Source organism: Capricornis sumatraensis, chromosome 12 (assembly GCF_032405125.1).
Source record: "Capricornis sumatraensis isolate serow.1 chromosome 12, serow.2, whole genome shotgun sequence".
Lineage (NCBI taxonomy): Eukaryota > Metazoa > Chordata > Mammalia > Artiodactyla > Bovidae > Capricornis > Capricornis sumatraensis.
Window position 1 is genome coordinate 26,191,147 of NC_091080.1, and position 144,179 is coordinate 26,335,325.

The following is a 144,179-nucleotide window of genomic DNA, read 5'->3' on the forward strand; positions in this document are numbered from 1 at the left end:
AGGCCTGGGGGTGGGTGTCACCAAGAAGAGGGACAGCAAAAGGCAAGGCTGAGCGATGGGGGTATACCCAGATGGAGGGCAGAACCACATTGGCTATCTCACATGGACAACGATGATGGGAAAATGTTGGGGGAGGGCTATTTTAATCTCTCAAATCTAATGTAATTGGGAAAGGATGATTTAACATTGGTTACAATTTAGCTGCCTATCAGCTGTAGATCTTTTAGGAAGGCTTCTACTCTTAGGACTTCCCAGGTGGTCCAGTGGCTAAGTAAGACTCTGTGTTCCCAGAGAAGGGGGCCAAGGTTTGATCTCTGGTCAGAGGACTAGATCCTGCATGCTGCAACCAAGAGATCCGTGCTAAGTCACTTTAGTCATGTCTGACTCCTTGCTGTGAACAGTAGCCCTTCAGGCTCCTCTGTCCACAGAGATTTTCCAGGCAACAACACTGGAATGGGTTGCCATGCCCTCCTCCAGGGGATCTTCCTGATCCAGGGATGGAACCCACATCTCTTATGTCTCCTGTATTGGCAGGCATATTCTTTACCACTGATGCCACCTGGGCAGTCCAAGAAACCCCACATGTGGCAACGAAGATCCCACGTGCTGCAAGACCCAGCACAGCCAAATAAATATAGATAAATAGATATTCAAAACGAGAAGACATCTCTTTCATGACAGTGTTTCTCAAACTTTAATGAGAAAACCCATGGATTAACTGGGAATCTTATTAAACTGACCATGATACATTAGGTCTGGGGTGGGGATGAGATTCTGTCATTCTAACCTGCTTTTCACTTTCACTTTTCACTTTCATGCATTGGAGAAGGAAATGGCAACCCACTCCAGTGTTCTTGCCTGGAGAATCCCAGGGACGGGGGAGCCTGGTGGGCTGCCGTCTATGGGGTCGCACAGAGTCAGACACGACTGAAGGGACTTAGCAGCAGCAGCAACAGCAACCTGCTTTCGGGTGCCCCTGGCCTGAGCCTCAAACTTCGAGCAAGGAAGGACTTAGCTGCAGCTTAGCGGCCCCATTTTTCACATGCCTATTAATATTGGGTTGGCCAAGAAGTTCATTTAGGTTTTTCTGTGAGATGGTATGGAAAAACCTGAATGAACTCTTTGATCAACCCAATATAAAAATCCCTGCCATTTTCCCAACCTGTCCCTGAGTTGTTACAGGTGAGATCGTGGGTACTGACTGGTTTATCTGTGTTTTTATGCTGGACCTAACGTGGATTACTAAGTATATGTAGACATTAGACATGAGAAAACATTTACACAATTTTATTTTTCCATTTTTTTGGTCACCCACGCACAGCCTCAGTTGGTAAACTCTGTCTTACAAAAAATGGGGAGAGAGGACATTGTGGAAACAGCGGTCCTTGGCAGCTGAGAGTTTAATTATTGGAATTTTATTAGGAAACTGTCAGAGGAACTAGATTTCACAAGAGGCTCAGTCAGGACTGCTGACTTGTGCGGAGCATCAACTCTGCTTATGGGATCACGGGCTGACGGAGACGTACCATGTCCAACTTCCTAAGCAGCGCCAGCATTTAGTCCGAAAGCACTGTACATCTCGGGGGCGGGGGGCAGAGAGCAAGGTTGATGACAGCTCCACAGCTGCTGACTGTCAAAAGGGAAGGTAACTGCAGGAGGGTGGGCCTTGGAGCCCCCCAGGTACACCGGGAGTCCAAGGGAATGTCTCCTCTGTATTAAGGATCAGCCCAAGGTGGGCTGGTTTAAGGTGGACTGAGTTTCCATACTTTTTACAATCGAGACCACAGCTGTGCCCTATAGTCATGGCTCACTTTTTTGCAATACCATGGACTGTAGCTGGCCAGGCTCTTCTGTCCATGGAATTCTCCAGGCAAGAATCTAAGTCATGTCTCGTTTTGCGACACCATGGACTGTAGCTGGCCAGGCTCTTCTGTCCATGGAATTCTCCAGGCAAGAATATGGAGGGAGTTGCCATCTCCTTCTCCAGCGGACTTCCCTACCCAGGGATTGAAGCCCTATCTCCTACTTTGGCAGGTGGGCTCTTTACCCCCGAGCCACCTGGGAAGCCCATATGTGTTTAGGTCGATAAAATCACTAGATTGGCTGCAACTTGAAAAGCTCCTCTAGTCCAGAGCATTGCCTCAGCCAGGCTCGAATGGCATAATTTCCAAACAAACAGGAATCCATCCCCTTCCAAAAACTCTGCCGAAAGGTCTGTTTTGCAACTCCTCTCCCAGTGACTTCTCTCTGCTTGGCATCTCTCACAGTCGGGAAACATTTGTTTACATCTAATACAAATCAATTTTAAAAAGCTAACCAGCTCTCATTAAAAATCTAGTAAGTCCTTGGCACTGTTGGGGATGTGAGCCTGACGGGGCATGGTTCCTGCCCACTTCTCACTAGTTGGAGCTCAACTCTTCTGTAAAACGTTGCTAATCTTTCCTTCAGAAATAATTTTCCCCCTAAACCCCCATAGGTTTCCCTGGTAGCCCAGACAGTAAAGAATCTACAATGCAGGAGACCTGAGTTTGATTCCTAGGTGGGGAAGGTCCCCTGAAGAAGGGCATGGCAACCCACTCCAGTATTCTTGCCTGGGGAATCCCAAGGACAGAGGAGCCTGGCGGGCTACAGTCCATGGGGTCACAGAGTCGGACACGACTGAAGCGACTTAGCATACATGCACATAAGCCCCCATACTTCATTTATAAATTTGTTATAGCAGGGATCACATTCTGCTTTAGATTACATTTTCCCCATGCGTATTATCTCCTTGCTGGATTAACCTGCTTTAGACAGAAAATGGAGACGATGGGAGGGGTTCAAGCCATCCTAGCTCAGGGCTCTTTGTCAAATACTTTGAGAAAACTTCAAAGGAGGATTTAATCGTTACTTTCCAATGTTCAATATCTTTGCCAGAGCAGAAACTTGATTAAGTACCTGTTAAATGAAAATGAACATTCTGAGCACAAGTGGACACAGGCTTCACTGTGGCTTTATTTGCTGTAGCAAAGGATGGAAGCAATAAATATTCATTTATCGGCCACTGGATAGATACAGGTTGGTACAGCCATATGACAGCATACTATGCATCTGTTGAAAAGACTGAGGCAGGTCTCTATTTGCCAACATGGAGCAATCTCAAAGGTATGGTGTGAAGAAAACGCACAATGTTGTGTATGGTATGCTAACATTTCCAGTAAGAAGTGTGTGTGTGTGTAACAAGAGCACAGAATGTTTCTAAAGGATACAAATTGAGGGATTGGGACAGAGGGAGTGGTGGGCTGATAAACCAGCCCTCAGAGGATAAAAAACCCTATCTGTAGTCTGATTGTTTACGTGGTGTAAATACCCTCATCCTGGCCAACTTCAAAATAATATGTTCTGACAGCTGGAGCCAACTAGAACCAATATGAGCTGGCTCATAGGGGCGGGAAGGTGGCAGGCGTTCCACTGTAGAGCCTCTGGCACAATTTTACTTTCTGATGTCATACTTGGATAGGCTAAAATGTTAATAATAAACTCTTAAATGTTGAAGGGACTTCCCTGGTGGCCCAGTGGCTAAGACTCCGTGTTCCCAATGCAGGGGGCCCACATTCCACCCCTGGTCGGGGAACTAGATCCCACAGGCTGCAACTAAGAGTTCGCATGCCCCAACTAGAGATCCCATATACTGCAATGAAGACCTGGTGCAGCCAAATAAAGAATTTATCTCAAGAAAAAATCATGAGATTACATGGGTTAAAAAAAGAAATGTAACTAGTGGGATGTCCACTAGAGTGAAAAATAAAAAAAGAAACTAGCATTAAAAGCCTAAAAAAAAATCTTTTAAGAAAAATTGTCCTGCTTTGATTGCTATATTCCATTGCCTTCCAGCCTGCAAGACTCAGTTTTCTTCCCTTGATAGTATTCTGCTTACCTGTAGCTGTTCAGTCCCCCTGGTCAGGACCTATCAAGGCTGTCTTACATACAAAAGACAACACTTAGCATTAGTAACCTCTCGATATGTAGGGAAGGCCACTACCTTGAATGTGTAGAAGCTGCAGGAATATTAGGCCAGAAAAGAGCCATCTCCAAAGAGTGCTGCTGGAGAAGCCGGGACACACAGCTTAAGCACAAGAGCCCAATTTTCCAGAGGCTGTGTAGGTGAGGGACACCTCGGGAAGTCAGGATGTGACCACGCCAAAGAGCAGCCTACCCGAGGGAGCCAGTTACAGCAGAATTCTTCAGCACTCTGAGCACACTCTGCATGCATCCTTCTGCATCGTCCCCTCCGCCAGCCCGTGTGAGGCCCAGCTAGGGAGGAGACGCCAGGGACCGCCAGCCCCAAAGATTCCTCCTCAAATCACTTAGAAGCCCTTTCACACCAATCCCCAAGTCTGGCTTTTGGGCACGAGTGGATTCCATGTGTTTCTGAGAATTTGTGTCTTATCTTTCATTTTGACCTCCTCGTGGTCCGACTCCCGCCAACTTCAGCTTTCAACTAAAATATTTCTCCTTCAGTGGTTTCCTCTGTTGTAAGCCCCTCTCACCCTGCCCTCATCAATTACTCACGGCACCTGTCAGCGGACTTTTTTTTCCTGATCAGTCTCTCTCGATCAGCTGAGCTCAAGGCCTGCCTCACTTACGGAAATATTTCCTAAACCTGGCACATGTGGGGCCTCAGTGCATGTTGGCTGAATGAGTAACTAACAGAACACGCTCATGAAACCTTCAGAAGACGTCTGATATGGGGAACATTTTATTTGGAGAGATCTTGATTGAGCATTATTTTATCTTCATTTTCCATTAAGGCAGTAACATTCCTCCTGGAGGCAGATGGGGGGAGAATCGTCTGGGGGCTACATTAAGTGCAGATTAAGACAAAGCCAACCACTTTGCAATCAGATGCAGCAGAAATACAGATTATATGGGCTGGGAGAAGCCATATCTCGGCTTCCTGAGCCCACTGACAAGGAGCAGACAGGGGCAATGCATTTCAGTCGCTTTGAAAAATGACTAAGTTCCACTACACACCGCCCCTAAAGCAGACACCTCCTCCATGAGCCCTTCCACCATGACAGAAGGGGTCTGGCGTCGGTGCCCAATGCTCTGTTGCTATTTAAGCCTTTGGTAAGTTTTCAAGGAAACTGCTCAAGAGCACAGTGTTCCCTGGGTTTTGTTTAGGAATTCTTTAAATATCCAGTAAATTAGCTCTTCATAAAGCGACTGCGCCAGTTCCTAGCCAGCTTGATACCTGGCTAGGTATGTGTATATGTGAGTGTGTTGGTGGGGGTCAGGTTTGGGGTTGAGGTGGGGGCACTGTTCATTGGCACATATAACCCCTGGGCATTTGAGGGTACCAAAAAAGTAAACATTGATCCTATGGCCCCGGCAGGCATCACATGCACTATGATCTAACAGCAAATGAAATCAGAGCAAGGCAGTTCCCAGTCACCAGACATCTAGCCACACTGTAATAACTAGATCTAATGAAAACATTAGTCGCTCAGTCATGTCCGACTCTTTGCGACCCCATGGACTGTAGCCCGCCAGGCTCCTCTGTCCATGGAATTCTCCAGGCAAGAATACTGGACTGGGCTGCTGTTTCCTTCTCCAACATCTAATACACAGGGCTAAAAACACAGAGGCAGCACCTGAGACCAGAAACTTTGTTATGACTCCACACTACCCTCTAGTGGTTTGCTGCTCAATGACACCCTCCTTGAACACTACCTTCCACCAACAGTTAACAATCTATCTGAAGGCACGGCATTTAAGACAGTAGATCTGGTCAGAGCCCAGATCCGAGGGTTAAAAACAGAGGGCTTCTCATTGACTGAAAAAATAAACTCTGATGACATCTGGGACCCTAGTTTTGAGAAAATACTCTGACGATGTCTTCGTTCTGGAGATTAGCAGACACAGTTCTTAGAAAATGTTCTGATGATAAGTCTTAGGTCTGGAGGTTACCAGACACTCTTGGGGACCCCAATACAGCCTGATTTGTCAGGTGACCCAGAAGGCTCAGAGAGGAGGGTGGCCAGCAGAGGGGAGCCACAGAGAGGGCAGGTTCTGTGGGGGTGGAGAGCAAAGTCACAACAGGTAGACCCAGGTAGAAGGGCAACAGAAAGGAGGCTTGTAACAGAGCAAACGCTGGCCTCCAGAAGCCAGCTTCAGGGCTGGTTTCACGGTTCTCCCCTCCGATGATTCTCCCCTCCTGGTTCTCACCCCGAACAAGAAGGCAGACAATGTAAGCTGGTTTGAAAGATTATGTTAAAATGAACTGCACGTGAGACTTCTATACCTGACTACAACGCAAAGGCAGGAAAGGTACCTGGGAAGTAAGATCTCCTTTTCTCTACATTTTCAAAGAAGCAATCAATTCAATGATAAAAAAATATTTGTAAGAGACTGGGTCTTTTGCAAAGAATAAAGCACTTTTTGTTAAATACATGAAGGCTACTTGGCTGAACAGATACACATTTTTTTTTGGAACTGTGTATAATGTCATCGAGTTGAAACTTTGGAATGGCTGCCTCCTCCCGTGTTTCCTGGGAGCACCGGGCGTGAGCAGCCAGAGACCCATGTAGACCCTACCCCGCCCACTGGGCCTTACACCCTCTTCATTCCTTTCCCCATGAGGCAAGCGAACACGGTCATGACCATCTTGGGGTTCACTTCCACCAAGTCTTCTGGAAGCGCATACACTCTCGCTCCAATTTTTCGGGCCATAGAGATGGCATACCTAAAAGAGAAAAGAGGAGGGATGAGGGGAGCCTGAGCAAGTATGAAGGGGACCCCTCAGGGTCAGAGTTATTGTCACTCTATATAATATATATTATATACTCTATGAAAGAAAGTGAAAGTGTTGTTCACTAAGTTGTGTCTGACTCTTTGCAACACTATGGACCTGCCAGGCTCCTCTGTCCATGGAATTCTCCAGGCAAGAATTCTGGAATGGGTTGCCATTCCCTTCTCCAGGGGATCTTCCCGGACCCAGGGATCAACGCCGGGTTTTCTGCACTGCAGGCAGATTCTTTACCATCTGAGCCGCCAGCGGAGCCTTCTACACTATCAACTGTCTACTATGCCGAGGCCACTCCTGGTACGGCTGGAGCCAGTCGATCACTGGCTTCCTCTCGAGGTGTGTGCACAAGTCTTAGCTTGACAAAGCTCCCAACTCCATCAAACTTGCTGTCCAGCCTTGTGATAATTACCAAATGTATCACTTGTCCTTAAAGAGCTTCCTAGCTCCCACCACTTTTGGCACTTATATGCTTGGGCTCTACTGTGGTAGAAAAAGAGTATGTGCTAGGGAAGGACCGCAGACTCCACTTCAGCTACAGAACATTGTTTACAAGGCAGAAAAAAAGAGGAAATGCATCTGTAATACCATGACCCTACCCACCAATTCTTTATTTTTTTAAAAATCTTTTTTGGCTGCAAGGAATATGGGATCTTAGTTCCCTGACCAGGAATCGAACCCACGGGCCCTGCTTTGGAAGCTCAGAGTCTTAACCACTGGACCTCCATGGAATTTCACCCTGCTCCAATTCTTTTCTTCCCCATCCATTCTTTTCTTGCTTCTTCCATTCTAATTCTTGCCCACATGCATGTGTATTTATTTATGCTACTATAATCGTAGAATAACCAGAGTTTTATATTACACATTTTTCACATAAGATTACCATAGCTGCATCAGAATATTTTTGCTCTGTTTATAGTTACAGGAAGATAGTTTTATTAGTTGTAGCCTACTTGCAAATGAGCCCACACTATCATTATTTGGCAGTTCTTTTATTCTGCTCATTCGTTATCTAGCAACCTCTTACAATGGCTGCTCCAGAGATTCTTCATTCCACCCAAGGCCCTGTGACTCCCTCCACTCTTCTGAAATAACTTTACTCGTACTTCAGTGATCACATTAATTTAAGAGCTCCAGGCAAGAGTATCCCCTTTCTTTCTCCTTGTCCATCTCTCAGTCACTTCCTCTATATTAATGAAGTACAATTAATTTTTCCATTATAAAATATAGAGGAAAAGTTGTTCAAAAATTAGAAAACAGGACTTAAAAAATATGCATGATCTTGCCACCATAGCCATTTTTAGGATTCTGTATTTTGGGCTTCCCTGGTGGCTCAGATGGTAAAGAATGTGCCTGGCATGCAGGAGACCCAGGTTCCACCCCTGGGTGGGGAAGATCCCCTGGAGATGGGAACAGATACCCTCTCCAGTAAGAATACTGGAGAATTCCACGGGCAGAGGAACCTGGCGGGCCACAGTCCATAGTGTTGCGAAAGAGTTAGCGACTCCACAACAACAACCCTCATTCTGTGTTTAATGCAAAGAGCAGCTGCTCTCAAACCGGTGACGACTCTGGCCCTGAACCCCACCCCTGTCCAGGTACATCCATGGATATTCACAAATAGGGTGTTTAACTCCGCACCCATCATATACAAACTCTACTCAGGAAACCCCCTATAGACTATGATAAGGAAATTAGTGTTAGGAAATTGTAGGCTTGCTTATCGGTTGGAAGTCAACTGTTTTCCATTTCAATTGTTACCAGTTGTGTTTTTGTCTTGTTCCCTTTCATCCCTGGGGCCTTAAACTGTCACTGCACAGAAGCAAATATAAGGGTGATGGGATGCAATAAGTCATGAGAAGAAAAAGCCTCAGTAGTGAAACTAAAGTGTCTGCATGGAGGCATGGGCACTAGACCTCACAGCCACCCGCTCCTTCCCTCCCTGACCTCGGGCTTGTTTACGTACTTCGCATTGTTGAGTTTCTCTTCTTCATTCAGGTTCTCCGTCTTCAGAAGGTCATAGTTAATGGAACCTGGCTGAATGGCATCTATGAGATCAAGGACCGGCAGACTTGTGCTGATCTTCGGGTCCTGCACAGACAGAAAGCATGGGTTTCGTCAACATGCTCCCAGGTTACTTCTGTTTGGCTCAAGGAAAGTGGGTGGCTCTTTTCATTTTTCGGTTGCTCCATGTGGCATGTTCGCTTACAGCTCAGTTGGTAAAGAATCTGCCTGCAGTGCAGGAGACTCCAGTTCAATTCCTGGGTTGGGAAGATCTGCTGGAGAAGGGATAGGCTACCTACTCCAGTACTCTTGGGCTTCCCTTGTAGCTCAGCTGGTAAAGAATTGACCTGCAATGTGGGAGACCTGGGTTCAAAAGATCCGCTGGAGAAGGGAAAGGCTACCCACTCCAGTATTCTGGCCTGGAGAATTCCATGGACTGAATAGTCATGGGGTCGCAAAGAGTCAGACAAGACTGAGCGACTTTCACTTTCACTTTCACTTTCCATGTGCCACGTGGGAGCTTAGTTCCCTGACCAGGGATGGAACGTGTGTCCCCTGCATTGGAAGTGTGCAGACTTAACCACTGGACCACCAAGAAGGTCCCTTCTCTTTCCTTTTAAATAAGAAATATATACATCCTGGTCTGGGAAATGCCACAGTGTGGCACATGGTGTTTCAAACCAAGCGCTGTTTCTCTAGGGGGCATCAGTAGCTTCCTGGTGGCTTACTATGCAGAGGAAACCCATTGTCTGCCAACAGACAGACAGGGAATCTCACCCAGAGCTGTGAATGCAGAAACTCTGCTCTCTCTCTTGGGTACCTGCGAGTACAGACAGGGAGAGGCGACTGCATGTCACTATCTGAGCACAGTCAAGTCTAAGCACCTCATACCTCGAGGATCCAAATCAGAGTCAATTCTAACCAAGAAACAAGACATGGGACCCCTGCAAGATGCTAGGTCTCCAGCACAGGCCCTCTGCAGAGGTACAAAAATATTTTTAAAAAGATAGGAAAGGTAGAGACTTCCTTGGTCACAGTCCAGTGGTTAAGACTCTTCCAATGAAGGGGGTATGGGTTCGATCCCTGGTTGGGGAACTAAGATCCCACATGCTGCATAGCATGGCCAAGAAATAAAAATGAATAATAATAATAAAACAATGTAAAAAATAGGACGGGTCCATTTTTACTTATTTCTGGGTAATATAAAGTCGCTCAGTCGTGTCCAACTCTCTGCAACCCCGTGGACTATAGCCCACCAGGCTCCTCTGTCCCTGGAACTCTCCAGGCAAGAATACTGGAGTGGGCTGCCATTTCCTTCTCCAGGGGATCTTCCCAACCCAGGGATCGAACCCAGGTCTTCTGCGTTGCAGGTGGACTCGTTACTGTCTGAGCCACCAGGGAAGCCCAGGTAATATAAGACCTACCACAAAATTAAAATCAATATACATATAACCATACTCTAATTTTCATTATTAGCCAGAGCTTCTATCTCCATAGAATTTTTTGGTGAAGAAGCACAAGGAAAGCAAAATGGAGAGACTGGAGTTTCAGCTTCTTCCCTACTTTCTTCCCACAGTCTTGGGGGGCTGATGGGCAGCGAGATGGTCAGCAGTTGGCAGCGTTCACAGGTGAGGGGGGACCAAGACTGTTTCCACAGTGGCTAATGGTGGGGTGGGCTATGCTCAGTTTTTGAAAGGTTTCCCTTAAAATCCCAGTCTGGCTCTCTGTGATGACCTAGAGGGGTAGGACAGGGGGAGGGGAGGGAGGCTCAAGAGGGAGGTGATATAAGTATAATTATGGCTCATTCACAATGTTGCACAGCAGAAACCAACACAACATTGTAAAAATTAAAAAAACAACAAAAATAAATCAATAAAAAGAAAAGAAAAAAAAGCAATGTGGGGCTAATTTGACATTTTCCTTTCGTGTTTTTTTCTTTTCTTTTGACCTATTCTGTAATGACTTGGTGAGAAGACAGAAGAAAATTCACCCTGAGCAACACAAGGAGAAAAAAATTATCAAACATTCCAAAGAGGAACACCCCAGAAACTGCCAGGTAATGAAAAGGGCTGCGTTCCTGTAAAGTGGCAGCTGTTCTACCAAGAGACACACTCCTGGGACTGTTTAACCATCGTTTCATAGCCACAGTCACGTGACCTACAGATACACTCTGCTCTAGAACCTCACCTTGCAGTGAAAGGTGCTTTCCCCTCCCTAGTGGACATCACCTGCAATTACTAGCTGTGACTTCAGGAGTTAAATGAGCCCCAGATTCCTCATTATACAATCAGGAAAATGGTGGGACTTCTCTCGTGGATCAGTGGTTAAGACTCCGTGCCTCCGTCACAGGGGGCACAGGTTTGATCCCTGGTCAGGGAACTAAGATCCCACATGCCACGCAAAGCGGTTAAAAAAAAAAAAAAAAGGCAGGGAAATGGTAAAGCTCTCTTCACAATATCTGTGAACAAGAAGGCCCTGGTCCTCAGGGTGCAATCCATCCTGGGAACACCCTTCTTCACCACCTTCCCTGATCTCTTTCTGGAAAGACTTGTTCATGTCGATCACCAGTCTCTGCTTCGACCGATGCTCAGCTCTTCAGCCCAAATGAATGGGAAGTGGAGGGCAGACAGAGCCGGCTGTGTCCTGTGCTGAGCTCACAGAATCCAGGCACCCCTGGTACAGCCCAGCCCAGAGATACACCCCCTGCCCTTTCTGGGAGGAGAGAGATTTTTACTTTTCTCTTGATTTTGAAGCAGAGGACCGACATCATGACAAACTGCCTCACCCACCCTGTTAATATAACTCTGAAGGGGTCCCTCCCCCAGTCTTGACCTTTAAATCAAGAAAATGTAGTTACGATGGGACGCCGACACTATACTCTGGATCAAGTGCTCAGGGCCCTTGAGAAAGAATCCAGCTAATGTTTAAAACATGAGATGAGAAATGTAATAAATATAATGCTGTTATTAATAAAAACGGGATTTGGATACAAGTACACAACTGCTTTTTTTCTTAAAAAAAAAAAGAAAGAAAGAAAGAAAGAAAATTCCCCATGGGAGATCTTCTAGCATTTTACATTTCACCCTCATCACATTAACAGTCTGAACCATGGAGCTGTGCATGCTTAAAAAAATACCATATTTTACATTACTTTGGAAGAACAATGCCTAAAATCCTTTATAAAAAAATGACTGGATTTTTAAAATTATTTATTAGGGAGGAAAATGACAAGAAATTTGTCAATGAAACGGCCTATGAACATCAAAACAATAATGGGTCATTCAAGCAAAATCAAAATGGGAGGGGTGCCTCAAAGACCTCATACTGAAGGTCACTCTTGAAGACAGAGTGAAAGCAATAAAGATAAGCATAGAGCTCAGGGGGCCGCGAGCGGGAGACAAAGCACGTTACCTTGAAACTAGAGATGGATGAATTCTTCTCCGCTTCCTTCAATGTTTCATTCACCCAGTTGACAATGGTGTCATCATTGACCTTCTGCCCGCCTCCAATTTCTTCAAGAATATTCAATGTGTACCTGAACAAAACCAAGAATGATTTCTGGAGAAAAGTCACTAAAGAATCCACAATTGTGTAGCACAGGGACCTCTTCTCAATACTCTGCTGCTGTGGCTAGGTCACTTCAGTCGTGCCCAACACTGTGCGACCCCACAGACAGCAGCCCACCAGGCTCCTCCGTCCGTGGGATTTGCCAGGCAAGAGTACTGGAGTGGGCTGCCATTGCCTCCTCTGTCTCAATACTCTATAATGACCTAAACGGGAAAAGAATCTCAAAGAGACTGGATATATGTATTTGCATAACTGAATCACTTTGCTGTTCAGCAGAAAGTAACACAACATTGTAAGTCAACTACACTCCAATAAAAATGAAAAAAAATAAGAAAAAGAATTCACTATTCACAGAGTTGCCAGCGTAGACGTTTTTATTTTTTATTTTTTCCTGTCACAGAAGATGGCCTGGATACCATTCCAGCTGAGAAACAAAGAATATGTAATAACACTAACTCCTTTTAGAATAACAAAATAGAACTTTATATGTAGACTGTGATGTAGAGCAAATACCACTGTCATTGTGGGAAGGGAAAGCAGAAGGGAAGCAAGGAAAGAAAAATGAAGCAAAGGCTTTGAACCAGTGGTGCTTTTCTTAAAGGAACCATGAAAATCAAGGAACAATTCAATGTTAGGCAAGGCCAAGCACATATATTCAGACAAGACTATCATTCAAAAAGACATATGCACCCCTATGTTCACAGCAGCACTATTCACAATAGCCAAGACATGGAGACAACCTAAATGTCCACTGATAATGGATAAAGGAGACACACACACACAGACACACACACACACACACACACACACAGAGGAATATTACTCAACACAAAAAGCATGAAATAATGCCATTTACAGCAACATGGATGAAACTACAGGTGATCGTACTAAGTGAAATAAGCCAGAAAGGGAAAGACAAACACCATATGATATCACTTATACGTGGAGTCTAAAATATGACACGCATGAACGTATCTACAAAACACAAACAGATTCACAGACACGGAGAATAGACTTCTGTCTGCCAAGGGGGAAAGGGGTGGGGAAGGGACGTATTGGGAGTATTTGGGGTGAGCAGATACAAACTGTTAATTATAGAATGGATAAACAACAAGGCCCTACTGTATACTACAGAGAACTGTATTCAACATCCTGTGACAAACCACAATGGGAAAAATATGAAAAAGAATGTATAAATATACATATATATATGCATATGCATGTATACCTGAACCACTTTGCTGTACAGCAGAAATTAACACAACATTGTAAATCAGCTATAGGTCAATAAAAAAGGAAAAGCCCAACCAGCCAACATAACAAAGAAAAAACATAAAAGTTTCCCTGGTATAAGAGAGAAGTAGAAATTAATCTCTAGTTAATCTCTAGTTTGAGAGTAAGAACTGCCTTTGAGACCCACGATTATGAGAAGTGTGGTGGTGGGGAACGTTACGATGCTTCAAACTCTTAAAATTCCAGGAAGCAGAGAAGACTCACCATTCCCCAAGCTGATCCCTCTCAAAAGGGAAATAGGCGAGCAGTGAGCAAGTGGGCAGGTCAGCTGGCCTCAGGGTTCAGTCTTGTTAACGGTGCAGGGGAGGTGGTCAAATTACCCATGAAAGACTAGGGTTTCAGCGTGCATTGTCCAAACTGAAATTCAAGTCTCCGGCCTGTCTGGAGGGCCTCCCTAAATGAGGTCACCCTCCGCCTGGGGTTTTGCTTACATAACCATCGGGTGTCTTCCTTCAGTTACTGATTCTGTGGAAAACACCGTCCTTCACGATCTCCCACACGGCTTTCAAGTGTTATCTCTGAAAAAGGAGTAATGACCCACTTTCTTCAGATGAAAGCACTTCCCCATCACTGGCGATGGGGAGGAAGAGCTTCTGCAACTTTTCTTTACCAAAAAATAAAATTGGGGGGGTGGTACTTCCCTGGTGGCTCAAGAATCCGCCTGCCAAAGCAGAAGACATAGCGATGTGGGTTCAAATCTCTGGGTTGGGAAGATCCTTGGGAGGAGGAAACGGCAACCCACTCCAGTATTCTTGCCTGGAAAATCCCTGGACAGAGGACTCTGGCGGGCCACAGTCCATGGGTTGCAAAGAGTCAAACTCAACTTGAGAGATTAAGCACGCACTCATGTACATGTATTGTTGATTCACTTTGCTGTAAAGCAGAGCCGTCTATGGGGTCACACAAAGTCGGACACGACTGAAGCGACTTAGCAGCAGCAGCAGCAGAAACTAATACAACTGTAAAGCAATTATACTCCAATAAGGATTAAAGAAGTGAAATGGCCCCATGAGTCCCAGCTTTAGGCTGGCCCTCATCCAACAGCAGGGGATGGGTGGGATGAGGGGCTGCAGGGGCTGTGATTATGACTTTCATGCTTTCCTGCCATGGAACTCGTGGTTTATTCATATAACATGTGACCCTGAGGGGCAGACCTAGCTGCTCTCTTTTTCACAAGCCTATCCCCAATTCGCTGTCCGCAGCCTATCTGATATGGAGAGAATTCCCTCCTTTGCCTGCTGCAGACTCGCGCTCCTTTGCTGGAGTCTACTGCTGCTGTCTGCTGGCAGTCTACTTGCCTCAGGCTTTTGTCTCCAAATTTATACACACACAATCTGCCAGATTTCCAATCTGAGACCAATTTCCAGGCTACTGAAGGGGAAAGGGAGGTTTAGGCTCTCATTTGTTTTGAGGGGGAAAAATGACATGCCATTTATTGTCCAGATAAATGACCAAATTAACACATCTGTGCAAACCAGTGGCATAAATTTCAGCTAGAACTGGCTCTAAATTTATCAGATCTGTTAATATGTGGCACACAGAGAAAGAAAAAAATCCCCTTCTGCTGGAATTTACATAATTACCAGTCATTTCATCACCTTCAATTGTAAGGAATTTCTCTGTCCATTTTCTTATAGGAAATTATTATTATTATTTTTTAATCTTTTGATTAAAGATCCCCATGCCACACAGCATGTGGGATCTTAGTTTCCCAACAGGGATCAAATCTTGCCGCAAGCATTGGCAGCTTGGAGTCTTAACCACTGAACCATCAGGGAAGTCCCCACAATCCTTATACAGTAAAGACTCATGAGAAATAGGACTTATTAACCAGGTAGAGACTCAGCTCAAACTAGCCCTTGTTATATATATACATACCAGCCTTAAACTGTGATGTTGGGTCACATTTTTATAAAACTTTCAGAACAAAGATCATATTGCAAGGTGATTTTCAGATATTATGAAATTCAAAATAGAATAGAGTTGGCCTGAGTATTTTTTTTTAAGTCACTAAAACAAAATATCAAAGATGCTTTCAATAGAGTTGGCCTGAGTATTTTTTTTTTAAGTCACTAAAACAAAATATCAAAGATGCTTTCATCTTCAGACCCAAGAGTCAATTTAACTGTGGCAACTAAAAAGACTTCGGTTTTGGTTTTCAAAGCGATCAGTACCAAAAGCCATTCTGTTAAGAATTAAACACACACGGGAAGTAAAATAGCGGGGAGTTCAGAAGGTGTTTAGGAACTTTCAGCAATGTTCTCGATACAGGCAGCATAACAAGGACTAGAGTTACAGCTGCTTTAGTGCTGGTGATTTCTGTGCCAGAGAAGTCTATGACACCCGCCTTTGATCATTAAAGAGGTCCCAGTTGAAAAAGGGGTAATGGAGCATCATACTTGATAAAGCAAATGTAAATCAGGTAGTAATCAGATTATGATCACTTCTGACCACCCTCCATCACCTGGGAACACTGACATAATTACTCTGAGGACCATAATAAATATTAGGACCTGCAGACGGTGGCCTGGGAATAGAGCTTCTGTGCTTCAGGAAATGACAAACCTTGTCTCTGCCATTACCTTGTTAGATATAATGTAATGTGACATATGGTTTCTGGGGCTTCCTTCCAGGTAGAAAAATGAATTAAGTCACTCTAACATAGGTTCTAATTAAGGAATGGAGGACTTCTGCCTGCTCAGGGCTATCCGTATAAGAGGAAAAGAGCAAAGCATGTAAAAGTGAACTAGCTAATGCTTACAGCTTTGCTGTCTAGAATTCTCCCCAGGCTCATGCTTTTGTACCAAAAATTGTTTACTTTTCTCATCATTTATCTTCCATTTCTGTATCTTATTATATTCTACTATTGATTAAACAATTTGTCCACAGAGCTCTCACATTAATCAAATTTTTTATTTGGCTCTAAAAGGTATGCACATGAGTTTGAGTGAACTCCGGGAGACAGTGGAGGACAGGGGAGCCTGGTGTGCTGCAGTCCATGGGGTTGCAAAGACACAACTGAGTGAATGAACAACAGCTAAAAGGTATCTAAAGTTCTCTATTATAGAAATAGCAGGAAATTCTGCTTCTGGTCATGCTGGAATAATAGGAATCAGACTGACCCTTCTGCCTTAAACACATAAAACACAATGAAAAAATAGGAAATGGTGTTATCTAGACTTTGGACGACAGGAAGCACAAAACAGGGGTCCCTGAGAAGGAAAATGAATGTGGTGAGCCCTAAGATTGTCTCAGCTTATTGCACAGAGAATTCCCAGGCTGCAGTGCAGGGCAAGAGAACTCAAACAGAGCATGACAGTCTCGATGAGCTGACGGGACAGGGTTGAGAACTCAAGGAAGCCACGGTGCTGGAATGCGTGTGGCAGAACAGCAGAGAGAAGAGAGCTGCCTAGAGAGCAGAGTCATCTAGAACAAAAGCTCCGGAGATCTTCAGAAGTTCTGCCTCGAGTGCTTAGCAGAGGGTGACTGGGTGCATGCATTTGAGCCAATTACACTGAGGCTGGGTAAAGAACTTGCAGAAATGAATGGGCAGAGCAAGCCTTGGAGTTCACACAAGCGTGGGATACATCTGGCTCCCACCAGTCAGGGTAGACAAATCTCATGATATATGAAGCATCAAGTAAAGTACTCAGATGAGATTATCTCAGTATTGAGAAGCAAAATTAGCTCGAGATTAATTAAGATTTTCAGTAAGCCCCCAAAGGATCAAATTGTGTTTAAGTAACGTAACTGCATCCCACCAGTCCATCCTAAAGGAGATCAGTCCTGGGCGTTCATTGGAAGGACTGATGTTGAAGCTGAAACTCCAATACTTTGGCCACCTGATGTGAAGAGGTGACTCATTTGAAAAGACCCTGATGCTGGGAAAGATTGAGGGCAGGAGAAAGGGACGACAGAGGATGAGATGGTTGGATGGCATCACCGACTCAATGGACATGGATTTGGGTGGACTCCGGGAGCTGGTGATGGACAGGGAGGGCTGGTGTGCTGTGGTTCATAGGGTCGCAAAGAGTCGGACACAACTGAGCGACTTCACTTTCTTTAAAGGAATACAGAAATATCTAGCAAATGGCAAGGTAAAATTCACAATGCCTTACATACAGTGAAAAATCAGTAGGCATTCCAGGAAGCAAGAAAGTATGAGCCATAGTGAAGTTAAAAATCAATTACTAGAAACAGAAATAGCAGTTATTGTACTTATATTCTATAGCTCAAGGAGGTTAAGGAAGGAGATATAGGAGATGTCAAAAAGACCTAAATCAAGTTTCTATACATGAAAACTATAAAGTCTGAGATGAAAAACATATACACCAAATGGAATTAATGGTAGTTGTCGAAGAGTAGGGTAGAAGAGTAGTGAATTTAAGACAAGGCAATAGAAATTATCCCAAATGAAACAGAGAAGAAAAAATGAAACATAAAGGGAAAAGATGATCTGAGCATCAGTGAATTCTGGGACAACTTCAATGATCAAATACTCAAGAGTCCTGAAAAACTAGAGTAGGTGGGTACAGGAGTCAAATGCGAATAAATAAAGGCCAACGTTTTCCCAAATTTTATGAAAATTATAAACCCACAGATGCAAGAAGCTGAACAAACCTCAAGTGCAAGAAACACCAAAGTACATCATAATCAAACTACTTAAAACCAGTGATTAAGAGAAAATCTTGAAAGAAGCCAGAAGAGAAAAGACATGACCTACAGAGGAACAATGGAGAAGTTAATGGCAACCCACTCCAGTATTCTTGCCTGGAGACCTCCATGGCCAGAGGGGCCTGGCAGGCCGTGGCCCACAGGGTCGAAAATAGTCAGACACAACTGAAGCGACTTAGCACTGAGGAACAAAGATAAGAAATACAATAGGTTTACCACTGGAAACAATGCAAGCTAGAAGACAGTGAACGCTACCTTCAGAATAATGAAAGAGAAAACTATCAACCTAGAATTCTATACTCAGATAAAATACCTTGCAAAAATGAAATAAAGACTTTATCAGAAATATAGAAGCTAAAATAATTCCTTGGCAACAGATCTGCACCACTAGAAATATTTCAAGTAGAAGGCAAATGGTATCAGATAGAAATCTGTATCTATACCATGAAAAGAAAAGCACCCGAAATGACAGATATGTAGGTAAATATAGCATATTTCCCCCCTTATTTTGAAAGTCCCTTTAAAGGATAAGTGACTGTATTTACATCAATCAGTTAAAAGTTAGAGGATGGGGGAAAAAACGTATCATGCTGAAACTAATCAAGAAGCTGTATCACTATCTGGAAAAATAACTTTTAGAGAAAGAGTATTATCAGGCATAGAGGGTCATGCCACATGAAAAAGGGTGATTCATTAAGAAAACATAACAACCTAAAATACTGATGAACTTGACAACAGAATTTCAAAGTACCTGAAACAAAACTGATAGAAACGAAAGAAAAAACAAACAAAAAAAAACAAGACATGCCCAGCACCCCCCCACAACATTCCTTTGGGTTTCAGCTTAGCTTAAAATATAGTTTTACTGGATTAAATCACATTCCTGAAATTTGCCAGTACTTTTCTAGATTAAAAAATACATTCAATCAAACCAATATTGTAAAGCAATCATCAATTAATTAAAAATAAATATAATTTAGTTTTTAGTTTTTTATTTTTTTAATTTTAAAATCTTTAATTCTTACATGTGAAAAAATAAAGAATATGTTCAACAAAATGCCATTTCCCTGAGCTGTGTTACCTTCTCATTAACTGCCAGACCAAGGCCAACGTTAGGGTGCGGTTTCCTTCATTGAGATCTTGTCCACCAATGCCAACCAGGGAGAACTTTGCCTGATTCTTCCCCAGTTCCACTGCATAGTTACAATTCTCAAGCTGTCAATGAGCAGGAAAGGAAACAATCTAATGTCATCATCTCTTTGATGATAAATACCAGAGGAAGTAAGATGATAAAAATAGACACAAAATGAAATAATAAGGTCAGACTGAATAATCTCTCAAGTCTCTAGTTCTGCAGTTCTAGGATTCTAAATTAGTCAAATAATTTTCCATCTTTTAAAAAAAATTAATTTGGCTGCACCAGGTCTCAGTTGCGGCATGCAGGATCTGGTTTCTCAACCAGGATTGAAACCCCAGACCCTCTGCGATGGGAGGTTGGAGTCTTAACCACTGGACCAGCAGGAAAGTCTTATTTATTTATTTCCACCTTTTCTTAAACAGTGCCCCTCACTATCATCAAAAGAACAAAAAATATTCATAGTGTACCAGGTGTAAAGCCAAAATGAGTTATTATGATGACCATTTTCACGGCTCTACCCCATGACATAACCAGAAAGCCATACTAAATAACCTGTCTAAAATATCCCTAAAATAGTTGAATTTGTAGAGACTGACCTGGAAAATCCAGATCCTGTAAGCACACAGTGGACCGACATATGTGGGATGGGTGTTGCCGTGGCTACGATTCATGGATTACTGGGTCACAGGGACGATAAATGGTGGGAAATGTTCGTGCCACCCCCGTGGTTGTGGCTGCTTTTACAAAACAATGTGTTCTCACGAGACATACTATTTGTACATGTCAAACTGTGAGCACAGGTTTCGATCCTTTAGAAAATTAGAATGAGGATCTTGCTGGAGGGAAAGGCACCCCGCAGCTCTGCTTGCTCTAATTATCTTAATTAGAATTTTTACATCATGATGCGTAAAGACATCTAACACGGGATTATAAATAAGCAATCAACTGAAATAATGAACTCCCTTTAATAAAAACCACTCAGGTTTCTGATTGCTGTACTCTTAAGTTAATTCCTGGATAAGTATTTCTTATCTGAGCTTGGCTTCCTGATAAAAGTATTCACACAGTGCTCTTGTGGGCTTATGACTTCACTTGACAACCAGACCCTCACAAGAGCCATCATTTACCTTCTTCATGTTCCCCCCCAGTTTGGGGTATGGTGGTTTGTTTACTCTGTTCCAATCAACAGGGACTTTAATCTTTTCATAGAGCTGGAAGATGACCAGGGCATCTGATAAGTCACTGAATAAAAACAAACACAAAAGAATTCTCAGATACCCAACATTTATGAAGGGCCTGGAGCGGGCCCCGCAATTCTTTACACATTACTTCAAGTAACATTCCCAGGAACTTGGCCACACTGGGATCAGTCACTTCATCTTTAGAGGGGAAGAAATTCTGACTCAGAGAAAGGGAGGGAGTTTCCTAGAAGTGTCCTCCAGGTGTGACCACTAATGCCTCTTCAGCAGAAATACAGATTCTCCAGAAAAATAAACAGCTCCAACAAATGGCATTGGAGACACGCCTACAAACTGAACATTCACTGTGTGGCCTGCTTGTGAGCAGATCTTAGGTAGATCTGTCATAGAGTCGATTTGCTCTTTTGCTGCTGGATTATGATTTTTGTACAGTAAGTCTCCAACACATGAACCTTCAAGTTGCAAACTTTCAAAGACGTGAATGTATGTTTGCATGTCCAATCACACAAGTTAGGGCACATGTCTGGCATACACTGTCATGTGCCTGCACCCTCTACAAGTGGCTATGTTTCTGCGTACTTTACAGTACAGGTTTCCCTGGTGGCTCAGACGGTAAAGTGTCTGTCTAGAATGCGGGAGACCCGGGTTCGAGCCCCGGGTTGGGAAGATCCCCTGGAGAAGGAAATGGCAATCCACTCCAGTACTATTGCCTGGAGAATCCCACGGACAGAGGAGCCTGGTAGGCAACAGTCTATGGGGTCACAAAGAGTCGGACACGGCTGAGAGATTTCACTTCACTTTCCCTGGAGGCTCAGCGGAAAAGAATCCACCTGCCAATGCAGGAGATGTGGGTTTGATCCCTGCGTTGGGAAGATCCTCTGGAGAAAGAAATGGCAACCCACTCCAGTATTCTTGCCTGTGAAATTCCACGGACAGAGGAGCCTGGCAGGCTACAGTCCATAGGGTCACAAAGAGTCGGACACGACTGAGTGACTGAACGTGCTCGTAGGATGCACGTATAGAGTACAGTATCTTTATTTCTTGCCTGCCCACTTGATGCCAGCCCCTGGGTGCCAGCTGTTGTACTGTACCACAATACTTTCCAAAGTGCTGTAAGATTAAAAATGTTTTTATTTTTGTGTTTGTTTTTAACGCATTATTTGTGCGGAAAGTATTATAAACCTATTATAGTACAGTACTATATAGCCAATTGCGTTAGTTGGTTACCTAGGCTAACTTTGTTGGACTTTTGAACAGAATGGACTTATGAACACCCTCTCCAAATGGAACTCATTCATATGTAGGGGACTTACTGTACTAAATACATAGCAAGGTTGGTATATGGAAGTGAGTTTTTCAACACCTGCTGCTCAATTCGGCGTTTCCCCACTTCTCACTGAGCTGCACACATTTTTCGAACAGAACTGCACACCAGTGATATTTGAAATCTTGGGCATCTTCACAGGTCTTGGTACCTCATATTCAGGAAGAAGCCCTCAATATTCTTACCTGTACAGATGATTGACTCGCGGGTTTACACCCAAGGAGTTCATCCAGTTCCTAAATGTCCGCTCTTCTCTCGTCTCACCTAAATGAATGAAGACTAGTTATCTTTCAGGCACCAAGAAAATATGCTTTTTTATGATCAAAGTTTAACTAAAGCAGCTGTCACAAACACTGAAAGTAGAATTAAAAAATATAAAAACCCTAACGGATTTGAATGAGGGTTGCTATTCTGCATTAACTTTTTCCAATTCAATTCAATGAGAACAGCAACTATTAGTATCAACAGCGTACAAGAGCCCATGCGGGTAAACTGTTTAGGGTTGTCCCTTAAAGGCTTACATTCTTTCTGGAAGAATACGTGTTTTGAGAATCAAAGAGGGATCATGCAAGCTAGAGGGCTACCACATGAGGTGGATATTTATATCTGAGTTGAGATAAAGGAGAGAATTGTACAGGCTACATTTGGAGGCAGTGCAATTTGAGCTCTACCTTAGAGGGCTAGTAAAATCTAGATGGTAAAGAGGAAATAGGAGGCGATTTGGGGGGACAAGTAAGGAGGGCGGGGTAGGAGATTATGTAAATATGAACACAAGGGAACAACAGACAAGGTCTGTTAGAAACTGACTTTCCAGATATCTGTGTAGTACGGTCCACACCGATAAGGCTGTTTAGTGGCTGGAACCAGAATTGGGGATCTCTGGATGTCAGGTAGCAGATTTTGGTTGATATATTAGACAACGACAGTCATTATGGGTTATTTTTTAATTACTATAATAAATTCTCGAGCAAGGCAGAGTTATAATGAAAGCAGTACTATGATGTGTTTGGCAGCAGTGTGCAAAATTCCTGAAAGGCAATATGCATTTAAATTAAACACACAGAGGGGAGAGTGTTTGACACCAGCACATGGGCGCATTCAAGTGCTTGATGGATGGAGGGCTAGGCCCCTAAGACCTATTGAAACAGTTGGTGTATGATTTAGCCAGAGTCCAGAAGAGCAGAAAGGAAAAATAACAATCTAAAAGTCATTCTGTGGGAAGAATTTTTTGTATTTGCTGATTCAAGAGATTTAGGGGTGAAGGAGAGGAAGATACCAAAGGGGAACCCAGGATTTTGGTGACTGAAGAGAGAAAAGTGTGGTATGATTCATGGAAATGGAGAATTTCTAAAGGAGAGTGGATGGGATGGGAGGTTGGGGGGTGGGCAGAGAGGCAATGCAGGAGGGGGGAAATGATCAATTCTGCTTTTCATATTGATAATTCTGATCAATACGCTGAATTTCAAGCGACAGTGATGGACCCAAATGTAGATGTTCTAGAAGCAGCTGGAAATGGGTGATGAGAGGGCTTGGCTACAAACTTGGTAGTCAACAGAATGCATGGGCCCCTGACCACCGTACATGAAAGGCACACAAATGCAGAGTGATGGAACATGGATTGACTTGGCATTTCCAGCTGGAGTAAAGCATTGTAGAAAAGGATTAATCAGTTCTTTAAAATGTAGATTTCCTTCCTTTGGGGATATTCACTGATTATTATTTTTGTATTGATTTTTCTATCTCAATATTGGGACTCATTCACAATGGGAAAAAAAGAGAGAAACATCTCTGGCAACTTCACCTATTAGAACCGGACTAAAAGCTATGTGACTTTTGTCTAGGTTTAGGGCATTAACCCCCTAAATATAACTGTCATGGATTTTGCCTCAAAATATTACTCCATGACCCCCATTACCCAAATCAGAGACAAAACAAAAACCTCAGTAAGCACCTCTTAGCATAAGTTAAATATCATTTTTAGATGACAAGTGGCTGCAATTTCTTGCCTCTAGGAATTAACACTCAGTCCATTATGTACATAAATTAGGCTTTTGGAACTCAGGATTTATTTCATCCAATAATTAAATGCACTGTCTTCCCTAAAACATTTAATTCTGATAATGGATGAAGCCCATGTATAATGGATGCGATAGAATGGTAGTTGATTATTCCTCCTTGGCTGTAATTGACTTGATTAATCTATTTATTCTCTTTGTTAGGTACCAGAGAATGGATGACTTGTTTGCAAATCTCCCACGTGAGGGGCTTATGTTTGCTCAGGAGGTGATTCTGAATTACTCTTGAATTAGAACTGTGACTGCTTCTCAGAACATTTACGCAACTGGTTTTCAGTTACCTTCCAGAGCCCCCCAGTCGATGTCCTGGTTCTCAGGCTTGTGCAGGGCAGGGTATTTGTTAAAGAGGTTGGCAATAAAAGCCAAGTTCAGCTTGGGGTTCCCTCGGACAACGTCTGTGGCCGTGACAAACTGGCGGCAGCCCAGCCTCTCTGCCTGCTGCAGCATGCATTCTGCCCTCTGGATGTCATCCTTCTCCTGCAGTGGAAGAGGACACCCATCTCAAGGCTGCGCCAGAGCTTCTCCGGGCACAAAGCAGACACGGGCAACATGAAAAGCAGACGGGCATCTTACCGAAACCCTCCGTGTTCGACCTCAGGTAGACACCTAATAACAGCAAAGCACTCCTCTTATTTGCCTGGACCCAAATTAGAAGGGGGCTTCCCTGGTAGCTCAGACAGCAAATAATCTGCCTGCAGTGCGGGAGACCCAGGTTCTATCCCTGGGTCAGGAAGACACTGGAGTAGAGACTGGCTACATACTCTAGTATCCTCCCATGGACAGAGGAGCCTGGTGGGCTACAGTTCATGGGTCACAAAGATTCAGACACGACTGAGTGATTAACACACATACACACACACAAATCAGAGTTTTGAGTAAGAGGAATATCTACTTAATTAATCGAGTCCTCCTATCTTTATACAGAGCAGGACCATTTCAGATGAATGGTTGTCTCGTTTTTAAAGAGATGCAATAGATTCTACAATTTTATCATTTAAGTTGATCTTAATTATTTTCAACCACTAGGCTTTCTTTTTATTATCTTCTGGCACAGCAGCAGCAGTAGTAGCATTAGTCACTCAGTCGTGTCCGACTCTTTGAAACCCCACTGTAGCCCATCAGGCTCCTCTGTCCATGGGATTCTCCAGGCAAGAATACTGGAGTGGGTAGCCATTCCCTTCTCCAGGCAATTTTCTTGTACAGACTTCACAAAAAGTTCATTTATTAAATAATACATTACAGTTAATTTTAGTTCATTAAAAATATTTACATCTGCAAACAAGAGCTTCTGATTAGTTTGACTTCTTTACCCACATTCAGCTAGTGTACCTGCAACTCTGACAAGATAAAATTTAACCTACATAGGATCACTGATAAATATATAATACCAATTTGGCCTTGCAGACTTCAGATTGAACATCACTCCTTAACATATTAAAAGTCTATTCAAACAGGACTAGAGAATTTCTAGTCATTTATAAGCAGACTCTTAAGAGAAGACTTAAGCTTTGTTGAAATACAGTTCACTGCCTTTTAATGCTCTTAAAAGTCTATGAAAGCACTAATTTTCAGATAACTAGAACTTACTAAAACTGGAATTATCTCTTAAAATGATGCTTTACTAGTTAATACTATAGATTATATATTTCAGATACTTTACTTCTCATTCAGGAACGAGTTTTTTTCTTTCAAATTTCTTGTAAAAAATACTTATTTATTTTTTGGCCAAGTTAGGTCCTGGCTGTGGTATGCAGGAACTGTACTGTGTGACTCAGGATCTTTTGTTGCAATGCATGGACTCCAGTCCTCTTGCTTAATGTTTATTTCCAGATTCAATTTTCCACAGTTACTGCCCCAAACTGTTAACAGTTTTTAAAAATTTAACAGGGCTCTAAGCAGAGATGTCCACTCATGGACCTCTGGAGCCAGCATCCTGCAGGGCAATGGAACCGCCACTGCAGGGGAATAATGGCATTGACACACAACTTGGGGTGTGGACTTACCCTCAGTCCTGACATGTCAATAACAACAGCAGGAATACCTTCTTCATCTCCTTTTGGAGCCACCTGTTCAAGCAGGTGGTAATAAGCTTTCGAGTCCTGTGAGAAATGAGGAAATTATAATTACAAGATGGCATAGCTAATTACACACTTAGCACAACAATAACTTCCCCAAAGCAAACATATTTCATTTCTTATCCAACTATCATTCAAGAATGCAAATTAATTAACAAAGCTGGGAACATTCACTAATTTTAATTTTCCACTTGTCCTTTACATATTATATTTATTTGCCTTTCTTTTTAAAAGAAATATAATAGTTAAAAATACAGGACATACATAAAAGGCAACCCAAAGAAGCAAATACTATTCTGCTGCCTTCAGGGGAGAAAATAATTTATTTACATGTATTAAATTATATACAGGAAAATATATATACCTTTATATTGCTGTAGAAGTCAGTCAGCTAAGATTTAATTTAAAAAAAAAAGTGACAGAAAAAGGAAGCAGAAGTTTAAAGCAGAGTTTAAAAATACATTTAAATGGACAATCAGCAAGAGAAAAAGATTTCAAAGACAAAAAATTGAAGCACTCACAAGCAGTCTTTATGCCAAAGGAGAAATATTAAGTGCACTTAATATTGACCAAGAAGCTAGAAAAAGTGATTAAATTTAGTTATCTCAGAGAGGATATAGATATTGAATTCTTACGTTTTCTTAGATTCTGGAAATAAGTTTATTGACAAGAAATTTTCCGAATCACAGCCAAAGTGTCTCATTCAATGAAAGCATACAAATTATCAGGTAATTTGTTATTTAAATCGCTGAAAGACATCTCTCCGTTTGTTTTTTAAAACTGGCTAGAGCCTGAGGAAACCAGAGGTACGCTCACCCTTGTGACCTTAGAAAGATGAGAAGAGACTGCCAGGCACAGATGCTGCATCCGGGAGCCAGACTCGCATCTCTTCTTCCTACCCTCCCCTTCTCTTACTTTCTGCTATAGCTCTTTCAAAGTCAGTGAGAGTTCCGCGCAGCTGTTTGGTTGCTTAGTTCCTAAGCCGTGTCCTACCCTCGCAGCCCCATGGACTGCAGCCCACCAGGCTCCTCCGTCCTTGGGATTCTCCAGGCAAGAATACTGGAGTGGGTTGCCATTTCCTTCTCCAGGGGATCTTCCCGACCCAGGGAGCGAACCCGGGTCTCCCGCATTGGCAGGCGGGTTCTTTACCATCTGAGCCACCAGGCAGATGTTAGGCATGAATAAAATCTGCACGTCACGTGCCACATCTGTTTAGCTTTGCTAAGAGTCATCTGACTCCATGGGACTCTAAGAAACGTGCTTCACTCACTCTGTGTTGGGTGTTTTCCCCTCCTTTGCTGACTTGGTGTGATTTAAAGGCATCCCCTAAAGTTGCCAGACGTTGACTTATATGTCTCAGCACTGACCTCAGTGGTGCTGCAGCTGCTCCTGGGGAACAGCCATGACCCCAGTGCCTGTGCTCAGCCTGCCAGCTCCCATCTCATGTTCTAAAGAACACAGCCTTTCAGGCACAGGAAATCAGGTACATTCATGGCTCAGACTAAGCATCCTAATTTCGTCTGAAAAGTGTGGCTGAAATCATGGCCACGTCTAACTGTTGAGTGCAGAGGGAGATAATGCTGTCCAACTGCTGTCAAATTCTAGGCTGGCTGCTCGTGCCAGAAGAATGTGCCTAACCAATGAACCTGCGTAGTTAGAAAAAACAAACGGCATTATTAGCTGATGTCCTAGGAATGGGGGACTTTCCATCTAGAAGCTTTGCTCAAACTGGTACTGTGCCTGGCAGACCTTGAATTCTAAAAGCCAGAGAAAGAGGGAAACTGTCACTCAAGAATTAAAAGCTGGAGTTGACTCTCAGTGAGTCATGTGACCTTTCCTCTGACTCTTCCTCTTCAGAGAAAATGTCTTTTTAACTTTTGAGAAAGTGGAAGACTGAATTATTTTCCTCACATTGCATACCAGCATCTCATCCCATTTCCTACTGGGGACTGACATTCCTTCCTGCTCCTTAAGCTCTTTCTATCTGGATATATCTGTCATCAATGCCAACAAGCTGGTCCTTTCACCCTGACATGGAATTTTCACAAACTTGCAAACCATGAAGCGTGTTTCCTTCACTTTTCAACCTTTGGATCCCTGCTGTAGGACTAATTGTGTCTTCTACATTTTCTGGGGTTAATTCTCATTGCAGATGATTTCCAGAATCGTTATCTTTACAGTATCACTCTGGTTTCTACAAATGCAAAGCTTTCAAGAAGTTTACAAATTATTTTTAGAGGGCCACTGTGTATGGTGGTCAAGGACCATGGAGATCAACTGGGCAACTGGAGCCCGGGCCCCATTCTCCAACTCTGTGAACTTGAACAAGTTCCTTATATTCTCTTTACCTTGGTTTCCTCACCTGCAAAATGAGGAAAGAATAACCCTTATCTCAAAGACGTGTTGTGAGGATTAGCGGAGTTGATACATGCATAAGGCAGTTAGAACAGTACCTGGCGTGCAGTCTTTGCTATGATTAGTGTAATTAGAAGAGTAATCCTGGTTTGATTTTCTTTGGAAAGGAATCCCCATCTGATGCTCCCGTTGACAAAATCAGAAAGACATTAGAATCCTATGGTGACTCTCTTCACCTAAAAATCAGTCTTATCTCTTGCCCTTTGTCTGTTTCACCCTCATCCCACTGTATTGGGATGTTGAAACTCTAGGGAACACCCATCACGTTTGATGCCATGCAGTGACTAGGGCCTCGGACACAGCTGCACGTGGCCCAGAGCTGGGGCTGACACGGGCCTGAGAACGGCACAGGCTCCAAAGCAGCACCGGCCACTCCAACCAGCCCTGGAACTTCTGAAGAGACGAAGCCCATATCTTTATCTGTCTCCATTAACGCCTATTCCCTCCGCTGCTGTGGTTTTAGTCGCGTTCCAACTCCAGTCCTCCTACCTTGATGTCGCTGCTGAAGTTGTTGATTTTGTTGCAGCCTGCATTTTCCAGGTGGTAGTTAGCCCATCTCAGCAGGAGCTCCTCGGGAGAGAGCTTCATCAGGTCTTCCAGGCTCTCCCCTTCTCTCAGAAGAGCAGCCAGCGCTGAAGACACACAAAGACCGGAGAAAAATGAACGCAGGGGATACTTGGAGGGGGATCAGTGACAAATTAAATAAATGCAGGGGATCAGCGGTGGGGGGTTAGTGACAACTTAAACTGAGCCCTGCTGGGAAGGCAAAGGTTCCAAGCTATCTCTCTGGGATAAAGGGATGTATAGCCTTGCCCATAGAATAAACATCTTGGTATTATTCCCTAAAAAGAGGTATAAGGTATTACGAGCCTATTTATTATCCCCCTTTTGGGGGTGGGGAAGAAAGTGAAACTGTGAGTTGCTCAGTCGTGTCTGACTCTGTGACATCCAGACTGTCCATGGAATACTCCTGGCAAGAATACTGGAATGGGTAGTCATTCCCTTCTCCAGACAATCTTCCTGACCCATGGATCGAACCTGGGTCTCCTGCAGAATTGCAGGCAGATTCTTTACCATCTGAGCCACCAGGGAAGCCTCTATGGGTGGAAAAGGCATGACACCAATGAGTGTCAGCTCTATGCCTAGGAATACAGGGGCAGAGCTGTGGGAATAATCAAGCCTGTCGACTCAGGATACTCTGCTGGGTCTGTTAGAACACATTTCATGATAGGACATTTTTACTTTTAAGAGACCAGTTTTGTGATAACGACAATGTCCTCTTGTTTATTTCCATAGGCATTTTATATTTCAAATGCTTACCTGCATAATGACAGCAAGTCAAAAAAGTGCAATTAACTCTTTCCTCTGTGTTTCCCGGATGAATTAAATCACTTCTGCTCAGCGAGGTCTAAATGTAGCTGAGATCATTATTTGCAAATCAATATTCTTTCTAATGTGTTCTAAGTTTCCCTATTTGCTTTTTAATTCTTTATATTCTGTTTAATATAATACACTGGTTTTCAAATGGTACCCCAGAAGTCTTCACTGGGTATTTTGATTTGGACATATTAATAAAATGTATATATAACTAAAGGCCAGAATCTGGCTACAGATTTCATATTACTAGGATCTATACAGGAAAAATGAAAGGTAACAGTGCTTAGTATTGGTATCTGTCAAGGTCTACTACTACTGTCCGGAGAAGGCAATGGCACCCCACTCCAGTACTCTTGCCTGGAGAATCCCATGGATGGAGGAGCCTGGTGGGCTGCAGTCCATGGGGTCGATAAGAGTTGGGCACAACTGAGCGACTTCACTTTAACTTCTCACTTTCATGCATTGGAGAAGGAAATGGCAACCCTCTCCAGTGTTCTTGCCTGGAGAATCCCAGGGAAGGGGGAGCCTGGTGGGCTACCGTCTATGGGGTCGCACAGAGTCCGACACGACTGAAGTGACTTAGCAGCAGCAGCAGCAGCAACTACTACTGTCCAAGGGACAGGCTGAACTGTTGACACACTTAGGATGCTGAGAGCGGATGGAGTAAGACTGACAGCTCCAATCCTTGGTTGAGAACTCTGAACCCCTAAATATAATTTCCTATAATCCTGGTAAAAAGAGACTGCATTTCTCCTAATCTGGTACTATCACTGCAGTCTATGAATGCGAATCGCTTTGTAACATCCAAGTTTAAAATAGCCTAATTTGTTGCAAAGCATCTAAAGGTGAAGTGAACTCAGAAGAGCTCTTGAGGTTGGAGGCCCAGACAGCTAGACAGAGCTACAGGTTCTAAGCAAGCCTCCTTATGAGTCTGTGGTCTTTAAAAGGCATTTGCTCTGTTGCTTTAAAAAGTCTGGGCAGTGTGGACAGAATGTGTTATAGTAAAATGGACTGGATATAACTATAGTTTCAAACCCTGAAGATTCTGAGCTTGACAACTCATGACATCTTCCTTGTACAACCTCAACATCGGCATTAACGAAAAGTCAGGCCATTATTCACGTTTGAGGCTTTGCTCGTACCTTCGTTTCTGCTGAGCTCGATGTCGGCAAATAACCCAATCTTGATGACCTGCCACAACAGTCCCAGGACCAAGTAAGGCTTCCCCTCCTTTAAGTCCTCAGCACCGATATTAACCACGTGGCACCCAATGGCTGAGGCAGAGTTTAGAGCCAGGTTCAAATTTTCCTGAAGAAGAAAAAATAATGCAAGTTTTTTTTTTTGACTTTGCAGATGCCAAATGATCATTACTGATTGGCAAAGCAACAGTGTTTTGCTTCTGGAAAGTTCACAGGTCTAGAGGCATTGTCTTCACTAGGCTTAAATATCGGAAAAAAGCAGGAATATCTGGAAGAGAAAGTCTAGCCACCTAGGCACTAGGCTCAGGCAGCTCACCCTGCTCAGGGTGAAACTCACGAGCCCCATTTTTTCACACCGCTCTGTGATGGAGCCGCCACACTCAGCATCTCCATCAGCCAGCAGCAAAGGGGCGCCTCTGAGGACAGTCACTGTCTTGTCACCGGTTATTGTTAATAACCCAGCTGTTGATGTAAATCAAGGTCATAAAAGAGAATACCAATAAAGCTTTTTGACTTGCAGACTGGATATTGAAGGACTGAAAAAGATACAAATCAACTTCCTGGAAAAGACATGGTGGTTTTTACTAGGATAATTTATTGAGTATCCATAATATCTAGGGTCCTTGAGTACACACAACATATATACAAACACCCATATGCCTACCCACATTCATACAGATTATATGTTCTTATAAACTAATAACAATCTGTGTAAGGTAACACGTATACAGTTGGAATAGGGTCAATGAAGTTTTCAATCAGGGTTTTTATATAGCTGACCTTGAAAGCCATGGGTTTGAGCTGCTCAGACCCACATAAGTGTATGGACCCACTATGTATAAATATTGTGTTAGTCACTCAGTCGTGCCCAACTCTTTGTGACCCCATGGACTAGGGCCCACCAGGCTCCTCCACCCATGGAATTCTCCAGGCACGAATACCAGAGTACACATTTCCTTCTGCAATGTATAAATATAGTGAATGCTATAGTACTACACGATCCATGGCTGGTCGAATCCACAGATGAAGAACCGTGGTTATGGAAGAAGCAAGTACAGGAAGCACTGACTGTAAATTATATTCAGATTTCAGATGGAGCAGAGGGTTGACACCCCAACCCTCCTGTTGTTCAAGGCTCAACTGTACTACTATTCTGGGTCTGCAAAGCAGGACTTACCAGAATCAAAGATCTATAGAACTTGTTTTCATGATAAATCGAAAACAAAACAAAACACAGGCCACCAGGGAATTTGGAAGAGAACTATCAGAAGAAAGGGCTTCCCAGGTGGCTCCGCGGTAAAGAACCTGCCTGCCAATGCAGGAGACGCCGGAGATGTGGGTTCGATCCCTGGGTCGAGGAGATCTCCTGGAGCAGGAAATGGCAACCCACTTCAATATTCCTGCCTGGGAAATCCCATGGACAGGGGAGCCTGGTGGGCTACAGTCCCTGGGGTTACAAAGATCCGGGCACAACTGAGCAACTGAGCAAGCACACACAGAGCTCAGATGACAAGTAAAAAAATACGGGGTCCAGTTATGGCAAAGACTAAAATTTAACAGCAAGATTAAATACGACGTTAAGTGCCTTCATAAACATTTAATCATAGTTCTTGCTTTGATCATGGCTTCCATTTTTTAGGAACACAGGGTTGCTTAAATCCAAACAGGACATAATTTATTGTCCATGATTTAAGAAGTGAGACGTGGCTTCCAAGCGAGAAGATTACAATAATGTTAAAACGCTGGAACACAGCACAGAAACGCAGCTTACTTACTACCAGTCACTGTTCCAGTTAATCAACAAATCGAAGGCATAAAAATAAGTTATATTTATCACACTGGCGGCTGCGCCCTTCACCACTGTGGAGGCTGCTGGAGCACTTCCCGTGTTCACCACCTCACTTCTTAGAAAGGCTAATCTTTTCAGATAAAATGCTGTGTATCTGGCATCCGCTCAAAGATAAATTGCCAGGGGAAGTCTGAGTTAAAACTTGAGCCAGTGTGAATTTTATTCATAAGTGGCCAAAACAAACAAAGTCTACCCCCAACGACTAACACTCACCAACTCCCCCTAGCCCCACTATATTAATAAAAGACGAAGTAAAAATGTTTTCCCCTGTGCCCACTGATCATGACAGATCACCAGCCCACAACCTGGGTTGGAGGAATAATGTTTGAGCATCTGAAAAAGCTCGGCTTGGCAGTGATGATCCATGCCTTCTAAGCACAATGCTACATTAATCAAGGTAACACAGGGAAGATGTACCTGAATGGTGAAAGGGGTGAGTTTCTTTTTGTTGATTGTCCTCTCATCAATTGTGTCCGGCACTGACAGATTGATCATCTTACTGAAAGAGAAACAATGAAAGAAAGCAGGCTTCTAAACAAAAGAGCCTAATGACATGGAATTTAAATTCTAGTGATGCCATAAGCAGATAAGACAGCACCAATATGTACGCTGCTCAGTGTTCAAATATAAAATCGGTCATGCAACTGTAACTAGATTCAAACTATCTGTGGAAAAGGTTAATCCTCCTTGAAGTCTTACTAATATAGTGAAGCAAGAAATAAGGATCATCCTTCATTCATTCACCAGAAAACTGAAAAATTATTCTGGTTCCTTTCATTAGGAAATTCTGGGTGGATAGCCAAAGCAAATTCTCCATGAGTTCTTCTCTTTCTCAGTCATGAGACTTGCCCCCACCGTGTAAAAGATTATCCATACACAATCTGAGTGTATATAATGTCTAAATTTCTATTTGATATCTGGTCAAACTCTATACCTTCAACTAACCATAGGGTGAAATGTTTTATTATCTCCTGTAATCATTACAGTATCTGTACTTTAGAAATGTCTGACACTTAAGTTTCTAATATATTGACCAGACATTCAAAATAAACAATTATCATTTATGAAAAACTGATTTTATCCACTTTGCATTGGTTTAACCTCCATGAGGGATTTAAACCTTTCCTTCACCTTTGGAGAAGGAAATGGCAACCCACTCCAGTATTCTTGCCTGGAGAATCCCATGGACAGAGGAACCTCGCAGGCTGCAGTCCATGGGGTCGCGAGAGTAGGACACGACTGAGTGACTTTGACTACTAAACCTCCATGAGGTTATTAAAAATAAAAGTTCTTTGGCCACTTCCATCTTATTTAAAGAAGTTGGGGGAAAAAATCCAAGGGAACAACAACAAAATCAAAGAATAATAAACTTGAATGTGGTTATTCCTTTTTTTTAATAAAAGAAATCAGCATTGACATCTTGCCTAACAATTTTTAAGCAACTACCTTTTCTTATGGTTGTTCTTTAAATATGTATTTCCACAACTTTGGCGTGTGTGTGTGTGTGTGTGTGTGTGTGTACATTATTTAAAGAAAAAGCACTTTACTGAAATTTAGGCAAAACAAACCCCTAAATCATTATTTGAAAAGTATGAAACTAATGGTGAACTAGAAGCTATGAGAGATGGTAGGAGAGCAGCATGGCTTAGAAAAGAAAAAGATATCCCTGCCTTTGAAAAGCTTATAGTTGGGGGACACTCCTGGTGGTTCAGGGGCTAAGACGCCATGCTCCCAGTGGAGAGGGCCAGGGTTCAATCCCCGGTCAGGGAACTAGATACTGCATGCCTCAACTAAAAAGACCCTGCATGCCCCAATTAAGATTGAAGATCCTGTGTTCTGCAACTAAGACCCAGTGTAGCCAAATAAATAAATTTATTTTATTTATTTATTAAAAAGAAAAGCTTATAGTCAAATTTCAGAGACAAAAGATAGGGGTATTAAAAGTTACGTTAACAGTCCAAAGCAGAACACTATAATGGCTCCCAAAGGACTACAAACTATACGAACTTTAAGAATTCAGTGAAGGGAGAGATCACTAGGAGCTGGAACAGACCAGAAACCTTTATAGCAAATGGATTAACGTAGGAGGAGAGGGTGGGGAAGGGCATTCTTAAAAAGCAAAATAAAAGGCAAAGCCGGAGTTGCAAGATGGAAGCAGGCTGCATCTGGGGAAGAGTGAGCATGGCTACTCATGGAACCCTTCACTGGTACCCTGGACTGGGGGCCTGAGTCAGGCAGGCCTTGGCAGGCGAGGCTAGGAGACTGAGAGAAGACCAGGCGATGCATGGGGTACCCGCGGAGAGAGTCAGGACCTCATCCTGTGCACTAGGTTTTTGATGTCATTTTTTTTTTTTAAGTTGAACTTTTTAAAAATGAAATCTCACAGTGAACTCTAATAAATAAAATGCAATTGCTCTGGTCAGAGCAGAGGAAGGATGGGGGAGGGGGGTTGGTTAAAGTCCTGCCCACTCATCCTTTCCTTCAATTCCTGAGCCCACCTGAGATGAGGCATTTCAAGCCTCCTCAATTACACCACGTCTCACGATGTCAGAGAGGCTGCCAAAGCAACAGCCACAGTGGCTCTTTCAAAGACACCGTCCTGAACGGACCGCTGGCGCTGAGAGGCCTCCCGTGGAGAGAACATAGCCCTCCTCTTCCAGGCGCCCCCAGCATGTGAGCACCACGCAACAGTCCCTCTGCCTGAGGACTGGCGCTGGATGCTTCCATCATCATGCTGCTGTTTCCTATTCAATTCTATGCACTCTCATGACGGGCCGTGCTCAGATGAAGAAGAATGGCATAGAATCCAAAAGTAACTGCTATTGACCTTGTGTCCCTATGGCCCTGTGCTCACGTTTCTCTCTGATCTATGCCTCCTTCTCCTCTACCCGAGTGAGAGTAGTTTTATATTTTTCATTATTAGTTGCTTTAAAAACAAAAAGTGGACCATTTTTAAGTCTTTACTGAATGTGTTACAGTATTGCCTCTGCTTTATATTTTGGTTTTTTGGCTGAGAGGCCTGTGGGATTTTAGATCCCTGACCAGGGACTGAACCCCAACCCCCTGCACTGGATGCGGAAGTTCTAACTGCCGGACTACCAGGGAAGTCCCATAAACTGCTTTTGAAATCAGTTTGCTCTCCTGGACCTTCCACATGAAAATCCAGAAAAGCATCAGATCCAGCTAAGCATCAAAGGAAGTGAGCCTAAAACGATCAACACAGTGATGGTGGGTATTCCAGAAAATTTTAGGGAAACTTTTGGAAGCCAAGAAGGGAGTGTTTTGTTTTTTTTTTTTACCAAAGCACAATGCCATCTCCAACAGCACTGAAGAGATCATTGGTGTTAGGATCCATAGGGATGACGTGCCGGCAATCAGGGTCATTTTCCAGGGCTTTGTTTATCCAGTTGACAAAGGCATACTTCTCTTCCTCTGCAAGTAAATGATTAAAGTGACTTATTTGCAAAGTGAAAATCTGGTACAAGCAAAATCGTATACACACATAGCTCTCAGATTCTCATGCCCAGAAGAGAATAGTGAGGTTCATCTGGTCCATTATCCTATCATCTCACATTTATTGATAATAAAAAAATCTCATACGATTTGGGAAATAGGCACAGAATCTGCTTTATGTCCAAGTCATAAAACATACATATAGGAAGCAAATTTAGAAGCTATAGATATGCAAATATGTTTAGAAGTAAATGCAAAAATGAAGTGAAGTGAAGTGAAAGTCACCCAGTTATGTTCAGTTCTTTGCAACTCCACGGACTATAGCCCACCAGGCTCCTCTGACCATGGAATTTCCCAGGCAAGAATACTGGAGTGGTTGCCATTTCCTACTCCCTGCGTAGGGAATCTTCCCAGCCCAGGGATCAAACCCAGGTCTCCTGCATTGCAGGCAGATTCTTTGCTGTCTGAGCCACTATCTATTTTTATATATGTAAATAATTAAGTGTTTATTTATATTTCTATACAATCTAAATATGAATACAGTCCAATGCTTACATGATAAAACTCAGGGTTCCGTCTCTCGCCCTGCTGCTTTCAGTGTGGGGTGATCACAGGCAATCTTTGTAATGTCTCTGAGATGCTTTATACAATTACAGGCATCTCTGCTTTTCCAAAGTTCACTTTATGAGACCATGTTTTTGCAAAAGAGCTACATCAGTACCTGTTTTTCCCCACCACAAGACATTCGCAGGGGATTTTTGCTTTTATGAAGAAAGGGGAAAAGTAAAAATAGTGCTCAGTGTTTGTTTTGCAGAAGCAGTGGGTATCCCAGCAAGGAGAGGACCACCGCCCAGCTCCTTTCTTGGGACTACACACAGCCTCCCAGCATCAAGCTGCCATCGCTCTGAACTGAGTCTGTGAGCATCCGTCTCATCTCAGTGTATTCCGTGCATCCATCAGCAAGATATGACCTAAGGTAACTGCTTCTTCACTTTGCACCACTTTGGTTTACAGAAGGTTTCACAGAAATGCTGTACTTTCAGATAGTGGGGGAAAACTGTATAATGAAATTGCTGTGAAATGAAATCACTTGTGATATGGTGATATGATATTTCTTTCATATCAGTAAAGCTGCTAGAAACTGACTTTAGAAATTTTAAGAAAGCCTCAAGTCAGCACTGTGTTTCCCAAATTGTGCATTACTGAAAGCAAGAATGTCCCTCAGAAGAATTTTGAGTCACAACAGTTTGGGAAACATTGCATAGTATATTATTGTCTTGAAGATTCCTATGCACATTTACAAAGCAAAGCCTGTAAAATTTGCTATGTTTAAAAATAAAAGGCTGAACTTGGTCTTTGCCATTAAGAATGATACATAACCATGAGCTGATCTTTAAGATCAAACTGTGTTTTGAAGACCTCAGGAATTACTGGAATTATTGGATTACTGTACTGTTTGGGCCATTAGAAGTTTCCATGAAGGCTGATGGATGGCAGCCTTCAGAATAAATACACAATTTTCCTCCAAATCAATGAAAACACAATTTTTTTTTTTTTGGACTGCTCAGCAAGAATTAAGAACCATCATGAATTTTGGAGGTAGAAGCCTTTTTGTTCAAAAGATTTACAAAGGAGTTTTGGCAGCCTTTAATATGCTTTTTAACTCTTTTTTTTTTTTAATTCATGTATTTATTTGGCTGCACTGAGTCTTAGCTGTGGCAGGTGGAATCTAGTTCCCTGACCAGGGATTGAACCCAGGCCCCTGTATTAGGAGTACAGGATCTTAGCCACTGGACCACCAGGGAAGTCCCTGTAATATACTTTTTAAATGCTGATGAGATTATTTGGCATTGGACCCTAACTAGAGCCAGAACTGTGGGCCCACTTATACACAGGACGATAAGCAGTAGTTAATAAACCCAGATTAACTTCTCTTTGCACCCTTTAGGTTTGAATGCTGAATCTGGAATCTGTAACCACAAAAGACGTGGATCCTTTGGACATGGTTCCCTCTCCCCTTATCCCCAGTTCATCCCAACCATCTCTCCACCTCTGCTTCCCAGCTCCCAGGCTGGTACACCTACCTGAGTACGAGTGTTGGGTGCCAACACTAGACTGCTCGGAAGTGCCCCCGATCGCACAAATCCCTTCCTTCTTATTGATAGCTTTTCTAAAGGTCTTGGCAACCTCTGTGCTTTTCAGGCCATGAAAAACCTGCAAAAACATAACGTCTCTTTAGAAACCTACCCTGTGATGTAGAAAACCATAAAGGAAACGATAAGCCATGCTGAAGCTAGAAAGACGGGACTGTGTTTGGTATTGCTGGTAGTTCTCAAACTGAACTTCCACGTTTCAAATGCATCCCCTTGGCTTCCGCGTCATACTCACCTTGATAAACTCATCAAAGCTGATCTTCCCATCCTGGTCCAGGTCACCTGTGGCCATCAGGTTCTCTGTAATTTCTCTCACCCTGTAGCCAGGCAGAGGCAAGCAGGCAGCCTTGAACAAGTCATTCAGCTCATTGCAGCTGATGTACCCGTTGCCATCGGTATCTGTAAAGCAAACGAGGAGCTGATGGCTCAGGGCAATTTGGGTTACAGCACGAAGAGAGGCGAGAGAAGGCCTGATGGGAGGACAGTGGGTGGGAAAGGGGCTCATTCAGGGGTTGTGAGCTGACCCCATGCCAAGTCAGAATCTCACAAGGGACCTGTTGCTATTATAAATGGGTATTAGCATCATTCCCAACACCCAAGAGTCAAAATTTCAACAAAGAGATTTTGACAACAAGCTGAAGAGACTCTTACAGAAAGATGTGAAAATAAATCACAGACTTGGAGCTACAGATTAAGAAAAAGTGTTCGTTGCTGTTTAGTCACTAAGTTATGTCTGACTCTATAAGCACTCCATGGACTACAGCCTGCCAGGCTCCTCTGTCCATGGGATTCTCCAGGCAAGAATACTGGAGTGGGCTGCCATTTCCTTCTCCAGGAGATCTTCCCGACCCAGGGATCACACTCTAATCTCTTGCATTGGTAGATGGATTCTTTACCACTGCGTCATCTGGGAAGTAAGGAATACCATTAAAACACAGGAAATTTTTTAAAAAGCAGACAAGCTATAAAAGCTGAGACTTAGTGGCCATTTCCAGGAAAAGCTACAGGTGAAAAAAAGGCTCATATGCCACATTTTGATAGAGAAAGAAGTAATTTTCTTGAAGAATAGCTTTCAAAAATATTTCCCTAGCTCCTGTAATCAATACCACTGTCCTGCCCTTTCTAGTATTTTGCTCATGTTACCAGTCATTGATTCTGTCCTGAAGCTACCGAAAAAAGGAGAGAATTGTGTGACTTGAGGTATCAGGTTCACTCACCCACTTTGGCAAAAGCTTCTCTGAGCTCCATCATTTCTTCATCGGATACTGATCCTCTGGCCATCTTTTACTGCGTTAGGCAACAGTTCTGCAAGGAGGGGACAACACAGGGAGTGACCGATGCGCATCCTCTGAAGATACCACATCGAGAAGCAATTCTTATTAAGTACAGAAATATTTCTTTGCACCCCTTATGACTTATACTTATCTTCCCAAAAGGTAAGAAATGGACGTTTTCGTATTTTATCTTTTTCAAATTTTTTAACTTTTTATTTTATATTGGAGTTTAGCCAATTAACCATGTTGTAATAGTTTCAGGTGGACAGCAAAGCAACTCAACTATACATACATATGAGTGAGTGAGGGAAAGTCACTCAGTCGTGTCCGACTCTTTGCGACCCCATGGACTGAAGCCTGCCAGGCTCCTCTGTCCGTGGAATTCTCCAGGCAAGGATACTGGAGAGGGTTGCCATTCCCTTCTCCAGAGGATCTTCCCAACCTATTGTCCCCTAAAATCCCCTCCCATCCAGGCTGCCACATAACACTGAGCAGAGCATCCTGTGCTCTACAGAAGGTCCTTGTTGATTATCAAAGAAATAGCCTTTTTCTTAACCGGACTCCACTTTTTGGTCTCCAGAGATGGTCCTCAACATCCAGAAAACTAAGATCATGGCATCCAGTCTCATTGGCTAATAGACGGGGAAACAATGGAAACAGTGACAGACTTTATTTTTGGGGGCTCCAAAATCACTGCAGATGGTGATTGCAGCCATGAAATTAAAAGATGCTTGCTCCCTGGAAGAAAAGCTATGACCAACCTAGACAGCATACTAAAAAGCAGACATATTGCTTTGTCAACAAAGGTCTGTCTAGTCAAAGCTACGATTTTTCCAGTAGTTGTGTATGGATGTGAGAGTTGGACTATAAAGAAAGCTGAGCGCTGAAGAATTGATGCTTTTGAACTGCAGTGTTGGAGAAGACTCTTGAGAGTCCCTTGGACTACAAGGAGATTCAACCAGTCCATCCTAAAGGAAATCAGTCCTGGGTGTTCATTGGAAGGACTGATGTTGAAGCTGAAGCTCCAATACTTTGGCCACATGATGCAAAGAGCTGACTCATTTGAAAAGACCCTGAAGCTGGGAAAGATCGAAGGCAGGAGGAGAAGGGGACAACAGAGGATGAGATGGTTGGATGGCATCACTGACTTAATGGATCTGAGTTTGAGTGAACTCTGGAAGTTGGTGATGGACTGGGAGGCCTGGCGTGCTACAGTCCATGGGGTCACAGAGTTGGACACGACTGAGCGACTGAACTGAACTGAACTGAACTGAAAGATGGTCCACATCCTCCCTGTGATCCAGGCTGCTCCTCACGTCAGGAGATGGAGCTGATTTCCTCTCCTTGAATCTAGGCTGACTCTGTGACTGCTGTTAGTATTTAGAGGGCTGGAGAAGCCATGTCTGGGCTGGAAACTTGTGCTTCTTGCCTTTGGGAATGCTCCCTCCTTCTGGGATGCTCATCCTTGGGTTGGTCCCTCTTGGAAACCAACTCCCATGCTCTGAGATGTCTAAACCACAGGAAGTATGATAATTGGATGCTCTGGTTAATGGTCCCTGCTGAGCTCCCAGGCAGCAGCCAGCATCAACTGCCAGCCAGCAGAGCGGGCCAATTTGGACATTCCAGCCCATTTGAGCCCCTGGATGAACACAGTCCCAGACAACATCACATGAAGCAGAATTGCCCAGAATTCTGATACCAAGAGAATTGAGAGATGGGTTTAAAATCTCGACATTTTGGAGTAGTTTGAAACACAGATATATATGACTAAAACACAATTTTCACATAAATGGTATTTTTAGAGATATGTTTATGTTCATATTTCAAATGAATATGTTTGGCCAAGTGAACAGATAACTTCAAAGGCAGTTATCAAATTTCTCTAACTATTTTAGAAAAGAGGAAGGGAATCTGATCGTCTAATAAGTCTAATGGGAATTTGAGGGACTTTTTAGGTGTTCTCAGAAAGGCTAGTGTTGGCTAAGAAACTTTGCTAGTACTGGAGTAATTTCCCTTTCCCTATGCATGATTGCTGCCCTCTAGTGGGTAGAAAGAGAATACAACAGAAATTGGATTATACGCTTGTCTGCTGCTCAGGCACTTAAGTCGTGTCTGAATTTGTGCTACCCCGTCCCTGGGATTCATGCATGGATGTGAGAGTTGGACTGTGAAGAAAGCTGAGCGCCGAAGAATTGATGCTTCTGAACTGTGGTGTTGGAGAAGACTCTTGAGAGTCCCTTGGACTGCAAGGAAATCCAACCAGTCCATCCTAAAGGAAATCAGTCCTGGGTGTTCTTTGGAAGGACTGATGCTAAAGCTGAAACTCCAGTACTTTGGCCACCTCATGCGAAGAGTTGACTCATTGGAAAAGACTCTGGTGCTGGGAAAGATTGAAGGCAGGAAGAGAAGGGGATGACAACGGATGAGATGGTTGGATGGCATCACCGACTTGATGGACGTGAGTCTGAGTGAACTCCGGGAGTTGGTGATGGACAGGGAGGCCTGGCGTGCTGCAATTCATGGGGTTGAAAAGAGTCAGACACGACTGAGTGACTGAACTGAACTAGTGTATTCTTGCCTGGAGAATTCCATGCACAGAAGAGCCTGGCAGGCGACAGTCCGTGGGGTAGCAAAGAGTCGAAGCGACTGAGGGACTAACGCAGTAGCTAATTCACAGGCCCGTGTTTCAAATAGGAGTTCCATTAAAGCTTATGGAATTCCCCAGTGGGGAAGGGATAAGTGGGGTGAGAGTGTAGAAGAAGAAGTGTTTCTATCTACATTTGGGCCATTTTAGTGACGTTACTAACTTTAAAAAATATTTAAAGTTTGTGACAGAATGTTGTTTTAAATGGATTTCCTTTTTTATATTTGCACTTCGTTTCTGCTGTACTTTTTCTCAGTGACAACCAACCACACAAGACAGCGAACAGCTTTAACACAAAACTGCTGGCCAAAAAAAATGCATTATGCTCAATTTTGCAAATACACATCCCTTATTCACCAGCTCAGTGTACTGCCACATACATTTATCACATGTATTAGTAGTTTCAAACTTTCATTTTCCTAAGCAACCCTCTGTGAGTAGAATCCTTACATGTAAACAACAGCTAACAAAAAATAACTCTGGGGAGGGATAAATTAAGAGTATGGGATTAACAGATACACAGTACTATATATAAAATACATACACAACAAGGATTTACTGAATAGCACAGGGAACTATATTTGATACCTTGTAATAAGTGAAAATGCAAAAGAATCTGAAAAAGAACAGACATTTATAAAGAAATCACGGTGCTGTACACCTGAAACTAATACAATATTGTAAATTATTATATAAACTAAATATCATTAAAATATAAATATAAAATTAAACATAAAATAATTACTATAGTAAAATATAATATTGTAAATCCAATTAAAAAAAAACAATTCTGAAAGACTTCGGTTGAAAATAACCCAAATGCTCCCCCCCTACCTCCACCATCCCATCTTCTTGCCATCTTACACATTAGTGGGAACTCCAAAGAGCATGACTTTAAAACTGTGGAATTATATATATTGTTATTATTTCGATTCCTTTAAATTATGGGATTCTATATATTGTTACTATTTCAATTTATATTGTTATTTCAATATATAATTAAGTTATATATGGTTAGTATTTCCATTTTTTATATATATATATAATGTAGAATTATATATATTGCTATTATTTCAATCTTTTATTATCAAAAGCATCTATGGTATTATTATTTACCTTATATCTAAAAAGGTATTGGCCCATTAGGTTTCCTGACAGAAGGTAGAAGCTGTTGAGAGCTTAACTGTAAGGAAATGCAATCTCACCCATCACAACAACCTCAGCGCCCGGTGGCACCGGTTACCTGACTTTCTTGCCTTCACTTCTCTTCCTTCCTTTTGTGCTTGTCTGTTTCTGTGTCTTCCTCCCTCCCTTCCTCCATCCCTCCCTTCCTTCTTTTCTTTCTTCCCTTGAGGTTTGTTGTTATTGTTCGTTTCCTTTTTAAAAATCAAGCCAGGAGATGTAAGAGACATGGGTTCAATCCCTGGGTCAGGAATATTTCAATATTCCCCCAGAGAAGGAAATGGCAACCCACTCCAGTATTCTTGCCTGCGAAATCCCAGGGACAGAGGAGCCTGGCGGGCTACAGTCCATGGGGTTGCAAACAGTCGGACATGACTGAGTACACCCACATGTACCATGCACTTGTTCCAAAACCAACTTGAGCCCAGTTACAAGGACAGACCCAAGCCTAAGACCTACACCCAATAAAATGTGATCAAGCAGAAGCAGCAATAAGCACGGGTGAAATAAGACAACGGCGAGGGGGAGCCTTAATACTTCCAACACTGCACATTGTGAAAATCTAGTTCCAAGTTCTCCAGAGGTTAAATGCTAAAAAGGAGCTGTCACTTACACAATTCGTTCTATCTATGTGAGAAAAGTCAGTTTTCTTAGGGCAGCAGAACTGAGGCCTGAGAGCAGTACCTTCACCCAAACTGGGTAAGAGGACATTCATGGGGTGTAATAAATGCAAGTTCTGTGTTTCTTGTAATGTCCCACAGTGAAGACTGACGGCTCAGCTACATGCATGCGCACTTCATAGAGCAGGAGCCAGCAGCTCCGAGAAGTTAAGAGCAGCAGCAGGATTCCAGTGCTCGAGTCTCCTCTCCTCTCCCATGCTGTCTGTTCAGGACGCTTTGCGTCTCTCTTAGACGCCCATTTCATCCACCCATTCACTCATCCAGCAATTATTCACTAAATATTGCGATGGCCAAAAAGTTCATTCGGGTCTTTCCGTTCGATGCTGACCTTGGACAGACCTTTTCGCCAACCCAATATATAACATGTCTGGCCTATGCGAGATTCAAAAAAAACTAGAATATGAATTGTGTATCCAGGTGTTCTAGCTTAGGAAGTTTTTGCTTTCCTGTGTTAACAAATTAAGGCTTCTGTTGGAAGATACCAGTGTGTAATTTTGCATACTTGACTAAATTCTTATGACTAATTTGGTTTGATTCTTCCTTATACTCAATACCAATAAGAGAAGGCTCTCCTCCGTTATATTTTAGCAAAGTCTTTGGTAAAGGCTGGCCCTTCTTGTTTTGGGGGTGTCTTATTTCTTGGTTCACAGATGTTCACAGGGTTGCTAGATAAATCGCTTCACTTACACATATTTGTGAAAGCCTACTACAAGGCAGGCACTGTTCTTCATTTCAGGTGAGTGGGCTGCCCTACTGCTCTGAAATATGAACCAGTGTTAAAGACCAAGAGAATGAATGGGGTCTCTGAATCTAAACTTGCCCTATTCTTTGACAGAGGACTTTCAGATTTTACAGCACGTGAGTGGTGAGAAAGACGTGTAAAGAGGCAGGGAATGAGACTGCCTTTTGAGGATCAAGGGCAGGGTTGAGGAAAAAGGAAAGAATTATAGCGCTGGGTGACAAAGAACATCTAAAGATCATGGTTCAGAGGACTTCCCTGGTGGTCCAGGGGTTAAGACTCCACCTTCCAATGGAGGGGATGTGGATTCCACCCCTGGTTGGGGAGCTCAGATCCCATGTACCTCACAGCCAAAAAGCCAAAACACAACATAGAAACAATATTATAGCAAATTCAATAAAGACTTTAAAAATGGTTCACATCAAAAAATAAAAAAATAAAGATCATGGTAAAGTGAAAAAACAAAAAATAGCATGAAAATTGCAGGGCCCATTCAAATAAAAGATCTAGGGAAGGAAACAGGGTTATTTTAAAACCTTCTAAAAGATATATATAAATGGGGAGGATTAACTCAGACAGAGGATCTCAGGGGAGGATCTCTCAGAGAAAAATCAGTCCTGAATATTCACTGGAAGGACTGATGCTGAAGCTGAAACTCCAAAACTTTGGCCACCTGATGCGAAGAACTGACTCATTTGAAAAGACCCTGATGCTGGGAAAGATTGAAGGCAGGAAGAGAAGGGGATGACAGAGGATGAGATGGTTGGATGGCATCACCGACTCAATGGACAAGAGTTTGAGTAAATTCCAGGAGTTGTTGATGGACTAGGAGGCCTGGCGTGCTGCAGTCCATGGGGTCACAAAGAGTCAGACACGACTGAGCGACTGAACTAAACTGAACTTAAGAGACACCAAACAGTGAGACAGCCTTACAATGGAAAAAATTCAAAACCCTCCCTGGTGGCTTAGATGGTAAAGAATCTGCCTGCAATGCAGGAGACCGGGGTTCCATCCCTGGGTCAGGAAGATCTCCTGGAGAAGAAATGGCAACCCACTCCAGTATTCTTGCCTGGAGAATTCCACGGACAGAGGAGCCTGGTGGGCTACAGTTCATGTTATGGGTCGCAGAGAGTTGGACACAACTGAGCGACTAACACTTTCCGCTTTTCAGAGCTTTAAAAGCTAAAGGGAAAGAGAATAGATTGAATTCATTTGAGAGGAGAAGTGGAGAAGTGGTAGTCACCAACCTAAATTACTACGATACTGTTTGTTGTTTGTTGAGCCCAAACAGGAATAGATGTTGAGGGAGTATTTCTTTTACCATCAGAGTGAGCGGTAAATCCTGGAAACACAATCCAACTTGTAGAGACAGAGGAATCTAAGAAATCATTTAGCACAACTCCCTCATTTTATAGAGAGAGAGACTGAAGTTCCAATGAGATGAAGTGCTTTGCTTACAAGTCTTCAAAGCACTCCCTGGGTAGGGTCTGTAACAGAAAGAGCAGAGCAGCAGAAGGCCGGAGTGACCATTAATCGGGCCATTAAGATCCACAACTGCAAACAGACCCTTTAATTAAACAGCGTTTCACAGAGCAGGGCAGGAAGAAGAGGTAATTAATGGAAAAACATGCAGAGGGGACCATTTCAAACAAGGACATGGCTGGGGTTAGAATCAAGTATTAGGTACTTCACACAGTCTATAAATATGAAAAAAAATATTTGCCCATGTTAATTCATGTGTGTTTGATGGCTTGTGTTGTAATTATGTGAGTTAGTTTCATAAAGATAATTGACGAGGGTCTGTTTGTAAATTACTGGCACCATATTGGCAGCTGACTTGAGAGAGGTCACTGCAGTAATGAGACGGGCTGTGGTCATTTGGAAGCTCCCATTTGGAGCTTAGAAGTGGTTGAGGAAGGCGTGTCCCTTCCAGGGCACGAACAAGCCCTTTCTCGCTGCTTCTGCAGTAAGCGGGGTCCTTTTAAATGACTACATCATCTAACTATGACTTTGCCAAGAACCACTTTAAAGTCTTTTGCAAACTGTGGTGAGTTCTGGAACCCCATTTCTGAACCACTGCCCAAATCATAAATCTAAGAAGACAAATCTCACATCATTCAACTAAGTCAAGTCTGGCCGCTCATTTTTCTGCAAGCACTTAAATTTATTAAATCAATGATTATAGAATCCCAGGACATTTGGCCAAAGAAAGAACCAGTCGTTCTTTTCAGAAGGTTATTTTTAAAGGCTCAAGAAAATCAAATTACCACCCCTACCCCCCCCCCACCCCGCCCTCTCCAAACTTCAAAAGCCACAAAACCTGTTCCCTCTTTTAGGTCATCGAGTTCTAAGTTTCTGTTTAAAGGAGGCTGGTATTTTCCAGATGGGTAGTGAAAGAGAATTTCTCAGAATGACTTCTTACACTAAAAGTGTCTCACTCAAGTTCCCTGAAATCTACATGCAGAAACTATTTGTAGGAGTTTACTACAGAACACAGTGCTGGAGAATTTACAGAAGGAAATGCATGCTGTAAAATGAATGTTAAAAAAATATATAAAAAATAAAATAAAATGAATGTTAAAATGGAAGCTGAATTTTCTCTGAGGAGTTTCCTAACTGACAATGAAAAGCAGCAGAAAGGCTGATAACACGTGATCTGTGCAGAGTGGACCGGCTACCTGGGCTCGCATCATTTTTGAAAGCAGGTAATGCTGTGTGGGTCGGTACTTTGATTCGATAGATTGATACCCAATTACATAACTGCTGGGATCAGAGCCCTATCTGTAACCTGGCATCACATTGCCAAGGGACTGTTTTGAAATGTGCCCTACTTTTTCTGCAACTTGACACAGTGGGGAAAGTACAACAGGAATCTTGGGACCCAGGTTCCCAGCTTTCCCTCTGATTCAGCATGTATCCAGGAGAAAATTGTATAACTTCCGAACCCCTCACTGAGCAATAAGTAAACCCCAAACAACACGAGGTCCAGAACATCATCAACCTGCCATCTTTAGCCTTACACTCTGATGATGAAAGAAGTGAAACATACAATACTTAGGATTCCAAAGCCAAATAACATCCCCATAAATTTTTGGAAAAGCAATCATGCTACAGTTATATCAGATAAGGAAGGAATTTTGCTTTCCGTTAATCCTGTTCCCTTTCTTTTACAAAGCAGAACGCTGTGTGTGGTTGGCGGGGGCGCACGGGGGATAAGTTTCTCTGTATGCTTGGAATACCATTTCTCTGTGGATACAGATATTCCAAACGTTCACAGAAAGGATGATTCTCAACATGTATTTTTCAAATGCTTTTGTTTTTAAGAACCAGATAATTATGCGTGTGTGCCAAGCCACTCAGTCATGCCCAACTGTTAGTGACCCCAAGGACTGTAGCCTGCCAGGCTCCTCTGTCCGTGAGATTCTCCAGGCAGGAATGCTGGAGTGGGCTGCCACGCCCTCCTCCAGGGATCGTCCCAACCCAGGAATCGAACCCAGGTCTCGTATGTCTCCTGCACTGGCAGGTAGGTCCTTTATCACTAGTGGCACCTGGGAAGCCCCCAAATAACTATAAATGTCCTCAAATACAGACGACCATTTAAAGGGGCCCTTGCGAATTCTGCGGTCAGGTCAGAATCTGTTTTAGATTGTCTGTTCTCTCCCCGCAGACACACTGGTTCTCCCAAGGCTCTGCAGAGGGCAGGACTCTTCTCTGCAAGTCTCAGAGGGAAACACGCAGCAGTCAGTGAAGCACGGGACGCTGTTCCCGCACAGGCTCAGCGGCTCTCTCTGTCTCAGGTGGTGAAAACACCCCTGGGGAGCCGGCAGCCCCAATTCCTCCAAACCTGATGGACCTGACCTTGCTCTGGCGTCTCTGTGATCTGATCAGCCTCAGAAGCTGAGGGGCTTCTGAAGCTGCATTAGCAATGGCACACAGAGCCCAGCTCTGGCCCAACTAAGGAGTGCCCAGCTCCCCAGCTCCCCTCCCAGCACACCCCGATGCCTGTTTTCTACCATGCTGTCCACTCCACTAAGGATGCGACGCAGGCTAAACCTCTGGCAAGCAAAAGGGATGCTCCAGGCTGGGGTTGCCAGGCCCTCCTTGCCTTGGCCTCTGTCTCCTTCCCGGGGCTGTAGACAGTGACAGTCTTGGCATTCACGTCTAGAAAGATCACAGCTAACCTTCATTCCACATTCAACCACAAGGGCTTAAGATCCAGACTTTCACCTATTGGAAGCTCAGGGAACCCCAAACACGTCTTTTCAAAAAGCTGAATATTATTAAGGGCTAGTTGATAAGCCACTATGACAGCATTGTCTCAATATCAGACGTCATTCATTTCCTTCATTCATTCACTCCACCTATGAGTCTATGTGCAAAGTACTGCCCTGGTTACTAGGTACAAGCAAGGGACTCCCTGGGACGTCATGAAGCCCACAGTTAAATGTCAAGTTTCAGATCCAACACAGAGATGACAGCTCATTACTGCCAAACGATTAACAGAATGAAAAGAGTTCTGCAGATCAAAAATGAACACATGAAAAGGCTAAACAAGGGCTGCAAGGGTGGAGGGGGGTAAGATGAGATAAGAGTAAGAAATTAGCACAGAAGCTTATCAAAAAATAAAAACATCAAACGTCTCAATCAGCCCATGCACTAGGGAAGCAGATAATTTATACATGTGGACATCTCCAAGGAAACCACAATAACTAGCAGGGAGTAGAAGAGAGAGCTTGGGGATCGGGAGACCCAGGCTGCTACCTGTCTGTGTAACATCAGGCTCCACTGAGCCTCTCTGGGCCTCAGTTTCCTCATCTGTAAATTGGGAGATAAAGTCCCTTCCATGTGAAAAGTTCCAAAAGTCTGTTCACTAGCTGACAAGTGCGAAGTAACAAGCTAGAGCCAGGGTTAGGTGTGTTTCAAGTGAGCCTAGAACAAGGGCCAGGGGCCATGAGGAGCTGTGGCCATGCCCTGAAGCATCTCTGGGGAGAAGAACCTTCTCTGAAGTGGACCCAGCATCTCCCAGCCCCACCTGGTTCCTGCTCTTACCTCAGCATCGAGAAAAGCTCTGTCCTCATGCATTCTCCTCACTGACCCAGGCAGATGCCCATGGCTCCACCGCTCATCCCAGAGCAGGGAAGCTTCCAGAACGCCACGTGAGCTCCGCTTTCTGGGAGGTCGCTGCGTACATCTTAAGTCCGGCTGCTCCAGTTCACTTCTGGTATCTAGGCAAGACTGCATGCGCGCTGTCCCAGAAAGAGAGCCATCTACTATTTTCTCAAATATATCCAAATAAGGCAACCCGACAAAGTCTCCGGTGTCTCACATCCCTACCCTGTAACCTAAATCTTGGCTGATATGATGAAAGCGCCCTCTCTTGGGCTATTCTCAGAGGGCATTACAGAAGCGGCTCGATTCATAAAAATTCCGTCACGTGCCTTGGTGAGAGCCACTGGACCTTCAAAAAAAAAAATTCTTTAGACCTGTTTTTGGAGGCTCTCCTTCTCCAAATCTTTAGATAGTTTTCTCTGCTATCTTCTGGGTCTATGCCGAGGTCCTTAAATGAGAATGCAAGAATAACAAGAGTCACAGGATGTAGAGATAAAAGGACCAGCCTTCCTATCTGGTCACTCCCCTATCACAGAGGAGTGAAATGACACCCAAGTTAAAGAATGTGCCCAGTGTCACAGAGCTCACTGGGACTGCAGTCTAGGGCTCCTTACTTCGCCTCTGTCCTTGAGAGCAGGTTTTCAAACCTAGGAGGGAATGCTGTTCTTTCAGTAAGACCTGCTCAACGTAATGGGAAAGTACAAATGCCCCATGATTTCAAATATCTTAGGAATACAATTTCATGTATGTTTCTTGCACTGGAAAGAGAACTTAGCCTAGATAACGAGAAGGCAGTCTCCAGGTCCAGAGTACAAACAACATGTGCCCGTTACAATGTACAAATCCTACTGGCACTTTCAGGGTTTCAGTGACTGAGGCACGACCAACGCCCTGTGTATCCATCTGCACCTTCGTTTCTGACTTCGCAGGAAGGACCTCTGATAGTTTTTAGCAACCCAAAAGCAAACCACAGTGAGATAACTCACACTGAGGCATAACGTTCTAAAAACAAAACGCCAAATTCATAGGGGAATATGAAAATGATACCCTCAGACATCTCAGATTAGCAAGGTTTGAGACATCCTGCCCTTCCAGCTGCTGGGTAGGGCTCCCCTGAGTCCTTCCTTCTCTGAGGTCTGGTTCACACGTCTATGGCTCAGCCCCCACATTGACACCTCCATTTCTCCCAGCAGATTCTGAGATCACACACCATAAGGCATCTAACAGCATTGCCTCGTGGCTGGTGCTTAGTAGGTACGCAGGAAATCACTTGTAGGCGTGAACAAGCAAACCCATAAACTAATGGTACCCAGGGCTTGAGAACGCTATGGTCATCTTCTTTGAGGAGTTAAATACTAACATTCTCATGTGAAAGTTAAAGTGTTAGTTGCTCACTTATGTCTGACTCTTTGCGACCCCATGGATGGTAACCTCTGTCCCTGGGATTCTCCAGGCAAGGATACTAGAGTGGGTTGCCATTTCCTCCTCCAGGGGGCCTTTCTGACCAGGGAGTGGGCCTGGGTCTCCTGCCACCGAGGAGGCCATTCTTGTGTTCACACTTATCACATCCCTTCCACTGAGAGATACAAACGTCAGAACAAGGCAAGCGGATGCACCAAGTTTATCTGAGGCCACTTGGCGGGAAAAGCGACTCTGCAAGCGTCCCTCGGCTGTCTTTGAACTGGGCTGGGGGTGCTCCCGGGCCCTAGCCTCCAGCCACGGGAGGGTTCCGGCTGAGACAGCAGGGCCTGGGGCTGAGCAGTTTCTGTAAACCCTGCTGGCCGCCGCTGATGCTGCGGTCTCTACCTCAGTGTACAGTGTCTCACTTGGAGCCGAGTCCTGCTGTGGGGGGAGGGACTGTGGTGCGGAGACAGATCAGGACAGAAAGGAGGGGAAAATCAGCCTGGATGCACAAACTCAACGTATCAGGAGCACACACAGGAAAGAACTAGGAATGGGTGCCAGAGTTCACCTGAATATAATTTGCACATCACTATCTGGACGTGAAATTGCTCCTCTGGTAATCCTAAGCGTCCACCACTAAGTCGTTTTAGTTGCTCAGCTGTGTCTGACTTTTTGGGACCCCATGGACTCTAGCCCGCCAGGCTCCTCTGTCCATGGGATTTTCCAGGCCAGAACATTGGAGTGGGTTGCCATTTCCTTCTCCAGGAGATCTTCCTGACCCAGGGGTCAAACCCATGTCTCCTACATTGGCAGGTGGGTTCTTTACCACTGAGCCACCAGGGAAGCCCCCTCGAACAGTGGATAAATTGTCTTCTTACATTCAGTAGAGCATGCAACAAACCAAACCAACTGAAGAACAAATTCTTGAATACGGCCCTCTGAACTGTCATCCCTACTAAGTCAGGAAATAATAGCTACGTGACATTTGGCATTTTGCAGTTTTTACTAACTTGTTTTTAGAGTAACACATGTTTATCTTAGAGTAATATACGTTTATCTTAGAAAATGTAAACGAGTAAAAAGAATAAAATATAAACCACCTGCAACTCCAACACCTAGTGACAACTGATCTGTTTTGGTGTATACGCTTTTACATGTTTTATAAATATACACACTGTGTATTTATTTGTACATTTCTTCTTTCAATCAACATCTGCCAAGTACCTACTCTATTCGAGGTCGTGGTTGGATGCTGGTGATGCAAATATAAGATGCGGCCCTGGCTTGTTAGGTAAGGGAGATAGACACCAGTCACTAGAAAACAGGGGGACTTTTTAGATTTGCAGGAAGGGGGAACACAGCTCTCCCCAGGGAAGACATGCATGGTGCCCCGGAAGTAGTGAGATGTGACCTGAGTTTCCACAGATGGGAGGAGCCTGCTTAACGATCAGTCTTTTCCTTCTTCATACAGAGTGAGGAAGCCATATGCTCTCCATAGAAAGGTTATCTATGTTGGGCCAGAGAAAACAACAGCTAAAGGACAAACGGAAGACGAGCTAATGTTCCCTTAGTGGTTACTCAACACTAAACGTTTTCTATGCATTATCACACTGAATTCCACCACAACTCTATGTGGCATAACGATTATTTCCTCTTTATAGATGAGGGAACTGAGATTTAAGTAACTGGCCCAAGGTTACATCGCTCTGAACCAGGGAAACCCCAGACAGTATGGCCCTGCAGCGTGAGAAAATGGGAAAATGGGGGCCCTGAAAAGAGGCATTGCTCCCCAAAGTCTCAAAGTGAGTCACTGACTCATCAGAGAAGAGGAGAAGAGCCTCCAGAATCCTACTTTGGTCAAAAAAATATGAGAAAAACACAAGTCAGTTATGGGCTTCCCTGGTGGCTCAGATGGTAAAGTATCTACCTGCAACGTGGGAGACTCAAGTTCGATCCCCAGGTCGGGAAGATCCCCTGGAGCAGAAAATGGCAACCCACTCCAGTATTCTTGGCTGGAGAATCCCATGGACTGAGGAGCCTGGTGGCTACAGTCCATGGGGTCCCAGAGTTGGACGCGACTGAGCAACTATCAAAGTTAAAGAGGTTTTTTTTTTAAAAAAAACAACCCTGAGATGCACACTCCATGAAACATAAGATGGACTTACATCTTCTGTATTCCATAAGTGGATGGGGAGGAGGGCAATGGGAGGGGTTTCTCCCACTGGTTTCAAGAACAGCACATATTTAGTTTACAGCTTCACCGAGGCTATAACAAGACCACTTTCTCCCAGTCTAAGCGAGTGTGAGGGCATGACAGGTTTCTTACAAACCTCATCCAACCACTGATGATCTTATCTTTCTTTATGAAATTAGGCTTGCCATATACACAAAAAAGAGTGAACTAGGAAATAACATCGTAAAGCAAAAAGATGCTGGATTTTCTGATGTAGTGGCTTCCTCCTGCAAACTTGCATACACGTTACTTAAATTCTGAGTCTCAGTTTCTTTATATGTAAAACGGAGATATTGACAACAGTATGCAGGGTCCTTCAAAAACCAAAAACAGAACTACCATCTGAACAACTTACTAGAGGAAGAAATGCCAAACCACTCCAGTGTTCTTGCTGGGAGAATCCCATGAACAGAGGAGCCTGGCAGGCTACACTCTGAGGGGTTGCAAAGAGTCCAACATGACTGAGCACTCTCACACACACATATACACACACATGAACAACCTAAGTGTCCATCAACAGGTGAATGGATAAAGACGACGTGGTACATATATACAACGCAACATTATGCAACCATGTAAAGGAATAAAACTGGGTCACTTGCAGAGATGTGAATGGACCTACAGTCTGTCATACAGAGTGAAGTGAGTCAGAAAGAGAAAAACAATTATCATATATCTATTGATGCACATATAGGGAAACTAGAAAAATGGTACAGACGAACCTAGTTTCAGGGCAGGAACAGAGATGCAATGTGGAGAACAGATGTGTGGACACAGGGCAGGGGTGGGGGGTGGGATGAGCTGGGAGATAGATTAGGGGTCACAGACTATCTTGTGCTAAACAGACAGCTAGTGGGAGCCTGCTCCGTGACGACCAAGATGGGCAGGCTGAGGGTGCCGGAGGGATGGAGGCTCAAGAGGGAGAGCATAGTATATACACATAGCTGATTCTTTACCTTACATGCAGAGTACATCATGAGAAACACTGGCCTGGATGAAGCACAGCTGGAATCAAGATTGCTGGGAGAAATATCAATAACCTCAGATACGCAGATGACACCACCCTTATGGCAGAAAGCAAAGAAGAACTAAAGAGCCTCTTGATGAAAGTGAAAGAGGAGAGTGAAAAAGTTGGCTTAAAGCTCAACATTCAGAAAACGAAGATCATGGCATCCGGTCCCATCACTTCATGGGAAATAGATGGGGAAACAGTGGAAACAGTGTCAGACTTTATTCTGGGGGGCTCCAAAATCACTGCAGATGGTGACTGCAGCCATGAAATTTAAAGACGCTTACTCCTTGGAAGAAAAGTTATGACCAACCTAGACAGCATATTAAAAAGCAGAGACATTACTTTGCCAATAAAAGTCCATCTAGTCACAGCTATGGTTCTTCCAGTAGTCATGTATGGATGTAAGAGTTGGATTATAAAGAAAGCTGAGTGCCGAAGAATTGATGCTTTTGAACTGTGGTGCTAGAGAAGACTCTTGAGAGTCCCTTGGACTGCAAGGAGATCCAACCAGTCCATCCTAAAGGAAATCAGTCCTAAACATCCATTTAAGGACTGACGCTGAAGCCAAAACTCCAATACTTTGGTCACCTGACACAAAGAACTGACTCATCGGAAAAGACCCTGATGCTGGGAAAGACTGAAGGTGGGAGGAGAAGGGGACGACAGAGGATGAGATGGTTGGATGGCATCACCAACTCAATGGACATGAAGCTCCACGAGTTGGTGATGGATAGGGAGGCCTGGCACGCTGCAGTCTATGGGGTTGCAAAGAGTTGGACACAACTGAGCGACTGAACTAACTAAATAACTATAGCTGATTCACTCTATTGTACACAGTTACATTCCCACAAAAATAATAACGTAGTCACAGTGCTCATCCATAGAGCTGTGTCAGAATAAAGCAAGACTAAGTGTTCCAACTGTATACAACAGTGCCTGGTGAAGGAGGGAGGGAGGAAGGAAGGAAAGGGCAGAGGGAGGGAGAGAAGGAGAAAAATTAAAAAGGACCAGAACTTCTGTTACGAAACTATCTTGGGGAACAAACCCAATTTCCATTATCAATTGTATGAAATACTATGTAGAGTCACTGTCTAAAATTCACACTTAATTGTTATGTGTGTGGGTGGGTGTAAATCTAGATTTCACACTTATGCTTTATCTTCAAATGATCTTAGCTTGGCTTGCTCTGGCTCCTGTACCACTTCTCTCCTCCAGAAGCCTTGAAGTCAGTTTCAAAAGCAACTGCGGAATTAGTAGATGATACCAACCAGAAGCCAACAGCAATAGTATTGGCTGATCTCATGCTGAGCGGTCAAGGGACTCTGGGCTCAGTCTTGCCCGAGATACGTACTGTGGAAAGTACCTTCTAACAGTTGAGGAAGTGTGGCCAGAGTGGGAAAATGTACAGCAATCTTAAGAAAAGCCTGACCACATCCATTGTGAGTCATGAAATAAGAAGAGATCTCTGAGTATCTGTGATGAAGAACACTGGCCTATGACTCCTCACTCTCAGGTACACCGATGCTTGGGGCTGATTCTGTTGGCCTTTTTTTCTGCCTCTATCTCTTATCCACTCCTGAATTCTCCAGGTATTTTTTGGAAAAACACTAAAACAATGTGCAGTTGACAATCGTGTCCTAGGGCCGACTAACAGAAGCTTCTATTTATTCTCAATAAGCCAACCTCATTTTCTATGGGCTCCTTGGAGTAGTTCTTCCAGAATCTCTAATGACAAGCTCATTCTCATAAAAAACAAAATGAGGAGTTACAGGTAAATTGAGGCAGAAATTTGTGTTTGTTTGATGTACTATATTTATCTTCATTTTGTTGGAAGCTGCAGTTCAGGGGGCAAATATTTACCAATTCCAGTTTACTCATGGGATACGCTGTAACAGTTCTTTTGTCAAAATGTTAAATAACTAAATAGCCTAGTTGAATCCCTTCCTAAGTCTTATTTTAAGGACTTTGTACCATCGAATCCTCAAGCATTTATTTATTTGTTTGTCAATTATGTTTGGTATACCAGGAAACCCATCAAAAGCAGAGTTGGGATCTCTGCGTGATAGAAAATTAGGAATAATCATTGAATAGTCAATCACAGAAAGGAAAACTTAGACTTATTAGAAAGCAGCCAGTGGATCATGTTAGAAAATACAATGCAAAGAAAACAGACAAGGTTTACACATTTAAGAAACTGTGAATATTTGAATGGGAAAGAGGCAAGGTGCCAATCTCGGCTCTGCCCAGCTCTGCGACCTTGGACATAACTCTCCCCAAACCTCAGTTGGTCATCTATCATAAGATGATGATAACATCGATCTTAGGCAGTTTTTGTGCAGAAATATAAAAGCAAATACTTGTCAAGTGCTTAGCATGATGCCCCACAAACAGTAAGGGCTCAACAAGTCGGCGGGGCTTCCCAGTGGCCTCAGTGGTAAGGAATCCACCTGCCAGTGCAAGAGATGCGGGTTTGATCCCTGGGTGGGGACGATCCCCTGGAGGAGGAAATGGCAACTGCTCCAGTATTCTTGCTTGGAAAATTCCACAGACAAAGGAAGCTGATGGACCACAGTCCCTGGAGTCACAGAGGACAGGGCACACACACACACACAGTTGGCATCGACGGTGAGTATGGCACAGTGAGAGGGAAACACAGACCGATGGACTGGGGAAAAGGCAGAGGACACGGACCCGGGAGCAGAGCCAGGGGGTAGACAGTACTCCCCTCTGTTTTGTAGATGAGGAAACCAAGCTTAAGAGATCAGCTGGGGTTCCACATTTAGAGAAAAACTAGAAAAGGGAATCCAAATTTGCCTGCAAATTTGCTTATTTCTTATACCATGCTTGTCTCATGCACAGAAACTGTAGATACTGAGACTCACAAGCTTAAAAAAAAACTGACATTATATATGATATTTAATCCATGCATTCTATTCAATCACCAGACAGATTAAGTGTCCCAACTATCTATCTCCACGGTCACAGGAAAGAAACAGGGACTCAGGGATATTTTGGTGAAAAATCTCAAAAGACAACGAAGGAAGGGAAAAAGCTGAAAAAAGTCCTCAAATGTGCCCATGATAGTCCATCTTGTCAAAGGGAAATTTTCTTAAATGTTATGAAGCATGGGAAATGAGGGGGAAAGTTCATTCACGTCTTTGAAATGAAGAAAAGGGGGCTCAATATGCAAAACTGCCTATGTGCTCCTCATTTTCTTCTTGCTTTCTCATTGCTTCCATGATGTAGCTTTCTCCATATGGCGTGTACATTTCACTCTTCTTTCTGATCTGGCCCTCCTGGTGACGGTAATGTGAGCAGATGACACCAAGGACAGGCAAATGATCCACATTTAAAAATGTGACACCTGATATTAACAAAGATGCAGTTCTAGTTCGAAACTTTGCCTGAGGAACGGCGAGAGCAAAGAGGATGCAGATACCATACAAACGCATGTGTGCACTTCTTCTCTTCATTTGGATCTACAGTTTGGAATAAATACTGGTGACAGCTACCAAGCTGAGGGATCCAACTGCAGGCTATCATTGAATTGTCAAGTAATTAGTTCATTCATTTACTTCCCTCTCGAAAGTACAACCAGAAAAAAAAAAAAAGGAACATAAATTATTTGGGAGGTTGCAATTCACACGCAGCGTTAATTTGTCTGTCAAATTTGGTGTCTTGGCTTTTCTGCCTGTGGAGAACATAATCCATAATCTCGTTTCCATTTTAGCTCAGCCAGTCAAGAGGGTGTGTGTGTGTGTGAGACAGAGAGAGAGAGACAGGTGTTGAGGGTGGGGAAGAGGGAGATAACACAGACAGACAAGAGAGAGAGCATGAGTGTGTGTCCACCTGTCCATGGAACTGGTGCTAGACTAAAACAAGAATCAACGTTGCAGCCGCAGAACTGTGGCTTTCTTTGCAGCTTCCTCAATTTAACATCTTAGCTTTTCTTTCCGCCAGAAAAAACAACCGACCACATTGGAGAAACAAGCCTCCTTATAACTTAAAGTGGGGCTGAGGCAGGCGTGGCTCTGAAGTTGAGCAAAACTCATTTTAACTCAGTAAGTGGGTCACTTTTTACCTCTATTCTTCAGCTCACAATTAAAACAATCTTTCATTCTTTTGCAGTTTTAGGACACCTATATTTGGCCATTACTATATAATTATAGATATGTGTGCTTGGTATATCTATAATTATATAGTTATAGCCAAATATAGGTGTCCTAAAACTGTGAAAGATTGTGTGCTTAGGTATAAATACAAACTTGTTTAATTTATTCATGTCTATCAATCGCAATAGTTAGAAAATGGGAATGCCACTTGGCTAAAGTATTCTAACCTTCTAGGACTGAGAACTTTTCAAAGCTTAGGGGTAGAGATTTTTGTGACCTAGGCTCTGGTCTATAAGTTGGTAAAAACAAAACAGTTAAGAGCAAAGAGGGACTGAGTAAATACTGATGATGTTGACAAAGAAGAGTCTTTAAAAAAAAGCAATAATACAGATGCATTTACCTGGGATACATTATTATTACTTGAGTGCAACTCAAGGGTCTAGGCACAGATAACCATCATGGTCTGCTGCCTGTTCATTCCAGGAGGTTTTCCCTGGAATTCAGTAGTTAATACAAAATTGACTCAACTGTAGAAAAGTGAGTCATATCACATATTTGAAGCATTAACCTGCTTTCATACATGAAGCTAACACCAGTACCTACCTCACAGGAATGCTGGGATAACTGAATGTATTAATATGGTCAAAACACTTAGAAAAACAATTCAAAATAGTGCTACAGAAGGCTACGCTGTTACTCTAAGGGTAATGAACTGAAATTCTTTGCTCCCTCTCTGCTATTGGTAGTATCTTGTAAGACGGAGTGATTATGAAATTACTGGGAAGAGTGATGTAATGACTGAAATTGACAAAACAAGGGGAAGCGCATAAGGAAGCTGAATCAGGAGGGGACTGAGGAAAGCAAGGGGGGATGGCCATCCGGGGAACTCAGTGTTCACAGCAACTGCAGGGAGATGCCCCTAGATGATGGATAGCTGATCAAGTGGTAACTTCTTAGAACTTCAAAATGAGAACAACGAGAAACACGAAATCTTTTGATTTAAGAAGTGCGTTGCCATCTGGCAAAACAGGGAAACTTGAAACTCTTGGAAACTGCAGACACTGATGAGTTTTATATTTTGGTGGACTCATTCTAATTTTTAATTCTTCAGGATTCAATAGGTAGATGGAATAGAATCATTGGATGGTATCTGTGAGTTGGACAGCTGGCAAACAAACAAACAAAAAAATCCTAAGAAGGCAATTAGATAAATCTAAACTCACTTTGGCAGCCTGGGTGTGAGGGGAGTTTGGGGGAAAATGGATATCTGTATGTGTACGGCTGAGTCCCTTTGCTGTCCACCTGAAACTGTGACAGCATTGTTAACTGGCTATATACCCCAATATAAAATAAAAAGGTTTTTTCTTAAGGAGCCGAATTCAAAACCAAGGAAGGATAAGACATGATTTTTCTGTGAAAATACAATAAATAAATAATGTCATTTTGCTATAAAACCTATTAGTCATAAAGTCATTAGACTTTATAATCTTCAGACTTTTGACTCTTCAGAAATATGAGACTCTTCATAATCTTATGAGAAATTTTCTTAGTTTTATTTTACCAAACTTGATTTTTTAAAATATTCATTTGCCATCTCTCCTGTATACACAGAGAGGCCTTTGCTCTTTTCGTAACACGGAGACGTTGACAAGGAAATTTTCTGAGAAGAGTGCAAAGTGAATAAGGAAAAATCAATGATAACTGTTCCTGTGTTCTTGATCATCACATATGCTTACGACCAGGTACATAATTTTGGCATGGGTAGCTAAGTTAATGTATTTACAACATTTAAAGCTCAGTTGATGTATTTAAACTAAAATAATGAGATTGATTTTGACTGTTGGCTACAGTCATCGGACAGTTTCTTCAGTTCCTTGAAGTCAATGTCCATTTAGTGCTCTAAAATGAAGAATAGTGCTTTGACAAAAAGGAAGCGTGTTAGAATGTAAAATACTATACTGTTGTTATATCTTCTTGCATAGCAGTCACTGCGGGAACTCAGTAAATATTAAATTAACAAGTGAGATGTAAAAAAAGACTTCCATGCATTTCTAAGGAACTGAGAAAAACTGAATAAAGATCATGAGTACCTCCTACCCGCCAGGAGACACAGAGCAGGAGCTCAGACTGTCGGCAAATGAAGGGCTTGAAAAGCAATATGATTACTGCCCTACTTAAAGCATTACACAAACAAACGCAGAAGAAACAACGGAGGCAAGGAAGGTGGGGGCAGGAACCAGTAGAAAAAAACCTGCAAAAGGACATGTTTCTTGAAATAAGCCTTAAAGAATGAACAGAGGTTTTTACATAAAGATGAAAGCCCTTGGAAAACAGCTGTAGTGAAAAGAAGTGAAAAGAGCATGGAACTTTCTGGCGGCTTGTGGTCTTGCGCACCTAGAATGTGGGTGAGTGTCAGGGGAGTAAGAAGATGGTGGGCAGCAGCTAGAGCAGAAGGAAGTGACAAAGAAATGAGGCTGGGGAAGTGGTTGAGGCAGGTCGGTGGAGGCACACTTGAGTAAAATTACGCATTCATTAAAAGAGAACCCTTCTTCATTCTATTATTATATGAAACCCACAGTGCTATCTCTTCCTTATGAAAATCTTTCTGGGTTTACGGCAATCTTTTTTCTTTTCTTCTTTCTCTCTCTCTTCAAATCATGAATGCCAAGATCTCTTCAGTCAGCTTCAGAACTAAAAACCTATCGCGATCTGCATCTGGGGAAAAGCTGCTGGTGTGGAAGAGAGGACCTGGGATACACAGACGCTTCCAGAGAGGCAGGATGGAGCCTGAGATCCTGGCTTCTCACAGCCCCTCCCCGCCTCCAACTGCCCAGGGACCTTGGGCCACTTCCTTCAATAACGAAGCCCACTCCTCATCTCTAAAGGTAGTTGGGTGTGGGCGGGGAGAAGTAAATGAGGTCACGCATAAAGGGTGGCTTACACAGTGTACTTATCAATAGCAAGTGTTATTACTACTTTCTTTGTCCTCTCTAATTTAAATAGATATATTTGAATGAGAATGTTACTTGTTGCTCTCCCATTCCCCAAAGGGTTCAGCAAAAGAATTAGCTTGTTGTTCAGTCGCTGAATCATGTTCTACCCTTTTGTGACCCCATGGACCACAGCCTGCCAGACTCCTCTGTCCATGGGATTCTGGACAGAGCACTCGAGTGGGTTACCATTTCCTCCTCCAGGGGTTCTTCCCGACCCACAGATCGAACCTGCGTCTCCTGCATCGGCAGGCAGGTTCTTTCCCACTGAGCTACCTGGGAATTAGAAATGGCGTTAAAATACTGAAATTGTTTCCCAAATTACAGATTGTTTCAAGGTATAATCTATGAAGGAGACAAAATTTAAAATGTGACAAGAGAAAACACCTTTGGGACAGCTAATAAAATGTCCCACCTCAGCAGTGTTGTTCAAAGGGCAAGATCCAGAACAGTCTTCCCTGATTTTACTGGGGGTAAACGAGAATGAAGAGAAATGGTATTTCATAACGTATCAGATTGATGCTTTAACAATCTAAACTTGATTCCATTTTCATTTCCTCCCAAGGTAAAGACAATAATGGCATAATTTTGCATCCTAATTCATTTTTTTCACATCAATATTTTTACTTAAAACATGACACAGTATATTTTCAATCTGTTCTTTTGGGGGGGTTCAATCCTTCTCCCTCAATTCCACATTTTCGCTAGCTTGAAACTATTCAAGTGAGATGTGTCAAACAATATTGATGATCACATTTCACAACTTCAGAAATTCACATTTACAGGTAAGTCGTTGATCCCATTCAAATTTGTCTGTGCAAAGATGTTCTTTAAACCATTTTATTTACTAGAAACCAATTATGATAAATTTATGCAAATTCAAAATCAAGATGTGTGTGGATAAACCACCTTTCTTTTAATGATAGGTTTTTAAGTTGCCCTGAGGAGGTATTTTAGAAAACAAGTTGCTATAGTTAATCGGGCTTCCCAGGTGGCTCTAGCGGTAAAGAACCCACATGCCAACGCAGGAGACACAACAGACATGGATGCGATCCCTGGGTTGGGAAGATTCCCTGGAGGAAGGCATGGCAACCCACTTCAGCTTTCTTACCTGGAGAATGCTATGGACAGAGGAGCCTAGTGGGCTACAGTGCACGGAGTCGCAAAGAGTCGGACACGACTGAAGCAACTTAGCACATACTTAATTAAGAAAAATTAGGTTTTGATAAGTATGCTGATAAATGAATCCATTTGCAATCTGCATGCTTTATGTTTATCATCTGTCAACGGTTCTTAATATTATTGAATAATGATAATTAATCAAGGCTGATGTTACAAGTTTCAAAGACTGAGTTTCAACAAAGTTTCTGGAATAAATATCCCATAGCAACTTTATAAGAATTTCTATTGCAGACGGAAGCCCTTCCTCCATAACTTAACGGTCATTTGTATGGTTATGAGGACATCAAGTAGTTCAGACAATTCTACAAAGCAGTACAATTAAGCAACACAAATTGCTTTTATTTTTAGAGAATAAATGGAGAAGAGACCGCCTCTAGTTCCATGTGGCTACTAAGCACACCCATTAAAAACCGTTGGCACCCCAAATCACTCAAACCACCAGTGTCACACTTGGTAACACAGGACTCAAGATGTTAATATATCCACTAAAGTACCGTAAAGAAGCTTTTTCCTTTTTAGAAAAACATAACCACAGGAGCTAAAATTAAACTATCCCCATCAGACCAATGAGCAGTAATGACCATCTGAATGATCAATATCCACTTTCCTGAGAACATTTGAAAGTAGATAAAATCACAGTAAACAGCCTCCCTGAAATAAAGCAATAGAAATAAATCAGAACATGGTTTGGTTTTAAAACTAAAAAAAAAAAAAAAAAATCATGTGTTATATGGTATAGCATAGGGAATTCTGCTCCGTGTTATGCGGCAGCCTGAATGGGAGGGAGGTTTGGGGGAGAATGGGTACATGTAAATGTAAGCCTGAGTCCCTTCCCTGTTCACTGGAAACTATCACAACAGTGTTAACTGGCTACACCCCAATACCAAGTACGAGCAAGCGCCGGGACATGAGTGTGAGCAAAGCTCCGGGAGATGGTGAAGGCCAGGGAGGCCGGGCGTGCTGCAGTCCACGGGGTCGCACGCAGACAGAGCGCAGGACTGCTTGACTGAACGACAATAACACAAAACAAAAGGGGGGGAAAGAAACATAGCTTTTTGGGAGGAGCGATAACTGTGGGTAGCTGGAGAAGTCACCTCCCAGAGCAAGATCGGAGGGGACGGGAGGGGTCCCTGGCTGGGCGACCACACGAGGTAGCTGCAGCTTTGCTGAGCAGTTCAACCGGGGCGGGGGCAGAGCTCACGGGGGACAAGGGTGACAGGTGCTCGGATCTCTAGTCCCCTGAAAGCAGAGTCCACAGTCCACAGAACCAGAACCGCCCAACAAGCAGAACATCGTAAGCACTCAGGAACGGCAAAAAAAAGAGAGAGAGAAAATTTACCTGGTAGCCAAACTGTTCTCAGTGGTGCTGGCGTGTAACCAGAAAACCCCTTCTTTCTGATCTGGAGAACAACTTTGTTAACCCCGGGTGTGTGGTCACAAGGCAGGAAGTGACTAGAGTAACAAATCATCAGCCAGGAAAGAAATAGATTTTGTCTTTATAAGGACATTTTACTTAACATGTTCTTTTTTTTTTTTTTCCCCTCTCATGTCCCCTCCCCCGCAAAAATCACCTGACAGGTCACACTGAAATTCAGAAGCCTCTTACCACTTCCTCTTTATAAGCATTTTTCTCTCTCCTTCCCTTTCTTTCTCCTCTAGCTGGCTTGCAGACGCTGGGCTACTGAAACCTGCTTGATTTCAGATAACTACCTTGACTTTTTCACTCTGACCCTAATTGAGAATGCAGTGCTCTGATGCTTACCTTCTGACAGCAGAGATAAACAAATTATTCATTTTTAATGAAAGAGCCAAAGCAAGAGGTGGCGGTGTCCCCAAAACCAGCTGAAAGGGATTTCCTTGGGAAAGCTCCGCCCCAGGAGAAACCAAACCCCTCTTAAGAGTCCTGAACAATGATCTCATTGGTGCAAACAAAACAAAAAGATCTCTTTAAGGGGAAGGGCTCAAAAAGAAAGATATATTATTTACTCATTCTTTTATTTATAGAACACCTATGTACTAGGGATCTCTTTAACCCAGTTAAAGATTTCAATTATTTAGACGTTTCCTACCAAGAGCACCTGCAGCAGTGACCAGGTTCAGTGGGCTGGCTAAATTCCTTCTAGGCGTCCCAAGTAGCTCAGCAGTAAAGAATCCACCTGTCAATGCAGGATGATGGAAGAGATGCAGGTTTGATCCTTGAGTCGGGGAAGATCCCCTGGAGGAGGAAATGGCAACCCGATCCAGTATTCTTGCCTGGAAAATCCCATGGACGGAGGAGCCTGGCGGGGCTACAGTCCATGGGGTCACAAAAATTCCAACATGACCGAGCACACAAATCCATCCTACGGATCAGGTTTATTTTCTGAATACACATTTTATAAAATTAGCAAAAGGATAAAAAAAACTCAACTCTATGCCAAAACCCTGACCGCCTGTCCTGAGGGCTAATTCTTATCTTCAAAGGGAAGTGCTCAATGCTCAAGAAGCCTAAACACTGGTTGTGAAGGTTGTATAGCATCCTGAGTCATGTACGACAGAACATTACTCATAGCCTGTCTCCATGCTGCCTGGAGCCTGTGTAGCTCCAGCGACCAGCCTGCTATGGAGGAATGAGAATCTGAGGCTCTGCTCCGGCTGACAGTGAGTTGAAGATGTCTTGGTCATTCAATAAGTTTCTGTATTTGTGAGGGCTCTAGTTGGGGCAGGGCGGGGGAAGGGGGTGCTGCCCTTATACTTCTTTTGCTTCTTTGATTTCTCCTCTAGAAAGTTCTTGCTTCTGACCTCAAATGTCAGATCAAGCCCTTCTGGTATCTGCATCTACTTCATCTGCCAGGGATGTGACAATGTCTTGGTCAGAACCCTACAGGAGCCATCTCTGGGGAGACGGTAGGCAGAAGAACAGGAAGAGATGGTGGAGATTCAGCCCGTTCTAGAGTAGTTCACCTCACAGAGAACCATCAACTCTCTTGTGACTCCCCAGGGAAGACTGAGGGGCTGAACTGGACCTCATTTTCTCCATTGCATCCTTACTTCCAAGTAATACAGTGCAGGGGCTGGGGGTTCAAGAGGCACCTAAATTCTTTCAGGACCCCAGAGACACATCCATGTATCACTGTGACAGGACTGATCGCCCTACAAAGCAGCCAAATGCCGGTGGTTTCCACCGTGGTGGGTCATCATCGGTCATCCGTGCAGCAGCACAGATAATGTGGCGGTCCTGAAGGATGAAGATACGTGAGATCGCTGTGGACCTCCCCAGTCTGCACCCCTTGTGGTTTCAGGATGGAATGGAGGGGTGACAGTAACGTTTCATAAAGAAGAACAGCGACTCATCCTGTTTACCAGGGAGGAGAGCAGCCCTCTGCTCTCCTGTGTCTTCTGGAGCCTGGTCATCAGAACTCCCAGGGGTCTAAAGGAAGAGCAACACACACGGGGGCGTGGCTGCAGTGGGTGCGTGAGTGCTGTCTGGAAGCACTGGTGATTCAGAAATGAGTAAGACACGACTGCAGCTCCCAAGGAGCACACAGTCTAGAGGAGAAAAACATGTAAGTCAGTAAATGCCATCGATGAAAGAGGCGAAAAGGCAGTGGAACACTGAGGCAGAGCCAGATGTCAGCAGAGATGATGTTGGAAGAGGGCGAAATGTGTGGTTATGCCTAGCAGCAATTCAGGTCAAAACACACACACACACACACACAGACACACACACACACACAGACACACACACACAGACACACACACACACAGACACACACACACACACACAGACACACACACACAGACACACACACACACAGACACACACACACAGACACACAGACACACACAGACACACACACACACAGACACAGACACACACACACACAGACACACACACACACACACAGACACGCAGACACACACACACAGACACACACACACAGACACACACACAGACACACACACACAGACACACACAGACACACACACACACAGACACAGACACACACACACACACACACACACAGACACACCCACACCCACACACACACACACCCACACCAGATTCTAGGCGATGTCTACATTCTAGGAGATGAAAGCCACTGAATTATGCTGCCTGCAACCACCCACCTGCAGGAACCCTCCACGCGAGCACTGGCTCAGCCCTGGCCCCACCTCAGCCAACCACCACCGCCTCACCCACATCCTGGCCACTCCTTCAGTCGCAATCTCGCCATCTGCCTCCCAGCAGCACCAGGCTACCCAGTGGAGGCAGGCAACTGTTTAGGTGTTAGACCAAAGCTGTTTTAGAGGAGTATTTTATCTCTGTCAGTGTTTAGAATTGTTTGTGCAGCATGCTAATGAACAGTCCCATCTGGGTTTTATTCTTCTTAGGGGCTTCCCTGATAGCTCAGTTGGTAAAGAATCTGCCTGCAATGCAGGAGACCCTGGTTCCATTCCTGGGTCGGGAAGATCCCCTGGAGAAGGAATAGGCAACCCACTTCAGTATTCTGGGCTTCCCTTGTGGCTTATCTGGTAAAGAATCCACCTGTAATGCGGGAGACGTAGGTTCGATCCCTGGGTTGGGAAAATCCCCTGGAGAAGGGAAAGGCTACCCATTCTGGTATTTTGGCCTGGAGAATTCCATGGACTGTATAGTCTATGGGGTCGAAAATAGCTGGACACGACTGAGTGACTTTCACTTTCTATAGATCATGCCCCACTGATGCTGAGCGACTTTCATTTTCACTTTCTATAAATCATGCCGTGCCGATGGCCTGTGCTCAGAGAGGACCCCTCCCACCTCCTACCCCACCATCCACATGCCTGTCCTGCCACCTCCGCCACTCCCCTGGCCTGTGCTTTGCCTTCCCTCTACTCCTGCGGCCCTCCCTCCTATATCCCACCCCCGTATGCTCACAGCCTCAGTCCCTGAAACATCAGCTGCTCTGCTCCAGCCACTGAACTGTTGCTGTAGAAAGTCCCAGAAACAGAGTTGAAATGCTATAAATTCAAGCTGCTTGCCTTCGAATTACTTCTTAGACATACTTTTGTTCAATTTCATTCCTGCCTGACAGCAGGCATCCTCAAACTCACAGACTTAGCTCACAGACTCCAAGCATTTTATGCATGATTTTGTATATATGGGCTTTTTTTCTGGCTTCATCATAGTATCAAAAAGATCATCACAGAACCCCAAAGTTAGACCGAAGAGATCCTCATCTCTTGCCTCAATCTCTCATTCCACCCTCCTGCATCCTTTCCTGCCCCAAGATTCCTGCCTCTGTTGACTAAGATGATACCCAAGTTATTAGGCGTGAACTTTCTCCAGCCTCCTCAACTCTCACAAGACCCACCTTCTCCTTCTCTTTCATGCTTAGAGGGGGAGGTGTCATCTCTCTTTTCAAGGTCAATAGGTCTGCATCTTAATCTTGTATCTTCTGTTTAGATACATTGCTCCATCAATTATTTCGTGTTTTTCGAGCATCTTTAACTGCTTATGATTTCTCCATTTGCCCTTCACACACTGTGGGAATTGATCAAAGGGGACAACACCTCGACCTCACCCTACTGCCCCTCCCCTGCCCCTGATAGTTGATGCGCAGGGCATAAGAGTAATTAAGATGAACATAATCTCTGTTTTTGCAGAATGTCCACTGTAGTCAAGGATGCAGACCCGTGACTTCGCAGGGGTACTCAGAACCACGACGGAAGAAGAGCTGGGTGCCCGTGTGAGTACACAGCACTAACCCAGACTCAGGGTCTGGGAGGCATGCAGAATGAAGACTAGGAGTAAAGGTGCTGGGCCACTTCTCGGGTTGTCAAACCTCAGCTCTACTGCTGCACTGGAGAAGGAAATGGCAATCCACTCCAGCACTCTTGTCTTGAGAAATCCCACGGACAGAGGAACCTGGCTGGCTATAGCTCTTGGGGTCACAAAGAGCCGCACGTGACTTAGCGACTGAGCGTGCACTTCTGTATTAGTTGTGTGGCCTTGGGCAAATTATTTACTGCTTTTCATCTAGAAGGTGGGGATAAGAACAGTGTCTGTTTGGTACGTTGCTGTGAGGGTGACGTCAAGTGATTCAGAGAACTTGAAAGAGTGTGTGGCACACAGGAAATGCTATGTTGTAAGTGTAGTCTTTCACTATTTAGACCAGGCTCTGGACTTGGATGCCCTAGTGGCTCAGATAGTAAAAAAAAAAATCTGCCTGCAAAGTGGGAGACCTGGGTTCATTCCCCAGGTCAGGAAGATCCCCTGGAGAAGGGCATGGCTACCCACTCCACTATTCTTGCCTGGGTAATTCCATGGACAGGGGAGCCTGGTGGGGGATGCAAAGAGTCAGAGATGACTCCATGACTAACACTTTTACTTTCTGGACTAGATAGTTTACATACCTTATTTTTATTTATTTCTCACAAAAATCCTATGAATTAGGTATTATTTTTAATTTTCCTTCAATTTTTTAAAATTACAGTTTCCAAATCTATAGTACCTCTCCACTGTAGAATTCTACACTGACATCTTTGCTCTGAGATGACGCAGGACCTCCCACCCAGGCTGGTACAGCATGCTCCCCTCCTACCTGGGCTTGTTTCATGCAACTTGTTTGAGCTTTTGATTCTTAGCAGAAAAAACACAAACAGAGGTCTTGAATATGCTTCCATGATTCGACTTGGTCTCCTGTACTTCGGAGTCCACTGACCATGAGAAAACCACCAGCATGCAGGCATGCTCAGTCATTTCAGTCGTGTCTGACTTTTTGCATCCCCGTGGACTGCAGCCCACCAGGCTCCTCTATCCATGGGATTCTCCAGGCAAGAATACTGGAGTGGGTTGCCATGCCCTCCTCCAGGGGATCTTCCTGATCCAGGATTCGAACCCCACGTCTCCTGCATTGCAGGTATTCTTCACCACTGAGCCACCAGGGAAGCTCTGAGAAAATCACATCTTTGTTCAACAGGAAGGAGGAGATGCTTGAAGTGAACCTGAACCCAGTGCACAGCCCAGGGCAATTCCAGGTGACCTGTGTTCCAAAGCAGAGTCGTCCCAGGTGACGCAGGAACCTAGGTTCCTTGATGTAAACAATTGAGATTTGGAAGTTGTTTACTAGGCACCCTTAACACAGAAATGGATCACTTCCTGAAATGGGAACTTCCCTGTAAGTCCAGTGTCTAAGACTGCACACTCCCAATGCAGGGCGCCTGAGTTCAATCCCTGGTCTGGAAACTAGAACCCACATGTTACAACTAAAGATCCTGCAGGCGGCAATGAAGATCCCACAACCTGAGGCAACTAAGACCTGACATAGCCAAGTAAACGTTTAAATTAATAACTATTTTTAAAAAGAGATGACTTGGATTTCTTCCCCAACCATTTAAAATTGTAGTCCTATTCTTATCATTTTCAATCACCCTTATTCTGCTCTATAGCTTCTACAGATTTAATACCTTCTAAAATACAGCTTTTTAAATTAAGCGTATTGTCTCCTTCCAAACATAAGCTCAGTGGCACTAGCAGAAAAGAACACACCTGTCAATGCAGGAGACACGGGTTTGATCCCTGGGTCAGGAAGATCCCCTGGAGATGGGAATGGCAACCCACTCCAGTATTCTTGCCTGGAGGATCCCATGGACAGAGGAGCCTGGAGGGCTACAGGCCAGAGGGTTAGAGACTTGGACATGACTGAAGCAAAGAAGAGATTCAGTGTGCACGCAGTTAGTTCAGCTCAGTCACTCGTCGTGTCCGACTCTTTGCGAGCCCATGAACCACAGCATGTCATGCCTCCCTGTCCATCACCAATTCCCGGAGTTCACTCAAACCCATGTCCATTGTGTCAGTGATGCCGTCCAACCATCTCGTCCTCCGTCGTGCCCTTCTCCTCCTGCCCTCAATCTTTCCCAGCATCACGGTCTTTACAAATGAATCAGCTCTCCGCATGAGGTGGCCAAAATATTGGAGTTTCAGCTTCAACATCAGTCCCTCCAATGAACACTCAGGGCTGATCTCCTTTAGGATGGACTTGCTGGATCTCCTTGCAGTCCAAGGGACTCTCAAGAGTCTTCTCCAGCACCACAGTTCAAAAGCATCAATTCTTTGGCACTCAGCTTTCTTCACAGTCCAACTCTCACATCTATACATGACCACTGGAAAAACCACAGCCTTGACTAGATGGACCTTTGTTGGCAAAGTAACGTCTCTGCTTTTGAATATGCTGTCTAGATTGGTCATAACTTTCTTTCCAAGGAGTAAGCATCTTTTAATTTCATGGCTGAAATCACCATCTGCAGTGATTTTGGAGCCCAGAAAAATAAAGTCAGCCACTGTTTCCACTGTTTCCCCACCTATTCGCCATGAAGTGATGGGACCAGATGCCATGATCTTCGTTTTCTGAATAGTGAGCTTTAAGCCAACTTTTTCACTCTCCTTTTTTATTTTCATCAAGAGGCTTTTCAGTTCCTCTTCACTTTCTGCCATAAGGGTGGTGTCATCTGCATATCTGAGGTTATTGATATTTCTCCCGGCAATCTTGATTCCAGCTTGTGTTTCTTCCAGCCCAGTGTTTCTCATGATGTACTCTGCATAGAAGTTAAATAAGCAGGGTGACAATATACAGCCTTGACGTACTCCTTTTCCTATTTGGAACCAGTCTGTTGTTCCATGTCCAGTTCTAACTGTTGCTTCCTGACCTGCATACAGGTTTCTCAAGAGGCAGGTCAGGTAGTCTGGGATTCCCATCTCTTTCAGAATTTTCCACAGTTTATTGTGATCCACACAGTCAAAGGCTTTGGCATAGTCAATAAAGCAGAAATAGATGTTTTTCTGGAACTCTCTTGGTTTTTCCATGATCCAGCAGATGTTGGCAATGTCATCTCTGGTTCCTCTGCCTTTTCTAAATCCAGCTTGAACATCTGGAAGTTCACGGTTCACGTATTGCTGAAGCCTGGCTTGGAGAATTTTGAGCATTACTTTACTAGTGTGTGAGATGAGTACAATTGTGTGGTAGTTTGAGCATTCTTTGGCATTGCCTTTCTTTGGGATTGGAATGAAAACTGAACTTTTCTAGTCCTATGGCCACTGCTGAGTTTTCCAAATTTGCTGACATATTGAGTGCATCATTTTCACAGCATCATCTTTTAGGATTTGAAATAGGTCAACAGGAATTCCATCACCACCACTAACTTTGTTCGTAGTGATGCTTCCTAAGGCCCACCTGACTTCACATTCCAGAATGTCCGGCTCTAGGTGAGTAAGTGAACACACCTTCGTGATTATCTGGGTGGTGAAGATCATTTTTGTACAGTTCTTCTGTGTATTCCTGTGACCTCTTCTTAATATTTTCTGCTTCCTTTAGGTCCATACCATTTCTGCCCTTTATTGGAATTCAGCTTACGTTATAAGCTTAATTACAGGCAGGTCTTGACTGGCTCAGTTATGGAATGAGATGAAGTAGTGAATGAATGTTTACTGCACTTTTGCTTGACAGCAAAAATATGAAAGCAACAGGAGAGTGAATAAATTGCGGTTCAATATAGTGTCTAGCAGGGAAAATGAGTAAAGTAGAACTAGATTGCCAAAGCAAGAGAAAATCTTAAAAGTATAAAGGTGGTGGAAAGCAAAATTGCAGAATAATACCAATATATTTCTATACATTTTAAAGAACTATTATAGTGTAGTTTTTGGATGTCTCTGTATATGTGGGTGTTCATAATAAAAATACATCTAAGTAATGATAGATACCAGTTCAAGAACATAGTTACCTCTGGCAAGTTAGGGAGACGGTGGGAAGGCTGGCAGAAGAATCCCACTACGTCCACAGTAAAATGTTGAGACTTGGCAAAAGTAAGTGTTGAATACATGAGTGTTGATTAGGGTACTCTCTTTCATCACGTTTTAAATACTATTCTTTTAAATTTAAAAATTACTTTCTTGATTAATAAGATCTTCATGTGGCTCAAAATGCAAAAGATGCAATGAATTATTTAGTAAAAATATTATTTTCCAGCTCTATCCTGATGCAACCCAATTCTTCTTTTTTAATAATGGCTCTTTCGAGATATGATTCACATACCAGAAGACTCATCTTTTAAAAGTGAAATGCAGGGATTTTTACTATACTGACAGAGTTGGGCAACATCACACTATATGCTTCCAGAACATTTTCATCACCCCCAAAAGACACCTTGTACCATCAGCAGTTACTCCCCATTCAACCCCACCTCCCAAACTGCCAGCTATTACTGTATTATGTGTACCGATAGATTTCTCTGTTCTGGACATATGAATGGAATCATACATGTGGTCTTTAGTGACCTGCTTCTTTTACCTAGCAGAATCCTTTTAAGGTTCATCCATATTTGCATGGGTACTTCATTCCTACAGGAGAATAATGCCCACTGTATGGATATGCTGTGCCAGTGTTCAGTCGTGTCTGACTCCTCGAAACCCCATGGGCTGTATGTAGCCCACCAGGCTCCTCTGTCCACGGAATTCTCCATGCAAGAATACTGTAGTGGGTAGCCATCCCTTCTCCTGGGGGATCTTCCCGACCCAGGGATTGAACCTGGGTCTCCTGCATTGCAAGTGGATTCTTTACCACCTGAGCTACCAGGGAAGCCCATAAGGAGATATCACATTTTATTTATTCATTCATTAACGGATAGACATTTGAATTTCTTCCACATGTTAGATATTATGAATAATATTGCTATGGACATTTATGTACATGTCTTTTATGTGGCTATAAGTTTCAGTTTTTTAATAAAATAATACATGTGCATAGTTTTAGAAGTCAAATATTACCTCCTGGTTTATAATGAAACACTGGTCTCCTGACACACTTCTTCTCTACCTCTGACTCCCATTCCATCGAAACAATTATTTTCAACAGTTTGGCTATCTCTCTGCCACGTCATATTTCTTGATGCTTTGCTTATACTATGCCTTGCTTGTTCAGGTTCAATATATTTTTTTAACTTCTTACTTGGGAGGTGAGGATTTAACCCTCACACTGTGTGTACGCATCAGCCCTCCCACCATTCTCTACAACAAGATCTTAAAGGCTATGCCACCTTCAAACCAACGCGCAGTTTTCACAACGCCTATGTAAATATTCACAGCTGAGTTCCATAGACCAAAACGTTTACAATTCCTTTCTTGTATCTTTTCTTTTCCATCTGTTTGGCTTCTGTATGATTAATTCTGTACCAAACTCTCTCCAACAGAGCTAAAACACAATATGAAAAACCAAAAGATGGATCCAGTCCTCTTTTTGTTCCTCCTGGAGAGGTCCTTCCGAGAGTCTTCTGTTTTGCTGTCTGGTCCTGCTGTCCAGCTGCCATCTAGAAACTTCCATCCACCATCATCCCGGGAATCCCCTTCTTCCTGTGCGTTGGAGCTTCTGCTTCTGGACCACAGACCTTCCACTTTCTTGGTCTACTTCCTTGTCTTCATTAGCACATCCTTTAGTTAGACTCCCGAGGAAGACTGCACGGGACAGAAACTTCTTGAGATGTTTTACAGCTGAAAACATATGCAATCTACCTTTGTTCTTGAAGTCCACACAATCATTTTCATTCAAAATTATGAAGAAACTGTTCCAGCGCTGGCTGTTGAGAGGTCTGCCAACTTATGGTCCTCGTTTAGGACCATACCCACCAGGACATGACCCTTGTATATCACTTTTTCTTTCTTTCTGGAAATATTTAAGGGTTTTACTATATGCCTGACATTGCAACAGTTTATGATATGTCTTAAAGGGGGTCCATTTCCATCCACTGTGCTAGGGATTCAGTGGTCTCTTAATCTGGAAATTCAAGTATTTCAGTTCTGGGAAGTTTTTCTCTCCCTCTTTCTCTCTTATTTTCTTTCCTTACTTTTTTGATGTTCTTTTTCCTTGGGATTAGTTTTATTTGGGTGCTGGGCTTCCTGAATTGATCTTCTAATTTTCTGCCCCCTTGGTCTTTTCTGTTCTACAGTCAGGGAAGTTTTTTTAACCTTTTCTTCAAAACTTCTATTGAACATTTTATTTCTTTTATCATTTTTAAAAATAACCCAAAGCTCTTTCTTTGAATCTCCCTTTTTTAACAGCAAGGTAGGGGTCAGGATGGGGTGAGGAGTGTCTTGCTGATCCTTATATAAGCTTTCTACCAGCCCTCCTGTCTGACAGCTCTTTCCTGCACCCCTGCCTTCAAAGATACATGGCACCTCAGAGGCCTGAGCTTTGTGAGAGTCTACAGCAGGTTTTGAATTCCTTCGTGTTCTCTCTCATTACAAACTTGGGGTCCAACTTTGGCATGTGTGCTCAGGCACTTTCCACAATCCATCGATTTAATGCCTTCAACATCCTGCTGATGTTGCCTCATTTGATATTGGTCTCTCCTACTAGACTGGGAATCCCATGAGGCCAAGGGCTGGGTTTGTCTTGTTAACTTCTAAACACTACACCTGGCATTTCAAAAGCATTTGTTGAATAAATAAAGTGAAGAGGGCTAAGCTGAGCTTTAAAGGATGAGGTGGAAAGGAGAGGCAGAAATGTACTCTGACCACAAGGGGCTGGCATGTGCAGAAGATCGTAGGTGAACATCTAGAACGTGACACAGCCGAGCATTCTCGCAGTGATGAGGGCAAGGTAGGGACTTCCCTGGTGGTCTAGTGGCTAAGACTCTGCTCTCCCAATGCAGGGGGGCCCAGATCCGATTCCTGGTTGGGGAACTAGATTCCATAGGCGGCAACTAAGAGTTCACATGGCGCAACTAAATATCTCGCAACTAATATCTTGGTGCAGCCAAAAAAAAAAAGAAACATATATAAAAATTTTAAAGTCATTTATATTTAAAAAAACGCAAGGCAGCTAGGGGTGGGGGTAGGGGAGGGTGCAAAGAAAGAGGAAAGGCTGGACAGTGTAGCAGAGACCAGATGGTGGTGTGTCAAGATGGCAGCAAGGCTGGTTCCTCCTGAGGGCTGGGAGGGACCATCCGTTCCATGCCCATCTCCCAGCTTCTGCTGGCTGCTGGCAGCCTTTGGTTTCCTTGGTTTGCAGAGGCATCACCCACATGCCAGCTGTGTCTGAATTTCCCCTTTTTATGAGGAGACAGTCATACTGGATCAGGGCCCACTCCAATGACCTCATATTAACGTGATCATCTGCAAACAGCTTATTGCTAAATAAAGAGACATTCACGGGCACTGGGGATTAGGACTTCAATATCCTGTGTGTGTGTGCTGGGCAGTGGCGGTTGGGGGGACACAGTTCATAAGGGTCTTAAAGAGACATTCACGGGCACTGGGGATTAGGACTTCAATATCCTGTGTGTGTGTGTTGGGCAGTGGTGGTTGGGGGGACACAGTTCATAAGGGTCTTAGAAAGTGTCACAATCAGATCTGTATTTCAGACAAATAACGGTACCTCCAATGAGAAGGAGATGGCGAGGGCTGGAGTCGGGGAAAGGAGGATAAAGATCAGACCATGGCAGATGGCTTGCTTCCACACAGTATAAGGTGATGACAAGCGGTGGGTAGATTCAAGGGACATGTGTTCAGCAGAAAGGACAAGAAAGGACTGAGTGGACACATAGGATGAGAGAGTAAATAAGGGGTAGGAGGGATCAAGGATGCCCCCGTTTCTGGCTGGGAACCTGGGTGTGCAGAATGATACCGTTCAATGAGACAGGACGTGGCACAGTGATAAAGAATCTGCAGACGAGGGTTCACGCTGAGTCAGGAAGATCCTCTGGAGAAGGAAATGGCAACCCACTCCAGCAGTCTTACCTGGAGAATCCCATGGACAGAGGAGCCTGGCAGGCTACAGTTCACGGGACCGCAAATTCGGACATGACCGAGTGCCTGAGCATGCACGTAGAAAACAATAAAAGAGAAAGTGGGAGGCACGTATTCAGAGAGAAAGCCAAGAGCCTTTCAACAACGCAAACCCAAAAGTAATCAAAATTTTAAAACCAACAAGAAAAATATTTGAGGATGGTAGACAGGAAAAGCAAAAGGACTGAAATTTAAGATTTTAGAGACAAATCCTGATTCCAGTGGACACTAGCAGATCTTGAGTCAGGCATTTCCGCTTGCCTGAGCTGAACTTATATGCACACTGGAGAAAAATACCACCTATACCATCGGGTAACTTCAAAAATTAAATCAGTTGACACACACTAACTGTGGTCCTTGTTAGTGCCAAATTTTACTTGAATCTGAATTCATAAATTGTTATTTATATGAAAACAACTAAATATTTCACTATATTGATTCAAATTCATTCACTCAATCAATCTTTAAAATTAAAATTCAACTGGAATTGATTTTGCATCTACTCTTGCTCTGTGCTGGGTACCATAACACACCTTACTGAATACTTTCAACAAACCCAAGTGGCGTCTACTTTACTTTATCTATTTACTTATTATTTTTTATTTGGCTGTGCCAGGTCTTAGCTGTGGCAAGCAGGATCGCTGTTGCCACTTGCCAGGATCTCTAATTGTAGGCATGTGGGATCGAGTGCCCTGACCAGGGACTGAACCTGGGCCCCTGCACTGGGAGTGCAGAGTCTTAACCACTGGACCACCAGGGAAGTCCTCACTCTATTCTAAAGTAAAGAAACTGAGGCCCAGATGAAAAGGTTTTGTGTTTTCTGTTTATCTGCACTGTAACATGAAAATATTTCTACTCAAGTTCTCCATTCTTTAAATAGAGGTATGAATCAGCCACTAATTCTCTACATTCCAGGCCAAAGGAAAGTTTCAGCACGATGCTGCTGCTGTTGCTGCTAAGTCACTTCAGTCGTGTCCGACTCTGTGCGACCCCATAGACGGCAGCCCACCAGGCTCCCCCGTCCCTGGGATTCTCCAGGCAAGAACACTGGAGTGGGTTGCCATTGCCTTCTCCAATGCATGAAAGTGAAAAGTGAGGGTGAAGTCACTCAGTCATGTCCGACTCTTCGCGACCCCATGGACTGCAGCCCACCAAGCTCCTCCGTCCATGGGATTTTCCAGGCAAGAGTACTGGAGTGGGGTGCCATCACCTTCTCCGTCAGTGAATTCATACGACACAGTTTCCGGATTTCAATCACTCACTCATTAAGCAAGTGTTTATTGTGTACAACGATATGACAAGGAAGACACAAAACAAATCACCTAGGTAAAGAGAATCTTAGGAAACTTGTGCGGTAGAAAGGAAAACCATGAAATAGATGATTTTAGATTAGTCTCGTGGCAGACAAAAGGAACAGACGGGAAGTGATTGGAAACAGGAAGAACTAGAAAAACAGGGCTATGGGTAAGGTATGAGGCAACAACTGCCAGGCCCGGATGGTAGCAGTGGGCATGGAAGCAAGAGATATTTCTGAGGCTGACTACCTACAGAAGATAAATGAGAAGATGACTCAAGGATGACTTTGAGGTCAGTCAGCTAAGGAATTCAGGGAAGAGAGGTCTCTTGGATAGGCATGTGGCATGCAGGGAAGGCAAGGATGAAACCCACTTGCAAAACGCAAGCTACGTAACTGGAGAGTGAGGCTGGGTGAAGGCAGAAGATACAGACTGGAGCCTCATCACCATAGAGCTAACTAAAGCCATGAGATGGCGTCAACCTTCCAGCAGGAAGAAGCACTTATAAGCACATGAGCAGAAGCTCCAGGACTGACATCTTAACATTAAGTGGGAGAATCTAGAAAGATGGTACTGTGGAACCTATCTGCAGGGCAGCAATGGAGACACAGACAAAGAGAACCGACTTGTGCACACAGCTGGGGAAGCACAGGGTGGAGCAAATGGAGAGAGCTGCATGGAAATAGATACACTGCTATATGTAAAACAGATCGCCAGTGGGGATTTGCTGTATGACTCAGGAAACTCAAACATGGGTTCTGTGACAACCTAGAGGGGTGGGATGGGCCGGGAGGTGGGAGGGAGGCTAAACAGGGAGGGGACATATGTATGCCCAGAATGATTCATGTTGATGTGTGGCAGAAACCAACACAATATTGTAAAAGCAATTATCCTTCAATAAAAAATAAATAAATTTTTTAAAAAGAGAGGGAAAAAAGAACCAATTCAATCAATTTTTTTGCACGTAGGGGACTATATTTAAATAAGACTATTTTGTTATTTCTATTACTTTATGGATTAGATAATAAAGGACTCTATTTTATTTTTCTGTATCCAGTAAGGGTTAAGTATCAAAAAGAGAGAAGGCTTGTATACTTTAAATTCTATCCATTTTGAGAACTGTACTCAGGGAAAGGAAATCACAGCTGAACATGAAGTCTCTTGAACCAAATAGGAATCCATTTAAGAATCCATTTCCATTTACACCAATGCGTAAGACCTGTTTCCATCAACAAGTCCCTGGAAGTTCTCAGCAAGTCTGAAAATGTGCTTCTGCCTGCACTGATCCCAACAAATTCATCCACTCTTTTCCTCATTCATCCTCCTTACTGCAAGGCGCTCAGCCGGACACTGAGAGGTCAGTGATGGATAAGATGGACACTCTACGCTTGTGGAGTTCACAGTCTAGTCCATGATGGTTTACACCCTGTGTCTTTGCTTCCAATCCAAAGCAATCAGGAATGAACCTCAGTGGCATTTCTATTGTCCTTTGGTCACGTACTTCTTTTTATTTTTTGATACGCTAGGTCTTCCCTGTGGCACGTGGGCTTTCCCTACTTGCACCATGCAGGCCCTCCAGTTGTGGTGCGCAGGCTTAGTTGCCCTGCGGTATGCGGCATCTTAGTTCCCCAACCAGGGATCGAACTCATATCCCCTGCATTGGAAAGTGATTCTTAACCACTGGACCACCAGGGAAGTCCCTGGTATTTCTTAGAGATGAAGGCTGAGGGCGTGTTAACCAGTAAGTGGAAGTCTTCTGTTAGATGAATTAGTCAGAAAATGGAACAAATATATGCCCAGTGGTTACACATTTAAACCTGAGTAGTTGTGTGGTTCCTGCTACCACTCCAGAGGGCTGTGTTGGTTGCTTACACAGTGAGGTTCTGGGCCTTACAGAGGCTTCCTTGTTGTTGTTCAGTCACTCAGTCGTGTCCAACTCTTTGAGACTCCACAGACAGAAGCATGCCAGGCTTCCCTGTCCTTCACCATCTCCTGGAGTTTGCTCAAACTCATGTCCATTGAGTCAGTGATGCCATCCAACCATCTCATCCTCTGTTGCCCCCTTCTCCTCCTGTGCTCAATCTTTCCCAGCATCAGGGTCTTTTCCAATGAGTCTGCTCTTTGCATCAGGTGGCCAAAATATTAGAGCTTCAGCTTCGGCATCAGTGCTTCCAGTGAATACTCACAGTTGATTTCCTTTAGAAAGGACTAGGAGGCCTCTGTTCTCCGTGTTCTCCAAGGGACTCTCAAGGAGAACAGAGGCCTCCTAGTCCTTTATAACCAGTAAAGGAATAAGAACATGAGAGGAAGAAGAATCCTTTGTCACCTCATCTCCTTTCTCGTCACATTGCTCCTTCCCACGTAAATCAAGAAAAATGAAGGATAAATGAAAGATAAACAGGAACTTCCCTGGCAGTCCAGCGGTTAAGACTTTGCCCTCCAATTCAGGGGTTACAGGTTCAATCCCTGGTCAAGGAGCTAAGACCCCACCTGCCTCTCAGCCAAAAACCCAAAACATGAAACAGAAGCAATATTGAAAAAAATTCAATAAAGACTTTAAAAACGATTTGCACACACAAAAAATCTTTAAAGAGATAAACAAATATATATATTTTTTAAATTAAGAATAAAAACAAAAACAGGCCCTGGAAGAATGAACTTCTCCAAAACTATTTCGGGAGGTGGGGTAGATTCACTGAAGCTACTGAATTTATAAATCTTCGTTTTGTAAGTATTCAGAGGGAGGAAGCAAACTTCAGAGGAATTGTACCAACTCCACCTACTCTAGCAAGGTGGCAGCAGCAGGCATCAGTGAGCTCACAGGATTGTTCCAAGCCATTGCCCTGTGTCGGAGCAGGCAATGGCACCCCACTCCAGTACTCTTGCCTGGAAAACCCCACGGACGGAGGAACCTGGTGGGCTGCAGTCCATGGGGTCGCTAAGAGTCAGACACAACTGAGCGACTTCACTTTCTCTTTTCACCTTCATGGACTGGAGAAGGAAATGGCAACCCCCTCCAGTGTTCTTGCCTGGAGAATCCCAGGGACGGGGGAGCCTGGTGGGCTGCCGTCTATGGGGTCGCACAGAGTCGGACACGACTGAAGCGACTTAGCAGCAGCAGCACTGCCCTGTGTATGGTTTGAGTCATTCTCAACTACCTCCCCGGACCAGGGAGGTAACTAAACTGAGCTAAATGTGCCAAGCATAATGGCAGGGACCGACACACTCTGGAAAATGTATGTCTTATCCAAGATAGTAGAAGAAGGAATGAAAATTGTTCAAGAGAAACCAATAATCTGGATTCTTCTGGGAAATCATCTGATGTTTTTTCAATATTGGCAATGGATTTTAAAAAACTTAAATGTCATCTTGGTTAATCTGTGATTCATCCAGATTCATTTATTTACAACTGCTGGTCTCTGGCAACTTTGCTGTGTTTGCACAGAAACATGGAACTCATCACAGGTTAAGAAACATGATTCACCTTAGTGCTGGAAATCAGTGCAAGATACATAAGAATGCTAAAATGACCCAAAGGAAGAGGCATACAGCTATGATTGAAATGAAAAAAGAGAAAAATTTAAAACTTTAGAAAGATGAAAAAATAATGACCATTATTGGTGTACATACTAGATGAAGACTGACAGTAAAAATGATACTAAAAGGTTGATAGCAAATCATGTAAAATGTTGACACAGGCTTGACCTATATATTCATTATCACCACCATCATCATCATCTGCTAGGATCTAGGGGAAAGTCTTTAGTGTGATAAATATCGTATAAAGTGAAGTCACTCAGTCGTGTCCAATTCTTTGTGACCCCATGGACTGTAGCCTATCAGGCTCCTCCGTCCATGGGATTTTCCAGGCAAGAGTGCTGGAGTGGATTGCCATTTCCTTCTCCAGGGGATCTTTCCAACCCAGGAATCGAACCTGGGTCTCCCACATTGCAGGCAGACACTTTACCGTCTGAGCCACCATCTAATGTTAACTCAGAGGAGGAAAGCTAAGTACTTTGAGTAATAACATTCCATGGCAAATGACTGCTGGAAGCTGTGGCAAAGTATGGGTAAGTCCATTGGTTCAAGGCCTGTTTCACTAAAGCTTGTGTTTAGGTTCTAGCACAGATTCATGCATCCATCCATTCCTTTGACAAATATTTACTGAGCAAGTACTATGTGCCAAGCACCATCAGAGACACTGGAGATACTATACGGCATGAATCAGACAAAAAGTTCCTGACCTTTTCGAGCTGGCATTCCAGTTGAGGCAGCTAATATAGTAATACAAGCTACACTGGTTTATTCTATATTAGATGATATGCGATACGTCTTAGGGAGACACAAATCCAGTCAGGGAAGGAGAATAGAAGTTTGCATGTAGAATGTGTGCACCCTTCTGCAGGGAGAAGGGTGACGTGGATTTGAGATTCCAAATAAGGGGACAGGAACGGCCTCACTGAGAAAGTGACATTTGCATAGACACAGGAGGGAGGTGAGGGCTGACGGTGAGGGAGCAGAAGCGGACCAAGACTTGAGGTAGGGCAAGAAAAGTCCAGGCAGAAGGAACAAGCGCAAACGCCCCGAGGGAAAGGCGCATGCGTCACTCTCAATAGCCACACGATGAAGCCAAGAACCAGGAAGGGCCAGAGCAGGAGCAGTCGAGGCCAGAGAGGCCTGATCACACAAAGGGTTGGCTTTTTACCAGAATCGGCTTTTTCCCTGCAGGAAGTCACTCCAGGGAAGGCAGTCTAATAAAAGGTGTTACAGGATTTGACATATGTTTTATTTTTACTTCTTTTTTTTCTTTGGCCATGTCAAACAGCTTGCAGGATTTTAGTTCCCCAACCGTGGATCAAACCCAGGTCCCATGCAGTGGATGCATGGAATCCTAACCACTGGACTGCCAGGGAAATCCCTGACATGTTTTCAAAGAATCCTCTGGACTGCTGTTTTGATTGAACTAAAAGAGAGCAAAAGCAGGGTCAGGGAGACCAGCTGGGAGCTGGTGCAATAATCTAGGTGAGAGACAACAGTGGTTTGGACTAAGGTCTTGGCAGCGGAGATGGCAAGAAGGCATCAGATTCTGCGTAGACTTTGACATCAGTGCTGGAAGGATTTGCGGACATGCTCTGCAGCACATGAGAAACTGAAGACTCAATGATGACCCCAAGGGCTCTGGCCTGAGTCATCGGAAGGATGGAGCTGGCATTAACAGACATGGGGAAGACTGGACGAAGAGCAGGTTTGAGGGAGTGGGGAAGAACAGCAAGAATTCAGTTTGAGACCCGGTAAGCCTGCTGGGGATCCAATTAAGAGATGCTGAGTAGGCAGTTGGATACAGCGTCTGGAGGTCCACACTGCAGGTTTAAATTTGAAGTCATCAGCATATATTCAGTATTTAAGGCTGTGAGGTTGGATGAGATCACCTAGAGGGTAAATACAGATAAAGAAGAAAACAGATCAAGCTCTGAGCTTTGGGGCACTCCGACATAAAAGGTTAGCAAAATGAAGAGGACCAGTAAAGCATTCTAAGAAGGAACTCGAAGAGAGAGGGGAGATAAATGAGGTGACTGTGATGACCTAAGGCCCAGGCAAGATAGATCTCAAATTGAGGAGAAGATTCAACCTCTGGAAAGCTGCGGATGGTCGTATGAGGACAGACAGCAACTGACCACTGGATACAAAAACACGGAGGCCGTGAGTAATCAGGTGAGAGCAGTTTGGTGGAAGAGAGGGACTAAAGTCCCATGGGAGAATGTCTCCAAAAGAATGGGAGGGAAGAACTTGGAGACAGCAATTATAAACCGATTTCAAAAGGTTTATTGTAAGGGGAAGAAGAGAAATGTTGCGGAAGCTTATTCAAGGGGGAAGTGGGCTCAAGAGATTTTTTTTTTTTAAGACAGGAGTAATAACAGTTTGTTCCTATGATTCCAGGAATTACCCAGCATAGAGAAAGATAAAAATAATCCAAGAGACAGAGGGGAGATCTGTTGGAGCAATTTTCTTGAACAGATAAGAGAAGATGAGCTCCAGTGGACAAATGGTGGGGTTGACCTTGGTTAGGAGTGGGGACAACTCACCCACAAAGACAGAGTGAATGGTCACAGGGACTGAGAGGCGGGGCTGTGGAAATTCTGATTGCTTTTTTTTTTTTTAGGGTCAATTGTGGTCCATTTTTTTAAAGGATTTTTTTTTTTGAGGATCATTTTTAAAAGTCTTTCCAATATTGTTTCTGCTTTATGTTTGGATGTTTTGGCTGAGAGGCACGTGGGATCTTAGCTCCCAGACCAGAGATTGAACCCTTGCCCTCTGCACTGGAAGGCAAAGTCTTAACCACTGGATTGCCAGGCGAAGTCTTAACCACTGCCTCTATTTTCACAGTGAAGGATTTGGGGAAAGGAGCTGTAGAAGGGTTGTAGAAAACTATTTAATACAAATAATTGTCTAGGAGTTTGGAAGAGTGAATGCTTTAGGAACAGAGGGTATGATTGGCTGAGCAATATCCAAGGCTTGGGATTACATTTTTTAAAAATATTTTTCTTTTAATTTCTTAAACTCATTTTTGAAGTCATTTCAGAATTACAAAAAAAAGACACAAAGAGAGTTCAAAAGAATTTCCATATGCACCTCACTCAGCTTCCCCAAATGTTAGCATCTTATTTAATCACAGTACAAGTGTCCATATCAGAAAGTTATCACAGATCCACCTTCACTAAGCTACAGACTGAAACTACTGAAATTTTAAAAAAACTTTCAAATTTAGCAAACTGTCGTATGAATGTTCTTTTTCTAGACTAGGATTCAATCCACAATCCCATATTCTATTGAGTTGCTTTTTCAGTCCTCTCTAATCTGGGACAAGTCTTCAATCTGTCTTTCATCACCCTGACACCTTCGAAAAGGCTAGTCACAGAAGATCCCTCTGTTTGGGCTTGTCTGCCTCCTCACAATTTAAATCAGATCTGTGTTTCTGACAAAAGTGAGATGTCCTTTTCAGCTCATTGCCTCATGGGGCATATGACCTCTGCCAGGGTCCTCCACTGTAAAGGTACTGTTTCCTTTGTAATTAATAGTGACAATTAGGTGATCATGGATTTTAAAACATAAGCATTCTGCATGGTTTTCCCTCCACCCCACACATCTCCACTGGAGTAGGTACTGAGCAGGTGGAGGGCTGATTTAAAAACGTGGTTTATTAAGTGAGGACCTCAATCAAGTTATAACCTTGAACAGCTGCAGATGCCATTAAAGAGAAGGGTTAACAGCCTCAATAGATTTTCAATGTAAATCAAGATAATCAATTACAGAAAAAGATGTCTGACAGATTGATTATCAAAGCAGATCAACTGTCCTGATTTTAAAGTTTTCCAAGACTGGTTGATTTATACTCATCTTTACTGGAAATACTTCTGGGAAATCCTTCTTAAATCCATTTTTTGTCATAACAGACTTAAGTAAGCATACTTGTTGATGTGTGCCAGGGGCCACCACAGTCTTGTGAAGTTATTGTCCTACATTAAAATAAAAAAATTAAGAAAAAAAGAATATTTTATAAAAAAATAAGCATATCTGAAAACAGCCTTCTGAAATCTAACCTGTTCATAAGTAGAAAAGATGTTCTAGACTTTCATTCATCCATCTAACAAATATTTATTGGACCAATTTGTAGTTCAGTCGCTAAGCTGTGTCTGGCTCTTTGCGACTCCATGGACTGCAGCACGCCAGGCTTCCCTGTCCAATATCAGGCCCCAAATTTGTCCCAAACTTGAACACCTGATTTGTACTACAGATCATAGAAAAAAAAAAAAAGATGTGCCAAATACCTAATTAAAACATGCCAGGGGCTCCATGAAAAATCAAGTGAAAGTGAAAACTGCTCAGTCATGCCCCGCTCTTTGCAACTCTATGGACTATACAGTCCATGGAACTCTTCAGGCCAGAATACTGGAGTGGGTAGCCTTTCCCTTCTCCAGAGGATCTTCCCAACCCAGGGATCGAACCCAGGTCTCCCACACTGCAGGTGGATTCTTTACCAGCTGAGCCCCCAGGGAAGCCCCCTTGAAAAGTCAAGGTTCTCCCAAACGAAACTGAAAATATGTGAAATATTCTGAACTTCTGATAAAGTAGATATGCCTTATTACACATTTTTCCTGCAACAGGATCTTGAGCTACTCTGTGGCTTCAGCTGTATACTCTCAAAGAAATGGCCAGGGGTGAGATGAAAAACATACCAGACCACAAGTCAAGAGAGCCTGGATCTAACTTTGACTGAGTTTCAACCTGTGTGGCCGATGAAGTCTGCAGAGGAAGGTGATTAAGAGCGCATGCTCTGGAGTTATACAAGCTTGGGTTCCTAACCTAGTTACTAGGGTTATTGTCTTTGTGCCTTTGGACAAACTTCTTAATTCCTCTAAGCCTGTTTCTTCATCACAACAGGCAAAGTAAACAGCACTCACAACCTAGCATAGTTACAAGGTACACAGAAGGGATGCACAGAGCACACTTAGCAAAATGAACACCACACAGCATATGCACCAAACGGAAGTCATATCTAACAATCCTTATTATAGTTACTATTACAATTAGTCACCATTCTGCACTTCATTCTACATAACTGTAAAATGAGTGGCAGCAACGAGACCAGAATTTCTCCAACGTGAATAAAAATCTGGAAAAATGGTCCCAAACGTCGCGAGTTGTCTTTATTTTTATTAAAAAGCAAACATAAAACTTGGCATAAACTGTTTATGCCATTAGATTCCTAAAATGTAAATCCAAAATCAGGTTAAAATGAAATTCAAAACAATCAGAACCAAATCAAATTAAGCATTTTAATGAGGCTAGTGGAGATTTTCTGGAATCAAACCGCCTCATGAACATGGTGCTGATCCCCTGCGGTGAGGGTCCTTTTGTGCTCACCACTCACATTGTCTTCCGTGTCCTCCTCATTTTTCCCGCTTCACTTTCTTTGAACTACTGCAGCCTTCAATGGCATCGCTTGGCCTTCACTTTACATGAACTCATGATTTACTTGGAGCTGGTTCTTTCTCATTAGCTCTTGAAAATTATGGGAGGAAGCTGGCCTCGATTCCAGATGCATCTCTTAATGCAGATACCATGGATTCCCAGCTCCAAGTCTTTTAGTCACTCTCTACTGCCTGTCAGGATCCCAATATTTAAGTCTCTCCCAGACTTACATTTTCAGCCTTACCTACCCAACTTCTCTCTAGCTAAACTAGGAGAACTTCATCATAAATTGAATTTCCATGTCCCTTCAAAACTTATATATTGAAACCTAATTTCCAGGGTGATGGTTCTGGAGGTGAGGTCTCTGGGTGGAACCCTCATCAATGGGATTAGTGCCCTTATAAAAGAAACCCGGAGAGCTCCCTTGCCTCTTCCATCATGCCATCACGTAAAGGCACAACAAGAAGACAGTCACTTGGAACAGAAAATGGGCTTCACCAGACACCGAATCTGCTGGTGCCTACATCTTAGACTTTCCTGCTTCCAGAACTATGAGATAGATGTTTACTAGGCACTCAGTCTGTGGTGTTTTTGCTGTAGCAGCCAGAACAAACTAAGAATATTCCTTTAGAACTTGCTGAGGCTTTCTTTATGTCCAAGTAGGGATGGTGACTGCAGCCATGAAATTAAAAGACGCTTACTCCTTGGAAGGAAAGTTATGACCAACCTAGATAGTATATTGAAAAGCAGAGATATTACTTTGCCAACAAAGGTCCGCCTAGTCAAGGGTATGGTTTTTCCAGTGGTCATGTATGGATGTGAGAGTTGGACTGTGAAGAAAGCTGAGCACCGAAGAATTGATGCTTTTGAACTGTGTTGCTGGAGAAGACTCTCGAGAGTCCCTTGGACTGCAAGGAGATCCAACCAGTCCATCCTAAAGAATAGTCCTGGGTGTTCAATGGAAGGACTGATGCTCAAGCTGAAACTCCAATACTTTGGCCACCTCATGTGAAGAGTTGACTTTTTGGAAAAGACCCTGATGCTGGGAGGGATTGGGGGCAGGAGGAGAAGGGGACGACAGAGGATGAGATGTCTGGATGGCATCACCGACTCAATGGATGTGAATTTGAGTGAACTCCAGGAGTTGGTGTTGGACAGGGAGGCCTGGCATGCTGTGATTCATGGGGTTGCAAAGAGTCGGACACAACTGAGCGACTGAACTGAACTGAGGCATCAATCTTGGTCAGTATTTCTTGTGTACTGAAGACACTGTGTGTTTTCTGATTACTGGATACAGTTATCTATAAATGCCTGTCAGATCAAACATCAATTGGGTTGTTCAATTCTTCTATATCCTTAGTAATCTTTTGTTTGCTCAATCTCTTAGTTACTGAGAAACGTGTTTTTAAAAGATCCCCATTTTAGAAGTGAATTTATCAATAACATCTCCTTGTAACTTGGTCTTTTGTTTTTTCAAAGCATTTAGAAGTTATGTTGTTTGGTACAGACAGTCTGATGTTGGCATATCATCTTCATGAATCATTTCCTTGCATCCTTAAAAAATAAGTCCATGAGAGAATACTTTGTTCAATATTCATATATTTCTCACCCAGCCTAATGATCAACTTCCTTGACACTTCATTGGCTAAGGTGTAGATTTTCTAGTTCTGGAGAATGGGTGTCAATTTTGAGAACATTCTCATTTAATTCTCACAATAACGCCACGTAGGGGAGGCACCATTACTGCCTCAGTTTTACAGATGTGGACATTAACAGTCAGATGGTTCAGAAACTTAAAGTTATACAGCTAGTAAACAGTGGAGATGGTACTCAAACCATGCTTGTTTGGCTTTGGGGCCCAAATATATATAATATCTCATCTTAAATAGCTGCGGTAGATAAACTGGGTACATTAGGTATACACACACACACAAAGATCCCTTCAAAATCACCAGGGGGAACAATAAATACTAAAATATAAATGTAGGCAAGACACTAGAAGAAGTCACTCATAATAGAAAACATTCAGTAATAAACAGAGAAAAAGATGTTTAAGGTCATTAACAATAATATGCTAATTAAAATAAGATGTTACTTCCCACCTATTAGAGTAGCAAAGATTAACAAATTGATGAATTCCCAGAATCAGTCAGACTGAAGGAAAATAAATATTCTTACACACAACTGGTGGGTGCTTAAATCAAGACTTCTAGAAGATAAATAGGGAATATGTAACATGGAAAAAAATTCTCAAATTTTTGAGAGAACAATAAGGTTATAAAATAGCAATGGGGCAGAATATTTTAAAAATTTAAAATATACATATATATGTGTGTGTACATGTATATAAAATACTTTTAATTGTATCAGTTCAGTTCAGTCGCTCAGTCGTGTCCGACTCTTTGTGACCCCATGAATCACAGCACACCAGGCCTCCCTGTCCATCACCAACTCCCGGAGTTCACTCAAACTCATGTCCATCGAGTCAGTGATGCCATCCAGACATTTCATCCTCTGTCGTCCCCTTTTCCTCCTGCCCCCAATCCCTCCCAGCATCAAAGCATCAGCTTTCTTCACAATCCAACTCTCACATCCATACATGACCACTGGAAAAACCATAGCCTTGACTAGATGGACCTTTGTAGGCAAAGTACATCATATCAAACTGTTAACAGTAGTTATTGCTATTTGAAAGAATTACAGGAAATTTTTCTTCTCTCTTTTTTAATCTGTATAATTGATTTTTTGACAATAACCATACATTAATTTCATGACTCCTGAGCCTGAAAAATCAAAGTCTGGGATTGGAAAGAGTAAAGTAGGTCTGTACTGTCCCATAAGATGGCTGAGATAAAATGTCAGGTGAAAAAAATTAAGTTACCAAATACTATAGGTAATATAATCTCTTTACATAAAAGTTATATATTATATACATCATATATATATATATATATATATAAATTCTAGACTATTACACACCAAACATTTAGGATTGGGGAGAAGACAGAGAAGATATTTATTTTCTATCCTTCTGTATTATTTTTTCCCAGTAAGCATTAATCAGTTTGTAATTAAAATATTCAATTAAAAATATGAAAGTTGGAAGAGCTGCTGATCAAAATCCATAAAGCAGACACATATTTTTGTTCATTAAATCACAGAAATATCAAACTCAAGTGCTTCCATCCACCAAAGCTTAACAGATGTTATTTAATGGCAAATAACATTACCCAGTCTAATACCTGAAAATCAAATAGATTTATAGACATTCTTACTCTAAGACTAGCATATGGAAATATACCAATATTGGTATAACTGTATTGAATATTGGAAAATACTGGTCAATGCTGGAAAGTATTAACATATTCAATAATTATTTAGCTATGCATGCTAATTGGGGATTCCCCAAAGGCTCAGCAGTAAATAATTTGCCTGTGATGCAGAAGACACAGGACACTCAGGTTCAATCCCTGGGTTGGGAAGATCCCTTGGAGGAGGGCATGGCAACCCACTCCAGTATTCTTGCCTGGAGAATCCTATGGACAGAGGAGCCTGGTGGGCTACAGTCCATACATCGCAAAGAGCTGGACACAACTGAAGTGACTGACCATCCACACACACACCGATTGATTAGTTGATCAATAACAGCTCATGAATGTAAATTAGTCATAGAACCTCAGAGCATGAATATGGAAGGAGGCTTAGAGGTGAGGAAACAGGTTCTCAGAAGAAGACCATGGGAGGCAGTAATAGCTCCCTGAGTCCCAGTTCAGGTTTAGAAAATTTCTAGATGGATAACACAGACGACAACCATCCCAACAGTTCTAATGGCTCTTCCTATGGAGCCTGAGGATGGAGCTCTCCTAGAGTGACTCAGTAAAGGTATTTCTTATTTCACCATCGATCGCACATTCAACAAACATACCCATCGTTTAAAAACCAATGTATAAAACCCTATAAAGGGCAACTTACTGTTTTAGGAGACAGGATGTTGATCTTATCTCTGACTGGGGCTGTGGTACCTCCAACTTCCTGTGCTTCACCCAGACCCCATCAAAAGCCTGTTCTTTCCTAGAGAGACACTACGAGGCACCTGGCAGAGAGGTGCCTGTTCATCTTTGTGCAGATGTTCCTGGAGGGCAGAGGTCATCTGGGGGAGTCCTAGAGGTCAAGCAGGAGACACAGTCCTCACTTGCATTTCAACCAAAGTCCTTCCCCTCTGAGACTGCTTCATCCTCCAGCCACAAATGGTTAACTCATTCTGACCTCTTCACAGACATGCCATTCACTACTAGAGCAAGTTCTTGAAGCATTCGCTGTTCTAATGTTTCCACATGTTATAGAAAACACTTCTCTTTGAAAATGACTTTTTCCTCTTGAAAATAATAAATAAGTAAAATACATTTTTTTTTTTTTTTGCCAGACTACATGCTTTGTGGGATCTTAGTTCCCTGACCAGGGATTGAACTTCTATCCCCTGCAGTGGAAGTGTAGAGTTTTAACCACTGGATCACCATGGAATTCCCAAAAGACATGTATTAAAAACACTTTGGACCAAGTCTAGTCCTCAGGTGTGGGTCTAAAAATCACAGCTGCTCTAATTCATTACAGCTCCTCTTACAGCTCACAGGAAGAGATTAGCAAAACCGGTCCTTCTTGTTCCTAAAGAAATAATTCCTACCATGCAAATGGTGGCAAATAATTCCTACCATGCAATGCAGTTGTTACACACGTGGTTCCACTTTCAATCACTGTGGTCTATCACCTTAGCTTCTCACTGACTCCATCTCCCTTCACTGGGAACCATCAAATGCCTCACAACTATGTGCTGAGAAGAAGCAGAGAGCAAAAGTGAGGAGGAGATGTTTTTTCCTCCTCCCCAAAGGAATCACTTCAGCAAAGTGATAGGCAAAGGTACAAATCCTCTGGAAGCAATCCTTTTCAATGTAGGGAGTCTGGGTCTGGGAAGTGGGGGTTGGGGAAGAAGGCGATGGTCTGGTTTCCTTAGATGTTGCTGGAAGAAGAGGTGACTAAAGGTATCTCGGGATGGGTCTGATACAGGTGGTTTGGGGAGCGACAGGGGTGTGGGGTTCCTGGGTACAAGGGAAGTACCCCACCAGAAATGGCATGCAAGGTCTCCATAACACAGGACAAGGTACCCTCTAACGAGAAGCAGGAGCGCAGACTTACTCTCATGCTATTTGGTGGTTTGCTGAAAATCTCTTGTCGTTACGGAACCCCTTCTCTAAAGCAAGTCTTAAGCAGAGCCATATATTAACATGTCAAACAGATTAAAAGGGTAGTTTCTGTGCTTGGAACTGCAGTGGAGGGAAGAATAAAGCCCCCTAATCTGTCTTCCCTAAAGCCCCTGAACAGAGCTGGACACCGTATGTCTCCCATTGGAGGGTACTGGTTCACCTGGAATAACTGGCAGAGGAAATGAAGGAACAGGGTGAGGAAAGAAGCTATGTCCTGGGACTCATGGATTTCAATCCTGATATAACGTTCGACATCAAAACTTCTGGGAGCTAAGATCCCATGTGCCTTACCGCCAACAAACCAAAGCATAGAAGCAATATTATAACAAATTCAACAGAGACTTTAAAAACGGTCCACATCCAAAAAAAAAAAAATCTTTAAAAGCAAGCATAAAGGTGGGATGATTGAGACTGTTGTAAATCTTAAACTGTCAAAAGCAAACTAAACTTGCCGTATGATACTGAAACAGAAGGGATGCTTCTGTGTGACCAGTCGTGGTGTAACAAGTGAAAAGTTCCTCACCAACACAGAACATATCAAGCACTATGACAGGTCCAGGCAACCGGTGCTCTTCCCTACCCACGGTCCCCGCACACAATTTAAGCCACGCAACACTTAGGACAGACGGCATAACATGGCTTCACTGGTGGCTCAGGGGTAAAGTAATCCTGCCAGTGCAAGAGACGTGAGTACGACCCCTGGGTCAGGAAGATCCCCTGGAGAAGGAAATGGCAACCCACTCCAGTATTCTTGCCTGGAGAATTCCATGGACAGAGGAGCCTGGCGGGCTGCAATCCATGGGATCGCAAAAGAGTCCGATACAACTTAGCGACTAAACAACACCACCACTTAGGACCAAGGGCATAAAACAGAACGATAGGTTTGAAAAACGAATCCACCATATTTACTGTTTAAGATCATAAATTGCTACTTGCCTTAGAATGAAGAGTAAGCTCATTACAAAGCATTTCTGCTCACCTACAGCTCTAAATGCTAGAGGTCTTTTTTGAGGACTGAACCAAGACCAAGGAACTTCTACACCTCATGGGAACTGCATGTGACTTTGAAGTTTGGTATTAAACCCTAGAAGGTCCCAAGGAATCAGTAGATTGTTTTCCCAAAGTCTGGAGCACACATTAGGGGGAAAAAAAAAAACAAAACAGAAAAATATATGCTTTCAGGACATCCTTCCCTCTAGCAATTCCAAAGAGGGTCACTCTGCAGCTCTTTGGGCTTTTCCACTTTTGTCTGGCTCGCCAGCTGGCCTGGAGGACACAGAGAACAAGGCAGCTTTCATCTCTGGGTCACTGGTTGACACTCATCATGGATTAGGTCCAGTTCCATCCATGCGGATGGCAACTCACGGACTCAACTCACCTGAACGACACGGGTCAAGGCACGCCACTGCTAGGACATTGTCAGGCACAAGCTGTCCCATGGTTGCTCCACAGCCCAGAGGGGTATACAGACCAATGACAGAACAGAGGGCCCTGCCTGGAGCATTTGTTAACAATCTAACTGCATACCTCTTTCACCAACATATCAGAGATGTTAGCACACCAAGAATGATATTTTATGGATAAATGCCCAGAAGTCACCCTTGAACCCTCCAAATAACTTCAGTTAACATCAACTATAATCACATAAAGCAGGGACAACACAGACGGGAAACCTGAGCCGTTTGTTTTTAATCACTAGCATCTAATGAGAACTCAACTCTACCCTGCAAGAACTTAAGTCCTTGACCCAGTTCTCTCTTTAAATCCCCACAATATGCTGAGTCAGGTACCATTTTACCCCAGTTTCACAGGTGAAGAAACCACAGGAGCTTAGAGGGGTTGAGTAGCTGGATCAAGGGCACAGAGTTATCAAGCAGCGGCCAGGGATCTGAACCCAGCAGAGCTGAGCTATGCTGCTTTTGGTTGACACTTGGTGCAAATAACAGAATTTTCAATTAACATGAGAACTCTGGGGTAAGATACAACATAAAATTAACACTTAGACGAGTCCCTTCCACATGGTAAGTAACCACCATTGACATTTCTTTACTCACAGAATGAAAGACAATGCTTAGTCAACTTAACTTTAAGGAAACAAATATTATTTACCTTTTTCTGGTGAAGGACACAATCATACAACATATACAGATGCCTAATATCCTCTGAAGGGCTTCCCAGGTGGCTCAGTGGTAAAGAATCTGCATGCCAATACCGGAACAATAGGAAACACGGGTTTGCTCCCTGGGTCAGGAAGATTCCCTGGAGAAGGAAATGGCAACCCACTCCAGTATTCTTGTCTGGAGAATCCCATGGACAGAGGAGCCTGGCAGGCTACAGTCCATGGGGTTGCAAAGAGTCAGGCACGACTGAGCATGCGTGCAACACATGCACGCATGCGCAAAATCAGCAGGTCACAGTCTAAAACAATCACTGAAACTAAGGATATACAGAAGTATTTCTGAGTATTCCAGGTAGTGTGACTAAATAACATTATTCTACCTGACCAACGTAATAAAAAATGTTTAAAAATTTAAAAACTTCAAGTTGTCGTAACTACATATAAATAAAGCCTCTGAAAAGATTTAAAATGTCATTTTAATGTCTAAAATTATAAAGCTTCCCAATGAATCACCTGTTGTTTTCATAAAGTTTAAAGTTGAGCACCTAGCAAAGAGCTTTACGCATAATTTCCAATAAATCATTCTGGAATGAATGGCTGAATTCATGAATGTGCTTTTAAAACAGATAGACATTGTTCTTTCATTATGTTTGGGATTTTTTTTTTTAATTCTGTGATGCAGGTTGTATGACCTTCCCTTATTAATAATTTTTTTGGAAAAAAAAAAATCCCAGGACTATCATCCTGAAAGACTACAAGAAAAAACTAAATAACTGGTTAAAAATTAATTAGGAACAGAAATGAAGTTTTGCTTGTGCAACAAGATGTGTTAGTGTTTGTGTTAGTCGTTTAGTCGTGTCCAACTCTTTGCACCCCCATGGACTGCAGCCCACCAGGCTCCTCCATCCATGGGATTTTCTGGAAAAGAATACTGGAGTGGGTTGCCATTTCCTTCTTTAGGGGATATTCCCCATCCAGGAATCGAACCCAGGTCTCCCTCATTGCAAGCAGACTCTTTACCATGAGATAGGAGAGGTTTAAAAAAAAAAAAAGAAGCTACTTTAAAATATCTTTATTAACATTTAAGAAAATACAAAATGGTTCTGTATGAAGCAGAATGAAAGAACATGAAACAAAAGTATATGTTTAAGCCACTGTGACTGATAAAAAGAGTAAAGACATTTGTTAGTATATATATATAACTCAGGTCAAGAAAATACCTCTTTCTCAAAAGAATTTTTGTGCCTTGGCTTACCTTGGAGACTTAATGGTTTACCCAATGTGCTCTCAAAATTAACTAGTCATTTTTAAAAAGAACTTCTAAGAATTAACATGAGCATAAACATAAAAATCACTGCCATTATTTCCATAAAGTAAAATGCTAAATTCAATTTACACTGACCAAACTATTCCAGAAACCTCCAATCCTTTTAAAAAGGAAAACAAATTAACAGAGCCTTATACAGAAAACAGAAAATTTCTACCAACAGTTTCTACACCATTCCAACAAAGCTGAGTCCTTTCACCAATAGCAAATCTGAGATCCTCCAAGTATCCCCCACTCATTAGAAAATCAATAGCACTACCTGCAGGGTGTACAAGGTTGCCTGTGCATAAGGCTTTTATCTCATTTTTAGCAACATTTTTAAAGACAGGCAGGATGTACACAACCTTGGCACTCACCATCACTGTGGCCTCCTGAACACAATCTGTTAAAAGTGTTGTGGTTCAGTTTGTCAAGCTTCATCGCACAGTTCTGCCAAATTGCAAAGCTAATGGGACAATCAAAAGGCTGCCTGTACTGTACATCAGGTAAAGGAAGCCTTTAAAATCAAAGAGGGAGTTGTATTATTTAAAGAGACATGATTATTTCAACAAAAACAAGGAGAGAAGGAGATTGAGGTAGCAATACTCTCCAAAAAATTTTTTTAATTAATAAATTAAGTAAAAATAATAAAAGAACCCAAACTGAATGTAATGTGTACTTTCTAAATCTGACCTGCACTTGTACATTATTTGCATAGATAAAGCATATAATTTGTGTTAGAAAAACTGATATATATATGTGTGTATATATATATACATACATATAAAACCAAGCTATGAATTTAATTTTCATAATCACAATCTCATTTGCCTAAACATTGCATCCTAAATAACAGAAGTAGGAAGCAATGGAAGACAAAATATTCACACCTCTGGAGGTTACATATTAATCAGCCCTAGTTTCTGCCTGGTATTTGCTAGAAGAAATCTGCAGGCAATGAAGCCTAATGCCTGATTCCATGTGTGACAAAGCGTTTTTTAAAAAACTATTGATAGCATATCGCTTTGATTTTTGACTATGCAATCCTAAGCATAAATTTCAAAGGCCAAGCACTGGTGGGTAAAACTTAATCTCAGAAGTTCTTGCAGTTCGAACAACTTTTATGAGGACAGAGAGGGAAAAAAAGTGAAAGTGTTAGTCTCTCAGTCAAGTCCAACTCTTTGCGACCCCATGGACTCTAGCCCGACAGCTCGTCTGCCCATGAGATTCTCCATGCAAGAATACTGGAGTGGGTAGCCATTCCCTTCTCCAGGGGATCTTCCTGACCCAGGGATGGAACCCATATCTCCTGCATTGCAGGCAGATTCTTTACTATCTGAAGCACCAGGGAAGCCCCAAGAGGATAGAAACCCGACTCTATCTATTGGAACATAAACCTTTTTTATGGGTAAAAATATAAACATCTTTCACACTTACAAAATATGCACAACACATATTACTTGAGACAAATTTAGCAAATCAGATTTGCTTGTCAACTCTCTCATCTTGCTGAGAAGCTAATTCATCTATGCAGTGGACACAGACAAAAATGGAATAAATTCATGGTCTGGGGTAGCAGTGTAATCGGGACATAGCCATTTTAAAATTAAAAGAAACCACATGCAAAGGAAAACAAGGTGCAGAATATTTCCCAGAATCTGATTAAATACTTTTTTACTTTTCCACGTTTTTAAATTGACTGTTTAAAAATATATGCTTGTTCCTACAGAGAAAAAGGAAGAGTGGTTAGGGGGTAAATCTTGAAAGATCCCTAAAGTTACAAAGATTTACACACAAGTCTCATCTTCCAACAGCTGTTACTAAAGTTCCTACATTTATGAAATAAAGCACAACAAAACACAAGACTGGAAGGAAACTCCATTTACTTTACTTCCTGAGTTGGGATTCACACACCTACCTAATGAATTTTCTCTCTCACACTTTCTCCCTCAAATCTCCAAAGAGACGTATGCACATACATGCAAACACACACGATGTATCTATCACTGTACAGACAGGTTCATCAACACCACGACACAGGACACAAATCACGAAATTAATCAGGATAAATAACAAGGGCAGTGAGAAATGGGTTTCTTTCTAAGCCCGCTCGATCCTTTATGCCCTATTTCTTTCTACACGTTTCCTCTTCAGCGAAGAACTTTAAAGGATCAGGAAGACAAAACGGGTTGCATTAAAAGAAAAGAAACAGAATGCTCGCTATTCTGGAGCCCTGCAAAATCAGCCAGGCGACTAAGGCTGCGCAGAAGCGCAGGACGAAAGACCACCAGCCCGGACCCTAGATACCCGAGCTAAGCATCTTGCAAGTGAGAAAAGTAAATACATGATAGTGGTCACTGTCATTAAGAATAAAAGCAGTAATAACGATTGTCACCACGGGGTTCCGTACAGCAGGTGCACGTGGAGCGGGCTTCTCCTGCAGTCCCGCACAGCGGCCGACGAAGGCTAGAGGGCTTCGCGCGCGCCGCCCGGTGGGGCGGGACCAGCTGAGCTGGGCTCCGCGGGCGGGTGCGCGCCCCGCCCGGCCCCGCCCTCCCCTCCTGCGCCTGCGCGCCCGGCAGACCGGACATAGGTATTGGTTGCTAGGAGACTTGTCCGCTTGGCCCCACCTGGCCGGCGGGTGAAGGTGACCTGGGTTCTTTCTTTCGGGACAGCATCCCGCCAGAAGACCTGCGACCTCACTTCACCTTAACCTGCCTCCGTTCCCAGGAAGAGGAGATTAAAAAAGGAAAAGCTGATTGTTTTGAAAAGCAGCTGATTGCCCTAAAGGATAGCATAGGGGTCCAACGTTTCCAAGCACCTCTTCCAAGAACGGTAAATTACCAGCATCAAGTGGGATTCACTACCAGGAAGCAGATCGTGAGAGCTTGCGTGCCAAGTCATCTTTGGAGGGGTATTTGTGCTCCGGAGCGTACCCGTCTAGACTGTCAACGGAATAGCCATGTACCAGGCTTTTTGATACTGTCCCGACGAAGCACACAATATTTGGTTCGATCTTCAGGCATCATTTCTAAACAGTACTAATCGGGACTGAGATTGTAGAAAATCTCATTATATTGAAGGCATTTTATTTGGGGTTAAATAGTTATGGCCCAACTGTAGTTAAAATAAGTCGTTATTACAGAAAGAAAACAACTTTTTGGTCAAGAGTTAGATATTGTGGATTTTCAGGGGCCATGGAGGGACTGCCTCACCTTTTTTGACGAAAAACTCTTCCCAAATTTATAAATTGATAACATTTTGGAGGTAGGAGAAAAAATGAGTGTCGTTTCTACCATTCTGGAAAAGCAGTATTTACTAGCTGAAATAACACTGCCAGACTGAATTTTTGGTTAACACGTGAAATTTTAAGATGGTCCTGATTGGTAATAGTCTATGTATTTTTAAATTTTGTGTTAATTATAAGACAAAATTTTATCTAGATTCTTTCTACAAGACTTAAGGAATTGTTTTTCTTACCCTCTTTTTCTTTTATAGAATTCTGCTTGGACTCAGTATAGTATTAGCACGGAATGATTTTCATTAGGATTTAATCTGGATTCGAATGAATTTTTCAGCAGCAATTGAAACATATTCAAAAACTTTTAAGTTCTTCACTCATAGCTGTGACAAATAGTGCTTATTATTAAAATGCAAAAACACCCACAACTTCTTCGAAGACCTTTACCTCCAAATCTCCCTAAGCTGTCTTTATGTCAGAAGAAAGTCCATGCAGGTATGTGTATTAGATGCGTTATTAGCTTTTTTTGTTTTTCATAGAATTTTCTCAACCTGCACAGTTCAGCATCACAGTAAAGACACTCATTGGGGACTTCCCTGGTGGTCTAGTGGCTAAGACACCAAGTTGATAATGCAGGGCCCCCAGGGTTTGATTCCTGGTCAGGGAACTAGACCCCACATGTTGCAGCAGCCAAATAAATAAATATAAATATAAAGACACTCACTAATGACTACAACTTACAGATTTTGGGGTAATATGGTAACATCTAATTCAAATTACAAATACAGTTGATTCTCATTTTTTGTGGATTCTGTAGGAGTGAATTTACCTAACTGCTAGAATCCATTTGTAATCCCCAACCCAGAACATTGTACTATGTTTTGTCTTTTTAACTTCAATATATACCATGAAGAACACTTTGGAGCAGTATATGGAGCTCTTCTCCTCCTATTTTATAATAGTGAGACTGTGTGCAGCAAGAGGGTGTATGTGGTAATTCTTGGATACAGCCAGGGCAGTGAAAGCATACATATTCCCAACAGTGGTGGAAAAGGATACTGCTCTGCCTTCTTGTTTTAGCTCCCATAAACAACTGCCACCTTTCCGGTCTAAATAGTGCCATAATTTCTCAATTCTGTACTTTGGGTTGGTGATTTAATTGTCTAAAATAGCCCCCAAGTGTAGTACAAGAAGGCTATGATGTGCCTTCCGGAGAGAACATATGCTTTAGATAATCTTCCTTCAGGCCTGAGTTACAGTGTTGTTGGCTGAGAGTTCAGTGTTGATGAATCAACAATCTAAAGTGTCTTTAAATAGGAAGATATATAAAACAAGCTTGTGTGTATTGATTGGTTGCTGATAATGTTGAGATCAGAGGCTTGCAGGAACCTGACCCTGTATTTCCCCAAGAAGTAATACCTCAGTGTTGGATAATTCAGTGCCTACTGAGACTAGAGAACAGAACTGCCCTGAATCATGAGAACTGACTGTATTTATAAGCACAGTGCTAAGAACTGGAGATATGATATTGAGTAAAACAAACTCTGCCAATTCTCTTTATTAGTTACCCTTTGGTGAGACCCAACAATCATACAATTAAATGTAAAATTACCCTGTGATAAATGCTATGAAGTAAAGGAGAGCCACTTATGAGTATAACGTTATATAATACTCTTAATCCTCTATTTCCATATATGGTATATATTGACTCCTTACTGATAAGCAATGATAAAATTAGCATACATCTTTTTCTTCCCCCTTTTCATTCTCTTCTATCACCTGATTTTAGTTGATTATATTAATTACTTTAGTGTCATCATTTATAAGCATATTAAAAATGCTTAGTCTATAACTTGAGGAACAGTGCTAAATCCTGTTGATGCATGGTGATAAAAGATGTCTGAGTCAATACACCTATGTTATCTATTATTTTCTTTCCCACATTTCCTACCTACTTTTGTTATATCATTTCTATATATTTCTACAGTGTTTTATATTTCTGCATTTATAATCTGTTGTATAATAGTAATACCCGCAGTTATATAGATATACTGCTCACTACCAATTCTTTGGCTGTAGTTTTCTATTTGTTTTTCTGTTGAAGTTCATCATCTGGCACAGAGTTTCTCACTATTGCCATTTTGAGCTGGATAATTCTTTTTGTGGTGGGGATGAGGGGTGGGGAGGGAGTGCAGGGATGGATCATCTTGCATTGGCAACTCGGATAGTTAATGACCTTGACTATTGTTAATCTTATGTCCCGAAAGGCTCTTGGCAGGGTACTTTGCATGTAATAGGTATTCAAAATACTTGTTGAATGAATGAATGAATAAATACCTAAAATGTCTGACGTACAATTTATAAAAATGAGTAGTCAAGTGTTGAAATAAAATTGAAATAAATATGTACGATTTGCATACAACGCTAAATGCTGTAGAGAATTAAAGACATAAATCTGGTCCCTGTCTTTCAGGACTTTTCAAGACCTCTAGTTAAACTCTATTGTATGTATTGATATGCATACAATGAGAACCTAAAATAACAATACAAAGCAGCATCGAATTTATGTCCAATTAATGGTACAGACAGCAGCAGTTCATAAATGTGAGAAACCCTGGGGCAGCAATGGGGCATGAGCTAAGGCTTGAGAAATTAGTAAAAGTGAAGTGAAATTTAATTTAATTATAGAGGAGATTGGTATAGTTTTTGATGGCAGAAGAGTCTATTGGAAAAGTAGAATTTTAACATTCTAAAAGAAAAAAAATAGAAATAATGGAGAAATGTATCCAAAAATAGGGAAGTCTGAACTGAGAAACAGATATCATCTTCATTGGGCAGATTTCCCTAAGCACCTCTTCTCTTTGCATCCAGTCAGGGTACTTTCCTTTATGGTCCCAGAGTATCCCTGACCTACCCTCTGCTGACCTCTTATTCTCTAGTATAACTGTTTACCTGCCTAGTAGTATCGGTTGCTCAGTTGTGTCCAACTCTTTGCAACCCCATGGACCGTAGCCCGCCAGCCTCCTCTGTCCATAGGACTTCCCAGGCAAGAAGACTGGTTGTTTAGTCACTAAATAGTGTCCGACTATCTTCTGACCCCATGGACTATATCCCTCCAGGCTCCTCTATCCATGGTATTTTCCAGGCAAGAATACTGGAGTGAGTTGCCATTTCGTTCTTCAGGGGATCTTCCTGACCCAGCGATCGAACTTGAGTCCACTGCATTGGCAGGCAGATTCTTTGCCACTGCGCCACCTGGGAAGCCTATTTTCTATATTAAATTGCAAGACCTTTGATGGCAGTAAGATTTCTGCTGTGTAATTGTACTCTCAGCACTATGTGTACAGCTAGCACATGTAAAAAAGTGAAAAAGTGTTTGTCTCTCAGTTATGTCCAACTCTTTGCAACCCCGTGGACTATAGCCCACCAGGCTCCTCTGTCCATGGGATTCTCCAGGCAAGAATATTGGAGTGGATAACCATTCCCTTTTCCAGGGTATCTTCCTGACCCAGGGATCGAACCCGGGTGTCCTACATTGCAGGTGGATTCTTTACTGTCTGAGGAGGTGTTAAATGTTTGTTGAATTAATTAATGAGAACAATAAGTATGGATTGTGTTAATCAAGAAAGGTGGATTGCATTGGGTTGGTAATATCTTACAGGAAAATCCCTGAATTTTAGCCATCCAGTATAAGGTTTAAGGTAGACTTTGAAAGAAGAAAATGATTTAAATTGGTTAGTAAGAGAAGGTGTTACACACTGTTTGATCAACAAAAAAACCTCAGGTCTGCCTAAAAAAAGAACAGTATCAGAAAAGGAAAAGTGATCTAATCTAATAGGTAACTCAATCTAATAGGTAACTAACCTAAGCAATAATAATAACAATATATTGGGTGAGTATAGTACAGGGATAAATGGAATGGATGACAGCAATTTTATATGGAATGGAGGGAAGAATTGGGACTACAATGTTAAAAGATACTAACCATCGCCAATAAGCAGTGTAGTGTTTGTTGAAGGTAGACTTAGCCTCACTGTAAATATCTATTGCAAACTCTAGGGCAAGCATTTAAAATAATTTTATAAGTGTAACTGATATGCTAACAGAGGAATGAAACCAAAGGATAGAAACTGACTCATAAAATTCTCAACTAAAACCAGAAAAGACAGAAGAAGAACACAAGGTTTTTAAAGAGATGGCACAGTAAATCAGCTGCAACAAACAGAAAACTTTACAAATGAGGCAGATGTTAAGTCAGCAATGTCAGTCATTTGGTAAATGTGAATGGTCTAAGTATGCCAACTAAATGATAGAAACTGTCACAGTAGATAAGAGACAAGAGCTAATTACATATTGTCTGCAAGAAACTCCCTTTAAATATAAAAATGAGTCAGTTCAGTCGCTCAGTCATGTCCAACTTTTTGCGACTCCATGGACTGCAGCATGCCAGACCTCCCTGTCCATCACCAACTCCTGGAGTTTACTCAGACTCATGTCCATTGAGTCGGTGATGCCATCCAACCATCTCATCCTCTGTCATCCCCTTCTCCTCCTGCCCTCAATCTTTCCCAGCATCAGGGTCTTTTCAAATGAGTCAGCTCTTCACATCAGGTGGCCAAAGTACTGGAGTTTCAGCTTCAGCATCAGTCCTTCCAATGAATGTTCAGGACTGATTTCCTTCAGGATGGACTGGTTGGATCTCCTTGCAGTCCAAGGGACTCTCAAGAGTCTTCTCCAACACCACAGTTCAAAAGCATCAATTCTTTGGTGCTCAGCTTTCTTTATAGTCCAACTCTCACATCCATACATGACCATTGGAAAAACCATAGCCTTAAGTAGACAGACCTTTGTTTGCAAAGTAATGTCTCTGCTTTTTAGGATGCTGTCTAGGTTGGTCATAACTTGTCTTTCAAGGAGTAAGTGTCTTTCAATTTCATGGCTGCAGTCACCCTCTGCAGTGATTTTGGAGCCTCCCAAAATAAAGTCTCCCACTGTTTCCACTGTTCCCCCATCTATTTCCCATGAAGTGATGGAGCAGCGGATGCGCGGCACAGGAGTGGCCAAGAGGAGCTACCCCACATCCAAGATCAGGAGTGGCCAAGAGGAACTACCTCATGTCCGAGGTCAGGAGCAGCGGCTAAGAGGAGTTACCCCACGCCCAAGATCAGGAGCGGCAGCTGGGAGGAGATACTCCACGTCCAAGGTCAGGAGCGGCAGCCATGAGGAGATACCCCACATCCAAGGTAAGGAGCAACGGCTGAGCTTTGCTGAAGCAGCCATGAAGAGACACCCCACATCCAAGGTAAGAGAAACCCAAGTAAGATGGTAGGTATTGAGAGGGGGCTTAAGAGGGCAGATAGACTGAAACTACAATCACAGACAACTAGCCAATTAGATCACATGGACCACAGCCTTGTCTAACTCAATGAAACTAAGCCATGCCATGTGGGGCCACCCGAGACGGGCAGGTCATGGTGGAGAGATCTGACAGAATGTGGCCCACTGGAGAAGGAAATGGCAAACCACTTCAGTATTCTTGCCTTGAGAACCCCATGAACACTATGAAAAGGCAAAATGATAGGATACTGAAAGAGGAACTCCCCAAGTCAGTAGGTACCCAATATGCTACTGGAGATCAGCAGAGAAATAACTCCAGAAAAGAATGAAGGGATGGAGCCAAAGCAAAAACAATACCCAGTTGTGGATGTGACTGGTGATAGAAGCAAGGTCCAATGCTATAAAAAGCAATACTGCATGGAACCGGAATATTAGGTCCATGAATGAAGGCAAATTGGAAATGGTCAAACAGAAGATGGCAAGAGTGAACATCGACATTTTAGGAATCAGTGAACTAAGATGGACTGGAATGGGTGAATTTAACTCAGATGACCATTATAACTACTACCGTGGGCAGGAATCCCTTAGAAGAAATGGAGAACAATTAGAAATCATGGTCAACAAAAGAGTATGAATGCAGTACTTGGATGCAATCTCAAAAACGACAGAATGATCTCTGTTCATTATGAAGGCAAACCATTCAATATCAAGATATTCCAAGTCTATGCCTCGGCCAGTAACTCTGAAGAAGTTGAAATTGAACAATTATGTGAAGACCTACAAGACCTTTTAGAACTAACACCCAAAAAAGATGTCCTTTTCACTATGGGGGACAGGAATGCAAAAGTAGGAATTCAAGAAACACCTGGAGTAACAGGCAAATTTGGCCTTGGCGTACAGAATGAAGCAGGGCAAAAGCTAATGGAGTTTTGCCAAGAGAACACACTGGTCATAGCAAACACCCCCTTCCAACAACACAAGAGAAGACCCTACACATGGACATCACCAGATGGTCAACACTGAATTCAGATTGATTACATTATTTGCAGCCAAAGATGGAGAAGCTCTATACAGCCAGCAAAAACAAGATCAGGAGCTGACTGTGGCACAGATCATTAACTCCTTATTGCCAAATTCAGACTTAAATTGAAGAAAGTGGGGAAAACCACTAGACCATTCAGGTATAACCTAAATCAAATCTCTTATGACTATATAGTGGAAGTGAGAAATAGATTTAAGGGACTAGATCTGATAGACAGAGTGCCTGATGAACTATGGATGGAGGTTCGTGACATTGTACAGGAGACAGGGATCAAGACCATCCCCAAGAAAAAGAAATGCAGAAATGCAAAATGGCTGTCTGAGGAGGCCTTACAAATAGCTGTGAAAAGAAGAGAAGGGAAAAGCAAAAGAGAAAAGGAAAGGTATACCCATTTGAATGCAGAGTTCCAAAGAATAGCAAGGAGAGATAAGAAAGCCTTCATCAGTGATCAGTGCAAAGAAATGGAGGAAAACAATAGAATGGGCAAGACTAGAGATCTCTTCAAGAAAATTCAAGATACCAAGGGAACATTTCATGCAAAGATGGGCTCAATAAAGGACAGAAATGGTATGGACCTAACAGAAGCAGAAGATATTAAGAAGAGGTGGCAAGGATACACAGAAGAACTGTACAAAAAAGATCTTCACAACCCAGATAATTACGATGGTGTGATCACTCACCTAAAGCCAGACATCTAGAATGTGAAGTGAAGTGAGCCTCAGGAAGCATCACTACGAACAAAGCTAGTGGAGGTGATGGAATTCCAGTTGAGCTCTTTCAAATCCTAAAGGATGAGGGTGTGAAAGTGCTGCACTCAATATGTCAGCAAATTTGGAAAACTCAGCAGTGGCCACAAGACTGGAAAAGGTCAGTTTTCATTTCAGTCCCAAAGAAAGGCAATGCCAAAGAATGCTCAAACTACCACATAATTGCACTCATCTCACACTCTATAAAAGTAATGCTCAAAATTCTCCAAGCCAGGCTTCAGCAATACGTGAACCATGAACTTCCAGATGTTCAAGCTGGTTTTAGAAAAGGCAGGGGAACCAGAGATCAAATGGCCAACATCTGCTGGATTATCGAAAAGCAAGAGAGTTCCAGGAAAAACATCTATTTCTGCATTATTGACTATGCCAAAGCCTTTGACTGTGTGGATCACAATAAACTGTGGAAAATTATGAAAGAGACGGGAATCCCAGGCCACCTGAACCTGCCTCTTGAGAAACCTGTATGCAGGCCAAGAAGCAACAGTTAAAACTGGACATGGAACAACAGACTGGTTCCAAATAGGAAAAGGGGTATGTCAAAGCTGTATGTTGTCACCATGCTTATTTAATTTATATGCAGAGTACACCATGAGAAATGCTTGGCTGGAAGAACCACAAGCTGGGATCAAGATTGCTGGGAGAAATATCAATAACCTCAGATATGCAGATGACACCATCCTTATGGTAGAAAGTGAAGAAGAACTGAAGAGCCTCCTGATGAAAGTGAAAGAGGAGAGTGAAAAAGTTGGCTTAAAGCTCAACATTCAGAAAACGAAGATCATGGCATCTGGTCCCATCACTTCATGGGAAATAGATGGGGAAACAGTGGAAACAGTGGCTGACTTTATTTTGGGGGCTCCAAAATCACTGCAAATGGTGATTGCAGCCATGAAATTAAAAGGTGCTTACTCCTTGGATGGAAAGTTATGACCAACCTAGACAGCATATTAAAAAGCAGAGACATTACTTTGTCAACAAAGGTCCATGTAGTCAAGGCTATGGTTTTTCCAGTAGTCATGTATGGATATGAGAGTTGGACTATAAAGAAAGCTGAGCACCAAAGAATTGATGCTTTTGAATTGTGGTGTTGGAGAAGACTCTTGAGAGTCGCTTGGACTGTAAGGACATCCAACCATCCTAAAGGAGATCAGTCCTGGGTGTTCATTGGAAAGACTGATGTTGAAGCTGAAACTCCAGTACTTTGGCCACCTGATGCGAAGAGCTGACTCATTTGAAAAGACCCTGATGCAGGGAAATATTGAGGGCAGGAGGAGAAGGGGACGACAGAGGATGAAATGGTTGGATGGCATCACCAACTCAATGGACATGAGTTTGGGTGAACTCCAGGAGTTGGTGATGGACAGGGAGGCCTGGCGTGCTGCAGTTCATGGGGTCCCAAAAAGTCAGACATGACTGAGCGACTGAACAGAACTGATGGGACCGGATGCCATGATCTTAGTTTTCTGAATGTTGAGATTTAAGCCAACTTTTTCACTCTCCTCTTTCACTTTCATCAAGAGGCTTTTTAGCTCCTCTTCACTTTCTGCCATGAGGGTGGTGTCATCTGCATATCTGAGGTTATTGATATTTCTCCCGGCAATCTTGATTCCAGCTTGTGTTTCTTCCAGTCCAGCGTTTCTCATGATGTACTCTGCATAGAAGTTAAATAAGCAGGGTGACAATATACAGCCTTGACGTACTCCTTTTCCTATTTGGAACCAGTCTGTTGTTCCATGTCCAGATTAACTGTTGTTTCCTGACCTGCATACAGATTTCTCAGGAGGCAAGTCAAGTGGTCTGGGATTCCCATCTCTTTCAGAATTTTCCACAGTTTATTGTGATCCACACAGTCAAAGGCTTTGGCATAGTCAATAATGCAGAAATAGATGTTTTTCCTGGAACTCTCTTGCTTTTTCGATGATCCAGCAGATGTTGGCCATTTGATCTCTGGTTCCCCTGCCTTTTCTAAAACCAGCTTGAACATCTGGAAGTTCATGGTTCAAGTACTGTTGAAGTCTGGCTTGGAGAATTTTGAGCATTACTTTTCTAGAGTGTGAGATGAGTGCAATTGTGTGGTAGTTTGAGCATTCTTTGGCATTGCCTTTCTTTGGGACTGAAATGAAAACTGACCTTTTCCAGTCTTGTGGCCACTGCTGAGTTTTCCAAATTTGCTGACATATTGAGTGCAGCACTTTCTCAGCATCATCCTTTAGGATTTGAAAGAGCTCAACTGGAATTCCATCACCTCCACTAGCTTTGTTCGTAGTGATGCTTCCTAAGGCCCACTTGACTTCACATTCCAGGATGTCTGGCTCTAGGTGAGTGATCACACCATCGTGATTATCTTGGTCGTGAAGATCTTTTTTGTACAGTTCTTCTGTGTATCCTTGCCACCTCTTCTTAATATCTTCTGCTTCTGTTAGGCCCATACCATTTCTGTCCTTTATTGAGCCCATCTTTGCATGAAATGTTCCCTTGGTATCTTGAATTTTCTTGAAGAGATCTCTAGTCTTGCCCATTCTATTGTTTTCCTCCATTTCTTTGCACTGATCACTGAGGAAGGCTTTCTTATCTCTCCTTGCTATTCTTTGGAACTCTGCATTTGAATGGGTATATCTTAGGGACAGAGAAAGATACTCATACTAACACTAATCAAAAGAATGCTGGAGTATCTATGTTCATTGGCTTAAAAAAAAAGTATTTATTCATTTGTCCGCAAGTTGCAGAGTGCAGGATGTAGCTCCCTGACCACCGATCAGACCTGGTCCCCCTATCTTGAGAGCCCAGAGTCCTAGCCAGTGGACCACTAGGGAAGTCCTAGCTTCTTTTCTTATTTGTTGAATTTAAGAGCTCTTTATTTGGATACAAGCCCTTTATCAGATGTGACATCTCTCTCCCAAGGCTTTTCTAGTCACTTTCATCTATTAGCCTTGTCTCATTTTTAGATATCAAACCACAGTGAAGTGAAGTCGCTCTTCGTGTCCGACTCTTTGTGACCCCATGGGATTGTAGCCTACCAGGCTCCTCTTGTGGGACTTTCCTCCTCCATGGGATTTTCCAGTCCTAGTACTGGAGTGGATTGCCATTTCCTTCTCCAGGGGATCTTCCCGACCCAGGGATCGAACCCGGGTCTCCCGCATTGTAGACAGATGCTTTACTGTCTGAGCCATCAGGGAAATCCTATTAAACCACAAGTCCAATCTAAACCGATATTTTCATCTTGCATGCGGTTAAACCTTGGCCTTTCACTCAACTCAGACTAGGTCTGCTAATTTTTATACAAGCCCAGAGAAATACCTTGTTCTTTTGCTTCTCTTGCCTCACTCGTAATTTCTGGTATTTTCATAGGTGGGGGCTATGGGTGAGGAAGAGTTAAGGAGTTAAGAGTGAAGGTGACCATCAGTCCTGAGTCTCTGCACTGCTCCCCCTCCCCCCCACCAAATGCCAGGGGGTAGAGGTCAAGTAGTTTCAAGGATTCTCTTGTCTTCCTGCAGTTGGGATACAACACTAGAAGGGCCGAATCATTTTTGTTACTCCGTGGATGTATGAGGGTGGGGAAACCATGGTAGGGAGTGGTGAGAGATTATTTTCTCCTTGTGGCATACACTTCTGTTCTCTATAGATGATTTAGACCCTAACTTGGTTGGAAGTGGGGATAAATCCTTCTTTCACACACCATAAGGAGAGGAAGATCAGGAAAACACAAAACACTCCAAGAGCTCTATTCAGAGAAAATCCCCTCTACAAATACAGATCAGCCTCTTGCCATCTCTCATGTATGAACAACAGAGTTGGACTTGCTTTGGCCATCTCTGGCCAAATCTTGCCTTAACGAATCTATTATCTCATTAGAATACTGAAGTCCTTATCATTTATTGTGCTCAACTGAGACAACAGACAAAAACGTCATTTAACATTCCAGCAAATCAGAAAGAGAAAGCATAATAGGGATGTAGTGAAGTCCCTAAGAATGCAGGCACATTGCATTTTCTGGACCTAAGAGAGAAAAGAATACTTCTGGTTGTAACCCAGATGAACCTGTGGTACCTTTAGCCAGTATCAGAATGCTATCATGCTCAAAAGACACCTTGGTCTGACATCTGGCTTGGAAAAGAAATGTAAATCCTTCCTCAAAGAAGTGACAAATGAGGAAGAGATAATGATAAATAATAAACAGCCCAACTTCAAGTCATTTTAACTTTCTATATTGCCAGAGATTTTAGTGGCAACTGTTCAAAAATCTCCCTTTATGTCATGCTCTTCATCCATTCTATTCTTCCAAGAATAGCTCCATACTCTAACACAGTTTAGCCTTTTCAGTTCTCCAATTGTTCACTCACACTTTATCCCTGTTAGCTAAACAAAAGTCCTGATAATTGAGTGAGTATATACCGAAACATCTTAAGAAAGTGAGGGAGGGTGAGTGGATTAAAAAAAGCTATGAATGCTAATACATTAATAGTTTTTCTCCTGACACCTTGATAAAGATAATCTAATTCGGCTTTCTTTTTTCTGGTTTAGTTGGGACTGGTGAAACTAGCCTACCACGAGTACACTTCATCCAAGAAAAAACCACTTCATTTGAAAGAGATAAAACTAGTTTTCCTGTCGTTCCAAGGGATCGAGCACAAACCCCTGTCAGTATTCAAAACCTCTTCCTTGATCATCATGTGCAACGCAGAGTGATGACTATTTCAACAACTAAAAAGTCTTCTAAGCACGTCTGTTGGCACATTCCAGAGACTGCTACTGGTTCCATATTTTTTCCCAGGTGTCGTTCAGCTTCGGCTCGGGTTTTTGGGAAAGAAGTAAGCAAAATGGAAGGAGCAGAGAAATCAGAAGGGCCATTAAAAATACAAAACATTTACACCAGCATTTTAAAAGACATTCTGATTCTCTCTTCGGAGTTCTCCAGAGTTCCAGGTGCCACTCCTTCAGTGCCTAGTCCCAAGCTCAAGGAGGTTCACTCTGAGCACTTTTTACAAGAGGGCAGCATCTATACTTTTAAGCAGCCCCTGTTGCGTTTAAGCGCAACAGTGCCGATCCCTGTACCGAGGACCACGCCTGTGAAAGCCGCGAGTCAGTGGTCTGGCCGTGTACACAGCCGAACGGTGACACTCAATATTACTGATTTCCCAGGTCCCATGCTCATACCGTCACCAGTTTTACCAAGGAAACCTCTAAGACAGTCTGTGATAGGTAAATCCAGTCTGGAGGTGGTCTGTAATAATGGGGTCAAGTAGAGCAAAGGCAGAGGAGCATCCCAGCACATGGTGGTTCCTCCTCGGGTTTGCAGGATAGAATGATGGGATTCCTTTTCGCCTGTATGTTTAATAGATGGGGCAGAATGCAGTGACAGAAATCCTCACCTTGCATGTCTGCCAAGGACAGATTGGAAACTCCACCCCCGACGGTGGTGATGGGAACCAGATAAAGCCTTTCAAAGGATCAGAGAAGCTCATAAAAAAGAGCAGTAGGAATGAAAATGGGCCTCCATAAGGTGGTTTTGATGAACTCTAGAAGCAGAATGCCAGTGCAGATGGATGCCTTCCTGGGTGCATTTTTTTTTTCCCATGGATAACCCATCCTCAACATGAAATTTCACGCACATCTAACCATGGGCCTATTTTAATGTTTTTTCTAGAAAGCCGTGTAACAGAACATGAACATATAGAAACTGTCCCAACGCAAAGCATGCTGAGCCTACATGAAGGTAAATAGGTCTATATTGTTCTTTAAAAAATTATATGCATGATTCTCTCACCATGGAAGTAGTTGTGATTTTGTGCATTTGTGTATATGTGTGTGATTCACACATATGTCACACCTCATTATCATTTCCTTAAACTATTTACTCAGCAACTTTTTTTTTTTTTTTTTAATTTATTTGGCTGCACCGGGTCTTGGGGGCAGCATGCAGGATCTTTACTTACAGCATGCGGACTCTAGTCCCCTGACCAGGGATCGAATCCGGGCCCTCTGTATTTGGAACACAGTCTTTACTACTGGACCACTGCAGAAATCCCCAGCTACTATTTTTAAAGTGCTGACTATAAACCCAACTTTGTATTGATGTTGGGATCATAAAAGCTAGAGTATTCTTAATCTGAGTGGGGAAGACTGATATGGCATCATGATAGCTTCTTGCCGTGTGCCAGCACTGTTTTAAGTGTTTTGACCTTAGTTACCGAGCAGAAACAAATGAAAACTCACGTTTAAAGAAAGATTACTTCATCCTACACCTCACATTATTTCTATAAACAATTTCACAAATAATGTGTAGTTAGCAGTTCACAGTTTTCAGGTACACAAAGAAAGACAAAATGAATGGGAGCTAGCAGAAAGAATACGCAGAAGAAACAGACCCACGGGTGTTAAGGGTGTTGGGGGTTTCCAAACTGGGTGCGTGCTGGACGACGCACTAAGGAACACAGCAGGAAACATCGGCTGAGACGCTAACTAAGTGAGCATGAATTTTACCAGTTGCACAGGAGACAGTTCTTAAAGTTTTCAAGCTCTGTTGAAGTGGAAGGGCTTTGGTAAGCTTTCAGTTGAAGACCCAGAGGACCCATGCCTTGGGAATAAGAATGGTGTTTGAGGAGAAAGGACAAAACTAAAATAGGTTATCCCCTACAAAACTCAAAACCAATCCTTGCTAAATCACAGTGATAATTCCTGTCCAGTCAAAGAAAACCTAGAGACAGAAGATATTATCCAGACCCTTTAAAATTGTTATCCAGAATGTCCAGCTTTAAATTGTAAAATCACAATTTTTTTTTCAACATCCTAAAAATAGGATAAACTGTCTGAAAACCAGTAGAAAGAAACAGGCAATAGGATGAGAATCGCACATACTGGAATCGCAGATACTGGAATTTTCAAACAAGGATTTTAAAATAATTGTGGTTACTATGTTGAAAAAAAATAGTTGGAGAATTTTATCAGAGAACTGAAATTTAAAAAAAAATAATCACATAAAATTTTAGAACAGGAAGCATAATATAGCAAATTAGGGATTCAATGGATGTGTTTAGTAGGAGATGGTGGCTCAGATAGTAGAGAATCTGCCTGTAATGTAGGAGACCCAGGTTCAATCCCTGGGTTGGGAAGATCCCCTGGAGAAGGGAATGGCTACCCACTCTAGTATTTTTGCCTGGGAAATCCCATGGACAGTGGAGCCTGGCGAGCCGTACTCCTTGAGATCTCGAAGAGTTGGACACGACTGAGTGACTAACACTTTTCAATCTCACACTTTACACAGAAGAACACTCCAACCATAAAACTTTCTTTTTTCCTCAGTTGCATTGAGATATAATTCACATGTAACTCTGTATACATTTAAAATGAACAGCACACTGATTTGATACATGAATATATGGTAAAATGATTACCACAATACATTTAGTTAATATCCATCCCTTCACAATTTTTTCTTGTGATGAAAATTTTAAACTTTACTTTCTCAGCAACTTTCAGATACACTTTCAAATATATGTGTGTAATATCATTAACTGTAGCAACCACAGGGCTCTCTGCGCACGCTAGCCTTCTAGCCGCTCCCTGTCCCTATCTGTGACATAAATTTCCTTCTGGGTGTCCTCCATGTCACGTGCGTGTGTGTGCTTAGTTGCTAAGTCGTGTCCGACTCTTTGCAACCTCATGCACTGTAGCCCACCAGGCTCTTGTCTGCAGGATTCTGCAGGCAAGAATATTGGAGTGGGTTGCTATTCCCTTCTCCAGGGGATCTTTCTGACCCAGGAATTGAACCCTCAGCTCCTGCATCTCCTGCATTGCAGGCGAATTCTTTACCACTGAACCGCTGAGAAGCCCCTCCATGTCATAGGCCTGAACAAATCAGGTTAGCATCTCTAACTTACAGAGTTTATTCCTCTCTGATGTTTCCCTCTTTAAAAGTTCCAGGTGAGTTTTAGCATCCTCAGATCCTTCTGAGATCTGTCAGGGAATTTCTAACCACCTCTGCCACCTCCATCTCCCTAGCTTTCAATCAGAAACCAACTGTGTGAGCTTAGCCATGAGCGTGGGTGGACAGAAAGCAGGCCGCAGACTTATGTCTTCACTCATTCTCCATTCCTGTCGCTCTCTTCCCTCCCACAAGACAAGGAATCTCTGTATCACATCATACATCTTCATTCTGTGGCTAACTTTCACATCTGTTGACCTGAAGTGGGTCTATTTTAGAAACTAACAACTGAACATTGTTTTCTCTGGTCTAGCATGCCCCATTTCTTTTTACTGAAGCATAATATAAGAGCTACTGAGATGATAAAATTTGTTGGTGAAAGTAATACAGCAAAAATGGCTGGGAGTGTAAAATATATTTCAAAATATCTTCCTGCCACTCCTGGGTGTCTGCTTAAATAGGCCTTTTTTTTTTTTTTTTCAAAGATAGTTCTATTTATTTTTGGCCAAGCTGCATGTGGGATCTTAGTTTCCCAGCCAGGGACTGAACCAGCACTCCCTCACCCCCTGAATTTGAAGTTCAGAGTCTTAAACACTGGACCGACAGGGAAATCCCTTGAGTAGACCATTCTTGAGGAAAGGTGAAACCCACAAGGATCATGATAAAGTAAATGCAGGTGGTTGCTGTTTGGCTACTTCTGAGCTGTTTAGGTTTTTATTTTCCTTTCCCTGTGTGAGGTCTTCAAACTGAGTTACATAGGGTATTGGAATCATGTGTCAAGGTGATATTAAGGAAAAAGCAAGGTTGCGCCTTGGGATGTGATCTCTATCTGAGATATGTTTATATGATGCCCTGTCTTCATTTCATGCAGCAAGAAGTTGTTTGTCTAATTCATTGTAAAATCAGATATGTTTATATATAGTATAAAAATCTGATGGAATCTAAATTATTGAGGTAGAAATCTATTAGCTTATGGTTTTCTTTTTGAAAGACAACTGTGCCATCTGATATTAAAAAGTTTGGTCAGTAGAACCAACTGAGGTTGGGTGGATGAAGGTTGTAGGGAATCTCGAACATGAGGTTTGAAGATTTAAAGGAATCTCTTCCAAAGGATGTATCTAGGTAACCTACTTCTGTTGACTTACCAGGCTTTTCTGGTGGCTCAGATAGTAAAGAATCTACCTGCAATGCAGGAGACCTAGGTTTGATCCCTGGGTCAAGAAGAGCCCCTGGAAAAGGGAATGGCTCCTTGTTCCAGTATGCTTGCCTGGAGAACTCCGTGGACTGAGGAACCTGGCAGGCTACAGTCCATGGGGTTCCTAAGAGTCACACACAACTGAGTGACTAACATCTTCACTTTTCACTGCTATCATAGAAACTTCCCTGGTGGCTCGTTGATAAAGAATCTACCTGCAATGCGAGAGACGCAGGAGATGCCTGCAGTCCCTGGGTTGGGAAGATCCTCTGGAGAAGGAAATGGCAACCCACTCCAGTATTTTCGCCTGGGAAATCCCATGGACAGAGGAGCCTGGCAGTCGCAAACAAGTCTGACATGATTCAGTGACTAACCAATGACAGCAATAATTGTTACAGTACAAATACCTTTTATGTTTCACTCTAAGTGATGACACATTTATGTTTCACGTTTGTTTTATTTTATTTAGGTAGCATTAAATCTAAAAAAATAGATCCTACAGTGGTACCTGTCATACAAGGTGAAGGTTTCAAGACTATTGTGGCAACACGCTATGAAACAATACTAGCCATGACCAACCTGGCCATAATAAACTGTCAAGTTCATGGAAGAAATGCACTTAATCTGAAGGTATGCTTGGTACTTTTAATGGCAATTTCCTGTTGTATTGTCAGATATTTTTTCTTTAGGTTTCCTAACTTAGGTTACTCTCCATGGTATTGAAGGAACAACATGAAGCGGTTGGGGTGACAGAGCTGCATAGTAAGAACAGTTTTGTGTTCTCTTGAAGTTAACTTGGTATCAATCCAAGCTAGATGTTTTAAACTTAGGATGCCAATTTAATTTTCATGGTAACCATTCCTAAGGCGCTGTCTATAAAATATACACAAAAGAGAATGAGAAAGGAATCAACATGACAGATTACAAAAAATTAATTGGATGCCAAGGAGGTAGTAATGGAGTGAATGAGGAATAGCAACAACAAAATTCTAGAAAGGTAAAACCATGGTGACAGTAACGCTATCAGTGCTCATAATGGTTTTGGGGGGAGGGAGGGAAGCATGAACAGCAGGAGCAAAGAGGTTTTTTAGGGAAGTGAAATTATCCTGTATGATTTAATATTATCATAATGAGCACATTTCATTATACATCTGTCAAGACCCATAGGATATATGACACAAACTTTGAACTCTGACATAAATTTTGGATTTAGGTTGATAATGATATGCTCATGTTCAGTTCAGTTTAGTTGCTCAGTCATGTCCGACTCTTCGCGACCCCATGAATTGCAGCACCCCAGGCCTCCCTGTCCATCACCAACTCCCGGAGTTCACTCAGACTCACGTCTATCGAGTCAGTGATGCCATCCAGCCATCTCATCCTCTGTCATCCCCTTCTCCTCCTGCCCCCAGTCCCTCCCAGCATCCAGGGTCTTTTCCAAGGAGTCAACTCTTTGCATCAGTGGCCAAAGTATTGGAGTTTCAGCTTTAGCATCACTCCTTCCCGTGAACACCCAGGACTGATCTCTTTTAGAATGGACTAGTTGGATCTCCTTGCAGTCCAAGGGACTCTCAAGAGTCTTCTCCAGCACCACAGTTCAAAAGCATCAATTCTTCGGTGCTCAGCCTTCTTCACAGTCCAACTCTCACATCCGTACATGACCACTGGAAAAACCATAGCCTTGACCAGACTAGTGCTAATGTTAGTAATGTTCAAAATTCTTCAAGCTAGGCTTCAACAGTATGTAAAGCGAGAACTTCCAGATGAACAAGCTGGATTTAGAAAAAGTTCAGGAACCAGAGATCAAACTGTTGGATCATAGAAAAAGCAAGGGAATTCCAGGAAAAAACTTCTACTTCATTGACTACGCTAAAGCCTTTGACTGTGTGGATCACAACAAACTGTGGAAAATTCTTCAAGAGATGGGAATACCAGACCACCAAACCTGCCTCCTGAGAAACCTGTATGCAGCACAAGAAGCAACAGTTAGAACCAGACATGGAACAAAGGACTAGTTCAAAATTGGGAAAGGAGTACGTCAAGGCTCCCTGTATATTGTCACCCTGCTTATTTAATTTCTATGCAGAGTACATCATGCAAAATGCTGGGCTGGATGAATCACAAGCTGGAATCAAGATTACCAAGAGAAATATCAACAAGCTGCAGATGATACCACCCTAATAGCCAAGGGCAAAGAGGAAATAAAGAGCCTCTTCATGAGGGTGAAAAAGGAGTGAAAAACTGGCTTAAAACTTAACGTTCAAAAAACAAAGACTGTGGCATCTGGTCCCATCACTTCATGGCAAATAGAAGGGGAAGAAGTGGAAACAGTGACAGATTCATTTTCTTGGGCTCCAAAATCACTGTAGACTGTGACTGCAGCTACAAAATTAAAAGACGCTTGCCCTTGAAAAACAAGCTGTGACTAGCCCATATAGTGTATTAAAAGAAGAGATATCACTTTACTGCCAAAGATCTGTATAGTCATATATGAATTTGAGAGGTGGACCGTAAAGAAAGCTGAGAGCTGAAGAATTGATGCTTTCAAACTGTGATGCTGGAGAAGACTCTTGAGGGTCCATTGGACTGCAAAGAGATCAAACTAGTCAGCCATAAAAGAAATCAACCCTGAATATTCACTGGAAGGACTGATGCTGAAGCTGAAGCTCTAATACTTTGGCCACCTGAGGCAAAGAACTGACTCACTGGAAAAGACCCTGATGCTGGGAAAGATTGAGGACAGGAGAAGAGGACAAAAGAGGATGAGATGGTTGGATGGCATCACCGACTCAATGGACATGGGTTTGAGCAAAATCCCAGAGATAGTGAAGGAAAGGGAAGCGTGGCATACTGCAGCCTGTAGGGTTGCAAAGAGCTGCACATGATTTAGCTACTGAACAATAGCAACGTTAGCCCATTGATTATAACAAAACATACTGGTGTGTGAAATGTTGATATTGGGAGATACACTGCTATGTGTGGGGAATAGATATGTGGAAAAGAAAGATCTCGAATCAACAACCTAACTTTGTACTTTAAGGAACTTGATTAAGAGAGCAAACTAAATCCAAAATTAGCAGAAAGAAGGGAACAACAGAGATTAGAATGGCGATACATGAAACAGAACAGGAAAGCAAGAGAATCAAAGAAACCAAAAGTTAGTTCTTTGAAAACATCCACAAAGTTGACCTTTAGCTAGACTAAAAAAGAAAGACAGAAGGTACGAATAAATGAAATCAGGAATGAAAATGGAAAAGTTACTCCTGGCTTCAGTAAATGGGATTATAAGTAAACACAGAAGTAAATGGTATTATAAGAGGACAGTAGGAACAATTATATGCCTGCAAACTAAATATCCTGGATGAAATGAAACATTTTCTAGAAAATCACAAATTAACAAAACTGACTCAACAAGAACTAGAAATTTGAGCAGACCCCTAAAAAGTGAATAGATTTAATAAATAATCAAAACTTCCAAACAAAGAATGCAGGACCGAATGGCTTCATGGGTGAATTCTGCTGATTGTTTAAAGGAAAATAAACATCTATCCTTCTCTAAAACTTGCAGAAAATAAAAGAGGTAGGAACACAACCCAATTCCACTGCTGAATAGGGGAATTCCACGTCACAAAACAATTCTTGGACACCAGCTGGGTGTTCTACAGTTCTACTCAGTTCTGACAGTATCTATCCAGAGATAACACTGGGTTCCACAGGGAAGGTGCTCAGTCCCGCAAGACTGCCCTCCACTTTGGACACCAATCACAAGCCCAGGATGTTGACCTGCGATTCTGACCAACCAGCTACAGATTGGAGGTTCCAAGGACCCCCTCCAACTCAGGATGCCAATCATAAGTTGTTACCTATACTTCTGACCACGTCCATGCTAAATCGCTTCAGTCATGTTGGACTTTATGCGACCCCATGAACTGTAGCCTACCAGACTCCCCTGTCCGTGGGATTTTCCAGGCAATAATCCGGGAGTGAGTTGCCATTTCCTCCTCAAGGGGATCTTCCCACCCCAGGGATTGAACCTGCGGCTCTTACGTCTCCTGCACTGGCAGGAGGATTCTTTACCGCTGGTGCCACTGGGAAGCCCCATACTTCTGACTGACAGGCCATGAATCAGAAATTCTCACAACCCGCTTCTTGGCTTCCATTCATTTCCTAGAGCGGCTCACAGAACTCAGAAAAGCGACTTACTTACTTGATTACTGGCTTATTACAAAGGATATTAAAGGATATGAATCAACAGCCAGATGAAGAGATACATAGGGGAAGATATGAAGAAAGGGTTCAAGGTTCCACACCTTCTCCAGGTGCTGCTCTCCCCAAATCTCCATGCGTTCACCAGCCTGGAACGTTCCACACTCTGTTCTTCTGGTTTTACGGAGGCTTCATTCATGGGTATCATTGACTAAATTTTTGACCATTGGCGATTGAGCTTAGTCTTTAATTGTCCACCTCTTCAGAGGTGAGGAGATTGAAAGTTCTAACCTTCTAATCACATGGTGGGTTCCTCTGATAACCAGTCTCCATCCTTAGGAGCTTTTCAAAAGTTACTACATTTACATAAAGACAGTTGTGCTATAGAGGGGTTTGTTATGAATAACAAGACACTCATTTTGCCTTCATGGCTCTGAAACAACTTCAGGAACTGAAGATAAGGAAATAACTATTATGGCAAAAAATGTTCCCATTGCTCATATTGCCTAGGAAATTCCAAGGGTTCTGGGAGCCAGTAGCCAGGAACCATGGATGAAGTGCAACTGTATATAAGAAATATATTTCGGTCTCTCAGATGACCAAATATATATTTTTACTAAGTAAAAATATCACAATCCAGAACACATTTTATGCTATCAGTATAACCCAGATATCGTAGGAAGTTGAAGATACCACAAGAAAACTATGGATCAATACCCTTTGTTAATTAATTAATAAAATTGATAAATCCATGATATGATTAAGAAAAAAAGGAACTCTAAACACCAAATTCAAAACTTAAAAAGGAGAAATCATCACATTTTCTCAGACATTAAAATAGAAAATAACAAAATAATAAGAACAATATTTTCCCAATAAATACAACAACTGTGATAAAATGGAAAAATTTTAGTCCAAATTAAGGCATACATTTTCCTAAGTCAGAAATTAGCATATTTAGGCAGTTAAAAAAATCTTAGATAGATTAATAAAAAGATAACAGAGAAATAGAAGTAGAGACATGAAAAATAGGGGGTAAAGAGAATTAAATATAAAATATATTTATTTATTTCAGCATGTAGTAGACAGTCAACAAGTGTTTGCTTGCTATTAGTTGAAATAATGCCTGTCACACATATAACACTGTATTTATTACATGCATAAATACTTGGTAGTTTTTCTATTTTGTTTATTTACATATTTAAGAAGTTATTATCATGAAAGGCTAAAATGCTCATCTTTTTAAACTCTTGTATAAAATATTTTGTGCATGGTAAATAATTAACTTTTTCTCTTGTCACTTTCTTCTAGGGCTTTTTTCTCCTAAATTGTCCAGATCTAACACCTTTGGCTTTCCAGTTGGTATATCTTAATTTATCATATAATAACATCTGTGACTTCCCCACAGAAGTAAGTCCATTTTATCATTGTATCGATTATCATAATTTCTTACTATTTATAATAATTATTAGTTTAAAATAGACACTTATGGCACCTTGGAGTTACTGTAAAGTAAATGTATTTAGATTGCACCCAAAAAGGCTTACTTTCAAAAGTACCAAAAGTATAGTACATTTTTCTTAGGAAGTCCTAATGACAAAATCCTCAAAGACTGTGTTATAGTCTGGTTCTCAAATATGTTCTCATAATTAAACAATGCATGTAAAATTATTTTTTTTCCTGATTCTGAATAAAATCTAAGATATACCTTATCTATGTTAATTGGAAGCTTTAAAGACGATCTTTAGTGACCAGGTAATATGATGTTGTAACAAGTATTAATTATCATAGGCTGAAATAGGATAATCTGCTCAGTAAACATACCAAGGATAATCAGATATGGGAAGAGGTAATTCAATGTCATTTTATATAAATATGTTATTATGACTAATGAGGACAATTATAGCCATTACTTTCTCCAGGGGTCTTCCTGATCCAGGGATCAAACTCAGGTCTCCTGCACTTGCAGGCAGATTCTTCACCATCTGAGCCACCAGGGAAGCTCAGGACAGATTATGTTTTCTGTGTCTTTCAGTCCAGTTCAGTTCAGTTCAGTCGCTCAGTCGTGTCCGATTCTTTGTGACCCCATGAATCACAGCACCCCAGGCCTCCCTGTCCATCACCAACTCCCGGAGTTCACTCAGACTCACATCTATCGAGTCAGTGATGCCATCTAGCCATCTCATCCTCTGTCGTCCCCTTCTCCTCCTGCCCCCAAACCCTCCCAGCATCAGAGTCTTTTCCCAGTGAGTCAACTCTTCGCATGAGGTGGCCAAAGTATTGGAGTTTCAGCTTCAGCATGAGTCCTTCCAGTGAACACCCAGGACCGATCTCCTTTAGAATGGACTGGTTGGATCTCCTTGCCATCCAAGGGACTCTCAAGAGTCTTTTCCAACACCACAGTTCAAAAGCATCAATTCTTCGGTGCTCAGCTTTCTTCACAGTCCAACTCTCACATCCGTACATGACCACTGGAAAAACCATAGCCTTGACTAGATGGAACTTTGTTGGCAAAGTAACATTTCTGCTTTTGAATATGCTATCTAGGTTGGTCATAACTTTCCTTCCAAGGAGTAAGCATCTTTTAATTTCATGGCTGCAATCACCATCTGCAGTGATTTTGGAACCCAAACAAATAAAGTCTGACACTGTTTCCCCTGTTTCCCCATCTATTTCCCATGAAGTGATGGCTTAGTCATTGTTTAATTGGTCATAGGGTATTTTACTGTTTCATGAATTGATTTCTAGAATATTAACTTTTAAAGCAAATTGATTTCCAGCAAACTGACTTGCTTTCTGTTTCAAATATGCAGTATTGAAAACATACATTTTCATAATTTCTCTATAATGTTGTGTTTTGCCTTTTCATCCTGTTCGTGGGGTTCTCATGGCAAGAATACTGGAGTGGTCTGCCATTCCTTCCTCCAGGAGACCACATTTTATCAGAACTCTTCACTATGTCCCATGGATTAGATGGTTAGGTAGCATCACCGACTCAATGGACATGAGTTTGAGCAAAGTCTGGGAGACAGTGAAGGATGGAGAAACCTGGCTTGCTGTAGTCCATGGAGTCACAAAGAGTTGGACATGACTTAGCAACTCAACCCTGCTTATTTAACTTATATGCAGAGTACATCATGAGAAAGGCTGGACTGGAAGAAGCACAAGCTGGAATCAAGATTGCGGGAGAAATATCAATCACCTCAGATATGCAGATGACACCACCCTTATGGCAGAAAGTGAAGAGGAACTAAAAAGCCTCTTGATGAAAGTGAAAGTGGAGAGTGAAAAAGTTGGCCTAAAGCTCAACATTCAGAAAACGAAGATCATGGCATCCGGTCCCATCACTTCATGGGAAATAGATGGGGAAACAGTGGAAACAGTGTCAGACTTTATTTTTTGGGCTCCAAAATCACTGCAGATGGTGACTGCAGCCATGCAATTAAAAGACGCTTACTCCTTGGAAGAAAAGTTATGGCCAACCTAGATAGCATGTTGAAACTTTGCCAACAAAGGTCCATCTAGTCAAGGCTATAGTTTTTCCAGTGGTCATATATGGATGTGAGCTTTGGACTGTGAAGAAGGCTGAGCGCCAAAGAATTGATGCTTTTGAACTGTGGTGTTGGAGAAGACTCTTGAGAGTCCCTTGGATGGCAAGGAGATCCAACCAGTCCATTCTGAAGGAGATCAGCCCTGGGATTTCTTTGGAAAGAATGATGCTAAAGCCGAAACTCCAGTACTTTGGCCACCTCACGTGAAGAGTTGACTCATTAGAAAAGACTTTGATGCTGGGAGGGATTGGGGGCAGGAGGATAAGGGGACGACAGAAGATGAGATGGCTGGATGGCATCACTGACTCGATGGACATGAGTCTGAGTGAACTCCAGGAGTTGGTGATGGACAGGGAGGCCTGGTGTGCTGCGATTCATGGGGTCGCAAAGAGTCGGACACAACTGAGTGACTGAACTGAACTGAACTGAACTAGCGACTCAACAACAACTGTGTTATTATTTTTACTAGAAGAGTTACTTTTTCTTTTTGAGTATGTCACACTAGTTTGCTTAATTTGACTAAGACAAAAATGACAAGAATTCCTGAGGAGTATAGGGATCTTAGTTCTTCATGTTAATTTTAACCTTTCTTCTAAACAAGTTATATGTGAGACATATGGATCTGTCAAAGAATACTTTAACCACTAAAATGTATAACTGTATGGGAGATTTTCTGTTGTAAAATATAAAGTGCTCATTTTTAAAGTGATAGAAATAAGTAGAACTTGCCATTAAAAGGCAGATCCGTGTTGTATAGCTATAGATAAAATATTCCAATGAAAATGGCAATATCCAGACTTGGAGGTGCTTTACTAGGGGCAGGCAAATGATGCCAAGTTATTATCTTAGTGTGAAAGAAGTGAATAGAAGACCAGAGGCTGGCGTAAATGTGGTGACTGGATTCATTACAAGTTTCATGAAAAATTGAAGGTGGTAGATGCTGGCAGAGGACAGAGCCTACTGAAATAGTTTAGGATAGAAAAAAGCAAAAGCAAAAATGGTAAATGTAACAAACCATACAACTATTTACTTGGTCTCCTTTCTTCTCTTGGCCACAAAATCACATACAGTGGTAATTAAATAATGTATTGTTAGGTCTGTAACATATATGAATGTAGTATGTATAACAATTATAGTACAAAAAAGGAAGAGGGCATAGAGCTATTCAGTAACATTTCCATATCTCACTGGAATTAGTGTAAATCTGAAGTAGATTCTGATAAGTCAAGGAGTATATTACCAGCCTTAGAGCAATCACTAATAACTGGGGAGAATATAGTGGGGGAAAAAATCATTAAAGTAATTAAAATGCTATACTCTAAAATACTCAGTTGATGCAGACAAAGACAGTAGATGAGGAACAAAAATGACAAGACATATGGAACACTGCAAGTTAAACTAGGATGTAAACCCAGCCATGTCAATAGTAGTATTAAATGTGAATACATTCAAACACCCCAAGCAAAAACTACAGTGTGTCAGACCGGACTTAAAAAGACAAGCCCCGGTGACATTCTGTCTAAAGTAGATACCCTTAAGAGAGAAAGAGACAAAGAGGTTAAGAGTAAAAGTATAGGAGAAGATACATCACACAGGAATCTCTCACATTCCTCATTCTTTGCATAGTTGCTTCTTACGAAACCAGGAGATTGATTAAACAGGATGATCTCCCCATTTAGAAAAGGAACATCCTTGAGTCAAGGATATATAAATATAGTAGCTACACTATCTCACCAGATCATAGATATGAATGAGGGTTAGTTATTTTGAAGGCTTAGCAAAGGTACTTATTGAGATATGTGATATATTGAGAAAAATGAGTGTCAGCTACTGATTTTTCTGCTTTGGTTCAAAGGGTTTATTGTTCTACTCATGTTTATTTCTCTTTTCTATTCCTTAGATATATTGTCTTAAAAATTTGCAAATACTGAATCTGAGAAATAATCCTATCAAAGAAATCCCTTCTACAATTCAACAACTTAAGCTCCTTAAATCTTTGAATGTTGCTTTTAATTTGATTACCACTCTTCCACCTGGGTAAGGTTGATAGTCTGAGATTATAAACACAGAAAATAAAGAATTTATAATTTAGAAAATGATCAATCTCCCTTTTGAAAGCAGCTAGCTACTTTTGAGCCATTTGATAATAATTCTTCTGCTCCTGTTAGGGGACTTGATTCTTTTTATCTTATTAAAAAAAAAAAAAACCTATAAGCTACATTGATGGCAATTGATGTGGGGGTGGTAACTAAACACGCATTATCTGAGTGTGGATGAAGTCATCTAAAGAAGCTCGGGGGAGAGCCTTATACCTATCCCTGGGGAGCCTCTTTGGATATGGAAAGAACTCTGAACTTGGAATTAAGAATTCTAGCCTTATAATTGAGAACTCTCTATTTGATCTGGAGAAAATCACTTAACCATTCTAGACCTCAATTTCCTAATCTATAAACTTAAGAATCTACCTGTATGATATCTCAGATCCTTTAAACTCCAATAAGAATGTTGACATATGGATATAAAAGAGATGGATTTTTTTTTTCCACGTATGGACCGGTAACTGTTTAACTCCTAATGAAAGTTTTGAACCAAAACCCTAACCAAATGCCAAAACAAGGTATTTCTTCTAGTTAGAGTTTAACAAACTGAATGTAAGTTAAGGGCAAAGAGTTAAGAGCACAGGGACTCTTAAAGAGTTGAACAATGTTTTGCAAAAGAGGGTTCTTATAGTAATTAAGAATGTACATCAAAATTTGTTAATAAAATTGTTCATCTAGCATTGTTTGCCATTAACAATCCAACAAGATCTATATTCATACATTGTAAAACTATTCAGTCATTAAAAAAATTAAAAAGTATATAAAAATTATATCATTACTGTGTAAAAATACTTATACATATAAGTATCATATAATACTCTTGCCTCTTGAGAAATCTGTATGCAGGTCAGGAAACAACAGTTAGAACTGGACATGGAACAACAGACTGGTTCCAAATAGGAAAAGGAGTACACCAAGGCTGTATATTGTCACCCTGCTTATTTAACTTATATGCAGAGTACATCATGAGAAATGCTGGACTGGAAGAAACACAAGCTGGAATCAAGATTTCCAGGAGAAGTATCAATAACCTCAGATATGCAGATGACACCACCCTTATGGCAGAAGGCAAAGAAGAACTAAAAAGCCTCTTGATGAAAGTGAAAGTAGAGAGTGAAAAAGTTGGCTTAAAGCTCAACATTCAGAAAACAAAGATCATGGCATCTGGTCCCATCACTTCATGGGAAATAGATGGGGAAACAGTGGAAACAGTGTCAGACTTTATTTTGGGGGGCTCCAAAATCACTGCAGATGGTGATTGCAACCATGAAATTAAAAGATGCTTACTCCTTGGAAGAAAAGTTATGACCAACCTAGATAGCATATTCAAAAGCAGAGACATTACTTTGCCGACTAAGGTCCATCTAGTCAAGGCTATGGTTTTTCCTGTGGTCATGTATGGATGTGAGAGTTGGACTGTGAAGAAGGCTGAGCGCCGAAGAATTGATGCTTTTGAACTGTGGTGTTGGAGAAGACTCTTGAGAGTCCTTTGGACTGAAGGAGATCAGCCCTGGGATTTCTTTGGAAGGAATGATGCTAAAGCTGAAACTCCAGTACTTTGGCCACCTCATGCAAAGAGTTGACTCATTGGAAAAGACTCTGATGCTGGGAGGGATTGGGGGCAGGAGGAGAAGGGGACGACAGAGGATGAGATGGCTGGATGGTATCACTGACTGGATGGATGTTGAGTCTGAGTGAACTCCGGGAGTTGGTGATGGACAGGGAGGCCTGGCGTGCTGCGATTCATGGGGTCGCAGAGTCGGACACGACCGAGCAACTGAACTGAAGTGAACATATAAAATATATTAAACACACATAAAATGTATTAATAAAGAAAGAATCAATTCTAAGGGAGTAAAGATATTGCGTTATGGGTTTTATTTTTGTTTGACTCCTCTATATCTCCACAGTAACATAAATTGTAGTGCCTTGCCCTGCCTTGATATGAGAATCAGCCATTTCTCTTAGGAAATCCTGTTTCCTTTTTAATTGGAGGATGGTATTTAAAAAGCAAGATCTGGGTGCTGGATAGTCCAGTTGCTACTGGAATGATATTGCTTGTAGACACTCTCAGTGGACAGAGATAAGTAACTGAAGTATATTAATCTGTGTGTACAGACATGTGTATAATTGTTTCTGTATGTACACACAACTTACCCTCTGAAGTCATGCAGGCGTGACTGTAACAAAGGTCAAAAAAAAATCTTAATTTTTTTCTCAGTGGATAACAGGAGAAAATTGACATAGAAAATTACCACTTTTAACTGACAGACTGAAAGTTTTGCCTTGCTTTTTTGATACAGTTTGATTTGATTAACCAGCATGTTCTTTGGGAGAGAGAAGCTGTTTAAAATAAAGAACCTAAGAACATGCTTGTGAACATACTTACTTCATACCTGAAGTAAGAGCTGATTCTGGAAATGCACAAATTTATTTTCCCTTATTGCTATCGATTAAAGATAGGGATTGAATTACTTTATGCCCATATATCTGAAGAACGGAGTGGTATGTTTGATTTCATACTAACTTGGATAAACTATTAATATTCTTATAGCTTCCATTTTTAAAAATCTGCAAATAATATTAATAGTAATGCAGTGGTCCAGTGACCAGTAAGATCATCTTAAATTGCCACGAACACGATAGACTCTCAATAAATAAGTTATATTTCCATGGTAGTGTGATGTTATTACATGCAACTATTAATGCTGGCACAGTCTTCCAAGCCATCACCAGGGCTCTAGTTTAAGTAGCTCATTGCTCAATGATGTGCTGATAAATAAAACAATGAAATAAATGTAAAACATTCTATACATCCTAAAAATTGTGATAGATTTGTTACTAGTGGGGTATAGATTGTCAGGCCAAACTGAGGATTTTTAAACAGGCTGCTCTCTAAAACAGATTGCTCTCTAAAATCCTATGTAAATGAGATAAATTTCATCTCTAGAGCCTATGAAGTTCCTTAATTAGCTTTCTCAGTGCTGCCTACAAGCCCAATTAAACATCACTATCAACAGGAATATATCATCAAAGATGAAAGCCTGGGATCAGACTAGTTTGCCTGTACTAAAGAAATAAAGGAAGACAAAATGATTCTAGAAACTTACTGAGGTAAAAAAGTGAAATAACATAATTTTAAATAAATAAAAAATTGGAACAGATGGTGTTAATATTTTCTTTCCAGAGGTGAAAAAAGTCTAAGATGAACATTGAACTGAAAATGTTTGTCTTTTTTTTTTTTTTTTTTGCTTTTCTATTTGATCTCATTCATTTCTCAGAGCAAATGATTTAAAATTAACCAGGATCACCACACCTTTCGAACTATGATGCTGGAGAAGATTCTTGAGAGTCCCTTGGACTGCAAGGAGATCCAACCAGTCAATCCTAAAGGAAGTCAATCCAGAATATTTACTGAATGGACTGATGCTGAAGCTGAAGCTCTGATACTTTGGCCACCTGATGCAAAGAGTCGACTCGTTGGAAAAGACCCTGATGCTGCGAAAGACTGAGGGCAGGAGGAGAAGGAGGTGACAGAGGATGAGATGGTTGGATGGCATCACTGACTCAATGGACATGAGTGTGAGCAAACTCTGGGAGACAGTGATTGGTGTCTGCAGTCTATGGGGTCACAACTGAACAATAATCACCATGCCTTTCATTCAATTGTGATTTCCTAAGTAGGCAAGGAGATCTAACCAGTCCATTCTGAAGGAGATCAACCCTGGGATTTCTTTGGAAGGAATGATGCTAAAGCTGAAACTCTAGTACTTTGGCCACCTCATGCGAAGAGTTGACTCATTGGAAAAGACTTTGATGCTGGGAGGGACTGGGGGAGGAGAAGAAGGGGACGACAGAGGATGAGATGGCTGGATGGCATCACTGACTGGATGGACGTTGAGTCTGAGTGAACTCTGGGAGTTGGTGATGGACAAGGAGGCCTGGCGTGCTGCAATTCATGGGGTCGCAAAGAGTCGGACACGATTGAGTAACTGAACTGAACTGAACTGAAGTACTTTTGATGTGCTTGGCACCGTGCAAAGTGTTAGATATATAGAAAAGTAAAATTGAATCCTTGGCCTCCCGAATGTCACTGTTTAGGAGACAGACATTTGTCACACAGCGTGACAAATTCTCTGACAGAGGTAAACAGAGAAGCACAGAAGAGGCTGCTCACCTAGTCTGAAAAATTCAGGAAGAGTTCCTTGGAAGAGTTGACTTCCAAGTCAAGACTTAAAAAAAGGAAGCTATTTATCAAAGAGTCAAACTGGGGGGAACTGGAGATATGTGAGAACTGGGCTAATTCAGGGAATTTTAGCAAATAAATCCTGGCCTATATGTGAACATAGGGTGAGCTGGATGAGTAGCCTGGGGACAGATCATGAGGACCATTACAATCCACACAAAAATAGTAGAAGTTATGAAATATTCTGCTCATGGTGCTTTAGTTAATAATCATGCAAGTAACTTTTCATCTTTATGGAAAACAGGAAGGTATTTGATAAGAGCATTCACAAAGAGGGGATAATTACTGGGGATTTGGGTGAATGTCATACTCAGCCTTTCCATTCCAGTCTTCAGGAAGCAACTCCCACCTCCGCCCTCCAGGCAGGGCTCTCTGCCTTAGCCTTTGTGTTCTTTGGTTCTTACTTTTAAGTTCTTCACTTAATTAGAGAAGAAAATGGCAACCCACTCCCATATTCTTGCCTGGGAAATCCCATGGACAGAGGAGCCTGGTGGGTTACAGTCCATGGGGTTTCAAGAGTCGGAAACGATTGAAGTGACTGAGTACCATACTTCACTCAATGGAAGGAAAAATCAAGGATATTTCACTAGGAAAGTCTTAATGAGACTGCACTGGGTTGAAAGGTGTCCCTCAAAAGTTCATGTCCATGCAGAACCTTAGAATGAGACCTTATATGGAAATAGGATCTTTGCAGATGTAACTGGTTAACAAGAAGTCATACTTGATTAGGGTGGGATTTGAGGGGACTCTAAATCCAATAAGTGGTGTCCTCATAAGAAGGCCACATGAAGACAGAGATGGAGATTGGAGTTATGCTTCACAAACCAAGGAACCCCAAGGACTGCTGGCAGCCCCCAGAAGCTAGGAGAGGGGCAAGGGACGGCTTCTTCCTCAGAGCCTCCAGAGGAACCCACGCTGCTGATACCGTGATTTCAGACTTCCGGCCTCCTGTACTGTGAAAGAATAAATTTCTGTGGTTTTAAGCCCACCCAGACTGTGAGAATTTGTTCCGTCTGTCCTAGGAAACTAATACAGCAACCAATAAAATACATATTTTCAAATATTGTTAAGAATTTCTCAGCATATTCTCAGGTGGCGCAGTGATAAAGAATCTGCTTGCCAATGCAGGAGATGCTGGGGACAGGACATTTGATCCCTGGTCAGGAAGATCCCTTGGAAATGGCAACCCACTCCAGTATTCTTGCCTGAAGAACCCCATGGACAGAGGAGCCTAGCGGGCTACAGTCCATGGGGTGTCAAAGAGTCAGACACCGCTGAGCACAAGGAATTTCTCAGGTGGTTTTTTTTCTAGATGGGGCTTTAACCACTCCAAACATTTCTAATCAGTCTTAAGGGATAGATGAATTATTTCAGGAAAATTATTGTAATTATACCATCTATAATGGAAACAAAAGTCTATTTGTATAAGTTTCAAGATCTTAAAAATATATGATTTCTCTCTGTACTTCTACCTACTAACTGAGGAATGAAATGATTTATATCCAGTAATGATAAGCATATAAACATTTTTACAATTCACTTTCTCTTTCTATTAAAGGCTATTTTGCTTGCATAATCTTGAGGAACTTGATATTTCCTACAATAGTATTGCTTTTATTCCAAATGATATCCAGAAACTCAGGTATTTTGCAAGTAGTAAGTACCCATAAGACATATGCCCCTTAAGGACAGAGCAAAATAAAGCTATTTACTTCTTTACATTCATTTAAAAATCAAACTATGTAAACATTATCTTATCTCTGAATGCCTTTTACTAGATTTTAGTTGGTTTCTAAGGAGAATTATCTTTAGTAAAATTTGATCATTTTATTTCTGCTTTTCTAATATTTTGACCAATTATTTAATTTCCTGTGTAACAATCTTTGTATTTTCATAGAAGAATTCAGCCTGTTCATATTTGTTATGGCTGATATATTTAATTTTTTGCCTTCTGTTTAGCATTGTATTTACTGTCCTTTCACTTTCTCCTTTTCATATTTCTTTCTTTCCTTTTTTTTTTTTTTGGAGATTTTTTTATTTCAAGATGCTATTTGTTCTCTTTTTTTTCTCCCTTGTTAATTTTGGAACGCCACTGAATTTTCCAAGTCTATTACTGGCTCTCTTTCCTTCCCTAAAATTCATAAACACATGTTTTCCTTAATATTTTATAAAAGCTTCACCTAACACAGTGGTCTGTCTCCCCCCATTGCTGCTTCAACTAATAGTTGAGACTTTTCACCTGAATGAAACAAAATGTATGTGTTGATGTTGAATTTGTCTATGAAAATAAATTTTCTTTGTATCCCTATTATAAGTTATTTAGTATAACATTCACTCTTCTATGTTTATGATTATTTCTTTTTCCATAGTGATGACTTGTTGCACAAAATATGTGCTTTAACGCTACCCTTTACACAAATGCACTTATTTGCATAATATATTGGTTGGTTGCTTTTTAAGTTAAATCTCTGGATTTTAAGGAAATACTTGACACTCATATTTTATTACTACTAAATTTCATACCAATTTGGGGGCACACGGGGACAGATGTCTACTTTTTCCTTTTAAAATATGATTTCCTTTGTTTGCAGATCACTTGAAAAATTGATGGTTGATGGAAATGAACTGACTAGTTTTCCACATGGAATTTTAAAGCTTAACCTGAAAAAAATCCTATTTGAGAATAATTTCACTAATCCTATTTTTTGGAAAGAGAATTCTATGAATAATCCACAACATCTTACTCAAATTACAGCTTTGTTCTTTCTAAAGAATAATCTACATAAATATTATAATGTGATCCCAGTGGAAATCCAAAAGTTACTAAAATGGTGAGCAAATTCTGAAGTCCTTTTTACCAAGACATGCTTTTAAGCTTTTAAATACAGTTTATTATAGGGCCAGATGATAGTTTTAGAGTTAAACACACACACCTCACACCACACCACACATGCAAGTCTTTAGATTGTTCCTTCTGGCTTTTCTGGCATAATAATATAGTTTGAATTCAGCCTATCTTCTAATATTCTCAAGCTATTACTTAAATCTAAGGTGAGGTACAGATTGTGGAGATGTAGCTGGCAACTTCTATACAGTTTTAGTTAAGTCTTTTCTGTGAACCACTAGAGGCTTTCCTGGTGACTCAACAGTAAAGAATCCACCTGCCAGTGCAGGAGACTTGGGTTCAAATTCCTGGGTTGGGAAGATCCCTTGGAGGAGGAAATGGCAACCTGCTCCATATCCTTGTCTGGGAAATTCCCTGGATGGAGGAGTCTGGTGGGCTACAGTCCATGGGGGTCACAAGACTCAGATATGACTGAACACATTCCTGTATTTTGTTTTGTATTCCCCGATTACTAATGAAATTGAGAATCTTTATTTTTCTGGAGGTTCTTGGATGTTCAAATTTCTACTTCTGTGAATAGTCCGTTCATGTGCTACTGTTAAAAGTACTATTTAACTGACCTGTGAGCCTTTAAAAATATGCCTGCGTGCATGTGTGCTCAATCACGTCTGACTCTGTGACTCCATGGACTGTGCAATACATATGGACCTCACAGACATGGAATATATACATGTGGATACTAATCCTATGCTAGGTTATAATAGTCCCTTTATCTTTAAAACAACATACATATTTATTTTGAGTGATAAATATAATATGTATTTATTATAAAACATTTGGAAAATACAGAAAAATTCCCTGTGGTCACATATTAAATAGGAGCAGCTATACTTTCCTGTTTTAGAAAATTAGGATTATTTTATACACATTTTGTGGGAATTGTCCTTAGGGTGCTTTCTTGCTCTAAAGCTATAGTTTCCTGTTCTAGAAAATTAGGATTATTTTGTACAGATTTTTTTTAGCATTTACTTTTTCACTTGTGCATGTCAAATCCTCAGAGAGAGGGTAAGATCAATAATGAGAAAGGCCATGTTTCATACTGCTTTGAGTCTGACATAGCCTCAAGCAAAATGTCTTTCCTCTAGTAGACAGTGATGTTTCCTTCATTGCAGCACATCCCAATGTGAGTGGTGTCACGGTCCAATGTTCGGTGAAGGTTTTCGCATCATCCGATCCTGCGATGTTTCTGGAGTAACACAGCTTCCTGTTATATTTTATGTCTGTTCCTCTTCCTGCTATAGGAAAGTAAAGGAAAGCAACGTTGTTTTCGATCATGTTCCTGAAAAAAGAATATCTCTAAATCCTGAACTGATGAATCCTACAATGACTTATGAATTCCACTTTAAAAACCATTAAAGTCGATGTGTACAATCATTCATGTCTTTAACAGTACAGGTTCTGTGTGGAGATGTCTTCTCACATGAATCCTCTTTGTAATCCTAGCTCCTTATGAAACTTTGTGATTGTTAGGGAATCTTTTCAGAATATTTTTTTGAGAAGGATTAGTAAAAAAAAAGTCTGAGGATTTCGAAAAAGATCTAGAAAATGTCTTTCAGAGCATGTTTAGTATAAAAAGAAAAATGTTAAAATCCTTTGCAAAAAGGATTCATCTTACAATTGGTCTTTGTATGCATCCATTCTCAGGGATACGATAGTAATTCAAAGTCATCGGAGGGGTTTGAGCCTATATGGATTCAAAGTCATGCAGCCAGGTTCTCAATATTCGTGCATTTCTGTGGAAATTTGTCCAGTGCCAACTGTCTTAATTGTGGATTGCTTTGGGGAATAAAGGATTAATTCCAATACTACATTTACTTGTTTGAATTCATTACCCAGGCTCTTAGAAAATTGGTACCACCTTTCAATTATCTTGACCACCATCTCATAAAGCCTGAATCCATAGGCCCATGTCAGCATTCATTAGGCTTTCAGTAATGGTCCAGCAAGAAAATATAAGTACAAAATTACATTGCAAAGCAACATATGCATACAGTAGAACTTGAGGATTTAGAAATTAGTATTTGGTAAGAGGAAGGTAAAAGGGCATTTTGATACAACAAACAATTTAAGAAAGGCATAGAATTGTTTCATGTATGGCATAACTTTTAAGTGTAATTAAAACTAAAATGTTATTTCTAATGAAACCTGATGAGATGACCTTATTTTAATATATACAACTATATGGCACACGGGCTTAGTTGCTCCATAGCATATGGGATCTTCCCAGATCAGAGATCGAACCCATGTCTCCTGCACTGGCAGGTGGATTCTTCACCACTGAACCACCAGGGAAGTCCCCTGCTTAGAATTTAAGGAGTGTGTGACGTCTCCAGGTCAGAGGTCACTCACTGGTGTCACTGTTTAACCAGGTTAACCATAACCTGCCCACAGAGGCAGGACTTTGGGTTTCATACTCCTGCCGTCCTACACCCTGAGCCTGGACTCTTGATAATCTGACCCGCATATACTGCCCTTCTTACAATACCCCATGAATGACATCTGAAGGTTCTCCACTGGGTCACTCACTGTCACTGAGATAGCAGAGGTGGGGGTGGGGAAGCTTCACCTTCCGGGGCTTTTTCCAGCCCTGGCTGGGGCAGTTGCGATGAGCATTCCAGGTGGTCCCCCACCCCCAGGGCTCTGCTGCCTGCAGGCTCGGGGGCCAGATCCCTTCTGGCTTGCTAACAAAGGGCAGACAAGTGTCCTGTGGTGAGCGAGCGCTCCACAGCCCAAACACCCTCCTCTGGTAATGATCCATCCCTCCCCAACCTCTCTCTCATCCCACTTTCGGGCAGTGAGGGCTGATGTTTGGTTGGAAAGCCACATATATGTGCAGAGTTGTTCTAGCCAGCAGACACCACCACTTGGGCAGCTGCTATGCAGCAGGGCTGGCTGGGGGAAAGGAGTTGATTCTTTCCCCTCCCAAAGCCGAGATTCAGAGTCCGTCCTTCCAAAAAGGCCAGGAAAAGGTGAAAGGCCCAAAGCTCCTCCACTCGGTACAGGACTGCTAAGGTCCCTAATATGGGACCTGGCACAGAGTGGGGCCTCAGAAAAGGGTAGCTCTTACTTTTAATATCAGTATCTGGCTCCTCAGCCCCGGCCCAGTCGTCACTTCTGTTCCATGATGTCTGCCTTCAAGAGAGTTATGTTTAGGGTTTTTGTTTTTTCAAGATTTTTTTTTTTATTTGAGTCACTTTTAAAGTCTTTGTTGAATTTGTCAGACTACTGCTTCTGCTATTTATGCTTGGTTTTTTGGTCACAAGTTATGCGGGATCTTTGCTCACCAACCAGGGATGGAGCCCCTGCTGACTGCAATGGATTGCTCACACTTCACGCATGCGTGCTCCGTTGTGTCTGACTTTGCAACCCCATGGACTGTAGCCCACCAGCTTCCTTGTCCATGGAATTTTCCAGATAAGAATACTGGAGCGGGCTGCTACTCCTTTACTTCCGGGGATCTTCCTGACCCAGAGATAGAATCCGAGTCTCTTGCACCTCCTTCGTTGGCAGGGGGATTCTTTACCACTAGTGCCCCCTGGGAGGCAAAGTCAGCCACTGGACCTCCAGGGGAGTCCTATGGCTTGTTTTTTAAAACAGATTTTAAACTTCTTGACACAGTGATGCTTCCAGTTGATTGAATGTCAGTTGAGGATCTCTGATTATTTTTATTTGTTGTTTTCATTACATCGAGTAGGGGGAGATGATATAAAGATTAATGCCAGAAAATTGATTCTTCTTTCTGTTTTCTCCAAGATGTGCTTAGTTAAGCACTTCTAATCTTTAAATAGGATTCCTTTGGCTAGCCCAGCAATGCAAATGTTCCCAGTGCAATTAATCTCAGAAATCCATACCTCCACAAATCAAGAATGCCAGCCCATTTTGACTACCTAACCACTTTTTCTAACATGTTTTGGAAATTTCTATTTCTCCACCAATAAGAATTGCTATATATTTGACCAGAAAATGGTGGTTGGGGAACATATATATGTGGGTGGTCAAAGGATTCAACAGGTCTTGCTCATACTTCCAGTGAGACCTGAAGATTAGTGGGTAAGGGAGGAAGAAAATAAATAATAGTCACATTCACTATTATTTAAATAAGACTTTCAAACTAATGTTTTCCAGCTGAGTTCAAGTCGTCAGTGATTTATTGAGCACCTACTAGATAATGAGCACCATGTGCTTCATCTGCAATGCTCTCGAGACTTTTCTGGTGGTGGAAGTGGCTAAAGACTCCTCGCTCCCAATGCAGGGGACCTAGGTTCGATCCCTGGTCAGGGAACTAGATCTCACATGCTGCAACTAAGAGTTCACATGCCGCAACTAAAAATCCTGCATGCTGCAACTGGCGCAGACTAATAAATGAAAGAATAGTAAAAAGTTCAAAAAAAAAAAACAGTCCTCAGATGTGGATATAAAGGGTTGTGCGGAGAAAGGGTCGAGTTAACCCGTGGCCACTGCTTCCACCTTCGCTGGGTCCCACTTGCTCAAAAAAGCAGCTGCAGTGCCCTCACCATTGGGCCCTCGTGGCCCATGGACAGTGCATGCGTGCAGGGTCCCTTCTGAGAGAATCTCCACCCCAGCTGCTTCTCCAGTCGGAAAGGATATTTCCTGGCACCCAGAGTGTGAGAAGAATAAGGATAAGTCTCCTCAAAATGTCTCATCAGTTTTGAAATGCTGTTTGACCCTCCTTAACAATTGCTGAATATGTTTGTATGCATGCTAACTCACTCCAGTCATGTTCAATTCTTTGCCACACTATGGACTGTAGCCCGCCAGGCTCCTCTGTCCATGGGATTCTCCAGGCAAGAATACTGTAGTGGGTTGCCATGCCCTCCTCCAGGGGATCTTCCCGACCCAGTGATCGAACCTACGTCTCTTACGTTTCCGCCTTGGCAGCCTGGCTCTTTACCACTAGAGCCACCTGGGAAGCCTGAATATGTTGACCACTTGGAAAAGCTGAACCAGTTAAATTTTTACTGTTTCAAAGACAGAAAGCTGACAGTAGGAAATTCTGCAGAAGCCAGAGTTGGAACTTTATGGGGACAACCGGCATATTTCTCAGGAACTCAGGCCACCTAACATAATTTTTAAAAGTTCAGTAAGATCCATGGGCTAATTTAAAACTGTACAGATAATCATCAGCTTGATTTTCTTCCTTTACTTTTTTTTTTTTTTAGCTCAATCCATATAGTTTTTAAGTTGTAGAAGGTTTTTTTTTTTTTTTGTACTAAAAAGAGATGCACACTAATTGCATTTTTTGATCCCTGAGTCACTCTTGCTTCGGTCATAAACTTTTAATTTAAGGAGTGAGGCACTAAAAAGTAAGAATTACCCATGTAATTTATAGTAATGCAAAACTTGGCCCAGCACACAGATCAATAGTCTCCATAAGGCCTAGGGCAGATACAGAGACAGTTACAAAAAGTCATTATCTAATTGGGAGATATATGCTCAGACACCAGATTTTCAGTTGACCTTAACTGAAGATTCTCTTGGCCCGAAAAGCACAATAATAGACAGTCCTTGAAACAGCATGCAGACAAGGGCACTTTTTTGTAACATCATGTGTCATAGGAAGAATTGCCTTAACCGGAACTTTCCAATTGCATTTTCCCTTTCCACTTGGCAAGAACACTGAGAAAGAGATCCCAAATGATCTCTAGTAGTCCTTTCGGCAACTTCTCAAAGAACCCTCAAACGACCCTGAATTTAGATTGCAGCTGCTTTCATTCCATTATAATAGCAGAGGCTGTTTGTTCCTCTGATCTGTAACCACGGGATCTGTCTCTTTGACCCCCTTTTTACAGTGCAAATGGAATTACAGCTATTTGTATTTCCCAGTGGACGCAAGCAGAGAGCATGTCTTGTGTAAAAGACAAATAGGTTTTTAAAAATAGGAAAACCATATTACCTTATATATGGACTTGAACTTGAGCAAACTCTGGGAGAGAGTGGAGGACAGAGGAGCCTGGCGTGCTACAGTCCATGCGGTCACAAAGAATCAGACATGACTCAGCAGTTGAACAACAACAAATCACCTTATAATGGTAATGGGGATACCATTAAGCACCGTCCCAGCCTGAGGATCTAATCTTTCAGTCGACAAAGCAGAGGGCAGGTGAAGCCCAGGTTTACCCTATACCCAGCTCAGAGGTGGAGGGGACAGAAGTCTCCAAGTGTGTGAAGAAGGCTTGAGGGTCCGTGATTGAAGACACCATTCAAGGTGGCTTCTAGGTGCATAAGAAGTTCCCTAAGAAGGACCCAGGACAAGTTGATTAGTCTGCCCTCCTCTCGCTTTCAGGCAGCCCTTCCCCATTCTGACCATTCCCTCTTTCTCAAGCGCCAGGCAACTAGCTCTCCATTCCGGAAACACTGCTTGCAATGCTCTCTTCCCTATTTTCTGGGAGTTCCTGTTGGACACTCACTCTACTGCCTTCCCAAACAGCTGAATTCTCTTTTCTTTCACAGCAGGCCTTGACTTGCTCATCCTAACCACAGCCCCATCATTACCAGCCAAGGCTAATCTGAACCTCCCTTCCTTGGGGGCCAAGAAGGCTGGTCTTCAAAGACCTTTGAAAACTTTCAAAGAGATCCAGAGCCTGATCCTACAAACCTGCCGCTTAGAAAGCTTTATCAGCTCACATGAAACACACAATTTCAGGCTCTGAGTGTTCGCTAGAATGCTCCCTCAGAACACGAAGATTGCCCTAAAAGCAATCCATAAAACTCCTATGTGTAGTTTCATGTCGAAGAAATCCTTACCCCTTTTTATGGCAATATGTCTGAATTAAATTGAAATTTCCAGTTTACATAGCTTTGAGACATTTAAAGAGATCTATTTCCAGAAGTGAATGGGCAGGGAGTAGACCAGAGATCTCATCCTAAAGTGGTATTTAGGTTTGCTCTGGAACATAGAGTAACAATACTCCAAATTTTCAGGCCACCATATTATAAAAATTGGTGATTTTTATCTGAAAAGATCCTTAGTTTTTCATCAATAATTATGCCTAGCAATTGTCAAGCATACATTTGTGTGCTAGTTTTCCATAAGTTAATTCTCAAATCACTCTATGAAATAGTCCCTGTTAACATCTCTATTTTAGACACAAGGAAACTGAAAGGATGAGTTTTAAAAGGGTATATTCTGAACAGTATCATTTCAGATATATATATATATATATATGTATAAACTTGCTGAAGGCTCTTAATACAGAAAGTCACTCTGCTTTCTGGAAAATTCGTGCCCCCACTCATGTACGCACCAGCAGTCAACATCATCTTTTCCACCACATACTCATCATAACACTGAGGACTGCCATTTAAAATATATAATCACTTGGTAGGGGAAACGGGTGCTTTGTTGTGATTATTTTAACTCTTAAAAATCTCCCATTTTCTACTAGTTTACTTTTGTAATCTTTCTTTTTTGTGGGGGCAAACACGGTACAAATCCTAAGGAAAGGAATTAAATGCTTCACTATTTTACCTGGAGCCAGATTCAGTTGTTTTATTCTTGAAAAAAAAATTAGAAAAGGGGGAAGCTTAAAGTATCCCACATTTCCAGAGCTTGTTCCAAAAACAGAAGCAGCTCCTTTATACTGAAGAACCAGAAAAAAGTTTGTTCCTCTTCTCAACAGCCAGTGCGTTCCCACCAGCATTGGTGTCACCGGAGAAGCTGAGGGCGATAGACCCATGTGAATGGAAGTAAGTGGGAAAGTTATGTGTCAAAACTAGGTTGAGCCTCACTCCGCATTTTCTCATTTCTTAATAAAAACTCATTACTGCCAATGGTCATGTTGTGGTGTCTCCACGTGCTAAGAATTTTATGCGACATAATGAAGACCCGGTTATGAAATATGCAAATCCCAATACCTGTGCTCGAGAATAAGGAAGTGGGTCAAATAGGGGCGCTTGCTGCCTTTCACGCTGCATCAAAGGGTTGCATCAAACAGGATGTTGAGTGTTGCAAGGGGCAGAGATCACAAACCGTCTGCCACCCCTGCCAGGCACCGCGTAACCTCAGAGTTGACACCCTCTCAATCCTTTCCTGGCAAACAGTGTCTGATGCAGCATGAGAAGGCCGCTGTAACTAAAATGTACAATCAGGCAAGAAAAAAAAAAATCGGCTTATCAGCTATTTGAGAGTACATTTGAATTCGCAAGTGGGATGACTCCCAAATGAAGCCATTGTTTTCTAACAAACTAGCTAAAAGCAATTGAGAAGCAACAGAAGAGAAGCTACATCCCAAAAAGAAGCTGGCTTTCTGCTCTGGCTGGTTTTGTTAGAGCATATTCTATCCCCAGATAACACTATGAGGTGCGTCCTGCAAAAAGCTCTGTCTTCCAAAAGATAATGTAAAGACTGCTTTAAGAAAGCAGGAATAGGGCTCCCCTGGCGACTCAGTAGTAAGGAATCCACTGCCAATGCAGGAGACATGGGTTCGATCTTTGGTCTGGAAACACCCCGCGTACCACAGAGCAACTAAGCCCATGCGCCGCAACTACTGAGCCTGTGCTCTAGACCCTGGGAGCCGCAACTCCTGAGCCCACGCGCCGCAGCTACTGAAGCCCCTGCACCCTGGAGCCTGTGCTCCACCGCGAGAAGCCACCGCAGCGAGAAGCCCAGGCACCTCAGCCAGAGAGCAGCAAGAAGACCCAGCACAGCCCAAACAAATAAAACTATGTTTTTGAAAAAGCAAGCAGGAATGATGCTCAGATGAAAGGTATATTCATTTCCCACAGCTACAGTAACAACGTACCACTGATCAGTGGCTTAAAACAACACAATTTCATTATCTTACAGCTCAGAAGGGTTTAGGTCTGAAATGGTCTCACTGAGTTTAGGGATAAAGTCATGGTGTCAGCAAGGCTGTGTTTCCTCTGAAGGCTCTAGAGAGACTGTGTTCTCTTGCCTCTTCCAGCTTCTAGGGGCTGTCTTCATCCCTTGGCTCAATGCCCCTTCTGTCTTCAAAGCCAGCAATGATTCTTTCTCTTACCGGCATCTCTAAGTTTTCCTCTTCTGACTGTGCCTTATGAGGATAGTTGTCCTCATCACAGGGCTTCCCAGGTGGCACTAGGGGTAGAGGACTTGCTTTGCCAATGCAGGAGACATGAGAGACTCGGGTTTGATCGCTGGGTTTGGGAAGATCCCCTGGAGGAGAGCATGGCCACACACTCCAGTATTCTTGCCTGGAGAATCTTATGGACAGAGCAGCCTGGCGGGCTACAGTCCATGGGGTCACAAAGAATTGTACAGGACTAATGCTAAAGCTGAAACTCCAGGACTTTGGCCACCTCATGTGAAGAGTTGACTCATTGGAAAACACTCTGATGCTAGGAGGGATTGGGGGCAGGAGGAGAAGGGGACAACCGAGGATGAGATGGCTGGATGGCATCACGGACTCGATGGACGTGAGTCTGAGTGAACTCTGGGAGATGGTGATGAACAGGGAGGCCTGGCGTGCTGCGATTCATGGGGTCGCAAAGAGTCGGACACAACTGAGCGACTGAACTGAACTGAACTGAAAGCAACTTAGCACGCACGTCCTCATTACAATGGCCCCACCTGGATAATCTAGGATAATCTCCCCATCTCAAAACCAGCTGATTAGCAACTTTAACTCTGCCTGCCCACCTTAATTTTCCCATTGCCATGAGACGTAACAGTAGTCACAGGTTCCAAGTACTAGGACCAAGGTGTCTTTGGGGGACCGTTATTCTGCCTACCCCAAGAGGGAACATCAGAGACCTTAGTTTTGTATCTTTAATCCACACAGCAAACGTCCACTTGGAATGCTTACAAAATAAGAAACCAAGGCTTTGAGAATTTAAGTAGTTTCCCCAAAGATATTCTTCTAATAAGAGATGGAGCTGGAACATGACCCCACCTGTCTGTTTGAAAGCCCCTTCTTATCCTCCCCATCATGGTCCCACGCAGCAGGCAACTTTGGCCCTTCAGCGTGTGCGCTCAGTCACGACCCTCTCTTTGCGACCGTCTGGTTGTAGCCTGCCAGGCTCCTCTGTCCATGGGTTTTTTTCGGGCAAGAATACTACAATCTATGGGGTCGCAAAGAATCAGACAAGACTGAGCACACACGTACTTACATGCAAGCCTGGGCATTCAAAATGCATCTTCAGGTCTAGGCTGCATTCTGCCCCTTTCTAGAAATATCTTAGACATTGCTCTTCATTGGTCCCTCCCCCTTCCCTCTGAGCCCTCCTTCTCAATGCAATTTTTTAAAATCTCTTATTTAGTTTTCTGTGTCTTTGAACTTTTATTCATGTGCATTTCCATCTCTTTATTTTGGTGTACTACGTTCAAGATAATTTCTTCAACTTTATTTTCCAGTATTGAAGCTGTTCCTAATATGGTGTTTAATTGAGTTTTTCTTTTCAATGCCTTACTTCTAGAAATTCTATTTGATTCTTTCTTAATGCTCTTTTTCATGGCATTTATGTTGTTATTTCTGTTTCTAAGCTTATTAAAAACTGTAAAATTTCTAAACTTATAAAATATCATATTTATAATGATAAATATGTTTATTTTATGGTTTCTTTCAGATTATTCTGTTCTTTAACATTCTCAGTGTGTTAATCTCCTGTTTATTATGTTTGCTAACTCTCCTTCATAATGGCTGATTTTCTCTTTTTTAAAATAACTATTTATTTATTTGGCTGCACCAGGTCTTAGCCATGGTACACGGGATATTTTGTTTTCAGTTGCATCATGAGAACTCTCAGTTGTGGCATGAGGGGTCTAGTTCCCTGTCCAGCAATCAGACCTGGGTCCCCTGCTTGGAGAGTGTGGAGTCTTAGCCACTGGACCACAAGGGAAGTCCCTAATTTCCTCTTTTGAGTAGTCTATTTTTTTAATTGTACTAATCTTTACTAAGGGTTGCTTTTTCAGTGGGAGTCCCGGTGAGCCCTGGGTTAAGAAAATCTTGCATTTGTTTTGGCCACAGCTCTAGCACTTTCCCTGGAGAAGGAATTGGTAACCCACTCCAGTATTCTTGCCTGGGGAATTCCATGGACAGAGGAGCCTGGCGGGCTACAGTCCATGGGGTCACAGAGAGTCAGACACGACTGAGGGCGCACACATGCATGCGTGCTAGAGCTTTCCATGGCTCTGGAGCAGTTTGCAGGTTCGCTTCTTGACTCCAGTTTCACAGTCCGTGCAAGCAGGATACATTGAGACATGATGTCCACCACAAACAGAGTTTTTATCTTTCGTGGTGACTTTTTCCCCATGTGCCCACAGATATGATTAATAGTCTCACAACTTCTTCAAGCAAGTGGCCCACATTTTCCTAATATTGTGTTTACTGCCAGAGCTAGCTGCTCCAGGTCCTTCCTCACAGCCCTCCAACCCCCACTTTTAGCAGGAGCGTCCTTGCGCAAAACCTGCCAACCCCTTGACTCAATTAGGCAACACTGGATCCCTTCACCCTCCCCGATTGCCCTGTGTATCCTTATATAAATTCCCTTTACTCGAGTTAACAAGAAGGTAAGAGTGACAAGGTGTCTCAAAGGGGTGATGTGCTGTGCTGGGCTCAGTCACTTCAGTCATGTTCTTTGCGTGTCCAGCGACTCTGCAACTCGGAGCCCACTAGGCTCCTCTGTCCAAGGGATTCTCTGGACAAGAATACTGGAATGGGTTGCCTTGCCTTCCTCCAGGGGATCTTCCCAACCCAGGGATCAATCCCGAGCCTCTTACACATCTGTCTCCTGCACTGGCAAGCGGGTTCCTTACCACTAGCGCCCCCTGGGGAGCCACAAAGTGG

The 144,179-nt window shown here is 42.4% G+C and overlaps 2 protein-coding genes across 6 annotated transcripts; one reads left to right on the forward strand and one right to left on the reverse strand.

Annotated features, from left to right (window-relative positions):
• Positions 1 to 4,734: 4,734 nt before the first annotated feature.
• On the reverse strand, positions 4,735 to 64,564 carry LCP1 (lymphocyte cytosolic protein 1). Of its 5 annotated transcripts, XM_068984196.1 has the most exons (17): positions 64,480 to 64,564; positions 39,797 to 39,884; positions 38,815 to 38,978; positions 38,511 to 38,640; positions 36,273 to 36,405; positions 33,391 to 33,472; positions 31,068 to 31,233; positions 29,038 to 29,180; positions 26,498 to 26,524; positions 26,062 to 26,157; positions 24,340 to 24,535; positions 22,169 to 22,247; positions 20,588 to 20,702; positions 19,404 to 19,537; positions 12,200 to 12,323; positions 8,751 to 8,875; positions 4,735 to 6,724 (listed from the first exon to the last, which is right to left on the reverse strand). In XM_068984196.1, exons 2-17 carry the CDS (start codon positions 39,858 to 39,860, stop codon positions 6,592 to 6,594), a joined length of 1,911 nt encoding a protein of 636 aa, XP_068840297.1. In that variant the 5' UTR covers positions 39,861 to 39,884; positions 64,480 to 64,564; the 3' UTR covers positions 4,735 to 6,591. The 5 variants fall into 5 exon arrangements, with proteins under 5 accessions (XP_068840297.1, XP_068840295.1, XP_068840296.1 ...); XM_068984194.1 differs by lacking the exon at positions 26,498 to 26,524; XM_068984195.1 differs by lacking the exons at positions 26,498 to 26,524; positions 64,480 to 64,564 and adding an exon at positions 50,148 to 50,190.
• Positions 64,565 to 104,156: 39,592 nt separating this feature from the next.
• On the forward strand, positions 104,157 to 133,752 carry LRRC63 (leucine rich repeat containing 63). Its single transcript, XM_068984757.1, has 9 exons — positions 104,157 to 104,370; positions 110,795 to 111,472; positions 111,918 to 111,986; positions 115,859 to 116,019; positions 120,907 to 121,005; positions 125,047 to 125,183; positions 131,050 to 131,133; positions 132,083 to 132,322; positions 133,509 to 133,752. Exons 1-9 carry the CDS (start codon positions 104,157 to 104,159, stop codon positions 133,750 to 133,752), a joined length of 1,926 nt encoding a protein of 641 aa, XP_068840858.1.
• The last annotated feature ends 10,427 nt before the right edge of the window (positions 133,753 to 144,179 follow it).

Coding starts and splice junctions, on each gene's coding strand:
- LCP1 (XM_068984196.1), bottom strand. CDS start 39,860: ATGGCCAGAGGATCAGTATCCGATGAAGAAATGATGGAGCTCAGAGAA. Junction 38,641..38,814: donor GCTTTGATGAGTTTATCAAG/GTGAGTATGACG, acceptor ATGTTTTTGCAG/GTTTTTCATGGCCTGAAAAG. Junction 26,158..26,497: donor ACTTCTACAGCAATATAAAG/GTATATATATTT, acceptor CATTTCTCACAG/GACTCGAAAGCTTATTACCA.
- LRRC63 (XM_068984757.1), top strand. CDS start 104,157: ATGGAGCAGCGGATGCGCGGCACAGGAGTGGCCAAGAGGAGCTACCCC. Junction 116,020..120,906: donor GAAATGCACTTAATCTGAAG/GTATGCTTGGTA, acceptor ACTTTCTTCTAG/GGCTTTTTTCTCCTAAATTG. Junction 132,323..133,508: donor ATCCAAAAGTTACTAAAATG/GTGAGCAAATTC, acceptor CCTTCATTGCAG/CACATCCCAATGTGAGTGGT.